Consider the following 123,180-nt stretch of genomic DNA (forward strand, 5'->3'; position numbering starts at 1 on the left):
AAATTAGAGCATTCCACACCGGGTTATCCACATTAATACAGTTGACCCTTGAACAACACAGGTTAACCTGCGCTGGTCCACTTACATGCAGTTGATTGAATGCACAGGTGCAGAACTTGTGGGGACAGTAAAGTGATACACAAATTTTCCACTGCTAAAGGGTCGGCACCCCTTGCCCCCCGGGTTGTCCAAGGTCAACTGTACAGTCAAGATGCACATTTCCATCACTACAAGGATCCCTCTGTTACCTTTCTGCTGTATACCCACTGACCTCCAAACTTGGCCTCTAGCAACCACTAATCTGCTCTTCATTTCTGTACTTTTGTCATTTCAAGAATGTTCTATAATTGGAATAATTTGTAATTTGGAGGAATTGTCTTCTTTTACTCAGCAGCATACTCTGGAGATCCATCTAGATGTGCATGTATCGTTTTTTCCTTTTTATTCCTGAGTAGTATTCCATGGTGTAGATGTATCACAGTTTGTTTAACCATTTGTCTCTTGAAGAACATCTGGGTTGTTTCCAGTTTTCAGCTATTACAAATAACGCTGCTATAAACATTCAGGTACAGTTTTTTTGTGTGAACATGACTTTTCAGTTCTCTGGGATAAATGCCCAGGAGTGCAGCTGGAATTTGTGATTAGTTGCATGTTCGGTTTTTTAAAGAGAAACTGCCCAAGTGTTTTCCAGAGCGGTTGTAACATTTTACATCCCCACCAGCAATGTATGTGTGGTCCACTTTCTCTGCATCCCTGTTAGCATATGATGTACTTTTATTTTACCCATTACAGGTGTATAACGATATCTCATTGTGGTTTTAATTTGCATTTCTCTAATGGCTGGTGATGTTGAGTACCTTTTCATGTACTTATATGCCACCTTATATCCTCTTCAGCGAAATGTCTCATTTCTTATGCCCATTTTCTAATGGTATTATTTGTTTTTTTTATTACTGAGTTTTGAGAATTCTTTATATATTCTAGATATTGTCATTTCATTCTCTTAATAAGGTCTTTCACAGAGCAAATATTTTCAATCTTGACAGAATCCAATTTATCAAATTTTCCATTTATGGATTTTGATTTTGGTGTCAAGTCTAAGAACTTCTTGCTTAATCCTAGATCCCAAAGATTTTTTTCTAAAAGTTTTATAACTTTAGGTTTTACATGTTAAGTCTGTGATTCATTTTTAGTTAATTTACATATAAAGTATAAAACTTGGGTCAAGGTCCGTTTCCTTGTCTATGTGTGTCCAGCTTCTCCATCACCATTTGGTGAAAAAACTATCATTTCTCCATTGAATTGCTTTTGCACCTTTGTTAAAAGTCAGTTGTGCATATTTCTGTGGGTCTACTTCTGGGTTCTCTATTCCATCTTACTGATTTGTGTGTCTGTTCCTCCAATACCACAGTCTCCACTACAGTAATCAATATACAGTAATTATATATATATATATATATACACACACACACACACACACACACACACACATTCAGTATACACACACACATACACTATATTTATAATGTCTTGAATTTGAGTAAACTAACTCTTCCTACTTTATTCTTTTATCAAAATTGTCTTACCTTCTGGTTTGCCTTTCCATGTGCATTTTAGAATAATCTTACCTATATCTACGAGAAAAAATCTTGCTGGGATTTTGACAGGAACTGCATTAAACCTGTATATCAATCTAGGGAGAATTGACATATTTACTCTATTGAGTGTTCCAATCCATGAACACACAGCATGTTCCTCCATTTAGACGTTTTTCAATTTATTTCATCAGCATTTGTAGTTTTCAGCATACAAGTCCTATACATGTTTTGTTAGATTACACCTTTCTTTTTCAAGTGATTGTAAACAGTATTGTATTTTAATTTCAGCATCCACATGGTCATTGCTTATGATAAAACTACCGTTGACTTTTGTACGTAAATCTAGTATTCAGCGACCTCAGTAGACTCACTTATTAGTTCTAGTTTTTAAATACATTCCTTGGGAATTTCTACGTAGACAATCATGTCATCTACAAATAGGGATTGTTTTACTTCTTCCTTCCCAATCTGTATGCCTTTTATTTCCTTTTCTTGCTTTATTACACTGGCTAAAACTTTCAGCACTGTGCTGAATAAGAGTTGTGAGAGTAGACATCCTTGATTTGTTCCCAATCCTAGGTGGAAAGCATTTAGTTTCTCACCATTTAGTATTATGTTAGCTGTAGGTTTTTTTGTAGATGTGCTTTATTAAAATGAGGAATTTCCCCTCTGTTCCTATTTTCTGAGTTTTTATCATGAATGGGTGTAGGATGTTGAGATATTTTTCTTCTTTAGCCTGATAATGTGGTAGTTAGATTGATTTTCAAATACTGAACCAGGCTGGCATTCCTAAAATAAAATCCATTTGGTCATGGTGTATAATTTTTTGTATGTTGCTGAATTCTATTTGCTAATATTTTGTTAAGGATTTTTGCATATATATTCATGAGGGATATTGGTCTGGTTTTTTTTTTGGTATCATCTTCGTCTGGTTTTGTATCAGGGTAATACTAGCTTCATAAAATGAATGGGGAAGCATTCTCTTCTATTTTCTGGATAATATTGTGTAATTGGTATTAACTCTTCTTTGGTAGAATCTTCAGTGAAACCATCTGGGGACTGGAGATTTCTTTTCAGGGATTTTAAAATTATTTCCATTTCCTTAATAGCTATAAGGCTATTAAATAATCGATTTCATGTTGGGTGAGTTCTGGTAATTTGTGTTTTTCAACAAATTGGTCAATTTCATCTAAGTTGTCAAATTTGTGTGTGTAAAGTTATCTTAGTATTCCCTTCTTATCCTTTTGATGTCTATAGTGGCTGTAGTGATATCCCATTTTATTCCCCATATTGGTAATTTGTGTCTTGTCTTTTTCTGTCAGTCTTGGTAGCGGTTTGTTGATATTACTGATCTTTCCAAAGAACCTGTTCTTTGTTTCATTGATTTTCTCTGTTGGTTTTGTTTCAATTGTACTGATTTCTGCTCCAAATTTATTTCCTTCCTTCTGCTTGCTTTGGGTTTTTCTAAGTGTTTGAAGTGGAAGCTTTAAAGTACTGATTTGAGATTTTTTTTCTTTTTCTCTAATGTTTGCATTTAGTGCTATAAATTTCCCTTTCAGCGCTGCTTTAACTGAATCCCACAGATGTTGATGTTTTCATTTCTCATTCAGTTCAGTGTATTTTTTAAAAATTTCCCTTGAGACTTCCTCTTTAACCCATGGTTTAGAAATATACTGTTTAGTTTCTAAGTGCTTGGAGATTTTCCTGTTATCTCTCTATTACTGATTTTTTTGTTTGATTCCACTGTGGTTGGAGAACACTTTATATGATTTCAATTCTTTTAAATTCATTAAGTTTTGAGTCTATCTTAGTATATGTTCTGTTTGCACTTGAAAAGCACAGTATTTTGCTGTTTTTGGATGACTTGTTCTATAAATGTCAGTTAGATCATATTGGTTGATGGTGGTGTTGAGTTCTTCTATATCCTTGATGATTTTAACTATTCTATCAACTGTTTAAAAAGCTATGTTGAAGTCCCCAACTATGGTTGTGGATATATTTCTCCATTCAATTCTATCATTTTTTGCTTCCCATTTTTTGCTCTGTTGCTTGGTGTATACACACTTAGGATTAACTGTGTCTTGACGAATTAACTCTTTATCATTACATACTGTCCCTCTCTATCTCTGGCATTTTTCTTTGCTCTTAAATCTACTTTATCTGATACTAACATAGCCAATCTTGCTTTTCTTTGACTGTTTACCTAATATATATTTTCCTATAAACCTTTTTCTTTCAGATTGCCTATATTGTTATATTTGAAGTTTCTTGTAGACAGTATATAGTTGGATCATGTTTCTTAATACAGTCTACCAATATCTGTCTTTTAATTAGTATATTTAAACCATTTACATTTAATATAATCATTAATATGTTAGATAGTAAGTCTGACATTTTTAAAAACATTTTCTCTTTGTTCTGTTTTTTTGCTTGTTTTCTTTTCTGCCCTGCCTCATTGTGAGTTACTGAACATGTTTTAGAATTCCATTTTGATTTATCTATAGTATTTCTGAGTTTATCTCTTTGGTTAGCTTTTTCATAGTTTTAAATATTTACTCTGTATACATTTAGAATCACCTTAGGTAGTGTTGCAATTTTTGCTTCAACTAGCAAACATAATTTAGAAAACTCAAGATGAGATTTATGTATTAACACATATTTTTGCTTACCATATATATTATTTTGCTTACCATATTTTTAATTTCTTCTTGATATTACCTTTCTTCTTTTATCATTTCCTTTCTGTTTAGAGAAACTCCTTTAAGCATCATTCTTTTAGGGTAGGTCTGCTGGTGACAAATTCCCTGAACCCATCCTGTCCATCTGTCTGGCCCAAAAGGACTACATCAAAATAAAGAAGTAGATGCCATCCCCAAAGTAGGGCCAGAACTAAAAGAATTGTTCTTTTAGAACAGAAGGGGCTGAGGGTAAAGGGCACTACAATTTATCACAGTGAGAAGACAGGGTGAGAAGGGTTTGAAGAGGAGTTGGGACTTTTCAGGTTGTCATTTGTGGGAGCTGTGATAAGGCAGGAGATGGAATAAAGCACAAAGAATCAAGGGTCAAAAGCAGAGGGCAGAGAGAGATGAAGAATACACAAAACTGCCCTTACTCCTGAAGAGTTCCACAAAGGAATGCTTTTTGTGTTTCGTTTTTTTCCCCTCAACAGCATGCCAATCAACAACCCTCTCCAAGTTCAGCTTAAAATACTGTAAATTTTAGGTCAGGCGAGAATGAGTCTCTCGGCCTGATAAATGTCTCTGGAACTCACATCAGCAAGACCAGAAAGAAAATTCTGATTTGGTCGTGATTTTTTTTTTTTTTTTTTTTTACAAGCCATTGCCAAAGAAAAACCTTACCTGACCACCCCCTGCCCCACACTGACCCCTCATTTCATAAAGGAGGCAGCTAGGGGGGAATAGCTTTCTTTATCCTTAGATGGGCAATGATAGGGTCAGTCTCCAATTTCCAATTTCTGTCTCTCCTTTAAGCATCTTGGTTCTCATAATTCCCTAGTACCCACCTCTTCAACCACCATCATTCCACTCTCTCCTTTTAGAAATGAGATAAGAATGGGGACAGTTCTCCCATGGTCATATTTGAAATGCTGTAGTTCCCATTTCAATTGTCACAAAGCAATGAAGGAAAATGTCCTCAAGTCTGAGAATTCGCTACGTGATTAGAAATTCTTTCTAGATCTAAAACATCCACAGGCTTTAAGAAAAAGAATGAGCACATAATGATTTAATTGGCTTTCTCTTTTAATCAAAAACATACTTTGTTACAGAGTTCTCAGGAAAGGTTCAACTATTTTTTAGCCACAGACTTCAACCAGGCAAAAGTATACAAAAAGCCACAAAGGAACTACCAGCCTTAGCTAACCAGTTTCCCCAAAAGCAGAGGTTAAATGTGGCTCTTCTGTGAGTTTTGGCATAGCTGCATTCCTCTGACTTCCGAGAAGGAGACAGAGTTGGGAAGTACTATCACCAAATCTGTTCCCAACCCCTAGTCACCTCCTCCAAATGGTTCTGCAGCTCACCACGTTTTCATCATCCAGGAGCTTTCACACTTTTCCCTTAAATCACATGTCCAAGGCATCGGCCAGAACCCAACTTGGAAGAAGTTTGCTGACTCTATGTTTGGCCTTTTAACCAATCCAAGCCCATGAGTCCTTCTATCAATGACAAGCAGCCACAGCAACAGCAGCTGGTTTCATTCCTTCCTTTCCAGCTACCACAGAGCTGGCCTCTACCAGGACTCCCCAATCCCCTACCCTTGACCCACCCCCCCAAGGAAGGTTCTCAAGGTCCTTGAAAAAGCCAAGTCCATTAATTATACTCATCCAAGGATAGGCTGGAAGAGAACTCTGAAAGGAATGCTCCAGCCAAAAGTCTTCTAATCAAAATGGACCTAAAAAGAGCCAAAAATAAAGTGAATAATCATCCACTGGTATTAATTTCTTGAGTCATATAAACCATTTTAATTGACACAGTTCAAGGGAATTTCCCTGTTTTCAGAATAGAAGAGTTAAGAAACCAAAGACCCAAAGCAATGACCTCTAATAACCATTAGGCATTTACAGTAAGTTTTCAATCCATTTTAAAGAAAAAATTACCAGCACACAGTACTTAAGAGGATGGTGTCACACACATACCAACCCAAAAGGTAGAATATCATGACTCCAAAAAAAGCCTTAATACACCTTGAATAGAGATGATGGGAAAATAAGATAAAGGCTTTTCTCCATTTTTTTTTTTTTTTTAAGTATTTATTGCAGCCCCCAAGGCGGTGCTAGGCCTTTGGTTGAATTTAAGTTTTAAGGACATATTATGTAACTTCTTGTCCACAGAACAGTAATAAAATATCAAGCCTAGTCTCATTTGAATAATGTGGAAATAAGTAAAAAGCCCCCTCAGACAGCAGACCAAAGGTAAGGAAGAAATCAAAAACTGCTGCAAGGTAGGCAAGGTCACTTAAACTTCAGAGCTGGAAGAACTCATCTAGTCCAACTCCCTCATTTTACAGATGAGGCAACTGAGGCCCAAAGAAGGTAAATGACTTGCCCAAGGTCATACATCAAATTAGTGGCAGAGCGCAAACTAGAGAGTGCAACTATCTGGCCCCAGCCCAGAGCCACTACTAGTTTCCGGTTGAACAAGAACGCTAGTTCTGAGACCTATTGAGAAAGCATCTGAAATAAGCTGAAAATTATCCGCATCAATAGAGAGAAATGATTGTCTTCACTAGAGTTTTCTCCTTAGTTCTTCCTACATTTAAAAAAAAAAAAAAAGATGATGAAAGGAAAAGAAAAAAAGGTTCATTCACTCATTCAAGTCTGATGTTAAAATCCCTGAAAACATCAGCAATCACTTTAGCTACTCCTTGGGGCAGGATATCAGACCCTCAATTCTCATAAAGGCACCTAAAGGTCAAAAATATCTGTAGAGGAGGAAGGCCAGAAGATAGGACTCAAAAAGGGGACACCAAAACAAAACAAAATGACCCCCTCATTTTCCAAGGTTTTTATTTTTTTTGCTGTTCTTTTTCTTTTTGCTGGTGTCCTCTAGGTAATGGTATTGCCTCTGGCTATTGATGCTAACTTAGTAACCAACCCTTGTAACCCCAGTATTTGTTTGAGCAGCATTCAAGTGGAAGCAACTAAACCTTTCAAAGGGGAAAATTATGAATATGACTCATTTCTCTCTATCTGAACTACCTGAAACTCAGCAAGAATCAGGAAGCACACTAAGCAGTCAAACTGATATCAAATGCCAAAGCAGGGAAGTTCTTTTCAATACTTTACAGGAGACTTCCTTGGGTCCTGTCCCAGTTTGCCCTGGTGTTTTAAAGAAAGTTCTAATAAGTATGGTTATCTGGCTTCCTTGCCCAGTCGGGAAAATGAATCAGAAAGGGAAGAAGGAACTAAGGGGAGGTATACTAGTAACACACAGGAAGTGGTTGCTGTCATTAAAGGGGCGGGGGGAGTATACCAAAACAAACATTCCAAACCATAGGAGTCTGCGACCATTTAATGCAGGTAAAACAGTCCCACATGTCTTAGCAGCCTCTAAAGTCTACAAGACAGGAGGCACAAAAGAAACACTGTATCTAGTATGTTCTCTAATATACATATCAAATAACTCCACCCAAAAAAATGGCCAAAGTAAAAAAAGTTTTACTGTTTAAATAAGGCAAGTTTGGATTATGCAGAAAATTCCATTCCACAGTGATACCAGATAAATAAGATAAACAACCTAGCAACACTGGGACAAGTGCTTACAGACAAGGCTGGGCCTGAGGATGCTATGAATAAGGCCACTAACTTTTTACATCCTTCCTGATATATCTTAGGAGAAAAGAAATTATCTAGTTGTGAGGAAAAAATAGAAAGGTTGCACACAAGATTCTCATGCCCCATCTTCAATAATCTTGCAAAGGAGGACTTAGGTGATTATTTACAGATAGCTATCCGCAACAATGGGTTCTGCCTTTAGGAAGGAAAAAAAAAAAGCATTTTTTCTATCTGCTAGTCTTAGCCAAACCCCATCCACAAAAGAGTTGTTAACTGACTTTACATACAGGTAATTGCTTTCATATACTCATTTACCCCAGTAACCTAAAATTCACCATTTTCCCAATCTGCTATTATTAAATGCCAGCAAAATGACTCAATGATGGAGGGAGCAACCTATAGAAACTATCAACAAAAAGGATTATTCTGCCTTACTGAGAATAAAACTTCTTCTTCCAAAAGGCTCTCAAAGAGGTTCTGAACTAATCTGATTTTGCATAATAGCTAGTAACTACTAACTAGTTACCACCAAACCAGGAATCGAAATACTTCACCATATATTCTTTAACCTCCACATATACTTAAGGAGCACCATGGAACATGTAAAATTTCCCTTCTTCAGATGGGCATGGTCAAAAAGACAACTGCAATAAACTTTCGAAATAAGATATTTATCATCTGGAAGACAGGACATTTTATTTTGCCTTCAATGTTCTATTACAAATACCCCCTCTCTACACTACACCCTTCCACACGAAAGTGGATTTTTAACTTTGAAATACAACACAGCTCATATGTGTTCATTTTATTTGGGTATTCTGAGTATGGTTATCCCTAAGCCAGGTCACTCAACCTGTAAACCTACAATGTTTACAGGAGGAATGGGACAGGCAACCTATTTGCCTATTAGGTCAATACAAACGAGCCATGCTTCTAGAAAAACAAGGTTATATGGCAGTGATATATTATCATTATCTTTGTATACCAGGGGTAGTATACTATAAAAAATGACAGACTATATCCCACAAAAGAATCTACTCCCTGGAAAATAAAGGCAACACCATTTTGGATTTAAGGATTTCCCTTTGATAATGCACTGAAAGGCACTAGACAAAAGTGGAATGGGCCTCATACTGGATTGATTATAAAGGTACAAACCTGGTTCATCTCTCTCTCAGCTTCCACTGAAATTCAATATTCTGAGAGTCTCTGAGATATGAACTAGCTAGAGAAAACACACCCAGAACCATATACTCAGAGCAATCAGATTCCAAGAACTGTGGACACTATTCTACTCTTAAAATAGCCATAAAATCTTAAACACTGTGATTCTTTTAGTCTTACTCATCAAAGATGACTACCTCTAAGAAACGTAAATACTGTTCAACAACTATAAGCCCTCAGAAATAACTGATTATAACATACTAGATGTTTTCTCAAAAGCATGTGACTGAACCTAGGCACAAGTATAAAGCAATTAATAACTAGAAGTACTTCTATGTACTTGTCGTATTTTTATGGCTCTTTGCAAAAGGAAACCAAAGTGGGTGGCTTGGCCTGAAAGACAGACTACTTAGCAAATATTTTCCACAATACTTTCCCTAGATGATTAAACATGTAAACCTTCTTTAAAGTAGAATAGGAGGCAATGGATTATATCATAGCATGCTTGTGGTTCTAATCTAACATCCTCGATTTTTAAAATCTGTTATTCTAAAACTCTCTCCCCTCTTGCTCCTATTCTTCATTCACAATAAAACAGACCTAAGTAAAAAATTTCTAGAGAATGAAGATACCTTTTAAAAAATCTGCCAATAAAACGTAAAATCACCAAACTTTACAGATTAAGATTAGGTCTTTAACAGAAGTATCTGTAAGTACTCAAGAGTATAAATGAGTTGGTAGAAATGTTATTTTAAAAAACAAAATACAAGTAGCTTGGATCAAGATATGTTTAAATCACAGCAATAAGCAAACTCAGTGGTTTCTAGGACGGTCTTACTAAGAAGACCTAAGCAAAGAAGTAGAAGATTTGTTGATTTAAGTTGATATAAGGATGACTATCATGCATTAAGTGTTTCTCATGTCTCAAACTTGTAACACACCTGAAATAATCTTATTACACTTAGAAAGGCCCTCCATGAAGAAAGCAAAAACATCTGAAAGATAATCCTTGATTTATTTCACACTATTTATCCTGTAGACAACCTACTTATCTTATAGACAATCAGGCCTAGTTTTGCTACAGTAAAATAAAAGTTAAAAAAATAACCAACCCTACACTTGATACATAATGTCCATAGGGAAGTCCTGGTAGAGTGGGAGAAAAAAACCAAAGCTGCCCAATAGTACTGGCTGTTTGCCTGTCACTTAGTAGAAGGTGTCTCGCCACTAAGGTTGGACTCAAAAGTGCAAAAGAAAAAAAACTTAAAAATCAAACCTAGAATTCAACTTTGCATGTTGAGATTCAGTTTTATTTATGCTACTAGCTAAGTAAAAAGCATACATATTTTATCTGTGGTACAGTCAATACATTTGCAACTTTTCTACTTAAATTCTCTATACAAAGTCACTGCCAATTGATATGATCATTGATGGCAAAGGGCTTAGAATAACCAAAAGGTATAAAAAAGTTTGCAGTCTTGCCCCAAGATACAAAAACTGAATTTTAAACAATGTCATAACATACATGACTTAAACAGTATACGAAAAAAAAGTCACACATCAAATCAAGTACAAAAATATCCAAACTACCTATTATGAACGGTAATGTTTCCCTTATTCTGCACTGTATTTAACACAGAATTTAGCAATTCCCAAAATATTCATTATTTAGTTTAAGCACTGCCACCTTTGCAGAATGGTTAAGATATTAGATGGAGTGACACTGCTTTTAGTGTTTTTAAAAATACAAAACCTTTCCCTATGTTAATGAAGGAAAGAAATTCCTCCTCTAGGCTTCTTAGTAACCAACCCTGTGCCTAGAAATATAGAATACATCTACTGTTTAACAGGGCTAAAGTAGATTTCATGATAAATAGTTATCCAACAAAGATAACAAATGTAATTTTAAATGATATTCCTTTGGTAATTTTAAGGAATTCTCAATATACAGAGATTAGTGTTTTGCCTTGGCAAAAGAAAATTGAAGTCGCAAGACAATCTGAATTGAAATCATCTTCACTAGTTTAACTTGAAAAAAACATTTGCATAAAAGGTTATAATACATTACTATCTTCTTTTTTAAACACAGAGTAAAGTTGCTCTTGGTAAAATTAACTCACCCGCATGGCACAATATTTTGGAGTAAAGTATGTTCAACAATAACAACTCACACACAAGATAATATAGGTGAATTAACTTTGAGAACTTCTCTGCCTTTAAAATCAGCAATATTGAATTTATTCTGTAGAATAACACACATATCAATGTTCTGCATATAAAAGGCTCTAAAACATTTTAAAGGGCTAAATTTTCCAGCATTGGAATGATTCCTTCATACATAACTGGTGAAGATTTAATAAGAATGTGTTTTTCCTGATCTTCAAGCTCTGAGCCATGCCTGAAAAGTTCTAAATAGGAAAAAAAAAATTGTTTTAATCCAGTTTCTGTCTGCTAGGAGCAAGGCAGCAAACACATTTTTCAACCCCTTATGAAAAGATAAAGCAGAACAAAAGTGAAATATATCTTCAGATTATAAACAGGATTGCATTTTATAGTCCACCATCCTGATAATGTTAAGGGCCCCAACATTAAGTTAAAAGACCTCAGTCTAAAGGCTGTGGGTCGGCAATAGGCATGGTGTGAAGTACTTCATCTAGGAGCTGGAGGGCCCGGTGTAAGTGAATCTCAATCCAGCAAGGTGTTTCCTTGATGCTCTGTCTTGGGTAATCAGGCCCCCAGCCTTTCACAAAACTCATCCTGAGTATGCATAAACGACGAAGGTCATCAACACCGATTCCAGCAGCAGCTGACAAACCTAACAGAAAAGATTTAGATGACGTCAGAGGGACAGCTGATCTCTTCCCATCCTCCCTAAATCTTACATTAATAAGGTGATTAGCTTTCTTTACTTCATTCTCCCCAGCATATAACTTCTCTGTCAAGGTGCCAAAAAGTAAGTGTAGATCTATACTTTATCAACAGGGACTGAAAACTTTTGGTAAAGACCACCTACATTCCACATGGGTCTTCTAGCTACCATCAATTATGAATTACCACAATCCACCAACACCCCACCTGTTTTTCTCTTTAGAAGTGGAGGTGAAGGAATAAAAAACAACTTGTTTTTAAGAGGTAGTGCATGTCTACAGGTTGGTTCTAAGAACCTTACTGTCTGTCTAAACAGTCTAGTTCAGAGTAAGACATGACTAATAATGAGACAGTTAACAGTCCTGGTTCCACTAAGACTTCTTGGATGACCCAGATGATGTCTGTCTCTCAGTTTCACAATGTAACAGAGATAATACGTAATTACTCAACAGGGAGCAGTAGATGAGAATGAAAAATTTAATAATAGATCTGGATTCTTTAGTAAAAGCATGTTTATAACATCAAAACTAGCAAATTAATGGTTTAGATGCCCAAATCTTTTAAAAAATAAAATTTTCTAAATCAGTATGCCTTATCTACCTCTAAATTGTAAACTCCTGAACATAAGTCACAACGGAGACTCTGCATCTAATTTTCCAGAACATACAGTCATATAGTCAATCTGCATTCATCAATATTACAATGAAACTAATGGGAGGAATTTGTTATGTACTGTAGAGAAACCTGCAGGGCCACTGCAGTTTTCTTAGCCAGTGTGATTTGCTTACCACACTGAAGAGGTTAAGAACAGGGGTTGAATGAATCACTAGTTATGCCTTCAGACGTGGAAGATGGGTGCCACGTGTTTCCATCATAAAAGTCTATAGTCAGGAGTTTAACTCTGCAGTAAAAAATTCCCCATCAGTGTGAAACCTGGCACACAGTTCAATTTTACCCTAAAATTAAAAAAAAGTCTACAAGTTACCAAAATACCACCCTTACTTAGTTTTCTCTCCATGCTTAGCATACTTAAGAAAAAACTGGAGAGGTGCCTAACTCTGAAACTGAAATATGCTTTCCTTCTAGAATAAAGCAAAGCATGTCGGTGATCTCAACCCACCCTGGCTGGTGAGGCAAGAATTAAAAGCATCAGCAAAAAAAAGGGGAGACTGATCAATATAATATAATAACCCCCTTTCTCCTTTATCCCATACTCCCTTTTTTGATACAAAAAGAATGAACACAGGGTCCTAGACAAAGGGCAACTATTACAGAATAACAGTTTTCTTTTTTTTGTTTACAAATTCAAAAATGTTATCCCAGTAAAAAGAACTTTAATTTCTATTATTGCTTAAATTAACTAATCAACTGAGTCAATCAAGATAAAACGCCAACTATTGCACTTTAAAAAAAAAAAAATCAAAAGTATACTTACTGATAGCTGGGGCTATTCCACCTACTGATCCGGGGCCAGGGATGTTTCCTGCCACGGCTGCTGCCTGGGCAGCTGCTGCAGCTTGTGCAGTAGCTGCCTGTTGTTGCATCTGACGATGACACTGACGCAAATCAAAGACCTTAAAAAAAAGTATAAGTCTCATGCCATGAGTCCAGCAGAAAATATTCCATACATCAAAAACCAATGCATAAAACTCATAGCTTAATTCAGCTCTCAGAATTAAAGAATTCAAAATTTTAATTTTTTATGTATATGTAGTTCTTAGGAAAGGTGGCTTGAAGCTCACCAAGAGGCACATTTCACTATGAGGACAGCTTTGGCTGCCACAGCTCTCTGTATCCTTTATCTAGAGTTCAGTGTGGGGCAGCCATTATTGTCCTTGTGAAAAACCACACCACTGTGTAAAATGAACAGTTAAGAAATCATCCCTCCCTTTCATAACCAAATTGCTGAGAGTTTTCTTTAGGCTGAATCGATGGCCTAGATCATATGGCCAACTTCTTTTCTTTATCATTCTATTTGGAGGAGTGAATAAAAGGCACTGTCACTATATAAGAAAACAACTACATTTCTCAGAGATGCACACTTTAATCCATAGGAGCAAAATAACATGATATTTAGGACTTGTTTTAAAATACTTTAGAAACAGAGGAAAAAGAATAGATCAAGTAAATGTAAAATCTTAACAACTACTGAATCTCAGTGATAGATACATGGGATTTCATTAACTAGTTTCTCATTACTTTCTGTATGCTCGTGATAAAAAAAAAATGCTTAGCTTTGAATCCTATCACTGATACCTGCTACCTACATGGGTTAAATTTCTTAACCTCTCTGAGGCCTCAATTTTCTTATCTATAAAATGGGAATGCTAAGTGTACATGCTTTTTTATAAGGTTGTTATAAACTTGGCATAGTATACAGTAAGCTGTCAATAAATGTTACTTATTATATTTTATTTTAGTTTTGGCCTCCCATGTAGCCATTGACCTTTCAGGATAAGTTAAGGAGTTCATAAGTAATTTCAATGTTCTTTATCAGCCATGCCAAGGGCTGGCATTTTTTAAAGCACTGGAAGATTACACAAGCAGAGTGATCATCTTAGAAGTTGCAAGAAAGGAAAACAAGGACAGAGTAGAAGCAAGACTGCTCAATGCACTTTTTTTATATCATTTTAATTTCTGAACCATGTGACTATATTCCTTTGTCAAGAGTAAATTACATTAAAAAAAATCCTTCTAGTATGCACAAAACCCAAATATAAGCAAGCATAATTATCCCTGACAATAAAAGAAATCAAAGAACGCATAACATAGTACTTTATCAGATAAACAACAGGTTTGAAACCCAAACCATTAGTTTTCAGATGCCTGAAAAATTCTGACTGTCTTTAGCCATGGTATTTACATGAAACATAAGAGCATACAACAACAATAAACAAGAGAACCCTCTCCAAACAGCAAACCACATTCCTATTTACTTATTTCTCTACTCAATGCCAATCTTCCAGCATCAATGACGGACAAAACTTAAGACTATCCCATTCTCTGAAGAGTTAGAAATTTGTCACAAATAGATGTATTTATTACCTGACCAAACTATCAGTCCTAAAAGGCTTCAGAACAGAAAGCATGACAAAGTCAGGTCTGGAAATCAGAAATCCCACAATGCCCAGAACAAAACCCACTGTTTTTTCAAGATTCCCAAGAGTCCATTAGATTCTGAAATTTTCCACTGGGCTCTCTGACCTCTTAGAAGGCATCACCTAGCACAGTACAAAGTGGGACTCAAATATTTGAAATGCCAAATAGCTCTACAATCACTTCTTTTTAAAGAAAGAAACTAACAAATCTTATTTTTTAGAGCAGTTTTAGGCTCAAGATAAAACTGGGTAAAAAGTAAAGTGAGCTCTGCCTCCCTACTCAATCACAGCCTCCCCCACCGTCAACGCCCCGCACCACAGTGGTGCCCCTGCTACATCGATGAACCTACCCTGACACACCGTTATCACTCCAAATCACAGGCTACATTAGGGTAACTCTTGGTTTTATAATTCTATGGGTTTAGACAAATGTATAACGACACGTATCCAACGTTGTAGTGCCATACAGAGTACTTTCACTACCCTAAAAATCCTCTGCGCACTGCCTATGAGTTCTTCCCTCCTCTCTATCCCTGGAAACCACTCATCTTCTTACCGTCTCCATAGTTTTACCTTTTCCAGAATGTCACAGAGTTGGAGTCATACAACATGTATGTAGCCTTTTCAGATTGGCTTCTTTCACTTAGTAATATGCATTTTAGGTTCCTCCATGTCTCTTCATGACTTAATAGCTCATTTCTTTTTAGTGCTGAATAACATTCCACTCTGTGGATGTACCACAGTTTATTTACCCATTCACCTACTAAAGGACATGTTGGTTGTTTCTAAGTTTTTGGCAGCTGTGAATAAAGCTGCTGTAAACATCCGTGTGTAGGTTTTCGTGTGGACATACATTTTCAAATCATTTGGGTGGATATTAAGGAGTGTGACTGATGGATCATATGGTTAGAATACATTTAGCTATGTAAGAAACTACCAAACTGTCTTCCAAAGTAGCTGTACCATTTTGCATTTCCACCAGTAATGAATGAGAGTTCCTGTTGCTCCACATCCTGGCCAGCATTTGGTTTTGTCAGTGTTTTGGATCTTAGCCATTCTACTAGTATGTAGTGGTATCTCACTGTTGTTTTAATTCACAATTCCCTAATGACATGAACTTGAACATCTATTCATATGCTTACTTGCTATCAATGTATCCTCTTCACTGAAGCATCTATTCAGGTCTTTTGCCCATTTTTTAATCAGGTTGTTCTCTTACTGTTAAGTTTTAAGTGTTTTCTATATTTTCGATAACAGTCCTTTATCAGATGTGTCTTTTGCAAATATATTCTCCCACTCTGTGGCTAATCATCTCATTCTCTTGACACTGTCCTTCGTAGAGCAGCCATTTTTAATTTTAATGAGGTCCAGCCTATCAACTGTTTCTTTCATGGATCCTGCATTTGATGTTGTATCTAAAAAGTCATTGCCATACCCAAGGTCATCTCCTATGTTATCCTCTAAGAGGTTTATGTTTCACATTTAGGTCTTTACAACCACTTAAAAAAATTTTTTTTTAACCATCATTAACCTAGTATGGCCCGGGAGGAGGGAATACAGCTTACTTATAAATTCCCAGGGTTCAATATGTTCTCAACATATCCCCACCTCCACCATGAGTTATTAAAAATAACCAAGAGATATTCACACATAGGTTCTTTACAATATGTTATAAACAATCATAATTACGACTGTCTTAATTACGACTCTCTAAATCTATGCTAACACCAGGAGCACATATTAACCACAGAGATGAAATTTTAAACCTTTTATCTGCAGATGTAGTAAAAACGATTCATTAAGCACCTCAGCAAACCTTCTTTCCACATGGGTTATTTATGTAATTACAGCACCCACACCAAAAGACATATTATTGGCTATACTGCTAACTAAAACTCAGGCTGCCTCACCACTGTATACTCTGTCTATACCATAATAGGTTTCATCTGTTATACTGGATAGTAAAATTAAGGCTTTCATTGAAATGCAACCATCTTCCTTTCAAAATTTGACTGAGTTGTTGATAAAAACAATTCAAAGTAACCAAAGGTTTTAAATATTCTTTTTGGCTCAGATCCAAAACATATTTCATCACCACCCCTGGGCTAATCAACAATTTACCTCTGATTTCATTTATTTAAACACATTTCCTGTGGTTACTCTCATATAAGTTTATTACAAACTTATTATTTAACAAAGGTGAGTGTCTTCAGGATATTCCCTTTCAACCAGGAGTCAAATTTTGGCATTCTTCTTTATAAGGCTCAATTACAGTACTCTGTTTAAATCAACACCAAGAAATAGTAATCCAGAAAGAGAAACAGATAATTGTGTTGGTGGTATACCGGGCATCTGAATATAAGACTGCTTTAAGAACTTGCTAAGTAATCTGACCTGGAGGTAAGAATCATGATATATAGTAACTGGGAATAAATTTAAGTGGGATCATAATAACCTTCAACCTAGTCCAGCTGTGGTTTAGAAACACAGCCTGCCCCCTGCCCCTAACATATGTGTTCAAAAACAAACCTGACTCATCATCATAAGAGAAATGCATATCAAAAACCACCACAATGAGATACCACTTCACACCCTCTAGGATGGCTAAAATCAAAAAGACAGATAGCAACAAGTATTCATGAGACTGTAGAGAAATCAGAAACTTCATATACTGCTGCTGTAAATATAAAATGCTACAGCCACTTTGGAAAACAGTTTGGCAGTCCCTTAAAAAGTTACACAGAGTTATTTTATGATCCAGCAATTCCACTCCTTGGTATATGCAAGAGAAATGAAGACGTATGTTCACACAAAAATCTGTACGTGAATGTTCATAGTGGTATTATTCATAATATAGCCAAAAAGTAGAAACTCGTATGTCCATCAACTGATGAATGGATAAACAAAATGTGGTATATGAAATATCATTCAGCCCTAAAAGGAATTAAGTACAGATATATGCTACATGGATGAAGCTTGAAAACATTATGCTTAGTGAAAGAAGTCACAAAAGACCACATTATATGATTCCATTTATAAAAACTGTTCAGAGTAGGCAAATCTATAGAGAGAAAAAGTAGGTTAGTGGTTGTCTAGAGCTGGCGGAAATGGGTTGTTGGGAGGTAACAGCTAAAGAGTACAAGGTTTCTTTCTGGGGTGAAGAAAATGTTCTAAAATTGATTGTGGTGATGGTTGCACAACTCTGTGAATATACTAAAAATCACTCAATTGTACTCTTTTAATGGGTGAATTATATGGTATGTGAATTATCTCAGTATCTCAAAAAAACTCTTAAAAAACCTGAGTGTCTACTGCTTAAGCAACAAAAACAAAACAGATCTTACTTTTGAAAGCAAAAGAGCAATGCCACTTAAACAGAATTCAAACATTTGCTCCATTTAAAGCTTGTAAAATGCCATTTTGTTACATCAGATTTTCATAAATATAAGGTGACTGCTATATCATAAGAGAAGCAGGAAAAAAAAATCAACATCTTAGGAGAAAAAAAAAATACAATTTAGTCCTAGCTTCTTGGTTTATAAAATGAAAGAATGGTTCTTTAAACCTATGTTTTCCTCATTTTAACTAAAAAGAAAAAAATGTGTTTGTGTGTATGTATGTGTATTGGGGGTAGGGATGGATTCCCCCATGTGGACTCCCCAATGTAAGGGCACTCCTTCCAAGGGTTCCTGTATCTGTATGCAATTCACCCCAGTAACATGATCTCTGGTGAAAATCTACCTGACAACCTAAACTTTAGTTACTGCGGCCCAAAAAATTAGTAAATGAAGAAAAGGCCAATGGTTAGATTTAGGATAAACTTGCATCTCTTTCTGGCTAATGAGAAGACTCTTCTGAAGAACAATATACTTAGTAAACAGAAATAACTATTTTTAAATCTTAGTTAATATAACAAAAATGGGATTTTTTTACTCCACTAAAATGTACCACAAGAGAGTTATTTATTGTTCAAGGCAAAAGTCTGAGATTGCTATAAAAATCTATCCATGACAGTGGTTTATCAAGTGATGACACGTCTCATACCTGGGTGGCTTTTCAAGGACCATTTGTACCAAAATAGAGATCCTACATTATTTGACAATCCTAGAAATTAATTATACAAGATTCCACATTTTTTAAGCTTAAATGTTTTAAATACTACCTCATATCCATTAAGTTCATAACTACTGTCTGGCACAAAGTATATATTCAACACTGTAGTCCTCTGTCCATTCACTTCTAATTGCACAAGTAATCCAGAGACTTGTAGTCAAGATGGATGCATAGTTATGCATAATCACCTTTGCTCTCTGCTCCAAACATATACAAAGGCTAGAAAAACTATTAAAAATAGATATCTTCCAAGCCAATCATAAAATTCATGTGGAAATCCAAGGGGCTGGCAATAGCCAAAATAATCCTGAAAAATTACAAAGTTGGAGAGCTCGCACTCCCCAATTTCAAAACTTCCTACAAAGCTATAGCAATCAAGAAAGGGTAGTACTGTCACAAGGATAGATATATACAGCAACGAAATAGAATTGATGGCCCAGAAAAAAACCCTTTATCACTTAAGGCCAATTGAGTTTTCAACAGGGTGTCAAGATAATTCAATAAGGGAAAGAACAGTCTTTTGAACAAATGGTTGCTGGAACAACTGGTGCTCATACAAAAGAACAATCCTTTCCCTACACCATACACAAAAATTCACTCAAAATGGATCATAGACCTAAATGTAAGACCTAAAAGTATAAAACACTTAGAAGAAAACATAGGCATAAATCTTCATGACCTTGCCTTAGGCAATGGTTTCTTAGATATGACACCAAAAGCACAAGCAACCAAAGAATAGACTATACTAAATTTTAAAACTTTTGTGCTGCAAATCATTATCATGCAAAAAGTGAAACATGAGCCAAAGAATGGAAGAAGATATTTGCAAATCATGTATTTGATAAAGGACTGATACCCAGAATATATAAAGAACGCTTATAACAATAATAAAAAGACTAAAAAATCCAGTTAAAAAATGGGAAAAGATCTGAACAGACATTTCTCCAAAGAAGATACACAAATGGCCAATAAATACACAAAAAGAAGTTCAACATTATTAGCCATTAAGGAAATGCAAATCAAAACCACAATGAGGCAGATACCACTTCATATCCACTAGGATGGCTAAAATAAAAAAGGCAGATAATAACAAGTGTTTGTGAGAATATAGAGAAACAGAAACCCTCCATATATATTGCTGGTGGAAATGTAAAACAGCACTACCATTCTGGAGAACAGTCTGGCAGTCCCTCAAAAAGTCAGACATAGAGTTATCTTATGATCCAGCAACTCCACTCCTAGGCATATATCCAAGAAAATGAAAAAAATACATCTACCTAAAAACTTATACATGACTATTCATAGCAGCATTATTCATAATAGCCAAAAAGCAGACACAACTCATGTCCATTAACTTATGATGGATAAACAAAATCCACAGTGGAGAGCAAGGACGAAAGACAGAAGGTACTTGGGGTACCAGCACCAAACAGGTGTAGAGGACAGGAATTTGACTTCTCAGAGTGATATGGAATGAGAAAACAGGCTCTCCAAGGGCTACAACTGGGCACCTGCCCATAAATCAAGTGCTGGTAAAACAGTTTGACAGTTAATTCAGAAATGCAATTAGGAATAAAATTCTTGTCCATGGCATAGGAAAGCATCAGAGAAATCTATGCAACAGGAAATTAGGCCCTGAGCATACCTGGGGATTGGAACTCAATTTCCTCAAGGGACAAAAATTCCTCTACCTTCTAAATATAAGAATTGGTCCTGAGATGTGGATCCCAGGGTGCCAGACTAAGGCAAAACTGCCCTACAGGGAGAAGCCATGACAGGAAGGAAAAAATAAAAAATAAAATCTCTTGAGAAAAACTTGCCAACAAATATTAAACAGACTACGAAGCATACGAGGAAACACAGCACCACTTAAAAATAATAAAGCACAAATAAGCAAAATTCCTTGTGGAAATATTAGAAAACACAAATAAAGATAATTCTATTTGTGTGCTAAGCAATTTCCTAGGACTAAGTGATGAGGCAGAGTTAATTCCACTAACTTACAATAGCTAATCTTAAACATGCTGAGGATGACGGTGAAAAATCTGAAATTAGAAATATATTTAGGGTATCTAATTACCATCTTCCACTTTCAAAAACAGTGTATGTTATAAATTAAAATAGGTTGAATATGTAATAATTAATGAAAAATACTTCAGGCTTAATTTGCAAAATAATAGTAAATAAAACTATTTAATGCACAAAATAACTAACCTTAAAAAAAGTGGTACTGAAGAATTTTTCATTTCTCAGTTCTTAATGTGAAAAGCTATACTTTTAGAATTCCCTTCCATAAAATCCTAAAGGTTGGCTAAGATGCAATTTCAGAGTCTGAGTTTTACATATTTTATATCAAAGGAAATTTGGAGGTTTCACTCAGTATTTTCAAGAGCCTGTGTATTACCCTAAAACATTTAACAAATTTGCTAATAAAACAATAGGGCATGAATGCATCCACAAAACTAAATAACCAATCATATCAATAAAAGTGCCCAGGAAATGTGTTTTATATACAAACATAATTTCTTATTTAATACATAAAGAGACATTTTTACACTCCTCCCACCTCCATCTCAATTCTTTAAACAACAAACAGAGCTTTCCAAGTCTAAAATATTTGAGTAAAATTGCAACTAACCTTTATATATGCACTTGGGTAGATCTTATGAACAGCGTCTCCAGGTGCACGCCCAGCTTCTCTGTCCAAGTAGTAGCTCTGTACAAAGACTGCGTGGTCACTAAGGCACCTGACCCAAACATCACCTTCACCTTTACATTCCAACTGCACACCTTTGCCTATGTGCAACCTTAGGAAGAAAAAGTGAATCACATTTCATTTTGATAAGTATTTAAAAATAAATTTTAGTTCAGATTATATAGCATACCCAATACTGAAAAATTTTAAAGAATAAAGGACATTATATAACACCATAACCAAAAGATAGCCACTGTTAACATTTCTGTATGTTTATTTTTTTTAGTATCCTATTCATATGTAATAATGATGAACATTCACATAATGCTTATTATGTGTCAGGAACATTCGATATAAATTCTCACTTAACCTTCACAATTCAATTTAAATTAATTTAAAAATTCAGTTAATCACATGAGCCAAATTTTAACTGCTCAACAGCTACATGTGGCTAGAAGTTACTATACTGGACAGCACAGATATAAACCATTTCCTTCATCACAGAAAATTCTATTAGACAGCACTGGCTTAGAGAGTAGATAATTTGCCAAAATCACACAGCTAGGGATAGAGCCAAGATTATGTGCTTATGCACACACACATTTCCTTAAAGAGTTGAGATCACACAGTACCTAAAATTGTGTATGTTTTCCTGTAATATTTCATCTTAAGTATTTACATTTGATTATGTAAACTTTTTATATTTTAATGACTGCATAAAAATGAAAGTGTATTAAAATTTACTTAACCATTTACCTTTTATTATCAGTCTTCCATTATAAATAACACCTGTGGAAACATGTCTTCATTTTATGTTATTTCCTCTCAGTAAATTTGGAGAAATACCATACAATCAGAGGAAATAAAAACTAGTTTTCAAACTGGGTTCCAAAAGGTCTAGTTATGATTCAAAACACAGAAACCTCACTGACTTTTAAAAAACACGGTATTTTATCATCTTTTAAATAACAAACATCTACAATTCAAATGAAATGCTTACAAATTCTGAATTTTCAAGACGATCTTTATTCTTTTATATCCGAAAACATAATTTACATTGAAAGATATCTCTGAATAAAAGACAATGTACTATGTTCAATTTTTAAAATTAACTATCTAACTATACAATCAATACCTTGCTCTCTCAATGGCTTCTGTCCTGTGGACATTGGAGAGTTGACCCAAGCAAAAGCGATCTCCTCCAGAAGGGTCTACATAACCATCAACAGTAACAACAGGACAGCTTGAAGGAACCTTAAACGTCTCTCCTACTTGAACATCCATTTCAAAGTAAGCAATGGAACACCAATACTCAGGAGCTATAGGAGATAAATGGGAGAGAACAGCCAATCATGTGAGAAAGATTTAAGGCTTTCACTTTCACTCCATATGACAAAGCTTTTCTTAAAGGGTGAAGGAAAGAGAGAGCCCACAAAAGAATTTATAATGCATTATAAAGTACGCACTGCCATGACTTCTACTTTTCAGCTTAGTATCTTACATTCTTGAAACTTAAAGTCATTTTTAAAATCTGGAATTTGGTTCTTACCTGAAAGTACCCAATCAACAGGGAATTTAAAAAACGGAAATTAGAAACATAAATTTTTTTACCATGATGTTTCATCTAACTGCACATAATATTTTCTACGTAGTTTGAACTTTTATTTTTTTTTAAAGCACACTGATTCTAATACGTATTTCAGAGAAGTGTTCTTGAATAACATCAATCTATGGTATATATTTATAGATCCCTAAATGAGAGAGAGGGCATAACCAAGCCAGACATCACAGACAAGAGTCAAGGTTAATTACACTCCAACTACACAGTTTCTGTGAGCAGGATTTTTCAGTTGTCTCTTGGATGAAAGGTCATTTGTCCCATCTGTATTTTTAGTGAAGTCCATTCATGTTAACTACTATAATTTTTTTAAATTGTTTTTTTACATAGCAGGTTCTTATTAGTCATCCATTTTATATACATCAGTGTCGACATGTCAATCCCAATCTCCCAATTCATCACACTGCTTTTCCCCCCACCGCTTTCCCCCCTCGGTGTCCATACGTCCATTCTCTACATCTGCGTCTCAATTTCTGCCCTGCTAACTGGTTCATCTGTACCATTTTTCTAGGTTCCACATATATGCGTTAATATACAATATTTGTTTTTCTCTTTCTGACTTACTTCAGTCTGTATGAGAGTCTCTAGATCCATCCACGTTTCTACAAATGACCCAATTTGTTCCTTTTTATGGCTGAGCAATATTCCATTGTATATATATACCACATCTTCTTTATCCATTTGTCTGTCGATGGGCATTTAGGTTGCTTCCGTGTCCTGGCTATTGTAGATAGTGCTGCAATGAACATTGGGGTGCATGTGTCTTTTTGAATTATGGTTTTCTCTGGGTATATGCCCAGTAGTGGGATTGCTACGTCATATGGTAGTTCTATTTTTAGTTTTTTAAGGAACCTTCATACTGTTCTCCATAGTGGCTGTATCAATTTACATTCCCACCAACAGTGCAAGAGGGTTCCCTTTTCTCCACATCCCCTCCAGCATTTATTGTTTGTAGATTTTCTGATGATGCCCATTCTAACTGGTGTGAGGTGATACTTCATTGTAGTTTTGATTTGCATTTCTCTAATAATTAGTGATGCTGAGCAGCTTTTCATGTGCTTCGTGGCCATCTGTATGTCTTCTTTGGAGAAATGTCTATTTAGTTTTTCTGCCCATTTTTGGATTGGGTTGTTTTTTTTTAATATTGAGCTGCATGAGCTCTTTATATATTTTGGAGATTAATCCTTTGTCTATTGATTCATTTGCAAATATTTTCTCCCATTCTGAGGGTTGTCTTTTGGTCTTCTTTGTAGTTTCCTTTGCTGTGCAAACAGTTTTAAGTTACATTAGGTCCCAATTGTTTATTTTTGTTTTTATTTCCATTACTGTAGGAGGTGGACCAAAAAAGATCTTGCTGTGATTTACATCAGAGTGTTCTTCCTATGTTTTCCTCTAAGAGATTTATAGTGTCTGGTCTTACATTTAGGTCTCTAATCCATTTTGAGTTTATTTTTGTGTATGGTGTCAGGGAGTGTTCTAATTTCATTCTTTTACATGTAGTTGTCCAGTTTTCCCAGCACCACTTATTGAAGAGACTGTCTTTTCTCCATTGTATATCCTTGCCTCCTTTGTCATAGATTAGTTGAGCATAGGTGCATGGGTTTATCTCTGGGCTTTCTATCTTGTTCCATTGATCTATGTTTCTGTTTTTGTGCCAGTACCATAATGTCTTGATTACTGTAGCTTTGTAGTATAGCCCAAAGTCAGGGAGTCTGATTCCTCCAGCTCTGTTTTTTTTCCCTCAAGAGTCCTTTGGCTATTCGGGGTCTTTTGTGATTCCATAAAAATTCTAAGATTTTTTGTTCTAGTTCTGCAAAATATGACATTGGTAATTTGATAGGGATTGCACTGAATCTGTAGATTGCTTTGGGTTGTAGAGTCATTTTCACAATATTGATTCTGCCAATCCAAGAACATGGTGTATCTCTCCATCTGTTGGTATCATCTTTAATTTCTTTCATCAGTGTTTTATAGTTTTCTGTATACAGGTCTTTTGTCTCTCTAGGTAGGTTTATTCCTAGGTATTTTATTCTTTTTGTTGCAATGGTAAATGGGAGTGTTTCCTTAATTTCTCTTTCAGATTTGTCATCATCAGTGTATAGGAATGCAAGAGATTTCTGTACATTAATTTTGTATCCTGCAACTTTACCAAATTCATTGATTAGCTCTAGTAGTTTTCTGGTAGCATCTTTAGGATTCTCTATGTATAGTATCATATCATCTTCAAACAGTGATAGTTTTACTTCTTTTCCAATCTGTATTCCTTTTACTTCTCTTTCTTCTCTGATTGCGGTGGCTAGGACTTCCAAAATTATGTTGAATAACAGTGGTGAGAGTGGACATCCTTGTCTTGTTCCTGATCTTAGAGGAAATGCATTCACTTTTTCACCACTGAGAATGTTTGTTGTGGGTTTGTCGTATATGGCCTTTATTTTGTTGAGGTAGGTTCCCTCTATGCCCACTTTCTGGAGAGTTTTTATCATAAATAGGTGATGAATTTTGTCAAAAGCTTTTCTGCATCTACTGAGATGATCATATGGTTTTTATTCTTCAATTTGTTAATATAGTGTTATCACATTGATTTGCATATATTGAAGAATCCTTGAATGCCTGGGATAAATCCCACTTGATCATGGTGTATTATCCTTTTAATGTGTTGTTGGATTCTGTTTGCTAGTATTTTCTTGAGGATGTTTGCATCTATATTCATCAGTGATATTGGTCTATAACTTTCTTTTTTTTGTAGTATCTTTGTCTGGTTTTGGTATCAGGGTGATGGTGGCCTCATAGAATGAGTTTGGGGCTGTTCCTTCCTCTGCAATTTTTTGGAAGAGTTTGAGAAGGATGGGTGTTAGCTCTTCTCAAAATGTTTGATAGAATTCACCTGTGAAGCCATCTGGTCCTGGACTTCTGTTTGTTGGGAGATTTTTAATCACAGTTTCAATTTCATTGCTTGTGATTGGTCTGTTCATATTTTCTATTTCTTCCTGTCTTGGAAGGTTATACCTTTCTAAGAGTTTGTCCATTTCTTCCAGGTTGTCCATTTTATTAGCAGAGTTGCTTGTAGCAGTCTCTTAGGATGCTTTGTATTTCTGCGGTGTCTGTTGTAACTTCTCCTTTTTCATTTCTAATTTTATTGATTTGAGTCCACTCCCTCTTCTTCTTGATGAGCCTGGCTAATGGTTTATCTATTTTGTTTATCTTCTCAAAGAACCAGCTTTTTGCTTTATTGATTTTTTTTTTTTTTTGCGATATGTGGGCCTCTCACTGTTGTGGGCTCTCCTGTTGTGGAGCACAGGCTCCGGAGGCGCAGGCTCAGCAGCCATGGCTCACAGGCCTAGCCGCTCCACGGCATGTGGGATCTTCCCGGACCGGGGCACGAACCCGTGTCCCCTGCATCGGCAGGCGGACTCTCAACCACTGCGCCACCAGGGAAGCCCTGCTTTATTGATTTTTGCTACTGTTTTCTTTGTTTCTACTTCATTTATTTCTGCTCTGATCTTTATGATTTCTTTCCTTCTACTAACTTTGGGTTTTGTTTGTTCTTCTTTCTCTAGTTCCTTTAGGTGTAAGGTTAGATTGTTTATTTGAGACGTTTGTTGTTTCTTGAGGTAGGATTGTATTGCTATAAACTTCCCTCTTAGAATTGCTTTTGCAGCATCCCATAGGTTTTGGATCGTCGTGTTTTCATTGTCATTTGTCTCTAGGTATTTTTTGATTTTCTCTTTGATTTCTTCAGTGATCTCTTGGTTATTTAGTAACGTATGGTTTAGCCTCCACGTGTTTGTGTTTTTTACGTTTTTTTCCCTGTAACTGATTTCTAATCTCATAGCGTTGTGGTCAGAAAAGATGCTTGATATGATTTCAATTTTCTTAAATTTACTGAGGCTTGATTTGTGACCCAAGATGTGATCTATCCTGGAGAACTTTCTGTGTGCACCTGAGAAGAAATCGTAATCTGCTGTTTTGGGATGGAATGTTCTATAAATATCAATTAAATCTATCTAGTCTATTGTGTCATTTAAGGCTTGAGTTTCCTTATTAATTTTCTGTTTGGATGATCTGTCCATTGGTGTAAGTGAGGTGTTAAAGTCCCCCACTATTATTGTGTTACTGTCGATTTCCTCTTTTAGAGCTGTTAGCAGTTGCCTTATGTATTGAGGTGTTCCTATGTTGGGTGCATATATAATTGTTATATCTTCTTCTTGGATTGACCCCTTGATCATTCTGCAGTATCCTTCCTTGTCTCTTGTAACCTTCTGTACTTTAAAGTCCATTTTATCTGATATGAGTATTGCTACTCCAGCTTTCTTTTGATTTCCATTTGCATGGAATATCTTTTTCCATTCCCTCACTTTCAGTCTGTATGTGTCCCTAGGTCTTAAGTGGGTCTTTTGTAGACAGCATATATATGGGTCTTGTTTTTGTATCCATTCTGCGAGCCTGTGTCTTTTGGTTGGAGCATTTAATCCATTCACGTTTAAGGTAATTATAGATATGTATGTTCCTAATACCATTTTCTTAATTGTTTTGGGTTTGTTTTTGTAGGTTGTTTTCTTCTCTTGTGTTTCCCACTTAGAGAAGTTCCTTTAGCATTTGTTGTAGAGCTGGTTTGGTGGTGCTGAATTCTCTTAGCTTTTGCTTGTCTGTAAAGCCTTTGATTTCTCCATAGCTTTTGCTTGTCTGTAAAGCTTCTGATTTCTCCATCAAATCTGAATGAGATCCTTGCCGGCTAGTGTAATCTTGGTTGTAGGTTCTTCCCTTTCATCACTTTAAATATGTCATGCCACTCCCTTCTGGCTTGTAGAGTTTCTGCTGAGAAATCAGCTGTTAACCTTATGGGAGTCCCCTTGTATGTTATTTGTCGTTTTTCCCTTGCTGCTTTCAATAATTTTTCTTTGTCTTTAAATTTTGCCAATTTGATTACTATGTGTCTTGGTGTGTTTCTCCTTGGGTTTATCCTGTATGGGACTCTCTGCGGTTCCTGGACTTGGGTGGCTATTTCCTTTCCCATGTTAGGGAAGTTTTCGACTACAATCTCTTCAAATATTTTCTCGGGTCCTTTCTCTCTCTCTTCTCCTTCTGGGACCCCTATAATGCGAATGTTGTTGCATTTAATATTGTCCTAGAGATCTCTTAGGCTGCCTTCATTTCTTTTCATTTTTTTTTTTTTTAAATTCTGCTCTGCAGCCATAAATTCCACGATTCTGTCTTCCAGGTCACTTATCTGTTCTTCTGCCTCAGTTATTCTGCTATTGATTCCTTCTAGTGTTATTTTTCACTTCAGTTACTGTATTGTTCACCTCTGTTTGTTTGTTCTTTAATTCTTCTAGGTCTTTGTTAAACATTTCTTACATCTTCTCAATCTTTGCCTCCATTCTTTTTCTGAGGTCCTGGATCATCTTCACTATCATCATTCTGAATTCCTTTTCTGGAAGGTTGCCTAACTCAACTTCATTTAGTTGTTTTTCTGGGGTTTTTTCTTGTTCCTTCATCTGGTACATAGACGAGATGAAAAGGCAGAGGGCTGTCTTTCTGTGAATGTGGTTTTAATTCCACAGGCTGCAGGATTGTAGTTCTTCTTGCTTCTGCTGTCTGCCCTCGCTAAAACTGGTTTTTAAACCTCTTTATTGGAGTATAATTGCTTTACAATGGTGTGTTAGTTTCTGCTGTATAGCAAAGTGAATCAGCTATACATATACATACACCCCCATATCTCCTCCCTCTTGTGTCTCCCTCCTACTCTCCCTATCCCACCCCTCTAGGTGGTCACAAAGCACCAAGCTGATCTCCCTGTACTACGCAGCTGCTTCCCACTAGCTATCTATTTTACATTTGGTAGTGTACATATGACCATGCTACTCTCTCACTTCGTCTCAGCTTACCCTTCCCCCTCCCCGTGTCCTCAAGTCCATTCTCTATGTCTGTGTCTTTATTCCTGTCCTGCCCCTAGGTTCTTGAGAACCATTTTTTTTTTGATTCCATATATATGTGTTAGCATACGGTATTTGTTTTTCTCTTTCTGACTTACTTCACTCTGTATGAAAGTCTCTAGGTCCATTCACCTCACTACAAATAACTCAAACTACTACAATTTTAACTCTGAAAATGTGTTGAATGTATTCATTTGAACTTCAATAAATGATTTTAAATAATTGGGCAAAAGAGAGCCACTACTAGGTTTGGTTTGCAAATATCGTTGATCAAGTATTTCTAATTTTTGTTTGAATACAGTTATTACATAGAGCCTACATACATGCAAATTATTTGATTTTCCTTTTTTAAATAACAGGTATTTATGGGGTACATAAGAATCACTGTAGGCACACACAGCAGTAAACAAGGCAGCTATTGTCCTATTTTCATGGAGGTGCAGAGGCAGACAAGTAATCAAATAAATGAACAAGGTAACTCAGGTAATGATAAACACGGTGAAGAAAATAAAACAAGGTATGGGACAGAAGATGAGTGGAAAGGTACTTCAGACTAGACCAGGGGCACATCCTATCCGAAAAAGTCAGACCTGAAAGACCATGTATCTATGTGGAGACTGTGAATGAACAGCTCAAGAGGAAGGCAAATGCAAAAGCCCTAGAGCAGAAAGGGGTCTGACATAAGGGGGGAATAAAGGCCAGTGCCATTTATTAGAGATCGAAAGTTTTCTATGATAAACCAATTATTTATCGGCATCTCACTGTGCCATTTGTGAACTCTGGCTGACCTAGAATTTTCAACAATATAAAAAGATACTCAGAATGACAAAAAAAATACATTTCTTCAAACCTCCCAAAAGATGTTAAAATGAAGTATGATTAATGCTTAAAATATATTAAAAACAAAAATCCTGTAAAGTCTATGTATCTAATTGCTTTTCAAAATGTTGTCAAGGAAAAAAGTACTTTCCAATGAAGTATTAATAAAAGAGACCACATGAAAACTGGGCGATTCAAAAACTTAATAATTCAAATGTTTTGCCATACAGAACGACCAACTAACCACAAACATTCCTTTAAATATTTTTATTATCATGAGAACATGAAAACTAGCGATATACTGAAGTGCCTTCTTAAAAAGCTAGTTTTGAAATATTTATGAAGCTGTTCCTTATAGTAAAATTCTTTATTAAAGGCATCACATTATGCTATGGACAAGAAGCTTCAGCCAACATAACAGGCAGGTATACTGGTTGAAGCTAAAACTAAAGAGGTTGTTTAAGACAAGATAACAATTACCCAATGTTTTGGCAGCAATAAACAGTAACAGCACTTTAATAAGGTCTTTAACAATCAGCCCAAACAGTCAATTTTGTTACAAATAATATCCTGAAGTCACGAATGTTTTCAACGCTGGTTAAAAAAATGAGATCCAAGTACATGCATTTCCTAGTTCATACTGAAGAATACTATTTACAAGTAAAGTTCCATGGCAAGCAATCTTTTTTCCAAGAGAGTCAATTGAGGGGGAAAAGGGGACCTGTATAATCTCCATGTTTAAATAAGAAAAATAACTTTTATCATTATAAATTGCAACATCTGCAACTACACTTAAACATTATGTTATTATTTCCAGTCACCAAAGGGGTTTTTGTTTGCCTAATATTTCAGACAGCATACAACAATGGTGGTTACATAAAGCTGCATTTGGCAAGCTCTGAGTATAAAAGGAAAGTGACATCAGAGTTGCACCACGGACCAGGGATGAAAAATGACCGTCTAATTAAAAGGATTATTAAGGCCCAGGAAAGCAGGAGGAAGGGGGTTACTATCTGTGAGGAGAGACAGGGCTAGAGGTAACCTAATAGGTAATCCAGAGAAGTTAGTGGTGCTGGGATACAAAATACCATGTGAAAACCTTTTCTAAAGGTTTAGAAATGGTTCTAAAGGTTTAGAGTCCACTCTAAATTTGTTATAAAACGAGGAGGGAACATTCTTATTTTTAAAACAGGAGAAGGTAACAGGAAACACTCATTAAGCCTTTCTAGATCTCTCTGTGCTCTTTCGCTCCAAGGACCAAATGCCACATAAGTGACAAGTCTACAGCCTCTCAAAACTAGTATCAACAGCAAGACAGAATTTACTCATTTCCAAGAGAGCTTTCTTAACGTCCCAACTCACTTGAAAGGGAGTGGGATTGTTATGTGCTTGCTGATGTTGCTATTTTTAGTTTCTTGTTCCTTAAGTTAGTGAGGTTGAACTGGTCCCATGAAGTCTATGGGCTGCTTGCTCATCACTGACCAGAGGAAAGGTTTTGAAAGACGAGTTAAGAACATGAATTTTTTTTAATATAAAAACTCAGCTAAATATTTTTTGTAATGAGAAAACGTATTACAAAGCACAGCTTTACCAAAAAATTGTTATTCAATTATAATAGAAAGTGTAAGTCTCCAAGGCATTATCTTTAATTTCTGAAACAAGAGTCATTCAAGAAAAAGTTAGAAATTTGCTTGAAGCACCTAAATGGCTCATTATGAATTATTCCTTTTATTATTTATATCTGAATGAGATGTCCTATGAGAATCTTTCATGAAAATATAAAGGTACTCTCTTAAATGGTAGTTAGTTCCAAAGTACTAGAACACAACCTGAATTTGAAAATCTGTGAATTCTGTATTCATTTATCAGTGACCAAAACAATCTCAAAGACGCTGAGGAAACTCTTCGCTTTAATTTGCAATCAATATTTAATTTAATGAATATATCTCAGCTTTACAAAAAAGCAGAAGAGTGTTAGTCCATAAAAAGAAATGATTAAAAATGAAATGATTAACTTTTTCCAAAAATATTTTTCAACTTAGTTATCAAAGCCTAGAAATCACCAAGTATATGTCCTGTCTGAAATCTTTTATACCAAGGTAAAGACCAATACTAACTTTTTTTCACTTTCAACAATTTATATTACTTATATTTCCTAAGACATACATGCAATTATATTCAAAAACACTTTATCAAAACAGATATACTATATATTATTGATGATTTTTAATTATTAAAAATATTTTACGTATCCAGATATGCACATTTCCCATCTATACAGTCCTAAGTCAGTGGTAGAATATTTTAGCATTTCTTAATCAAACCTTAAAGGGCTGCATTAACCATACACCTAATACAAAATATTTTTACTTTGGTTTCCTTTTCTATTTGTTCATGAAACAAGGATAGCAGATCTTGTAAACTACTAGCTAGGATTTACAAAGCACTAGATAACAGGGGACACGAGGGATTAGGGAATGCTTCTTCACAACTGTGGTGTGACTTTAAAAAGAGGTCACCACACTTAAGAGGGTAGGGGTGTGAGGTATGGGCATCAAGATGGCACCAATGATTCTCACCTCCTGACATTCACATTTTTGTATAGTCCCCTCTCTACAAAATAGGATCTTACAAAAATGAAGATGTGATTTATGAGGTTAAGTCTTAAAAGACCCCGAGGTTCTGTCTTGCTTTCTCTTGATCCCTCAACTTTGGAGGAAGCAAGCTGCCATGTGAAGACACTCAAGAAACTCTGCAGAGAGGTCCATGCAGAAAGGAACTGGAGCTTCCTGCCCACAATACCACTAACTTGCCAGATAGGTGCTAAGCCACCCTGAAAGTGAATTCTCCAACCCCAGGAAAGCTTTCAGATGGTAGCAGCCTGAGCCAACAACTTGACTGCAAGCTCAAGAGACTATGAGCCAGAGCAAACAACAGACAACTAATACAGAGTATATAACATATCTGGCAGAGAACACCATGCACAAAAAAAGTACAGAGGGATGATATAGTCAAGCAAGCTTGGGTAAGCAGTTCAGGATGGTTAAAGTATGAAGAGATGAACCTAGAGAAGTATGCAGGGTCCCGGATCAGAGATTCTTTTCTGCCCAGCTAAGGAATTTGGACTTTATCCTATAGGCTAAGCAATAAGTAGGGAAGTCAGTGCAAGTTCTTCAATAGAGAAATAACATAACTAGATTCAAATTTTAAAAGAAATACTGAGTAGCAGTAGAGATTAAATGGTAGGGAGGAGGGCACTATGACTGGAAGCTGTCCCATTAGGAAGGCCAGTCAGCATATTCTCTTACCAGTGCAAGAGGAGAAATGAAGAACAGCTGTGAGGTAGAACTCTTCTGGGGCCCATCCATATTCACAGTCAGAGAGTTCACAGCCAGCTGGGCTCCAACAAGCTGACTCCATTAATGGTACAGGCGCAGAGCTGACCCCTCCCGCAACCACGTGGACAAAGACCTTTCAGTATCATCCTCGCCATTAAGTCACTTCCCGTTCTACTCAAAAACAGAGGCTTTAATGCCAGTGCAGGGTCCTACAGATGCATATCCTCAAAACTAGTGAATGCTATTCCCTAACCACCAGGAGCTGTTAGGCCTCAACATGAGTTCTACCATGAGAATGAAGTAAATCCATCAAGAGGCCAAAGCAACTGCTGAATCCAAAACGGAGTCCAAATAACTAGCTAAATGCCACCATTCCCAACCCCACTCCACTATTCATCCATGGTAGATCTTTTTTCAGAGCCCTGATTATCCCTACTCCTGTGGACCACCTTCTGCCAAGCCATATGAACACTGAGAACCACACCCCCCAATTTGCCAGGGGTCACTACTGATTGTCAATGATGCTGCCTTGAAGCCAGCAAAATTCTCATTCTTAAGACTCCAGATTTCCCCCTTTTATCACAATATGCTTATTAACATGAATTAAGATTCTGATACAATGATTTCATTTATATAATTTCAAAAAGCAGTAAAACCAAACTACTGGATTGTTTAGGGATGCATTCATCATTTTCAAAGAGCAAAAAAATTAAATCCATAAAAAGCAGGATAGTGGTTATCTCTGCAGGAGGAGATGAAAAGTTTTTGACTGAGACAAAATGCATGGGGAGGGAAAATTTCTGAGGGTGCTGCAATGTTTTAATTTTCAGTCTGGGTGTTGGTTACACACGTGTTGGCTTTAATGTTATTCATCAGACTGTATGTATACTGGTTTTATGTACGTTCTGTTTATTACATTTCTTAATAAAAATGTTTATAGAAAGGCAAGACCCCTTGACCCACAAAAAATGTTTAAAATCACAAAAATATGCAAATAACATACAGAAAATCCACTTAAGAGGATAATTTAACTAGTAATATGTATGATTAAAAAATATGTTTAAAAATGTAAACATGTAACTAGTAAATATGTATCGTTAAAAAATATTTCTGTCCCACCAGCAGCATTTTTCTCCTTATCAAAACAAATATTTGCCTCCTAAATCAGTAAAAGTTAATTGAAGTATCACATCTACTGCTGGTGAGCATGATAAAACTGGTTCTCATACTCTGATGTGATCACTAAAGCAATGTGGCCTTTTGATCCAGAAATTCTTCAAATTCCCGAAACTGAAATATGAGAAGAATTATAAGCATAAAGGTCTTACCCTCAATGTTATTTTTCTTTAACAGCTAGAAGAAAAGTTAGAACCAACATAAATAATAAATAGCAGAACACTGTTTAAGAAAATTATTTATCTATTTGAGGAACTATATGTTACTCTTTAAATTGACCATTATGGTTACTGTAGTTATATTTTTTAAAAATCTTCAATGGAAACATATACTGAAATATTTATGTATCAAATGATTATATAGTATTTCCATCAAAATAACAGGTAAGGATATGAAAAGTAGGTGAGGGTATAAATGAAACAAGATTGGCCATTAGTTGATAATAGCTGAAACTGAGGAATGAGTACAATTTTCTATACTTGTATTTGGTACATGTTGAAATTCTCCATACTAAAATTTTTGTAAAACTAGGGGGAAAATTAAGGTGATGAACTGAAATTATATAGCTGCATCTTTCTAAGCTAAGAAAAACAGATAGGATAGGATGGAGGGAAGAAAAGCAAATCAAAATCCACTGTTTATGTTAAGAAGCCTTCAATATTTTCTTTTATTTCCAAACTTTGTTTTATTACTTCTATAGTTTACTTAGCTATTTCATCTAATCTTTTGAACATAATTTAGTACAAATAGTTTCTAAATTGCAGTTAACCAGAGATTCCTGAATCTATCTTCTAAGACAGATACGGTGAATTATTTTTCTGTTCACCATCTACTTCAGATTCTTCCTGGCTTTTTAAGCTACAGTTTTACAGCTGTTCTATTTTGAAACCTAGTTTCTTCTACTGCATATTTATGTATTACATGCATCTTAAAACCGGTATTTTGGTACTTTATATTTTAGCCGAAAATGCAGTTCTTGTCTTTTCTTTCAGAGACAGTTAAAAAAAATCAAATATGGACAGTTTATGTGTGCTTATATTGGTTACTCATAAACTGTTGATTAACTAATGCCATAATGAGTATTGTACTTATCTGAAAAGTTAAGTTACTCTGCAGTTATATTAAAATCTCTCTGTGTGTATGTGTTTCAATTGCCATAAAGAAAAGCTAAATGTAGGGAATTAATTTTGAAATACACTTACCAGGATGGTTAGAAATGGGAGGCTGGAATGCAAGCTCATTGTGAACTGGCGGCCCTAAAGAAAAGACAATAAAAATCCCATTTTCATTTATTAAAAGTTTTCCAATGCTGAAACTTTTAATAAACCTTAAATATAACTATCATACCTTAGGAATTGTTTAGATCAAGCTTATGCAATGTCTAAGAATGTAAAAGCTTAGTTTACTTTATAATTATAATAAGCAAGTACTCTTGAATTACTTTTGTAGCTATTTAATAGCCAACATTTTAGAGCTGTATACCAACTGTTAAACAATTTACAATAGTTGTACATGCAAAATTTAATGTAATTATAAATTATCCATGTAATACAGTACAATTCATAATGTAATATATAATAATAATTCAAATTGTGAGGTCCATTTTAAAACAAGTGTTTATCGTTTATTAAATTAAGAATATTTACAAAATGGCACAGTAGCTAACATAACTGAGAGATTATTATGTGTTAAGACATTGTGCTAAACACCTCACATGAATTATTACATTTACTTCTTACAACATCCCTGAGACAGATACTACTATTACTACCCTTAAGTCTTAGGGAGGTTAAATAATTTGCCAGTGGTCACACAGCCAGTTAAGGGTCCAAACTCAGCACCCATAACAACTATGCTGGCCCAGGCAGCCATTAAAAACTACATTCTCTTTTAAGACATGGAAAAATAGTAACATAACTGTAAAAAAGCAGGGTACAACAACATAGTCACAGTCTGATTTCCTTCTCCCCCCAAATTTATATATATACCCGACTATATGACTGGAAGGAAAAATGTGACAAAATATTAGAAGTAGATATCTCTGGGTAGTAGGATTCTGGATAATTTTTATTTTCTTATTTACTCCTCTGTGTATTTTCCAAGTTTTCTTTGGTATTATTAATCTTATAATGGAGGAAAAGGGATTTAATATATATGAAAGATTTATACTCTTGATTTTACTAGGCCAAATGAACAATGTTCCTGTTCTGCCTGAAACTACAAGCTATGGTTATCAGTAGGGTATCCCTCCCAATCAAGCCTGCACAGAGTAGAGGAATGACAGATTCAACATCTGAGTGTCTATGGTATGCTGAACTCTGTGGTGAGAGAAACCTTGAGATCTTGACACTCAAGGAGTTTCAATACACTTAGGGTGGATATACAGATACACATGAGATCTAACAACATACACAAAACAAACAAACAAATGAATGGCAATCAATGTGGTGTTAATGAAATATCAGCAACAAAGAAATAAAAGTATTCTGTAAATATCAATCCTCTAAAACAAAGGTATGATAACATAACTATGAAAAATAAAACTGTTTACCAAAAATACTGAAAAGCACTAATCATTTAATGAAACCAAATTTTAAGATGACTAAAAGATGTAAAAACATTTTTAAAAAAATAGAAAGAAAACAAAGTTCTCAAAAAGAAAAGGCCCTTACAACAAAAACAAGAGCTTACAGTAATGTCCGGGATGGGGCGGCATAGGCGGGTGGTGCTGAAGATGGCCGTTTTGATGGTGAGGCAAATTAGGTGTGTATGGTGCAGTTCTACTTCCAGTCCAGGTGGTAGTGCTGTCTAAAAATTAAGGCCCACATGGATTAATTTGCTTTTATAAACTCTGCCTATTTTTTCTCAACTACTTAGAAGATTTTAAAAAGCATATACATACTATGATGGTAAGTAGCTGGCTGACCAGTAAATCCATTCTGCTGCTGTCCTGGCTGAGGCCCTGAAGCTATCTGCAACAATCCTTCACTATGGCTGCCTGCCAGTATACTGGCAGGCTGACCTAGAGGAACAAGAAGACATTAATATGGTACATTTATAGAGGCAATCCTATGGTTTTATACAATAAATGAAGGATCAATTATATCTGATGGTCACAATTACAAAGATGAGCAAAAAGCAGAATTCACCCATGGCCTATATAATAAAAAAACCCTAGAGTCATCTATAAAGGCAAACCTTAACTTGAAGAAGTTCAAAATTATTCTATCTTTAAGTAATATCTAGCTAATTTTATTGGCCCATTTCTTCACAAATATTCTTCAAATGCCAGCAAAACCCCACTATAGGTCTAGCCTATCATAATAACTTCTTCAGAAGCACACTAGCTCACTCCCAGCCATTCCATCTAGCTCTGGACCTTTCTGACTAGGACTCCAAAAGTCCAGGCTCAAGAAAATGTTGGAAAGTTCATTATTATCAGCACTGGTACTGGTAATGGCAGAATGCTAGAGGGTGATCAAAGAAAAGGAGAGCAGGCAAATATTTTAAATGGAATGTGATGGGTAAGGTGAGAAGGTTAAAAAAAAAAAAAGGTAAGCTCCACTGTCCAATCAACATAGCATCTGCTAGTTAAAACAAAACAAAACAAAAAAATCAGTCTATTTTGAAATTTTTTCATGTGCTTTTAAAAATCAAGAATTGCCTCTAAGAACACTACCATACTCCTGGATTCACAAGAAATTAGTTGCTCTCTCTGTATGTAATATACCAGGAGAACTATTCTATTCAAAACCATTCTAAGAAATTGCTTACATTTTTAAGGCTTTATTTTTTGTACAGAAAAAGCTTAATTTCTTCAAGCAAGAATTAATTAAGTCAACTGTGCATCTCACTTGGAAAGCAATGAAATTCCATAATTGTTATTTGTTACTGTCATTACCTCAATCTTTTCTCATCTATGTGGGAGTATAATCAGATAGAAGAGAGTAAATGACACCATTGCTCGAATATGCAATGAACAGCTCAAAGTATGAAGAAAAAGGAACATCTTTCTCCTCTCTACAACTCACATTTCCTTAAGGCTAAGATTATAAAATTGAAAGCTAAAGAGACTACTTCAATACTCTCTATTTTTTTAAAGAGGATGTTTTCAGCTACCTCCCATCCTATTCATCCCCCTCAAATTTTTCCATCTTTAAAGTTAATTAAATTTTTACTCTTGCTTTTTAACGACTGTACGTGGTGCATACTCTTAGCTATCTTACAAAAACTGTCACTTGCAGAAGAAATTAAATTATTTTAATTTACTACAGATATTTAGAAAGAAACCCTGAAGATACTCAGGTACCAAATGAACATAAAGCCCACTGCAGTTATCTGTACTGAGTATTTCCATTACACAATTCCAAGTACATAAAATGAAATTAAACAACTAAATCAGCTCACATAGTCTTCCAATTCCCCTATTTTAGTCCAATTTCTTTTCTTTCTTCTAATTTTATCAATACACTTTTTGAGATCTAAGGAACCATTCTGCAACAAATTCTAAAACTTATGGTAATCATTACTCATTGCGAAAATATATCCAAAAAACACCAAGACAAAATTATCCACATTTCATTCATATCACTTTATTTGAATAGGACTCAGCCCCAGGGAACTTAACAGTTAAAATGAAGTCACTTTAGCAAGCATCAACAAAGGCATGCAAATTCAACCTCCAGGTAGTATCAACAGAGGTTAAGTGGCACTAATCTATGCTCAAGTGGCTGTAACGTACCTTCTTTTATTCTCCTTCCCAACCAACTCTGTCAACTATATTCCCAAATTAGTGAATAAAGAGTAGACAGATAACAGAAGCACCAAGTGGTTAAAGATTCAGGTTCCCAAGTTTGTGTTTAACCTATATGGCCCACTTGGAATATGCTGTCTATAGTGAGACTGTCATCTCATGTAGCAAATCCAAAAGATATTGTGTGAAGAGGTAAAATGAATTAAAGAGGGGGAAATTTGGTATACTTTATTTGAAACTCAATTGTAGAAATCAGTCCTACAGAAATCAGTCCTTTGATCTTATTCCAAAGATCAACTTTCTATGTTGAATCTGATCTGATATTAAACAGAATAATGCTTCCTTTGATAGCAACTAACAAGTATCAGTCCAGATCTATCAACAATTCACTGCTGATGTGGGCTTAGATACAATCTCCTTAGCAAGCAGGTACAAATAATACAATACAAATGGGAAGACCCTGTTCTGTGATTAATTTAAAAACAAAAAGAAGGCCACTCAACTTGCCAAGTTGAAAACTGTCCAACCTTTGGTGGCTATGAAAATAAGGTCATTATTTCCTTGACCAGGCCCCAAGAAAATCTGGACCTAATAGCACTCTGCCTCCATGACATGGCAGAGAAGGTGAGCACCTCTTTAATGGGAAGAATCTTTTGAAAACAGACTTGTTAGAAAAAAAATAAAATAAAGTTAGATACACAGAATTTAGCTTTATTTCAAAGTTGACTAAAATACTTAACATCTATCTTGAGGGTTATATGTTTGTTACTAACCAATTTGTCAAGATTCCTTTTTCTAAGTTTGCACAACTGGAGACTGAGATGACTATTATAAAGTAATATTCTGCCAGATACAGCAAAATAAAAATACTGATTAGAGGAAAGCTTGCAATTCCATTAACAAAGATTTTTATAAACCTCTTGGTTCAAAACTACTTGTTGGTAACTTAAATATTTCTCTAAAATAGATCTGAAAGCTTAAGAGACTTCTTACTTCTGCGTGTAATAAAGTACAAATTACACCATTAATTTAAATCATTACTTAAATTCCAAGTGACTATACATCAACATAAGAACATTTAAATAAATTACAAACACCATTTTTTTCCAGGACAACTCAAAAACCTATTTAATGCTTGTTTACCTATGAAAGATACTCTGTTGGAGGTTTCCTCCAAGTGGTTACCTATAAATATTTAATGGTTAGGAAAATTCATCTTGCTGACTACATCTGACTCTACAACTCACTTGTGGAAGCCACAGGAATGTTGGGAAAGTTGGTGGTGCTGGTAGCGTTAGACTCAGATGGGGCTAAGAGAGCTGGGGTGCTGTAGGTCTCCGTCGATGCACGATTACTTGGTGGATGCTGGATGGTTTGAATTGAATGCCCTTCAGTGGATAATGATGGCTGTCCCTCAAAGTCATGAACATATTCATCCTTCACCAACATACTAGGTGGAGCTATACAGAAAAGCAAACATATTTTAAAATCTTATAAGCTTCTATTCCCAGAAAAAAAAAAATCTTATAACTAATATAACAACACCTTAAATCAACTATAGTGTGTATCAGTCTAACTCAGAATTTTCTAGTACTATTTTTAAAGCATACTATTCTATCAGCAAAAGCTATTTATTTAGAGGTAGTGGCATCAGATCAATCTGACTGACTCCTTGAAATCTGAAGGTAGACCATATTCCAACAACCTCCAGCAATAGTCCTAAAGAGGTATTTTTAGTTTCTTGATTAATAATCTAAAAGTAATCATCACCTTAAATACATAGAATAAAGTAGACAAAAAATCAAGTGGCTGGGGAAAATATTTACCTAGTTAAGACGACCAAATTGAGATCAAGTAATTACTTTTTTTAATCTTTTTGCTAATTTCACGGTGTAAAAATATGAGTGGGATCTGACAGCTATCCAATTCCAGATCTAGAATTACTGTTTAGTAACATATTCTTTGAAAGTGAAGTATACTGAATGTCCCCTAAAAGATCAGAATGAGCAGAAAAATCCCAAATGGTAAGTCAAACTGAAATTTCCTTCTAGAAACCCAATCCAAATAATGATGTTTGATAAATATGTAGTGTGAAAAAACTCGATAAACAACATCTTTCGCCTACGTGGTTACACCTTAATAGCAAAGCTAGGCTCTAGCTGATATAACACCTTTTCTTGAACAAACCAGGGAATAATTAGTTGGCTTTGTTGTGAGGAAAAAAAGGAAAATTGAAGCTGCACTTACAATAATCAATGCTTCTCTTGCCCAGAACCTCCCCATTTTTTTAGGCTACAGTTTTGGGGTTTGCTTTTTATCTTTAGCAAACAACGCTTTACTGCATCTGAACTAACACTACCCTAGAATTTTATAATCAGTTGAACTCTAACACTAGGTTCTTTTCTTAGAGCAGTTAACAGTCCACAAAAAGACATTCTCTTTTCCATTGAGAATCAGCATATAATGCTCCTTATCTTTCTCTGTTAATCTTTGAAAAAATCCATTACACATAAATACTAACTAGTTACACAGCTACTTTTTTATTAAACTGAGAATATTTCAAAGAGGTAATAATAATCTATTGTTCAGACTTCCACATACAATCTCTTAAAGGGCTTTCTCATGCATCAAAAGTAATGAAGACGCTGATATTTTTAAGACCCATAAATCCCACTACAAAGAGTTTCTCTTTAGAAAATTCTATGGAAACAAAGAGATAACCAAAAGGAGCTTAACATATCATTATATGTCAGTAAAAAAAGTGGATCTAACCACTCACCACTAATGTTGGCCAAATTATAAAAATGCAAAGAAAAAATCATTTGAGACATAAAGCGGGTATGACTGTATTTATTCAGTTTCTTAAAAATCATACTCTTCAACAAAGTCCTATGATTTTCTGCACATAGATCCTGACATCTCTATTAAATTCTTGAAAATTTTAGGGTTCTTTGCTGTTTATAGCGACTGGGATCTTTTGACCAAGATATCGGTATTGCTAGTACATAAGGAGAAAGTTACTCATTTGAGGATATAGCTGGTCAACTTGATACTCATTATTTCTGCTTTTCAGTTGACACTTTGGCTTAATGGGCAATCATAACAACTGAATTCTGGGCATTCCCTGGTGGTCCAGTGGTTAGGACTCGGTGCTTTCACTGCTGTGGCCCGGGTTCAATCAATCCCTGGTCGGGAACTAAGATCCCACAAGCCACATGACGCAGCACACCCCTCAAAAAAAAAAGAAAGAAAGATTTGAAAATAACAACTGAATTCTGCTTTTAAACAGTTATGCCTCATAACTTTTTCTTGCCTAATATGTTGGTTAAACCTTCCCAAGTGTAAGTTTGGGACTTCTACCAGTCTACAGGTCTCTTTAATCAAATAACTTAAAACATAAGTTTCTTAGGTAAAACTGGGTATCAACAAGGATAGATGTCTGCAATATACTTTTGCCAAGAGAAAAAAGGTAGGTTATAAAACACTACTGTACACTATGATCATACTCATGTTTAAAAAATCCTATAAGTGAAAAAGCAAGGTCCAGTACGGTGCACAATACGCTTTTTGTGTAAGAAAGAAGGGAAATAATACATGTATTTTTGCACAAAGAAACCCTGGAAGGAAACACCAGAAACTAAAAAAAGTGATTACCTGAGGTAGGGGGGAATGGGGACAGGGGTGGGAGCACTTCTTTTCACTGTATACCTTTTTATAGTATTTTGATTTATGGACCATGTATTGCCTATTCAAAAAAATAAGATTGAAAAAAACATATAGTATATATTTTTAAAGTCCAGGAAACAGACACCAAACTGTTAAGTATTTCTCTTTATGGACTAGCATTCAACAAATTAATTCACTGAAAAAATATTTATTGAGCACCTATGTTCCAGGTACTGTTCTAGCACTTGGGATACAACAGTAAACAAAAGAAAGATCACTGCCCTCACAGAGCTTACAGTCTTTTATGATATTTTTCTATTGTTTAAATATCTAATAGTGAGCACACATTACTCCAGCCCCTCCTAGCTGTCTAATCTTGGGCAAGTTCCTTGACCTCTCCAGGCACCAGTCTCTACATCTGATAAAATGTAAATAATGCCATCTACCATGTAGGAGTATTATGAGAATGATGAGACAATATTTGTAAATTATTTTGACACAAAATAAATACTTAGAAAGTGTTAGCTATTATGATTTAACCATACCCTTAGAGCGGACATACCTGTATATAGAGATTGTAAAATGTTCTGTGAGGAGTAAAGAACACATAGCAGACAGAAAAGCTGAAGACACTGAGCTCATCCTAGGTCTCTGTTCTTTATTACCACCAGCAAGCAGGTCACAGCTTGTCTGATGGTACTGTCACTGTCTTATTTACCTTTTCTTTCCTCCACTAGACTATGAGCTCCCTCAAGGGGAGAAAACATACCTTATTTATCTTATCGTCCCTGGAACCTAACACAGTACCAGGCAATACATGCTCATTAAATATTTGTTAAAATCAACACACAAGTCAATGTGGTCATGGAAAGTTTCACGAGAGAGATGAGACAGGCTGGAAATGATTACCACCAAGATCCCAACTCAAAAGTGAAGGAATCTGCTTAACTTTTAACTACCTGGCCTTATATTATTTCTTTGTCCAAATCTAAAAGGCCCTGTGAGAAACACCTGTTGTTTTCTAAGGAAAGAAGTCACTGAAGCCAGCCTTTACATAGCCACCACTAGGGGGATCCATAAGGCTGAATATAGGGCTAGAGCAACTAAAAGGGGCTATCAACCCACACAAGCCCATCAATAACAGGTACTCCTAACAGCAGTATTTTCGGACAGGAAGCAGTGTAATGAGTCTTCAGAATCAGATCTCCTCACAACCACGCCCCTAGGAAAATTCTGATATAGTTATCACTACAGCTGCCCAACCCCTAACACCCACTGAGCTAAAAGCTTTCATTCTCCAAAAACACAGATGAAGAATGGTGAAAATCTGAAGGGTGTTTACTTTCAAAAAGAGGTGATATGATATCAACGTCTGTGTGGTGAAGAGACTGGGTTTTACCCAATCAATCTTAAAGCTACCCTTCTCAGACCACCACAACAGCTTCCCTTATCAGCCCACTGTTCTCAGAAACCAACTAACCCTTAACAAGTATGAAAAGGCACTAGAGTCTTCCTTTATTATTACTGACATGGAAGAGAAGTGGAGAATAAAAACAAGTAGACTTCCATGCTCTTCCTAAATTTTAATGTCAGATATTTCTGGCCCATCTCTTAAGATTCTGCAACAAAAGAGGTGCTGAGCCACTAATTTGCCTTCAAAACAATGGCACACCTTACTAAGATGACAGTGGCTCTTTTATCAGAATTTCTCTGCAAATTAATTAGTTCTTACAGAAATTTCAGTTCATTAACATGTTCCAAGAAACAGAGCTAAAGTTTTAAGAGACCTCTGTTCTCAAATATTACACACAAAAAACACCTCCCATATGTTACATTTCCCCACCTCAAAACACTCTTTCCTTTTAAAAATAGAATTAGAACATCTGTGATTGGCAGATACTTTAAAGTAGCCTTGTTTTAGTTACTCAAAATGTAACAAGACAAAAAAATTAATATAGTACACAGTTTTAAGTCCTTCATAAAATTACCATTCATAAAAATAAGTTAGGCTGAAATGAAGAAAAATGACAATTTTGGTGTTTTTAAACTATATTACACATGATTCTAAATTATCAGAGGTTATTTATATCCATTTAAATTAAAATAAATACTTTGAGGATTTTCAAAACAATAAAAAAATAAACTGGCTCTGTGAGATTTTCTTCCAAAATAGCCAGTTTTTACCAATTCAAAATCTATTCTTCTTTTGTATGTTTTATGTTCCCCTATCATATTTTTTAGACTACTTTCGGTCATAAACAGCAGTTCAAAGCCAAAGAGCCAACAGCCTATTTAAATCCAGTTTTAAATGCTGATGAATGCCCCCCCCCAGATCTACATTTCCAAAGCAGTAATTTTTTTCTTGTCAATGTTACCAGCGCCCACACAAACTAGTTCTGGGTCAATAAAGAATAAAGAGGATGGGGTAAAAGAAAAGAGAAAGTTACAAGAAACGAATTACCTACCATTACTCTGCAGTGTTAATCCTGAGAGATCTTAAATTTTTAAAGGGGAAAAGAAAATAAAACATTAATCATTAGCATGAAAATAGTTTCCATTATATTTAAAATAACATAATGTAAATTTAAGCCAGGGATTCAAAAATTCCATGAACAATTTCAATTCAAGAATAGTAGTATAAATGCTATCTAACAATGCATAAATGCTTTCCATCTTATTTTTCAAAAACAATGTTCTAAGTGGACAAAATATCAACTATGCATACTTAGTTTTAGCAGTCAAAATACAAGTTTGTTCTGAATTCAAATTTAAATATTTGTATTTCATTAAAAATGTCTGATTCTTTAACCTTAGTTGAAGTCCTGGGCTATCTCCAAATCTGTAATTTAACTGAGAAAAATTAAAACACTATTGAGATCCTTTCCCTTTGTGCTTCTAAGCATAAAAGCAAAGTCTACTTACCAATTCCAGGTGATACAACTCGTTCATAGTGATATGGATTCACACAGACACTATCACATTTTAAGTCAAATGCATACTGACAATATTTAACATGTTTTAATTCGTTTTTGTGAAGATCAGGCCACCTCCAGAGACGGGCATAGATCACATGAGGAAATCCTTTACGACCAGCCACCTAAGAAAAATAAATGAACATTTATTGAGCATCAGTTATACAGCACATGTTATACAAGGCACTTTATATGTTCTCATTTAATCCTTACAGTCCTACAGAGTCAGTATTATAATCCCCATTTCTTAAATGAGAAAAACTAAAGCTCAAAATAACTTACTTGGCTGTGGTCACAAAGCAATAAACTTAGGTATGATTTCAAGGCTTATGCTCAGGTTTTAAAAATGCAAAAAAAAGTACGAGTTTGAAGAAGAAACCGTGCCTAAAATCTAGAAATAAAAATTTTAAATCTAACAATATAAGCTTTCTATATGTTTCTTTAAAACTATTAAATACAGGAGGTGTATTATGTAGTTCTATATGAAAAATCTGATCAGTGAAAATAAAAGGTAAAGAAAATTTGTAAATGTAAGTTTTTAACCCCGCAAGTGTTAAAAGTATGCTTGAATTCTTCTGGATTGTTTTTCATATGAAAAGTACCAAACATACAATATCAGATTTCTAAATTATAAAAGAACTGAATATAACTCAGTTTTTTAAATGTGCATATAATACCAAAAAAAAAAAAAAAAGGATGAATACCAAGTTACTAAAGATGTGGCTTTTCTTCTGATTTTTATTTTCCAAATTTTCTACACAGAACATTTTTTTTAGTCAAAACATTTAAAAACTTTTAAGCTATATCTCTGTTGTATGAAAGATACATTCTTCCATATATTCCCATAATATGTACTGGTACAGGATGTACTATGATATCTAAAGAGACAGAGCAAGCATTAGATTTCCCATAGTAACTTAAGAGGAAAAAAGAATTTGTAAAAATCTGCCACTACCGAAGATACAGAAAAGCCTCTAGAACAAGACTAACCTGAAGCCTTCCATCCAATGTTCTCTGTATGGTAACACATTTGCTAGGGTGAGCTCCATTTGTAGTTATAGCTGTTATTAAAGAATCCAATTCATCTTTTTTCTCCTTCAGTTTCTTTACCAAACTTTCAATTGCTCTTTTTGCAAATGTTTCACTCTCTCCACCTTGTCTATGGCACATCAAACTATGTACAATGCTCAGACAGGCATCATTACTTGTTGGTGTATTCGTAATAGACATATTGTCCATTTGTTAGTTATTTCTTTTAAATCAAATATGTTTCCAATTTCCGGAGCAATTTTGATCTTTTGGAGGCAGTGAAAAACAACGGCTAACGTTGCAATGAAAATTATTAGACATGTGGTATTCAGGATAACCTAAAAAAAAAAAAGAGAGAGAGAGAGAGACAGATATTAGAACACATTTCACAAACTAGATTCAATTTCTTGGGAAAAGATGGAATTGCTCCAGTTAAGTCAAAGACTGAATGGACGTAATTAAAATGTGGTGCTTAGCATTTTAAATGACTTAATTAAAATGTTGCTGTTTTTGACATTCCCAAAATGTTAAAGTTAGGCCTTCTCATTATTATAGAAGTATGTTCAATCAAGTCTTGTCGACTGTACTACACCCTAAAATAAAATCTTAACACAACTTCTTAAAAAGATTACTTATGAAGACCAGCACTTTAAAATATTCTTGATCAACAACTAGCTAAACCTAAAAGTCTATCACTACACATGAAAAATTCACCATCACCTGGTACCAAATACTGTTTATCAGTTAACAACACACAACTTTGTTATAAGAGACCACTGACAACAATAAAAAGATGAATAATTTTTAAATGGGCAAAGGATTCTAATACTCATTTCCCCAAAGAAGAATGGCCAATAAGCACATGAAAGGTACTCAGTATCATTAGTCATTACTGAATTGCAAATCGAAACTACAAAGAGATACCACTTCACATCCACTAGGTTGGATAAATCAAAAGAATAGACAAAAAAAGTACTGGCGAGGGACTTCCCTAGTGGTCCAGTGGTTAAGAATCCGTCTTGCAATGCAGGGGACACCAGTTCAATCCCTGGTCGGGGAACTAAGATTCCACATGCTGCAGGGCAACTAAGCGTGCACGCCACAACTAGAGAGCTCAAGTGCCACAACTATAGAGACCACACGCTCTGGAGCCCGCGTCACAGCTAGAGAGAAGCCTGCACGCCACAACGAAAAGCCCACTCACTGCAACGAAAGATCCCGTGTGCCGCAACTAAGACCCAACACAGCCAATAAATAAATATTTTTTTTTAAAAAAAGTATTGGCCAGAAAGTGGAGAAAATGGAACCCTCATATGTTGCTGGTGGGACTGCAAAATGGTACAGCCATCTTGGAAAGTAGTCTGACAATTCCTCGAAATGTTAAACACGGAGTTACCATATAACCCAGCAATCCCACCCTTAGTAATTCCATCCAAAATTACCAGAAACCTATGTTCACAGCAGTATCTTATAATAGCCATAAATATAATCCAAATGCCCCTCAACTGACGGATGTATAAATGAGTATGTCTATACAATGCAATATTATCCAGTCATAAAAATGAATGAAGTACTGATATTTGCTTCAACATGGATGAATCTGGAAAACATGTTAGGTGAAAGAAGCCAGTCACAAAAGGCCACATGTTGTATAATCCCATTTATATAAAATATTCAGAACAGGCAAATGACCAAAACAAAAAGTAGATTAGTGGTTGCCAAAGGCTGGTGGGGGGGAGGAGGAGTGACTGCTAATGGGTATGGAGTTTCTTTTGGGAGTGATGAAAATGTTCTAAAATGGATGGTTGTACAACTCTGTCACTATAGTGAAAACCATCAAATCATACACTCTAAAAGAGTGAATTTTATAGTATGTGAATTATATATCAATAAAGTTATTATTTTTAAAAAAGAGAGACCACTAAATTCCTCAAAAGATTTTACCCATAAAAGCAATAGGGTAAATTATTTTCAAAAAAATTAAAATATAGAAAATGAATATTAATTAAAAATCCATTCAACATTCATAACACAAACTAACTTATCTAACCTCAAAATCTCACATGGAATAAGAAAAGGCCATCAGCCTAAGAATAAGTGAGATAAAGCAGGAGTGGAGGCTGTACTTATGCCAGGTTGTTTTTCATTTGTTTGTTGATGGTGTTGCATTCCATGCTTATTTTGCTTTTATTTTCTTCGGCTATTTACTTGAATTTTAAAAGCCTACCCTCCACGACCAAATTAATAAAACTAACTCATCAGTCCCTACCAAAACCTGTTCCTCTTCTGACGACCTTTACTTGTACAGCTTAAACTCCACTCAATTACCCAGCGTTGGAAAGCTTGGTAAATCATCTTTGACCTACCTCTTTCTTTGACTACCCCCTACATTCTCTCACAAAGTTACATGATTCTTTATCTTAGTCATTTCTATCAATTTCTATTCTACCAGACACTGCTGTAGTTTTGGGCTTCCTTTAAATTTATATCACTTGCTATTTAACATGTGTTCCCCTCTATTGTTACCTGTTTTACATAAACGCCTGCCCTAGGCAGAGAAAAAGCAGTTTTTCTTATACCTTTGAATACTTAACCACTTGCCCACATGCTGAGGGTACACTTTCCAGATAACCAAAGATTACCTGCCTGGTAGGTTTTGGAGTTAGAGATCTGGATTAGAATCCTAGCTCTCACACTAAGTAGTGGGACAAATTAAGTTACTTAAATTCTCTCTGAACATGGATTAAAAGGAGAGCGTACAAAGTGAAAAATCTATATTAATGTTTAGTAAAAAGCAGCTACTCTCTGAATACTAAAATGTTTAATTGTTTTAAAAAGAGATTTTCCTAAAACACATTATGTATTTTTCTGCATTTTCTCCTATTAAAATTTGTCAAAGAAAATTTGACAAAAAAATCAATGCAGGGGGCCTGGGTTCGATCCCTGGTCAGGGGAACTAGATCCCACATGCCACAACTAAAAAAGATCCCGGATGCCACAACTAAGACCCGGCACAGCCAAATAAATAAATAAAGTGAATAGCTGCTACTCACTTCCGGCAGAAGTGGCATTTGAGCTGCCACATCTTCAATGCCTATTTATATGTCAAAAATAAGTATTGGCAACACACCTGTAGGGAAAGGGAAGGAAGGAAGGAGAAAGAGCAACCACTGTGTATGCCAAACCAAACACACCTTCAACTCACATCTGGCCCAAGAGAATCACCAGTTTGAAATCTCAGAATGCCAACCTCAAAATTATAATTTCTAGACTTCAAAAGCTTTCAGGGACAGGGACTGTACTCGTCTTAGTCATCATTATATGCCCAATTCCTAGGACATATAACCGTTTCTTATTGTTAAATGAATGCATTTCTGCATGTGCTTTCAGATTCATGCTCAGGCTATTTCTTTTGCCTAAAATATCCAGTCCTATTTTATCTACTTGGTGAAGTCCTAGCCATTCTTCAAAGTGCAGCTTAAATGTCTCAATTTCTCCAAGAGTTTCCCCTAACACAGTCTCCTCTCCCCACAATCCTGAAGGAGAATTACTTCCCTGGTGTGTTTACTATGTACCCTAGTATATTACCTGATGCCTCCATCAAATTAAAAACACACCCCAATTACAACACATTATATTATAGTTGTTTGATTATGTATTTGTTTCACACCCTGTTGCCGTAAGTTTAGAAGAAAACAGCAACACCTTCCCATCTTAAAAATCCTAGTACAGTACACAGTTCCTTTCATATACCAGGCAAATGATTGCAAGTTGACTACAGCTTTTTTATTTGGTGTCATTTCCTTGCAACAAATTTTGAAGAATGCAAATGCTTATGTCGTTGAAATCATTTTCTGATATTATATTCCAAAAGATTTGTTCCAATTTATAATGTAATTAAAGTGTTTGTAACTATTTCATCACAATCTCCCTGTTGGATGTTATCATCTCTAAAATTTAAGCTATTTTTGGCCCTAACAGTTTCTCAGAAACTGTTTTAATTGCACATTTCTCTGAACACTAGTGGAAATATTCCTATGACCACAAGTGCCTGAAACATAATTTAAAAGTTCCTTGCAATAAAAAAAAAAAAAGTTCCTTGTATAAAAAATAATACCCGCAGGGGTATATAGGTGTTGTTCTACATTAAATAGCTCTAGATTATAATTTTGTAAAGAGTGGTATGGAATGATAGTAGACAAGGGCACTGGACTGGTATAAACAAAATTATATATTCTAATCAAAGCTCTAGCAGCATGATTAGGCAAGTTAACCTCTCTTTCAATTCTCTTATCTATAAAATGGAAACAATATCTGCCTTGCCAAGTTTATAGACTGGCTATGGTGATCAAATGCAACAGGATATAAAAGCAATCTGGGGACCATAAATTGGCCAATTCAGCAAACACTGTATCCGCTAGGAGCAAAGCACTACAGATAAAAAAAACAAGTAGCACATAATCAGAAAGTGGTTCTCAACTCTATCCAGCAGCCCTCCCCAACCTTTTTGGCACCAGGGACCGGTTTCGTGGAAAACAATTTTTCCATGCACGGGGGAGGGGAGGGAAAGGTTCAGGCTGTAATGCGAGCGATGGAGAGGCGATGGAGAGCGGCAGATGAAGCTACCCACCCTCACCTGCCACTTACCTCCTGCTGTGCGGCCCAGGGGGTTGGGGACCCCTGCTTTTGAGAATACCCCCTTTTTTTTTTTTTTTTTTTTTGCGGTGCGCGGGCCTCTCACTGTTGTGGCCCCTCCCGTTGCAGAGCACAGGCTCCGGACGCGCAGGCTCAGCGGCCATGGCTCACGGGCCCAGCCGCTCCGTGGCATGCGGGATCTTCCCAGACCGGGGCACGAACCCGCGTCCCCTGAATCGGCAGGTGGACTCTCAACCACTGCGCCACCAGGGAAGCCCCACCCCATTTTTATAACAAATAATTTATATCACCCCATTAGCTCTCCGGAAACAAAGTTCTAACCTATTTACGCTTTTTAAAAATTTTAACAATGCCCTAATTATAATATAAAGGGGGAAAAGATTAGTATATAATGAAGTGTGTATTTCAATAAAAATGCTCAGGCATATCAACAAAATCAGAAAGTATAATAAAGAGGTTGGATGCCTGAACTGATACAGTAAATCACCATAAACATGACAACTACAAATTCAGACCTTCCAAGACAGGTGTGTTGTTTTGGCACAATGGCATTGCAGTTGGTGAGGTGGATTTTCCAAAATAGTTAACTGTCAATAAAGTTCCAAACAAAAAAACTTCAATTAAACTGAATTAATGGGATTGACATGTACACACTACTATACATATATAAAATAGATAACTAATAAGAACCTACTGTATAGCACAGAAAACTCTATTCAGTACTCTGTAATGACCTATATGGGAAAAGAATCTAAAAAAGAGTGGATATATGTATAACTGATTCACTTTGCTGTACAGTAGAAACTAATACAACATTGTAAATCACCTATACTCCAATAAAAATTAATTTAAAAAACAAACAGGGCTTCCCTGGTGGTGCAGTGGTTGAGAGTCCGCCTGCCGATGCAGGGGACACGGGTTCGTGCCCCGGTCCGGGAAGATCCCACATGCCGCGGAGCGGCTGGGCCCGTGAGCCATGGCCGCTGGGCCTGCGCGTCTGCGTCCTGCGTCCGGAGCCTGTGCTCTGCAACGGGAGGGGCCACAACAGTGAGAGGCCCGCGTACCGCAAAAAAAAAAAAATAATAAAAAAATAATAATAATTTTAAAAAAATTAAAAAAAAAAGAGATGAATTAAGAGAAGCTTAATTTCCAAAAACTGAATATATATTAACATGGTGTTAGGTTCTAGGCTAATTATACGTTTTCCTCCTACATGAATATTCTGGGCATTTAAAAGTGTTGTGGTATGCAAAAAATTCTTCACAGTCTCTCACGTGCAGGATGGCATCCCTAGCCGCCCCCCCCACCCCGCACCAAAGCCCCTCCCAGTAACTTCCACAACATCTCTTAAAGAGGCAGTACTTACTCCACTGAGAACCACTGATCCAGACGATCCAACATATCATTACACTAAGTAACAGATGCCTAAAAGAGGTAGGAATTAAAGTGATCTGGAAATAGGAATGCATGGAAAATCCACAGGTAAGCTAAGTCTTAGCATGATGTAACAGTCAGGCTAAGCTAGTCTATGTCACAGTGACAACCAACTCCCAAATATCAGTAGCCTAAAACAAAGGTTTGTTTTCTGCATAAACTATATGTCAATCACAGATACATGCCCATAACAGCACTGTCCATCACTGCTCATTGTCATCTCTCATGGATTAGGCTAACAAAGTCTCCATTTCTACATATGTCCTTAAATGGCAGGGGAAAAGATAGGTAACTCATGCACTGGCTTTTAAACGTTGACTATCACTTCTGTTCACAATGGATGGACCAAGTCACACGGCCATGCCAGTGGTTCTCAACCAGGGCAACTCTGTCCCTCCAGGGACATTTGGCAATGTCTAGAGACAATGCTGACTGCCACAACTGGAAGGGGGAGGTGGAAGGCAGAGCAGTACACTGGTATCTAGTGGGTGGAGGCCAAGGCCGCTGCTAAACATCCTACAACATACAGGACAGCCCCTCCAACAAAGGATGATCTGGCCCCAAATGTCACTAGTGCCCAAGCTGAGAACCCAGGACCATGCCTAATTTCAAGGTGGGGGAGGGACACAGAGAAGTAAATATTAACCATATGCCAGAAGAGAGCCATCAGAATATGGACGGGAGAGTACTTACAACTACCACATGTGAATAAGAATTTGCCAGGCTGAAGGAAAATCATAGGAAAAAGCAGAGGGACAAGAGTGCAGATGTTTTGTCTAGAGCAGGTTTCTGGTAGAGAGGGGGAGGAATAACAGCATTAGATCTGTATTAGAAAGAAAACTATAGTGAGAGCATGGAGAAGAGCTGTGCAAAGAGGAACAGAAGACCAGTCAAGAAACAGTGATCAGAAGAGTGACAGGGCCTAGATTAGGGGCATGGGCAATGGAAACAAAAGGGGAACCAGTAAGACGTTTCTAGGTAGAACAGACTAGATTTTTTAGTCAACTAAGTATAAGGAGTAAAAAGAAGAGAGTCAAAAGATGGCCTATTTCCTAGATAGGTTAACAGAATGATAAAGAAAGAAGAAAAGATTTAAAAGAGATTAAGTAACAAATTCAGCTTTAAATATGCTGAGTTTGAAGAGCTCATTAGAGAAGTTAAGGTTACTTGAAAGTCTCCAACACACAGGTATTAGATAAAATCGCTATAATAGAACAAGCCATCCCACAGCGATGGGGTAACGGGAGGCAGGAAGTCAGCAAAAGGAACAGAGGTTTGTTCTTATATCTACCTATTTTGTGTTTTGTCTCTAGCCTTGCTGTTAAACATAAGCTGTCACCTGAAGTTGACCATAGGTCTAAAAGCAACTCCATGGACTACAAAGCCAAAATAATTAAAATACTCTCTAAAATTAAAAAGGCTGAGTACTGACCTGAGAGGCTCTCACGGAAATTCATAAACTTTAATGAATGTTGACATTTTTTTATTTCTTGGATGTATGTTTACTTTTGGATTATTGACTACACTATGTGAAAAAAACAGGTATATTTTCTAGAAATTATAGATACTTTGGTCAAGGATCAAATATGGGAATATTTGGGCCTCCCTGGTGGCGCAGTGGTTGAGAGTCTGCCTGCCGATGCAGGGGCCACGGGTTCGGGCCCCGGTCAGGGAGGATCCCACATGCCGCGGAGCAGCTAGGCCCGTGAGCCATGGCCGCTGAGCCTGCGTGTCTGGAGCCTGTGCTCCGCAACCGGAGAGGCCACAGCAGTGAGAGGCCCGTGTACCGCAAAAAAAAAAAAAAAAGAAAAAGGGAATATTTGAGAGTGCTTAACAAGGAAGGAAAAAAAAAAAAAAGCCTGGCCTGGTGAAGAGTATCACTAGAAAGAAATTCCAAGCATAGGCTTACAAGCTGGGGAAGGGGGCAGGGGTCGGTGCACAGGATTAGTTCAACTGCGTGCAGTACAAGTTACAGCCTAGATTGAGCTTTGTCAAAATAAGTGCAATTGGAGGAGAACTTCCAAGAGCATAAAGAATTACATGTGCAGGTATTAATGATTATAAAGATCTGAGATGGGAATAACACAATCAAAGAAACAAAAAGAACTTTTTTTGTGTGGTAACTTTTAAGATGAACTACAGGGACAAATTTAGAGATGTGCTTCTTGTTTACCCATTGGGATTAGATTTAAATGTCATACTGGTACAGCAATTTCACCTTAAATAATCTTATTTAAAAATTAACATTTTTTCTGAATGAATAAATTAAAGGTTGTTAAAAGAAGAATCAACAAAGTCCTCTAGTTGACATCTGTTTTTTGTCTGCCAGCATATAATTCCCCTTCTATAACAGTACTCTGATTTCCCAATCTGGACAGGTGGGACAATCCCAATCCTGACTAACCAGAGCTACCTCTTAGGTACATTAGCTGTTTCAAAGATGGGAGAGGACCCAAGTCAGGCTAATAACACAGCTCCAGGACTTTTGTTGGAACTACAGAGGGTGGGGGGCGGGGAGCTCTTTGCTGGGCTTAAACTTGAAGCTGAGAGTAGTTAGTCTGGCACCTATCTGAGACATAAACTAACAGAAAGCAAAGCAAAGCCAAGAGATAGAATCCTGATGATACTGGCTTCTTGTGACCCTGGATCCAGCACTCTGAGGCCAGCTCTGATTCCAGACGAAGCCAGTGAATTCCCTTTTTACTTAACTTGATAGAATCCTGATGATACTGGCTTCTTGTGACGCTGGATCCAGCACTCTGAGGCCAGCTCTGATTCCAGATGAAGCCAATGAATTCCCTTTTTACTTAACTTGACTGCTACATATTTCCCAGTACATAACTGAACAAAAATTGAGCTAATCAAGGGCCTACGGTATAGCACAAGGAACTACACTCAACATTATGTAATAACCTATAAGGGGAAAATAATCTGAAAAAGAATATATATATTATCTATATATCTCATCCATATATTCATATTTGAATCACTGTGCTGCACACCTAAAACTAACATGACATTGTAAATCAACCATATACTTCAATTTTTAAAAAACTGAGTTAATATTCTCAGAAACAGCAGCAATATAATACAAACCACATATATAAACAATGGAACCAACCTATAATCTTCTCAATAATACAGATAATGAGTTACTTTAAAATAGCAGTTGCTGGAGGGGTGGGATAGCGAGGGTGGGAGGGAGGGAGACACAAGAGGGAAAAGATATGGGAACATATGTATAACTGATTCACTTTGTTATAAAGCAGAAAGTAACACACCATTGTAAAGCAATTATACTCCAATAAAGATGCAAAAAAATAAATAAAAAATAAAGATGATACAAACAGATGGAGAGATATACCATATTCTTGGAATGGAAGAATCAACATAGTGAAAATGACTCTACTACTCAAAGCAATCTATAGATTCAATGCAATCCCTATCAAACTACCACTGGCATTTTTCACAGAACTAGAAGAAACAAATTCACAATTTGTATGGAAACACAAGAGACCCCAAATAGCCAAAGCAATGTTGAAAAAGAAAAACGGAGCTGGAGGAGTCAGGCTCCCTGACTTCAGACTATACTACAAAGCTACAGTAATCAAGACAGTATGGTACTGGCACAAAAAACAGAAATATAGATCAATGGAACAGGATAGAAAGTCCCAAGATAAACCCACACACATATGGTCACCTTGTCTTTGATAAAGGAGGAAAGAATATACAGTGGAGAAAAGACAGCCTCTTCAATAAGTGGTGCTGGAAAAACTGGACAGCTACATGTAAAAAAATGAAATTAGAACATTCCTTTACACCATACACAAAAATAAACTCAAAATGGATTAAAGACCTAATTGTAAGGACAGACACTATAAAACTCTTAGAGGAAAACATAGGCAGAACACTCTATGACATAAATCACAGCAAGATCCTTTTTGACCCACCTCCTAGAGAAATGGAAATAAAAACAAAAATAAACAAATGGGAACTGATGAAACCTAAAAGCTTTTTCACAACAAAGGAAACCATAAACAAGAGGAAAAGACAACCCTCAGAATGGGAGAAAATATTTGCAAATGAAGCAACTGACAAAGGATTAATCTGCAAAATTTACATGCAGCTCATGTAGCTCAATATCAAAGAAACAAACAACCCAATCCAAAAATGGGCAGAAGACCTAAATAGACATTTCTCCAAAGAAGATATACAGATTGCCAACGAACACATGAAAGGATGCTCAACATCACTAATCATTAGAGAAATGCAAATCAAAACTACAACGTGGTATCACCTCACACCAGTCAGAATGGCCGTCAACAGAAAATCTACAAACAATAAATGCTGGAGAGGGTGTGGAGAAATGGGAACCCTCTTGCACTGTTGCTGGGAATGTAAACTGATACAGCCACTATGGAAAACAGTATGGAGGTTCCTTAAAAACTAACAGTAGAACTACCATATGACCCAGCAATCTCACTACTGGGTATATACCCTGAGAAAATCATAATTCAAAAAGTGTCATGTACCACAGTGTTCACTGCAGCTCTATTCACAATAGCCAGGACATGGAAGCAACCTAAGGGTCCATCAACAGATGAATGGATAAATAAGATATGGCACATATATACAATGGAATATTACTCAGCCATAAAAAGAAACGAAATTGAGTTATTCATAGTGAGGTGGAGGGACCTAGAGTCTGTCATACAGAGTGAAGTAAGTCAGAAAGAGAAAAACCAATACCATATGCTAACACATATATATGGAATCTAAAAAACCAAAAAAAAAATAGTCATGAAGAATCTAAGGGCAGGATGGGAATAAAGATGCAGACCTACTAGAGAATGGACTTGAGGATATGGGGAGGGGGAAGGGTAAGCTGTGACAAAGTGAGAGAGTGGCATGGACATATACACTACCAAGTGTAAAACAGATAGCTAGTGGGAAGCAGCCGCATAGCACAGGGAGATCAGCTCGGTGTTTTGTGACCCCCTAGACGGGTTGGATAGGGAGGGTGGGTGGGAGAGACGCAAGAGGGAAGAGATATGGGGATATATGTATATGTATAACTGATTCGCTTTGTTATAAAGCAGAAACTAACACACCATTGTAAAGCAATTATACTCCAATAAAGATATTAAAAATAACAATAATAAATAAATAAAATAAAATAGCAGTTGCCAAACTCTCTGGTCTCCAGTCCACTTACCTACATTCTTAATTATTGAGAATTCCAAATAGCCTTTGTTTATATGAGTTACATCTATTAATATTTATCATATCACAAATTAAAACAAATGTTTATTTACTCTATTAAATTAATTTTAAATAATAAACCCATTACATATTAATAAATTTTATGAAAAATAACTATTTTCTAAAACAAATGAAAAAGTCAGTATTCAGGGGCTTCCCTGGTGGCACAGTGGTTAAGAATCCGCCTGCCAATGCGGGGGACAGGGTTCAAGCCCTGGTCCGGGAAGATCCCACATGCCATGGAGCAACTAAGCCTGTGCACCACAACTACTGAGCCTGCGCTCTAGAGCCCGTGAGTCACAACTACTGAGCCCACGTGAGCCACAACTACTGAGCCCACGTGAGCCACAACTACTGAGCTCACGTGCCACAACTACTGAAGCCCGCGCACCTAGAGCCCGTGCTCTGCAACAGGAGAGGCCACCGCAGTGAGAAGCCCGCGCACCACAACGAAGAGTAGCTCCCGCTCACCGCAACTAGAGAAAGCCCGCGCACAGCAGTAAAGACCCAACGCAGCCAAAAATAAAATAAATAAAAATTTTTAAAAAGTCAGTATTCAGAGTGACACTGTTTTCCATTTTTGCAAATTTCTTTAACGTCCAGCTTAAGAGAAGCCAGCTGAATTCTCATATCTGCTTCTGCATCCAATCATTGTGATATGTTGTTCTGGTTAACGCTTATGAAGAAAATATGCCTCACACAGATAATTGGAAAAGAAAAGACTATTTTATTGGCCCTTTTAGATAATGATGGATATTCTTCTTTCATTCAACACCAAAATGCAACAAATGGCAATTCCTAAAGGTTAGCTGCAATGTGGAATCTGAAACTGTATCAGTGAACTTCTTGGCTCTGCTATATAAAAATCCATTGGTCCATATTGTGCTTTGAATGGATCTCCTACCCATGCATGATTTGTAACATCATGCATTGGTCATCTGGAAAAACACTGGTTCAATGATTTATACGGACCTTCCCAATGTTGATACATTTCCTTACACAATGTATTTTTAAAAATCACATTGCTAAATCTCATCACCAATCTCATCAGAAAAATCTTTAAGTACTGGGAAGCTGGCAAGCCCATGGTGGCAGATACTAGTTTTCCAAAAATCTAATTTTCACTTGAAAGATCATATTTTTATCATTGGCAACAAATAGTTATTTTCCTTGAGTGGCAGGCTCACTTCACTTATTTTCAAGCAAATGTCTGCCAAACATCCAAGTCTAAGTAACTACAGTTTACCTATCAGTCATTCTTTTAAGTAAAAATAAAGAAGCAGATAGTTTAGCGTGCAGCTCAATCACACAAGTGCTTTTCCTAGAGATGAATCTTGTACGCTGATTGCAGAAGAACTTTATGCACACTTCCATTTAATCACACCGAATACTGAAAAGACATGCACACCAGGGTAGATATTTTAAAAATTAAAACTTTTTACTGCTTCACCAAGGATATTCTTAAGTGAAACTGGCATTTTTTCTTTTTTTTTTTTTTTTTTGCGGTACGCGGGCCTCTCACCGTCGCGGCCTCTCCCGCCGCAGAGCACAGGCTCTGGACACGCAGGCTCAGCGGCCATGGCTCATGGGCCTAGCCGCTCCGCGGCATGTGGGATCTCCCCGGACTGGGGCACGAACCCGCGTGCCCCGCATCGGCAGGCGGACCCTCAACCACTGCGCCACCAGGGAAGCCCCTGAAACTGGCATTTTTTCAAATGCTTAACGTGTGTTTGGTGCCACTGCCTTGACTCAAGATAAAGTGCCAGCAGTTTACCCACCACTGCTTCCCTACCATCAGTGCAAATGTCAACACAGTACAAGGGCACATAATGTCTCAATTTTATTATGTGAATAATTTTGGTTTCATGAACCCCTAGAAGATAAAGGGCATGGGGACCCCCAAGAGTCCGTGGACCACACTTTGGAAAATACCGTTTTAAAAGATTGTGAAGTAGGATGAATTTTAATAACTGAAAAATACATTTCATAAAACCTTCTGAATGAAGGAGACTATCAAGTCATCTAGCTTATTCTTTCAAAAGGGGCTGTATCAGACTTCCCCCTGCAGTAGGCTCAGGCCTACTAAATATATATTGAGTGGGGCCCTACCTTTAAAAAGCACCCTGGGAGTCTGAGTTGTTGTCAGTTTTACAAAGCACTGACGTAGTCTATGCTACTCCACATGCTTCACTTTACAAATTACCAAAAAGATAGTGAAACAAATTGCAATGTCAAGAATATATGAAACTAATTTAAAAGATTAATTACATAGAAGTTATGCCATTTTTCTTACTATTAGCCAGCTGCTTAATTTCAACATCTATACACATAAAATTCTTCCTTCAACTAGTTTTGGTAGGAGACCTCTATGACACAGATGCACCTAGTGTGCTTACGTACAGTAATCCTTTCACCAGATGATTCAATGACTGGCCACATACTGATATCAAATGCTCCAGAATTCACCAGTGAATACCGCTGATAAATAACCTTAATCCAGTCTTAACGTTTAGAAATACATTTTGACTTGAAAAAGACCTGAATTACATACATTAAGATACAAAAATCATACCTTACTACATACCAAAGACGAAATATTCAGTAGAAGTCTTTTTTTTGACATCATAAGATTTGCATTCTAAACATGCAGATTGGGGTTTGATGAACCCCAATGAATTTTAAGTAAATTACTCCAGCGCACCAATGATTGCAAAGTAAAGCTTGTACTGTATCAAAACAAATGAAGCAATAAAGATAAGCACACTAAAATATCCAAAGGCTTTAAAATCAAGAGGTCTTTTTTTTTTTTTTTAACAATACAGATTCCCATGCCTCCTGCACTCCATTCTCATCCTGAATCTGTGTGTTTTGGAATGGGACAAAGAATATTTTGTTCTATTTTTTTTAAATAGCTCTTCCAGAGACGCAGATGCAACTACTTGTAGACCAGCACTTATGAACTACTTCAAGTAATACATTGATAAATGGGGAACTGAACATGCCCCTCTAGATGATCTCTAAAGAACTGCTAACTAGTTGGGCTCGTTGAGCAACTGTCTCACAGTGTGTAAGTTAACCTCTGATAGTAAAACCTAAATCAATGCAACTTGCTTCTCAGGAACCAGCAAAGTGACCAGTTAATTGATGCCTAGAAAATGTGATGGTTTCCAAGCAGATTAACCTCTAGGAAGATCAAATTCCCACTGGGAGTTTAGATGCAAAGTTTGGCACCTAAACAAAGTCTTTAGTCTTTAAAAGGAACCCAAATAAGCATTTTAGAATATGTCAAAATATCAACTTCCTATTTGGGATAGCAATGATAAACCAACTTCTCATCGGGAGAGAGATAGCTTCCTATAACTTGCCACCAGACAATTCAAATTAATTGAAAAATGAAGAAAGAGATTCAAAGAGGAGAGAGACAGAGGGACAGATTTGGAAACAAAACAAATGTGGCAATACCTTCAAGGAACCCATTAAGTCAGAATTGAGATAATTATATCACCCACGTGTATATCATTGTATTAAAGAATAAAGCTGACACAAATGAAACAGTTAAAAAAAAAAAAGAAGTTACAGGACCCTAATAGCTCAACAATTTCGGAACTCTGATCTGGCTGCACCCCAAGCCATCTGAGTCACAATTTCTGGAGGTGGGTTCCAGCCATCGGTATTTTGTAAAGCTCCCCAAGAGATTTGAAAATGTAGCCGAGGTTGAGAACCACTGCCCTAAACCTTGGGAGTGAAAAAGCAATAAAAAGATGAACCCCACACAGTTATAAGTTTTCCAAACCGCAAACAATTCTCATTTAAAATGTAAATAATGAAGTACAGTCTTTAAGCTTAAAGGTATTTACAAGTATCACCAACTTTAAATTAAGATGTAAAAACAGGCACTCTTTACAATCTCTAGTAGCTGTCTGACCTATAATCTGCAGTAGTAAACAATCAAGACTTAAATTATAAGATTCTGATGACCTATCATCTTAGTTTTACATAAGTAAGTACTACCCTAGTTTTTATCCACTGTCATGGTTAAAACAAATTTTCCTGGATGCCAAGTACACCACGTAATAGTGTCAAGGTGACACAACCTAAAATATCTTGTTCCTGAGAAACTGGAATTTAGCCACATTTCCTATCACCAAAATTACACATATTAGGATGAGAAAAAAAAATCCAAAAATTCTAAATCTGACTCATTATTAAGCATATGTTTTGGCATATTATGATGCTAATAGTACCATACTAAAAGTTGCTCAAATGAATAATATCTAGACATATTTGTCAACTGTTTGAATTTCTCTTTTTAAAACAATTGAATCTTCATCAACTGTGGAACAAAAAACCCAAAATTTGATAATTTAACAAAGTGGTATTAAATTCTGTGTTATGCTGATCTAACTCCTTTAACTTTAGTGTAGAAAATAATGAAATCAATCAAACTCATTTCAGTCAATTAGTTTTATACATGATTGTCACCTCACCTTTAATCATTACTGAAACAAAACAAAAATTTCTGCCTAACTACACTATCTTCTAGGGGAAAAAAAGGAAATCCAAACATATACAACGAGCAGGGAAACGGCTAACGTGTTTACAGAACGATTCACTCTAAAATCACTGAATAAAACAATGAAAAAAAGTTAGGTATAAGCTAGAAGGCAACACAACAGAACTGAAATAAGTAAAGCTTAAACATAAGAAAAATAATGTATGTTCTCACCAAAAGAGACAAAATTTTAGATGAGACTAAATATGCATTTTAATTGTAATGAGTGAGGTAGATCCTGTAGGGTTAACTGCCCTAGTAGAGGCCTCAGCACTTCACAGCTCAATTAGAATAGTGTCTAATGATGTTACTATAACACCGGCTCAATCAGAAAAAACAGCTTCAAAGCCAGAGAGCTGGAGTGTGACTGGACAGCATAAATTAGTTTAATACTTGCTCTTTAATTTGGGGGGAAAAATCTGAAGGGGAATGCAGAAAAATTAATTCACACACAAATGGTGAAACAGCTCAACTAAAATGTAGCTTAAGAAAGTGAAGTATATAGGTTTTTAGAAATAAGATTTGCTGCTTCCTAGCATAAGGAGAATTGCTTTGAGCAGCAAAGACTTCGGAAAAGGTCAATGATGCATACAAAACTTACTCCGAAAAATTTCAAACTGACTTTCTCAGCACAAGTTTTCATTAAATCTGAAACGGGTTTGCAGTTTTTTCTACACTCGCTCATATCGAAGAAACTCAGCCAAACATAGAAGTTTCTACTTAGGCACTCCCACTTCAAAAACAAAAAAATTAAGATGCAATACCTCCTTAAAGCAACCTCACCCAAAAACCTGGAAAGCAAAGAAAAAGTCACTTCTATTAATAGACTCACAAAATGTTATATAAATTTTCTCTAGAACAACTTAGTTTTAATTCCAACAACTTATACCTACATAATTCATCACCACCCTTAGACCTAAAGATGCTCCAAATTTTAAACGCTTGGCCTACCTGTATTACACTTGTACTGTAACAAACTCAAAATCATAACATTATGGGAGAAACATTGTAACTAAAAATTCATATTTTAAGATGTTAATTATATCAATCATTTACAACTTGAAATGTCACGTACTAACCATATCAGAACTTTGCAAAAGACAAAATAAATCTTTAGCAGAAAAAGAAAAATTGCACATTAGAACTCCCGAGGCTATATTTCAGCTGAAATATAGTCTAAGAACAACTTAGCAAAGACAACTTATGAAAACTACAATAAAAACTATTCAAGTGCAACGTTCTAAATCTAATTAACACCCGAATAGTCAAACTGCTACTGGGACTAAAAGGATGCTAATTCTTGCAAAACTCAAATGTTGTTAAAAATCAGCCAAGACAACATGCTTTCACAAAGTCAACTGAGGCTTATTAAAATGATTCCCCATTATCTTATACTTATTATTCCTAAATAACTGGCAGTTTCACCTTAAACTACAGTCCAAAAACTAAAGACGTTAAGAAACTAAATTCAAAATAAACTATTTGAAAATAGGCAAATATATTTTTTAATTTTACTAGGGTTTTCGCGGGGCGGGGGGAATAACTATCAATTTTCAATAGGGTTTTTTTTAAACCTCTCTATCCCCACCCAAAAAAAAAACCGTTCAAGTTAACAAAACACACCAATTTCTTTGAAAATCTTTGAAAATCTAGCTTAAGAAATCGTAACAGCAGTTTGGGGCATGTGACGGAGCCACCGCCCTACACACCCCACACAAATTTCACGCTCAGTACTTGTAGTCCTAGCAATGAGATAAACTATGTCTTTTATTTTTCATTAGGAGTGCGGCGGGCGGGTGTCAGCTGCTAAGAATGTTTCCTGCATACCGCCATCACCCACAATACTCAAAAAATAAGTAAACAAACCAAAGCCAGAAACATAACTGGAATGACTCAACCAGGAAGAGAAAATAAGGGACAAAGAGAAAACAAAAATTTGCTTGAGAAAAGAAATTAAGACAAACCATTTACAACTTTCATTTAGATCTAAGGCAGTACACTCCGACCCGACTCGCTCGGCCAGGAGGGACACTGAAACTACTCAGAACAACAAAGAGCAGCGGCGGCCGCTGCAGGAGTCCCAGTCCGAGTTCAACTTGATTACGCGACAAACTGCGAAGGGAGTTCGGGGCCGGAGGACCGACCCCGGAGACCGACGGACACGAGGCACCACGGCTCGGTCCGACCCGCGCCGGGGCCGTCGGCCCGTCAGGCGGCCGCGCTGGTTCTCCGGGCCGGCCCGCCGGCCTCCCGCGCGCTACACGCCGCCGCCACCGCCGGGAGCCCGCCCCAGGGCGGGGAAGCCGCGGGCGGGGTGCGCGGGCCCGGTCGGGAGAAGGGGAGGGGACATGGCGCGTTACCTGGGCTCGGGCGACGGCAAGGGGCGTCCGCTCTCCCGCGGCGGTTCGTCCGCGGGGGCGCCGGGCCCGTCCCTCCCCCGGCGGCCCGGAGCGCTCCTCGGCCCCCGCGCTGAGGCGTCCGGGCCAGACCGCCCCTCCTCGGCGCCGCGCCGCTGCCCGCGCGGGCCGGGCCGCCTCGAGCTCCCGGGCCGCCCCGCGGCAGGGGGCCCCTCTCGCGGGGCGCCCGGCTCCCCGCACCCGCTCCCGCCCCCTGGGCGGCCGTGCAGCCGAGGGGAGGGCGGGAAGGGCCTCCGGAGGAGAGCGGGCGGCCGCGAACGCGGGCTCCGCCACCCGAGCCACTCCGTTACCGCAGCGGCGACGACGACCAGGGCCGTGTTGTTGCTGCCAACTTGTCGAGAGGACACTGAGCATGCGCGCGCAGAGACCACATCCGGGTAATTTCAGGGTTTGGCCCTTTTCCCCCTCAGCTTTCCTTTCTCTTGGCTGCCCCCGCCTCCAGCCGGAGTGACGAGGGTCGTTCTGCGCAGGCGCCCGCGGGGCAGCACAGTCGGCGGGGAGCCCCAAGTCCCAACCTGGGATCGCCCTGGCCGAGGGCACTTCCCGCAAAGGTCGGGGGAAAGGCTGCTTGGAGGGAGTGGTCATCAGACAAATGGGCGTCCCTTTGCCAAAAAGTTCCCAAGCAGCGCGGGAGAACTCGGCGTGTAGTGGGTGTCCAGTAAGTTTATAAATAGCGATCGAAAGGGCCTCGTTTATGAGGACCAGCGTGGGCACAAAAATTAGACTTTAATAGCTTGCTCTGGGGAGAAGGTGGTTGTAGCGGTTTAGTACTTTGGAAAGAGACTAAGATGACTGCAGCCCTGGGTCACTAGATCCAAATGTGTTTAAACTCTTGAGATGCCTTCTTAGGTTGAAAAGGTGCGCAGGCCAATAATGGAACCATAGATTTGAGAGCCTGGACAGGTGTTACGAAAAGTCAGTGGTTCCTGTTGGAAGAGATTTAGTCAGACCTCGGAGTTGGAAGGGACTTTCAAGGTCCTACAAGACACCTGTTAACTAGGTTACCAGCTGGGTGGGGAAAGGTGTAAACTCTGCTCTTGACTTTATACTTCTTTTATTTGAAAATTTTACAGGATGAATGCATTTATTTGATATTTTTAAAATTTCAGAAAACACATACTAATTACATATATATTTTTTCACCAACCAGGAAATATTTCTGTTGGGATCCCACCAAGACTAATTACTGTCGGAAGGCTCTAAAGTCATGTCTGAAGTCTTGTCGCCCAGAAACTGTCTATTCCCCCACCTATGTTTTACACCCAGTTCCCTAATCCCATGCTATCCTCTCTTTCACAGCTTGGGCTCTTTCTTCTTCTGCACGACAGCCTCTAAAACTGTGTCTTCAAACTGGTGTTCCCTGGGGTTTATGAAGACTTTCCAAGACTAGTTTTAAGGGAATTCATTTCCAGATGCCTCACTGCAATGTGTACTATAGTCTAAAATTGCTCAGCTTGGGACTTCCCTGGCGGTCCAGTGGTTAACACTCCATGCTCCCAATGCAGGGGGCACGGGTTCAATCCCTGGTGGGGGAACTGAGATCCCGCATGCTGCATGTGGGCAAAGATTTAGAAAAAAAAAAAAATTGCTCAGCTTGAGAAAGCACCTGAAGACACAGCATCCCCCTTTCAAAACTGTTCTACTCCCGCTGTCCAACCAAAGTAAAAACTCTCACCCATTACTAAGGTGCATCGATCCAAGATGTAAAAAACCTCCAGGACAATGCAGAGGAACAAGTCAGAAATTGGTGACTGTGCTGAGAAAGTGAATGACTCAAAGCGAATGGTTATAAGTTATCTTGCAAGTCAGGTGGTTTTCAGTTATTTGCTATCAACAAAATTGAAGGAAAACCTAACTATGTGATTTGATTTTTCGCAGTATACCTTAGAAGGAGTTAAAAGAATTGATAACATTGCTATATCTGAACTTCCATTCCTATCTCTCTCTCTCGCAATTATCTATACACATGCATCTTGTCACCTTTGCCGTACTTTGTTGGCCAGAAGCAAATCACAAGTCCCACCCCCACTCAGGGGAAGGAGACCACACAGGACATGAACACCTAGAGGCAGGATCATATGGGGCCACATTAGAGTCTCTATTTATTTATTCAAAGGACAATTCCTATAAGCTCAACCTCCTCAGAATTTCTTCAGGTTCTGTTGCTTCCTTGTTTAAGGGAAACCTGACTTTCCCCTGGGGCACTGCTTCCCCTCCCCCTCTCAAGTCGTAGGTCCTGTATTTTCAACCATGAGCGTCATAGACTGGGCCTGGAGGTGAGGTAGGCCTCCTGCTTGCTCCTCCACAATACTTCCAGACCATCCCTCTCTCTCCTCCCCATTAACCTGCAGCTTTAAGTCTTGTCATTCAGTATCCCTCATCATTGCTCTCATTTCTCTTCATTTTTTCATCATTTGCTCTTGTCAGTCACTCCAGTACCATTTCAGTCTTAATCCTAAGCGTTTGTAATATATACCCGATAATCATCCCCATTCCCTGCCCTCTCAGTTCCATGACGTCTCCTCCAAGGATCTTGTCCTACCCTAACTCAGCCACTTATTCACTTGGCATAATCACAAGAGCCTCATCAAACTCAATAACTTCTTCACAGTTTCAAACCCCTCACACTCTGAACAGCCCCTCCTATTTCCATATTTCCCTGTAGTACTCGAACTCCAACAACTCTGCAATCCGCTTATCCTCTCTCCCATCCTTATCCAGCTTACACTCCTGGTCAGTCATTACAATCACTCCCTGGCACACCACACCTTCAACCCCCTTTCCTCTTCCCCCTTTGCCGTTACTGGGCAAAACCACAATCCTGATTCAAGCCAGCTCTCCATCTACTTCACATCAGCCCCCGTACATCTGAATGTGGCTAAAGAAAAACACAATCACGCTGGCTAGTTTCACTTTAATTTCATCACCTGGAACTTCAAGTGGGTCCTTAGTGCTGCCCAGGAATTCTACTTCCCTCCTCCATTCTTCTGGATGTCGTACCTCTCTGTCCTCCAACCTGTACCTCCTTCCCTCTCATCCTTGTTTTTGATTCATAACCTTGTTTCCTATTCCAGTGAGAAAGTTGAAGCAACGACACGAAAACTTACACAGAATCTCGCCATCTCATCTACCCATACCCACATACCAGCATCTGTAACCTCTTCTCCACCTTCCCTTCCATTACGTAGGTGAATTTTCCATCCTGCCAGCTAAAGCCAGTCCCTCTGCTAAGGCAATAGACCCCAATATCATCTTGCTTAATCAAGAGTGTCACCATCACTCCACCAATTATCCTCCCTCCTCTATCTTATCAATGTTTCCCTCTCTACTGGGTGATTCCCATAAACTTTTATAAGCAGCTGTTATTTCTCCAGTCCTATGAAATCTTCTCTTTGACCCACTTCCACTGGCAGTAACTGCCCCATTTCTCTGCTTCCTTTGCAATGAAACTCCTAAAAGAGTTTTCTGTGCTGTCTCTAGTTCTTCTCCCATTCTAGAGCAACAAAATACATAACATATGATACATTTAATATAAAGTTGAAAAACATGCCAAATATGATGTATATGTTAAGACTACATACATAGGTAATAGGATCATAACAACACACATGAGATTACATATGTGGCATATTTTAGGTCTTCAGCTGAGAGGGTCTCCCACCCTCTCTTAAACCCACTCCATTCATGCTTTCATCCTTATCACTTTGTCAAAACTGTTCTTGTCAAGGTCAACAATGAACTTCACATTGCCTAAGTCCAATGACCTATTCTCAATTATCATCTTAAATTGACCTCTTTGTAACAACTGATACAGCTAACCACTTGATTCACCTTTTTTTTAACTACACCCTCTTAGTTTTCTTCCTCATCACTTCATCAGATCCCTATTCCCTTACTTCTTTCTTCTTTGTTGATTCCATCTCTTCTCCCAGACCTTGTAATGACTCAGGGCTCATTCCTTGGATTTCTTCTCTTTTCTATCTCTACTCACCTTTCATTGGTGATCTAATCAGGCCTCCTGACTTTCAGTACCATCTAAGATACATGAGATCATCATATATGATGACAACTCCCAAATTTATATCTTCAGCTCAGACCTCTCATTTAAATTCCAGATTGTGATACCCAGCAGCCTACTGCACATCTCCTCCCTCAAATCTGTTCAGCCCAACAACCTCCCTGTCTCAGTTGATGAGAAGTCCACCCTTCAAGTTGCTCAGATCAAAAGCCCTGGAGTCATGCTGGACTTCCCTCTTTCTTATACATCCCATGTCTAGTCCAGAGTCAGAATATTCCTCACCACCTCCACTGCTTCCCCTGGTCTGTTCCACCATCATCTCATGCTTGGGTTAGTCTTCTAAAAGCTCTCCCTGCTTTCATGCTTGCCCCTTAGAGTCTATTCTCAACATAACGGCCAGAGTGATCCTCCTAAAATACAAGTCAGATCATATCATTCCTCTGCTTAAATCCCTGCAATGGCTCCTCATTTCACTCAGAGTAAAAGTCTGTATCCTTAAAATAGTCTCCAGGGTTCTATGAGATCTACACCGTCACCACACTTTGGATCATTACCTCTCTAATTGCATCTCCTGTTACTCTTCTCTTGGACGACTCTGCTGTAGACTTACTGACCTCCTAGCTGACCCTAGAAGACACCAGCCAGGTTCCCAAGGTAGGACCTTTGCATTAGCTGTTTCCTCTGCCTGGAACACACGTTTCCCCAGATATCTGCATTGCTAATTCCCTCATTTACTTTAGTCAAATGTCATCTTCTCAGTGAGGCCCACCCTGACCTTTTTGAAATCACAACCTATTCTGAACCCTCATTCTACACCCCAGATCACCCTTACCCTGCTCTATCTTTTCCCATAGCTCTTATCTTCTAACATACTGTCTTATTTACTTATGTGTTATGCTTAGTGCCTATTGTCTGTCATCTCCCCCTAGAATGAAAGCTCCACAAGAGCAGGGATTTATCTGTAGTGTTTACTAAGTTATCCCAAGTGCCTAGAGTTCCTATTGACATATAGGAGGTGCTCAATAAATATTTGTTGAATGAATGAACAAGGTGTTTCATGCTTCTATCCATACAAGTGGAAATGAGAAATAGAGTTGACTCTGAACCCTATTTTATTCTGGCAAAAATATTCTACACTTTAATGGTTGATCAAAATTCATAGTATGTAATTTAGATAAATTAGATATTCAAAATTGAACCAAAAGAATAACAAAATTATATTGGTAATACAATTGAGATAAATGTTTTAAACTTAGAGACTCAAAGTTATTTTTATTTTTATAGGGAAATAAAATAGGCTGATCAATAAAAGACTTTCCAGCCTAAAATATTACATTAAAATGTTCCGGGGCAAGTGGAATGGAAATATAAGGTAAAGAGATAAAGAATGATGTTAAACTTCTTTTAAAGAAATGCCTTTTATGTATTTTTTAAATGGATGATAGATGCATCGTGATATTTAGATTCCCTTGGATACACTTAAAGAATGATGTAACAATCTTATTTTTAAATGCCAGTACCTATAATATGCCAAAAATAACAAACTTTGCCATTATTTAAACTTAAGATGAAACATTTTACATATGACCTTTAAAAATACAAGAAGAAACATAGTTTGTCAAATTTCTTTTAGGAGGTAAGCAAGAAATTTTGAAGACCACAGCCCCCAAAGGATCTAAGCTACCACCTTTCCTGAGACCTCCCTGGGTGAAACGTCTCAATTCCCAGATCCATCTCAGTCCTGGGCAGGCAAAGGCTTGAAAGCTTTCTTTCCCTTTTGTTTTCTTTGATGGCTCCACCTCCTGTGAACTGGAGCTTCCCTAGGGTGAGGAGAATACAGAGTTTTAACCTTTTCATCCCAGAGATGGAGACAGAGAGCTCTCACCTCCTGTACTGCCCACCTAGGAAGGAATAGAATAATATGCAGTATTCTTGTGGAAATGACATAGCAATTAACAGCTCCAGGCAAGAGGTAGTACATGATCATTTTGGGGTTAACCCAGTGTTTTGGTTTTTTTTTTACAATTATCCAAGTTGCCTTTGAAGATCACTTAACATTGATTAACCTGGACACTGTGTTTCCCACATTCCTAAAAGCACTATAGTAAACTCTGTCATCTCCTCTGGCTTAAAGTGTAGGAAGTTATGCTTGAGGCTGACTGTTGTGCATTTGACTATCAGGTGATTTGTTGTTTTAGCTTTAGAGGCGGCCAAAGCCAGGCTTGATGAGGAAGGGAGAAGATGGGTGGAGCCAAGGCTCCAGTTCCTTGCTTGCTTTTGCTCTTTCTTTCTTTTCCTTTCTTTTCTTTTCTCTCTCTCTTTCTTTTCTTTCGCTTTCTTTTCTTTCTCCCCTTCCTTCCTTCCTTCTTTCCTTCCTTCCTTCCTTCCTTCCTTCCCTCCCTCCCTCCCCTCCTTCCTCCTCCCTCCCTCCTCCCTCCTTCCCTCCTCCCTCCCCTCCTTCCCTCCCTCCCTCCCCTCCTTCCCTCCCTCCCTCCCCTCCCTTCCCCTCTCCCCCTCCCCTCCCTCCCCTCCCTCCCCCTCCCCTCCCCTCCCCCTCCCTCCCTCCCCTCCCTTCCCCTCTCCCCCTCCCCTCCCTCCCCCTCCCCTCCCCTCCCCCTCCCTCCCCTCCCCTCCCCCTCCCCTCCCCCTCCCCCTCCCTCCTCCTCCCCCCTCCCCCTCCCTCCCCTCCCTCCCCCTCCCCCTCCCTCCCCCCTCCCCCCTCCCCCCTCCCCCCTCCCTCCTCCCTCCTCCCTCCCCCCTCCCTCCCTCCCTCCCTCCCTCCCTTCCTTCCTTCCTTCCTTCCTTCCCCACCGTAATAGCTAGATCCAGCAAGGGCCACAAGGGCAGCTGTGGACAGATTCCTGAGGGGGGAAAGGGGTGAAGGCAGGAAGGAAGGAATCAGGTGGGAGGGGAAGGGAAATCCTGGCCTACCTTTGTCTGGTGGCAGTCCTCTAAGTATTAACAGAGGCTGGGAGGCAGCTGAAAGTGAGGGACAGGAGCAATGCGAGCCGTCTTTGTCAGTCCTAACCGTTCATGCGATGAACGTTTTATTCAATATCTACCAGGTACCGAGTTCTAAGGGCTTCTGAGATAAATCTACTATAGCACATGCCCTTGAGTACCTCCCAGTCAAGTGGGGGAAGAGTGAAGTGTTAGTAGACAATTCTGGTGATGTGGGGATGGAATATGTGAGAGAAAAGAGAAAGAGCAACCCCATCTTGCCTGCGGGAGTTCAGAAATCTTCACAAGACAGTGACATTTGAGCTAGATCTTGAGATAAAGCAGGAGTTTGCCAGTAGAAAGGGATTGAGCGGGGAATTTCAAGGCAGAGAAAACAGCCTAGAGATGTGGAAGTGGTTGGTGTGTTTGTAAATGATTTAAAGAAATTTCAATATGTAGCCACAGATATATTTGGCCATATACAAAACAAAACATAATATACTACTTATAAGAGGTTACTTACTGTGGCATTGTTTGCCGTAACAGGCTGTTGGGAATAACTCAAATGCTTACCAAAAGGAGGCTGGATAAATAAATTATGGCACATCCATACAAAGGAACACTATATAACTGTCAGAGTAAAGTTTTCTGCTGTACCTGTACGGAAAGATCTCCAAGGTTTACTGCCAAATGACAAAGCAAGGCCTAGCACAATGTGTATATTATGCTATCTTTTCTGTTAAAAAGGAGAAAAAGTAATGTGTATTTATGACAGCTGTGATTGTGTGGAATGGAGTGGGAAGTGGGCAGATGGAGGATGGGTGGGAGGAAAGTTTTCACTGTACACTTTCTTTTGTTTTTGAACCATGTGAATGTATTCCCTATTCAAAAAATTAAATTGAAACTTGTTTGCAACTTGAAATTGAAAGCGACTGGAACGTATCTTCTTCTTCCTCTCCTATAAGACTCAGTGATCCTCTAGGACCCCTGATGTTTTTCAAGGTTGAGCACCCTTTCTTTCTGCTCCCAGACTAGGCTGTGAGTTCCCTGAGGACAGAGGTTCTCTTCTCTCACTCCCTCCAGAGTGCCTAACACTGGGCCTTGCATGGAATGTTAGAATATTTGTTGAGTGAATGCACGGAGGGGAGAGGCGGGAGATGAGGCTGGGAAGATAGATTCGGGGCCAGCCTATGAAGGAAGACATGTTGATGAGTTGAACAATGGAAGACAGGTATGTTTGGGTTTTTTTTTTTTTACAGTTTTATTGAGGTATAATTTTACATTTACAAACTTTTTTAGGTAGAGAGATGAATTTGGGTAAATGCATACATCGTATAACCTCCACCACAATCCAGTTTTAGAACACTTTCATCACTCCAAAATGTTCCCTTCTGTCCCTCTGCAGTCAATCCTCACCTCCGTACTCCAGACCCCAGGTAACCACTGACATGCCTCCTATTGCTAAGGTTTTGGTTTTTCTAGAATCTCATATAAATGAAATCTTAGAGTATGCAGATTTTTGTATCTGGATTCTTTCACCCAGTTGTTTTGGAGATCCAAAATGTTATTGTGTGTATCAGTAGTTAGTTCCTTTTTACTGTTCAGTAGTATTATATTGTATGTATATGCAAATCCATAGAAACAGAAAGTAGATTAGTGGTTGTCTGGGGATAGGAGAGAGGGGAATTGGGAAATATATGGTTTCTTTTTGGGGTGATGGAAATGTTCTGGCATTAGATGGTGCTGATGGTTGTACAAAATTGTGACTGTACTAAAAGACACAGAATTGTACACTTTAAAATATTAAAACTCATAGAAACAGAGAGTAAAGTGGTGGTTGACAGGGGCTGGGGGGCAGGGGAAGTAGGGAGATGTTGGCCAAAAGTACCAGTTTCTAATTATAAGATGAATAAGTTCTGGGGACCTAATAGTATATGCTGACTATTGTTAACAATACTGTATTGTATACTTAAAAGTTGCTAAGAGAGTAGATCTTACATGTTCTCACGACAGAAGAAAAAACAATGTAATTATGTGAGGTGATAGATTTATTAACCTTATAATGGTAATCATTTTGTGATATATACATGTATCAAATCATCACTTTGTACACTTGAAACTTAAATGATGTTATATATCAATTATATCTCAATAAATGGGGGGGAAAAATAAAATGGTGAATTTTCTTTTTTTTTGGCTTGTGGGATCTTAGTTCCCCCGCCAGGGATTGAACCCGGGGTTCCAGCAGTGGAAGCGCTGAATCCTAACCACTGGACAGCCAGGGAATTTCCAAAATGGTGAATTTTATGTTACATAAATTTAGGTAAGCATCACTATCATGTTTACTAAGCAAATAGTCCTTGGAGGCAGACTGACTTGGTTCAGGTCCCCATTTCACTCCTTACATTGGAAAAATTATTCCAAGCCTCAGTTTCTTCATCTGTAAAACGGGGGTAAAAAGACAGCCTTTGTCACAGAGCTGTAGGGAGGACTTAATGAGATAATGCATGTAAAGCACTTAGCATGGTACCAACAAGCTCCTAATCAGTAATAGCTACTTTTTAATCCACCCACACCTGTCCTGTCTCAAGTCTCAATCTACAGGTGGTTAAACTGAACCATCAGGAGATTTAAAAAACTTGTCCCCATGTTGAGGGACATTCTATAAGAGTGGGCCTCTCACTGTTGTGGCCTCTCCCGTTGCAGAGCACAGGCTCTGGACACGCAGGCTCAGCGGCCATGGCTCACAGGCCCAGCCGCTCCGCGGCATGTGGGATCTTCCGGGACCGGGGCATGAACCCGTGTCCCCTGCATCGGCAGGCAGGCTCTCAACCACTGCGCCACCAGGGAAGCCCGAGAACTGATCTTTATTTTTTCAAAAATGTCAATATCATGACAGACTAAAGAATGGTTCTAGATTGAAGGAGACTCAATAGACATGACAACTAAACTCTACGCGTGATTCTGAATTGGGTGTGGGGAAAAAATTGCTATCGAGGACATTATTGGGACAATTGACAAAATTGTAATATGGGCAACAGAATCAATGTTAGATTTCCTGATTTGGGTGACTGTAGTGTGTAGGGCCAGGACTAGGTGTGGCAAGCAAGGCTCCTAGTGTGCAAAATTTAAGGAAGCCCCCCTTGGGATCACTCACTCCCAGGCCTTGCTTGCCTCCCCCTGGATCTGGCCCTGGTGTTGTGATGATGTAAGAGAATGTCCTTGTTCTTAGGAAGTACACACTGAAGTATTAAGGGGGAAGGCATACCAGTGTATGCAACTAACCCTCCAAGAGTTCAGAAACATTAATAATATTTATATAGGTAGAGAGAGAAAATATTAAAGCATATGTGGCAAAATGTTAACATTATAATTGGTGAATAGGGATAAAGGTATACAGAAGTTCTTTGTACTATTCTTGCAAGTTTTCTGTAAGTTGAATTTTTTAAGTCACTTGCCCATGTGATAAAGTTCCTTTAGCAGCAGAGCTGGAATTTGAACTCTGTAGGCTCCAGCCCACCACACACTGTACTGTATGGAGCTGCCCGGTGACCCTTATAGTTATAAGCTGAAGCCAGGGCCTTGGAGGGCCTCCTGATCAGGTGCCTTAGGAAGGAGGTGGACCAGGTGCTTTAGAGCAGTGTTTCTCCAACTTTTAACATGCCCACAACTCACTTGGGGATCTTGTTAAAGTGCAGATTCTGATTCAGTGGATCCCAGGTGGGGCTGGAGTGTCTACATTTCTAACAAGTTCACAAATGAGGCCGATACTGCTGCTCCCTGGATCAGAGTTCCAGAGGCAAGGTAGACTCTAGGGTCCAGAACTATAGGGGCTAAAATGCAAATTTTAGGGCTTCCTTGATGGCGCAGTGGTTGAGAGTCCACCTGCCGATGCAGGGGACACAAGTTCGTGCCCCGGTCCGGGAAGATCCCACATGCCGCGGAGCGGCTGGGCCCGTGAGCCATGGCCGCTGAGCCTGCGCGTCCAGAGCCTGTGCTCCGCAATGGGAGAGGCCACAGCAGTGAGAGGCCTGCGTACCACAAAATAAATAAATAAATAAAATAATAATAAAATAAAATGCAAATTTTATTGGGGAGGGGAATAATGGTAGGGAACATTTAGGAGACAGTCCAGAGTTTTGATTCCATGCACTTCAAATGGTTTTCAATCATAAGGTCAGCTTTCTTTTTTCAAACATCCTTTCATTCAATGTACATGCAGAGTGAGCCTACTGGATGCCACACTTTAGAGTAAGGAATTGAATGGTGATGAACATTAACTGAAAGGCTTATAATTTATCCAGTCTTTCCCCTTCCCTAGGAGACTCCAAATCAGCCTTAAATCTAGACAGTTTTTAGCCCAACAAGTGAACTTGGCATCTAACAGTCTCACAAAGCATCGAGCTGATCTCCCTGTGCTATGCAGCTGCTTCCCACTAGCTATCTGTTTTACATTCGGTAGTGTATATATGTCCATGCCACTCTCTCACTTCGTCCCAGCTTACCCTTCCCCCTCCCCATGTCCTCAAGTCACAGGCACAAGAGGGAACATTGCAGGCAGGGAGTGCTATAAATGATGATATCATCAAAAGCAAAAACAAACAAACAAAAAAGAGTTGGCATTTGTGCTATGGTATCATTTTAGGGATGTAAGAATTTTATAATGAATATTTGTACAAAGGGATTGTAGCTTTCAGCTCTAAGGGGGAAACTATTATACCTTAACATCACCAACATCTTTTATTTTTGAAGCATTTTTCCTGGGAGACAACCTTGAGGAAAATCATTAGCTTTACCTTGAACCAAAACTACAGTTACTATTTTCTTAGAGATTTGAGGATAATCAAGTGGCACCTTTTAGAGGGGAGGTACTTGAAGGAGAAGAAGGATGCTGTGAGCATCTCAGCAGCACACACCCCACATCTAACCCTCAGGAAGGAGCCGTGTGAAGGGTAAGGACACCTGGTTCCAAGACTCAGCCCTTCAGTCCCCCTCTTCCAAGAAAAGGAGGCTGGCAGAGCCCTCACCTCTCTGAGGCTCCCAGAACACTTGCCACTGCTCTGAGCGTTTTCTTTCCCTTTTTCCCAGTGGCAGCTGCTGCCTCTCTGCTTTTGCTTCTTCCCCTTTCCTTTGCCTGGCTGACTTTCACTTCCCTGGCACTTCTGCTAAGCTGCACCCAGCTGCTGCCTTTTTTTTTTAACATCTTTACTGGAGTATAATTGCTTTACAACGGTGTGTTAGTTTCTGCTGTATCACAAAGTGAATCAGCTATACATATACATATATCCCCGTTTCCCCGTGCTCTTGTGTCTTCCTCCCACCCTCCCTATCCCACCCCTCTAGGGGGTCACAAAGCACCAAGCTGATCTCCCTGTGCTATGCGGCTGCTTCCCACTAGCTATCTGTTTTACATTTGATAGTGTATATATGTCCATGCCACTCTCTCACTTCATCCCAGCTTCCCCTTCCCCCTCCCATGTCCTCAAGTCCATTCTCTACGTCTGCATCTTTATTCCTGTCCTGCCCCTAGGTTCTTCAGAACCTTTTTTTTTTTTAGATTCCATATATATGTGTTAGCATATGGCATTGGTTTTTCACTTTCTGACTTACTTCACTCTGTATGACAGTCTCTAGGCCCATCTACCTCATTACAAATAACTCAGTTTTGTTTCCTTTTATGGCTGAGTAATATTGCATTGTATATATGTGCCACATCTTCTTTATGCATTCACCTGTTGATGGACACTTAGGTTGCTTCCATGTCCTGGCTATTGTAAGTAGAACTACAATGAACATTGTGGTACATGACTCTTTTTGAATTATGGTTTTCTCCAAAATATACAAGCAGCTCATGCAGCTCAGCTGCTACCTTTTAACTGTCCCCACACTTCCTGCCCTCCGCTCCCTCCCTGCCTATGGCTACCCAGAGCTTGCCGGAGCCTGGCCTGCAAGGTGAACCTGGTGGAGAAGCACTGCAGGATCCAGGGTCTGCTGCTAAGTTGCGAGGGGGCCACAGCCCTTTCTGAGGCCGCGCAACAGTCCTCCATTGCTGGGTACCTGCATATCCATGTACGTATCTTTAATCGCCAAGGAAATGAGAAGGCCCTGGAGGCCACTGGTGGTCAGAGCTGTTTCCTCTCTCTCCTTTTCAGGGATGCTGGTTATCAGGTCAGCTCCTACCTGGTTCAACAATAACACCTATCCTCTCTAAAAAAGATGGCCTGGCTCAGAAGCCCCCTCCAGCCTGGATGCCCATCTGCCCTCCCCAGCACATAGATAAATGGCTTTGCAGTGGAGCTTTCTGGTCTGAACTTGCCTGAGGCTATGCTGGTTAGTTAGAATGCAGGTCCTAAATCCTATCCTAACCACAGTCCACAAAGTCCCCTGGGATAGGGTTCTTTGTTGGAGGGTTTGACCCAAAGGCCCTGGAAGGCAGGCTCATGCCCTCCTCCTCTACAGCCTGCCCTAACTGCTCCCCCAGGGAGCAAATCAGAACTGATTCTTCAGCAAAGGAAAAAGCCACAGTGGGCAATCACAGGCCAGGCCTAGGGTTTGCCTCCTTCCCTTCCCCACTTTTCCAACCCTCAGTCATCCGTAGGGCCCAACCCTCTGTCTACCAGTGACTCCGTCTCAGCTGATCTCATCCAAAGCCCCCAACTGGCACCTGATTTCCTACCATCTTGTGTGTTTGCGTTCTCCTTCATTAGGAGACAATAAAATAGTGGTGGGCGTTACGGATGAGCTTTAGAGTCAAGGGACCTATGTTCAAATCCTTCTCCATCACTGTGTTCCTAGGCAAGTTACTGAGTCTTCTCGGCTTTAGTTACTTCATCTGTAAAAATAGGTGTCATCATACTTCTTTAACGTTTTTTCCCGAGAATTAACTGAAAATTCTCTCCAACAAAAATTTATTGTGTCTACTGTTTGCCAGGCACTGCTCTAGATGGGGATGTAGTGGTGTATGAGACAAATTCTTTGTCTTTAAAGCACTTACATTCTAGAGACAATAAACGTAGCCAAACAAATAATATAAAATTAAATAGTGATTTTTTTTTTTCAAAAAGATCATAGAGAATGACTAGATTTGGAGAGAGGGTGGAGTAGTATTTTAAATAGGGTGATTAGGGAAGGTTGTCTGAAGAGGTGACATCTGAGCAGACCTGAGGTGTAAAGGAGTGAGCTATGCAAAAATCTGGGGAGAGCAGGTATAAAGATCCTGAAGTAGAAATGAGCCTAGTGTGTTAATGTAACAACAGTAGGATCAGTGCAGATAGGACAGGGTAAGAGAGAGGAGCAAGGATGGAGATAAGATCAAAGAGGTAATACGTGTGGGAAAGATTTAGCATGTAGTAAGTGCTCCATAAGTTATTCTTGAAGGGATCTCATTTTCCTAATGAGGCTGTATGCTCTTGAGGACATTCATATTGAACAAATATTTACTGAGTGCCTACTAGGTGTCAGCTACAGTGCTCCAAGATAGGGATATAATATGAACAAGACAGTCATGGGAGAGAAAAATAATAAGAAAATGAACAGGGTGCAGTGCAGGATTGCAACCTTAGGAGCTGAACTTGGACTCAGGGGCATCCTGATGCTTGCCATGCTCTTATACAACACTGCTTAGGGAAGTGCCCAGTGAATCACTATTTGAATATTAAGAGATGGAAGAAGAGATACAGGGTAAATATGAACCAAAAGAACTCCATTTAATATTACTCAATATAGACCTTAAAGTAGAAAACATCCTAAGGGACAAAGAGGACTTCACATGCAGTATAGACTGAGAAGCTATAAAGATTATAAAATATATGCACCTAACAATATCACTTCAAAAAAATATAAAGCAACAACTGATAGAAGAATCAACAACCGTAATTGGACATTTAATATAGAGATCTTCCTTAACTTACTGTGGGGTTATATCCTGATAAAAAGTTGAAAACACGTTTAATACACCTAAACTATTGATCATAGGTTAGCCTAGCCTACCTTAAGCAAGCTCAGAACACTTAACATTAGCCAACAGTTGGGTAAAATTATCTAACACAAAGCCTATTTTATATAATAAAGTGTTGAATACTTCATGTAATTTACTGAATACCATACTGAAAGTGAAAAACAAAGTGGTTGTATGGATACAGAATGGTTGTAAATGTATCAGTTGTTCACCCTGGTGATCTTGTGGCTGACTGGGAACTATGATTCACTGCCACTGCCCAGCATCAGGAGAGAGTATTGTACTGCATGTCGATAGCCCAGGAAAAGATCAAAGTTCAAGATTCAAAGTACAGTTTCTACTGAAATTGTATAGCTTTCCCATCATCGTATATTTGAAAAATCTTAAGCTGAACCATCATAGGTCAGGGACTGTGTGTATTACCTTAGAAACTGATAGATCAAATAGTTTTTTTTAAAAAAAGTGAAATATATATATATTTTTTAAAATAAATTTTACTTATTTATTTATTTTTGGCTGCGTTGGGTCTTCGTTGTGGTGCATTGGCTTCTCATTGCGGTGGCTTCTCTTGTTGCGGAGCACTGGCTCTAGGCGCACGGGCTCAGTAGTTGTGGCTTGCGGGTTTTAGAGAGCAGGCTCAGTAGTTGTGGCGCACAGGATTAGTTGCTCCACAGCGTGTGTGATCTTCCCGGACCAGGACTTGAAACTGTGTCCCCTGCATTGGCAGGTGGATTTTTAACTACTGCACCACCAGGGAAGTCCCTATAAAACATATTTTAATGACTCAATTAGTAAGCTCAGTCTATTAGAGAGCTTTATACTCAACAAATAAAGGATATATATTCTTTCCAAGAATATATGGAATAGTCTCAAAGATCAGTCATGTACTAGTCGTGCACCTCAATAAATTCCAAAGAGTTAACATCATACAGCCCATGTTCTCTAATGAAGAATGCAATATATTTAGAAATCAATAACAAAAGGATAGCTTAAAATTCCTAAAAATCTGAAAATGCAAAAAATACTATTAAATACCAGAATAAAGATATTAAAATAAGGAAAATTACCAAAAAATGAAACACCACGTGTCAAAGTATATGTAAGGTAGTCCTTAAAAGGGATATATAGTGCCACATGCACTTATTTAACAAACAAGAAATATTGAAACCAAATGAGCTAAGCGTTCAATGCAAAAGCCCATAAAGATAAGGGCAAAAATCAATGATATTTGATGATGGTGGGGGAGAGGAAAGAAAAGCAATAAATATGAATAGCAAAATCAAAAAATAATTTGTTGAAAAGAAGGATAAAGGAAATGAGTATATTGGTGTCATTGAGAACTGAGATTTTGACATGGCAGAAAGGAGATATACATGTAAGATGGATGAGGTTACATACTTCTGAACTTGAATTGAATGTATGTGGGGCTTCCCTGGTGGCACAGTGGTTAAGAATCCACCTGCCATTGCAGGGGACACGGGTTCGAGCCCTGGTCCGGGAAGATTCCACATGCTGCAGAGCAACTAAGCCTGTGCACCACAACTACTGAGCCTGCGCTCTAGAGCCTGTGAGCCACAACTACTGAGCCCCTGTGAGCCACAACTACTGAGCCCCCATGCCACAACTACTGAAGCCCGTGTGCCTAGAGTCCGTGCTCCGCAACAAGAGAAGCCACTGCAATGAGAAGCCTGTGCACCGCAATGAAAGAGTAGCCCTGGCTCACCGCAGCTAGAGAAAGCCCACGCACGGTAACGAAGACCCAACACAGCCAAAAATAAATAAAATAAATTTTAAAAAGAGGCCAAATTCACAAATTTTAAGGGGAAAAAAAATCCATAGATTTGATGAAATCAAAATTAAATATTTCTGTCCTATGGAGGCCATCATAAATGGAACTAACAGACAAGTGGTCAGTTGGGAAAAGTTATTTGTAATGTTCAAAATCAACACAAAATAAATACTTACAATATTCAAAAAAAGTCCTTTAAGATAGCTTTAAGGAAAAGACAGGGAATCTGACAAAACTAAATGAGCATAGGATAGGAAGAGGCAATTCACAGGAGAAACCTGAATTACTAATAAGTCTACTAAGAGATGTTTAACCTCATTAGTAATCAGTGAAATGTAAATCAAAACTAAATACCATTTTACACCTCTCAGATTGGAGAAAAGAAAATCAGATGCCATTAACTGCTGGCAGTGGGTGGGGCAACAGGACGCTTAAGGTGCTCCCAATGGGAGTGTAAGTGACTGCTCCTGGCGTGGTCATTCAGGAGAGCCCTGGGCATTACTGCGTGAGGATAAGGCTGGGTAGCCCTAAACCCCAGCAGTTCCACTCCTGAGCTTATCCTCAAAAGAAACTTAAGGCTGTTGTGAGAATCAAATGAGCTACATTCAGGAATCAAAGATTAGTTTTGCCCCATCCCTTTTTGGCAAACTCTTATTTCCAAGTGGCTCTCAGACTTTTTCACCTGGATGTACGTAATGAAGTTGGCAAAAGGGATCTAGAAAGGGAATACCCTTTCACAAGATGACTGATTGCCAGCACTTGTCAGTCACTTCCTGGTTAACAATCATAGGAGCAACAACACTTTACACCCTTTGGGCACTTAAAAATTTGCTAAGCATTTTTGCACGTGTGATCTCATGTCAGCTATTCAATAATTCTGTGAGGAAGGTGCCATTAACATTTTAAATTAATTTATTAAATTAAAATAAATTTTTTTAACTGAAATATAGTTGATTTACAATATTTTGTTAGTTGCAGGTGTACAGCAAAGTGATTCGGTTATGCTTATATATGTATATATCTGTATTCTTTTCCATTACAGTTTATTACAAGATACTGAATATACGTCCCTGTGCTATACAGTAAATCTTTGTTGTTTACCTTTTTTTTTTTTTTTTTTTTTTTTTTTTGCGGTACGCGGGCCTCTCACCGCTGCGGCCTCTCCCGTGGCGGAGCACAGGCTCCGGACGCGCAGGCTCAGCGGCCATGGCTCACGGGCCCAGCCGCTCCACGGCATATGGGATCTTCCCGGACCGGGGCACGAACCCGTGTTTCCTGCATCAGCAGGCGGACTCCCAACCACTGCGCCACCAGGGAAGCCCTGTTTATCTATTTTATATATGGTAGTGTGCATCTGTTAATCCCATACTCCCAATTTATCCCTGCCCCTTCCCCTTTGGTAACCATAAGTTTGTTTTCTATGTCTGTGAGTCTGTTTCTGTTTTATAAATAAGTTCATTTGTACTAATTTTTATATTCCACATATAAGTGATATCATATAATATTTGTCTTTGTCTGACTTCACTTAGTATGATCATCTCTACGTCCATTTGTGTTGCTGCAAATGGCATTATTTCATTATTTTCTATGGCTTAGTAATATTCCACTGTATATATATATATACCACATCTTCTTTATCCATTCATCTGTCAATGGACACTTAGACTGGCTTTTGTAAATAGTGCCTCTATGAACATTGGGTTGCGTGTATCTTTTCGAATTAGAGTTTTCTTCTTTTCCGGATATATGTCCAGGAGTGGGATTGCAGGATCACATGGTAGTTCTATATTTAGTTTTTTAAGGAACCTTCGTACTGTTCTCCACAGTGGCTGCACCAATCTACATTCCCACCAACAGTGTAGGAGGGTCCCCTTTTCTCCACACCCTCTCCAGCATTTATTTGTAGACTTTTTGATGATGGCCATTAACTCTTTTTTTTTATAGATAAGGAAACAAAGGCTCAGAAGATAAAAATCCAAAGAAGTCTCATAGCTACTACTCAGGATTGTCAGGATTTATATTGGATCAGATGGCTAGGGAGCACAGTGACCTGTTAGGTTATATTAGTTACTACTCTTTTGGTTGCAAATAATAAAACTTTGACAGGAACAACTGAGGGAGGAGAGCCCTAAGGTGATGGGGAAGGCTTTCATTTCTGCCCAAACTACAGCTGCTCTTGTCCTAGCTTTTCCTGATCTGTAACCGCTCACAGCTCCTCCCTACTCTGCCCTCAGCATTGACCACACCAGACCCACCTCCTCAATCTCATCTACCATCATCACTTCCTTCCAAGGCCTCACTTAGCAGAAACCACCACGGATGAAGCCACCACTGCTACTTTAAGGGCATTAGCAGGATCTTAAAAAAAAAAAAAAATCAGGAAAGAGTGATGGGAGGGAAATAAGACAAAGAAAACAAAATGCCTAAAGAAAATATACAAATGGCAAAAATATACTATTGAAAAGAGGCTCAGTAGTAATAGTCATCAGTGAAATGCAAATTAAAACTACAGTGAGACACCTCTTTATGCCTACTAGGATAGATAAAATTAAAATGACTTGCCATGCCAAGAGCTAACAAGGGTGTGGAGTGCCTGGAATGCTGGTAGGTGTGTAAAATGGGACACTTTGGAAAGCAGTTTGGCAGTATCTTAAAAAATTAAATATAGGGCTTCCCTGGTGGCGCAGTGGTTGAGAGTCCACCTGCCGATGCAGGGGACACGGGTTCGTGCCCCGGTCCGGGAGGATCCCACGAGCCGCGGAGCGGCTGGGCCCGTGAGCCATGGCCGCTGAGCCTGCGCGTCCGGGGCCTGTGCTCCGCAACGGGAGGGGCCACAACAGTGAGAGGCCCGCGTACCACAAAAAAAAAAAAAAAAAAAAATTAAATATACATTTACCATATGACCCAGAAATTCCACTCTTAGATGTTTATCCCACTGCCCCAAGTTGAAAATATGTCTTCACAAGGACCTGTACACAAATGTTCATAGCATCTTTATTCAAAATAGCCAAAAACTGGAAATAACCCAAATGTCCATCCACAGGTGAATGTACAAACAGATTGTGGTAAATTCATTCAATGATCCACTATACAGCAATAAAATATCATGAATTATTGGTACATGCCAAAACATGGTGGTTGGGACACCCAATTTGGGCATCTATATATTATATACAGTTAAATAATTAGTTATTCTTCTACAGTATTTATAGTTTGGAATATTTATGTTGCAGTTCTTATGTTAACTAACCATTCCTTGTGGTGTTTCTCAGCCTTGCCTGATAATAAGAACCTATGAATATTACCTTATATGGCAAAAGGGACTTTTCGGATGTGATTAAATTAGGATATTGAGGTGGAGAGATTATTCTGGATTATCTGGGTGGGCCTTATGTAATCATAATAATCCTGACTAATGAGACACAGGAGGATTTGGAGTCAAAGGGAAAGCAATGTGACGTTGCAACCAGAAGTTGAAGTGGTGCACTTTGAAGATGGAAAATGGAGCCACAAGGCAAGGAATACCACTAGAAAGCCACTATGAGGGACTTCCCTGGTGGCGCAGTGGTTAAGAATCTGCCTGCCAATGCAGGGCACACGGGTTTGATCCCTGGTCCAGGAAGATCCCACATGCCGCAGAGTAACTAAGCCTGTGTGCCACAACTACTGAGCCTGCACTCTAGAGCCCGTGAGCCACAACTACTGAGCCCACATGCCACATCTACTGAAGCCCGTGCGCCTAGAGCCTGTGCTCCACAACAAGAGAAGCCACCACAATGAGAAGCCCACACACCGCAACGAAGAGTAGCCCCTGCTCGCCGCAGCTAGAGAAAGCCCACGTGCAGCAACAAAGACCCAACGCAGTCAAAGATAAAAAGGAAAAAAAAAAAAGCCTTGTTGTTAGAAAGCCACTAGGAGCTGAAAAAGGCAAGAAATTAATTTTCCCCTCAGAGTCTACTGAAGAAACCAGTCCTTTCCACACTCTGACATTCGTCCATTGAAACTGATTCTGGACTTCTCATCTCCAGAGCTGTAACATAATAAATTTATGTTGCTTTAAGTCACTAAGGATTTTGGTAATTAGTTACAGCAGCAGTAGTAAACTAATACACCTGGGTTATTTGTTAAATGTACAAATTACCATTCTTCTCCACTGTAAATTCTGATTGCATTGGTCTGAGTGGGAAGCCCAGGAATCTGTTTTCTAACAAAGGTCCAGGTGATTTTTACCTTCAGACAAATTTTGGAACTACTACTATAGTGGATGGTGATAGCCCAGCCAAATTCCTCATCACCAGTTTTCTGGTAACAGACCCCATCTGCTTGCTTTGATTTGCATGTGGAGACATGACCAAGGATTGATGAATCCTGGAACTCACCTGAGTGTTTGAGACTGGCCCATGGGTGGACATATGGCTCACACTGGCCAATCACAATCCTTCTCTGTGAATTTATACATGGAAGCCATGCTTTTTCTTTGTGCTGGGATTGCTGTGCTAGGATGGATCATTGGCCTGCCTTTGCTGGCAACCATCTCTGACTACACGGAGGAAGCCCATCTGCAGTAGGAAAGGGGATAACAAACAGAGGAGAACAGAGTTAAAAGTTAGAAGGAGAGAGAGGGAAAACCCTGATTCCTCTGAGCTCTGGAACCAGTTGCATCTGATGCTGGTACCATCCCTGTTCTTTGGACTTGTAAGAAATCAATAAATTCTGTTATTGTTCAAGCTCATTGAATGGGTATTCAGTCCTCTAAAATATAAAGGCTCCTAACTATCATACTGGGGTGTTATGTGGAATAGATCCCTTACATTGTCTGGCTTTCTCTTCACCCCTTTCTATGTCCAACATCAAATGTTTCATACTTGTCTATGCCAGTTTACACTCATCTGATCAGAATATATATGCTAACCGCATGGAGATTTTAGTCATTCTGTCCCTACCACTCATGCTAACTCCTTTACATCATAAACCAAGTAGAGTCCATCCCCATCAGCTGTATGTTCAGGCTACTTCTCTTTCTACTTCTGATCCTGTTCCCTCCTAACTATTTAGTGACAAGAAATTCTGGGGTGGTGGCTCTCTTCCAGTGAAAACAGACTCTGCAAAACTATGATTGTTTTTATTCAAAGTTCTGTCTACAAAAATATCTTCTGCTGCCACATTATGTGGGGTTTCATAGGCATCTTTAGCTTGAAGTAAGGAGCAAAGAGGTTGAGTACTTGATTGGAAGATTCCCCACCACTATTCAAGTTATTTTTTCAATGATTGTTTTTGATCTTTCAATCCCAAAGTTTCTCGGTTCTAGCAGATGCAGTTAAACACAGTTATCTGCAACATTTTCCTGGTATAAATCTTCATTGCCAAGGGGATGGGCCTATAGCATTACAAACTGGGACTGACCAAAGGAGCCTTTACACACAGACCACCGTTGGCGAGTACTGTCAGGTCCTTCGTACAGTCTGGCTGTAAAACTTGGTGGAAGAATTCCTAACTTTTCCCTCTGCCTGGAGAGTGGAAAAGGACACTGGCTAATAGTCAGAAAACTGAATATAGTCTTGGCTCTGCCATTTATTACCACTTAGTAAACTTAGGCAAGTCAGTTAACACCTCTTTGTTCTAATTTCTTCATCTATAAAATGAGATTCATGATACTCCCCTACCTGCCTACCTTACTGGGTGATTCTAAACATTAAACAAGGTATACAGACATAAGGTATTATTATGCACTAAAACAAATGTAAAGTTTAATAATGGAACCCTACTCCTAGACATCTTTATTTAAACCTGGGATTGTAGAATTGTGACTGTTCTACTTCTAAGATTGAAAAAGTGGATTGCTTCTCATAAATCAATTGATTTAATATCCATACATTATAATGAGTTAGGAATTATGTGGGCTCATATACAGAGTAACATCAAATTTGGAATATCAGGATATTGCCATATGTAAATGGTTGAAGATTCAAAGTATGGATACACATAACAATGTAAATAGATGCTACAAATTTCTGCAACACATGCCTAAAAACAGTCTTCAGCAGATATTTCTAAATTCTGTCTAGATTACAGCTTTTGAACAAAACAAAAGCCCAATGGATTTGGACCAGAGATCTCTAAAATCTCCTCCACCCCACAACTGTCTTTATTTAGTACTAAATTTAGAGCAGATGGAGAAACCAGCAAGCAAGACAATGCCTGCATGTGCTAATAAATTAATACCGCTGAGCCAAACCAGTAGAAACATCTTGAGTGGGCTCTACATGTTAGCTGAGCTACAAAGAATGCAGGGCTCCCGCTTTTGAGGAGTTTATAGTCTATATAATTTACATATGCTATTGTTACCAACATTTTTTGAGAACTTACTATATGCCGGGCACTATTCTTAGTGTTTTACTCATATCAACCCATTTAATCCTCCCAACACCCCTGTGAGACAGATACTGTTATATTATCCAGTTTACAGAGGAAGACACTGAATCTCATAGAAACTAAGTGACCTTGCCCAAGGTCACATGCTACTGACAGAGCTAGGATTTCAAACATCGCACTCTTAGCCACCACGCTAAACTGCTCTTCTAGAAAGACACAGATAGAAAGGAATAGAATGTCCTATGACTTCACTTCCTATTTACTATGAGGATATGGGCTGGGGGTGCAGAGTGAATTATTTCCTTGAAGAAATGATTTCCTATTGAAAAATGATAGGGTCTCCCTGTCATTCAGTTTATATACATTCATTCATTCAACAGATTTTTTTGAGTGTCTATCTAGGTCAGGCTGCTCTGATGAGATGACATTTGAGCAGAGACCCGAAGGAAATGAGAGGGCGAGCTATGAATGTAGCTGGGGATGGAATGTTTCAAGCTCAGGAAACAGTAAGTAGAAAAGCCCTAAGGTGGGCACACGCTTGGTGTGAGGAACAGCGAGGTGACAGAAAGAGCAGAGGATGATAGGAGATGAGATTGGAGCAGAGTGAGATTTACCACGAAGCCGATGACACTTGCCTGGACCTCTGTTCCTGAGGGGAATTTTGGGAGTCGTGGAGAGTTCTAGATGGGGTGGTGGAGCCAGGCTGCAATCTGGAAGAATCTCTGTGTAAGCACGTCTGATAAATTGCCTAAAGAGATATCAGAAGAAAGGGATCTGAATTAAATTGTTGAGATTTATTTTCTAATTCTAAATTAACATCAATTCTGTAACTAATTTTATATTTGTAGTTTGCATTCTTTTCCTTAGCAAGGACCCACGTTCCTCTTTCCTTTCCCTCCTGGTCACCTATGGTATAAGCCTCAGGTTTGGCAAAATCTTGGTCCCACCCTAGACCAGGGAGATTGGAGGTGGCAGTGGATAGGGCTGATCACTTAGGACCTGGTAGAACTTGGTTGGGATTTTGACCTTTACTCTTGAGTGAGACTCAATATTATTGGGGAATTTTGAGCAGAGTAGTGATGTGACCTTAATTACCTTTCTAAGGGATCACTCTGACTGCTGACCTTGAGGCGGACTGTGTAAAGAAGAACTGTACAGTTGAAATACAAGGAGAACCACATATGTCATTTTAAATTGTTTGGTAGGCACATTAAAAAAGTCAAGTGACAGGTGAAATTAATTTTAATAATACATTTTATTTAACCTAATATGTCCAAAATGTCATTTCAACACATAATCAATGTAAAAAATGATTGAAATATTTTATATTCTTTTTCTCATATTGTGTGAAATCCAGGGAATATTTTCCACTTATAGTACATCTTGGTTTGGACTAGTCACATTTCAGATGCTTAGTAGCACATGTGGCTAGTGGCCTAAACAGATTCAAAGCAATGTGTCCTGGACCCAACCTTCCTAAACTGGGGGGTTGTAGGTACTCCCTACTCACCCTCTGGGTTGGTGGAGTACTCTAAGGGCAGTTTCCAAACTCCATGGGAGTTAAAGCTGAAGTGAATGATGAGGGAACACCCCAGGCTCAGATCTGAGGTTTGACAATGATAATGTCTAACTTGTATATAGTACTTTCGGTTTTAATTGTTTATCTATGTTAAATCATTTAATCTTCATAACAGTTTATTCATGGCAATCCTATTACCATTCCAGATTCACAGATGAAGAAACTAAGGCAAAAGAGAGATGAAATAATTTATTCAAGACCACACTGCAGTTTTACTTCAGAGTCTGTGCTCCCATCTACTACGCCAGTGGTCCTCCCGGTAAAATATTTCATCATTCCTGTTCTCCTTTTGATTGTTTTCCATTCTACTTACCTTAATTAATAGTATTCTTATGCTTTTTTTTTTTTTTTCGGTACGCGGGCCTCTAACCGTTGTGGCCTCTCCCGCTGCGGAGCACAGGCTCTGGACGCGCAGGCTCAGCGGCCATGGCTCACGGGCCCAGCCGCTCCGCGGCACGTGGGATCCTCCCGGACCGGGGCATGAACCCGTGTCCCCTGCATCGGCAGGCGGACTCTCAACCACTGCGCCACCAGGGAAGCCCTTTTATGCTTTTTTGCATACTTTTATTGATCACTCTATCATATTTTTCTGTAACAAAAATCTGAATATATTGAAAACAATTTTTTTATATTTCTTGTGACCAAAAAATTTCTTATGGATTGACTTATTATTAAAATTATAAGTAGTTATAATTGATCGAAATAACCTAATTACAAGTTACTAATATGAAAAGTTAAATTTTATTGGAAATACATTTTTTTTTTTAATTTATTTTTGGCTGCGTTGGGTCTTCGGTGCTGTGTGTGGGCTTTCTTTTTAGTTGCGGTGAGCGGGGGCTACTCTTCATTGTCATGCGCGGGCCTCTCGTTGCGGTGGCCTCTCTCGTCTTGGAGCCCCGCCTCTGGGTGCGCGGGCTCTAGAGCACAGGCTCAGTAGTTGTGGCGCACGGGCCTAGCTGCTCTGCAGCATGAACCAGGGCTCAAACCCGTGTCCCCTGCACTGGCAGGTGGATTCCTAACCACTGCACCACCAGGGAAGCCCCGGAAATACATTTCTTAAGTGAGATCAATGAGTCTTTTTTTTTCCTTTTTTTACAATCAGTTCTGTGTCCATTTTTATGGTCAGGCCACTTAAGATGGCTGTTGTACATCCTCTGCTAGATCAGTGCCTGCTTTACCAAAACCCTATGCACATGACTGACCTTCCTATGTATTTGGTCCAGGCCCCAGCTGGTGATTGTTCTTGTCAAAGGGACAGTGAGGGGCGTGCCCCTCTACTGGTTTCCCCGGTAACTAATGAGTCCACCTGACATTAATTCCCCTATAACTGGTAATCTCCCCTTCCCCCAGAAACGAAGACTGCCACCATGTCCTGACTGCTGGCCGCCACACACGATGGGATGTCGCTCCAGGACCTCGCTTCAGACGTGTAAGCTCCATCCGTTAAACCATTGATGTCTCTGTTGCTGACTCCGGGCTCTTTTATTGGTCTTGAAGCTGGGCAAGCACAGGCCTTGTAGGCCTGTGGAGTGCAGCCCAAGACCATTGATAAATATTACTTAACACTAAAGCATGACCACGTTCAGTACCCATACTATCTCTAGTTTTCATTTTTATAGATGTGAGCCCTGAGAATCTTGTTCTATAAGTGAGTAAATGGGGATGAAAATAACTTTGTAATAATAATGTTACTCAAGTTTTCGAACCATGTCCAAATTGTGTACCAAAAATTACGTAGCGATTGGTGATTGCCAGAGGCTGGGGGGACGGGGAGGCAGGGGGTTGTTGTTCAATGGGTATAAATTTTCAGTCATGCAAGATGAAAAACTACTTGAGATCCATTGTACAACAATATGTATATAGTTAACAATACTGTAATATACACTTGAAAATTGTTAGGGTAAATTTATATTATGCAGGTTTTTTGTGGGTTTTTTTAACCACAATTACAGAAAAAAAGAGTCAAGCCTGATCCATCAACTGATGAATAGCTAAACAAAATATGGTATATCCACACAACGGACTACTTATTATTCAGCCATAAAAAGGAATGAAGTTCTGATACATGGACATAAACTTGGATGAACCTTGAAACATTATGCTAAGTGAAAGAAACCAGAAGATCATGTATTGTATGATTCCATTCATATGAAATGTCCAGAATAGGCAAATCCACAGAGACAGAAAGTAAATTGGTGCTTGCCTAGGGCTAGGGGGATGGGAAGCTGAGGGGTGATAGTTCAAGAGTAAGGGGTTTCTTTTCTGGGTGATGAAAATGTTCTAAAATTGATGATGGTGATTGTACAACTCTGTGAATATACTGAAAGTCATTGAAGTATACACTTGAATAAATTGTGAGGTATGTAAATTATATCTCAATAAAACCATGTTTGAAAATTACATAGTGACTATATTCATTTTCTATTGTTGTATAACAAAATACCAACAAGATTAGCAGCTTAAAATACCATATATTTATTATCTCACAATTTTGTAGATGAGAAGTCCATTGTGAGGGAGGGGGTTTCTAGTTGCTGACTGAGTTTTCTGCTTAGGGTCTCACAATCCCAAAATTAAGGTGTTAACAGGAGCTGGGCTCTTATCTGGAGGCTCTGGGGAAGCATGTTTCATTCTTGCTTTTGGGAGAATTAAGCTCCTTGCAGCTGTAGGACTGAAGTCCTGTTTTCTAGATTCCACATATATGCATTAATATACAATATTTGTTTTTCTCTTTCTGACTTACTTCACTCTGTATGACAGTCTCTAGGTCCATCTACACCTCTACAAATGACCCAATTTCGTTCCTTTTTATGTCTGAGTAATATTCCATTGTATATATGCACCACATCTTCTTTATCCATTCCTGTCGATGGACATTTAGGTTGCTTCCACGTTATGGCTATTGTAAACAGTGCTGCAGTGAACATTGGGGTGCATGTGTCTTTTTGAATTATGGTTTTCTCTGGGTATATGCCCAGTAGTTTTTGTTAATGTGGTGAATAATATTGATTTTTAAATGTTAAACAAAACTGGCATTCTTAAATAAACTCCCTTTGTCAAATGTCTTATTCTTTTTACATGTCACTGGATTCAATTAGCTAATTATTTTCTTAAGAGTTTTTGTGAGAGAAATTAACCTGTAATTTTCCTGTCTTTTGATGTCCTTAAGTTGTGGCATCAAGGTTACTTAGAAAAAGTAACAGAAAAAGAGGGAACATTTCCTAACTCATTTTCTGTTTCCTGCGTCTGTGTCTGTGGAAGAAAGGTATATTTCTTCCTTAATTGTTTAGAATGATTCACTAGCAAAACCATCTGGGCCTGGAGTTTTGTTTTTTTATAAGAAGGGTTTAATCACAAATTCAGTTTCCTTAATAAATAGAAAAGTGAATAGTCCTATATTTTTTCTTGTGTCAGTTCTAGCAAATTGTGTTTTTTAAGGAAGCTGTTTTAGTAATTTACTTTAAAATTAAAGTTATTTATATCATCTTCTTTTAACTTATTAAAAGATCTGTAGCCATGTCTCATTTTGCATTCCTGATATAAGTATATTGTAAAAATTCCTTTTAATAATCTATCATTGGATCAACTGATGAATGGATAAATAAAATGTGGTATGTCTACACAATAAAATATTATTTGGCCATAAAAAGGATGAAGTAGTGATATAAGCTACAACATCAATTACATCTTGAGAACATTAAGCTAAGTGAAAAAAGCCAGTCACAAAGGACCACATATTATATGATTCAACTTGTATGAAATGTCCAGAATAGACAAATCTATTGAGACAGAAAGTAGATTAGTAGGTAAAAGTAGATTAGTGGTAGAAAGTAGCTTAGGGCCATGGGGTTTGGGAAGAAAGTGAGAGTGACTACCAAAGGGTACAGTTTCTTTTGGGGATAACTGAAAGTTTCTAAAATTGATAGTGGTGATAGTTGCACGACCCCATGAATATATGAAAACCCACTGAATTGTATGGTATGTGAATTATATCTCAATAAAGCAATTAAAATCTATCATTGGACAGATTAGCTACTCCTTGATCTAAACTTGGTTAGATCCTCCTTCAGTTTTATTCAAAGCAACACACTGGAAACTACCCAACTTGAAAAGAATTTGTTACCCAGTCATTCATGTTTTCACCCCAATACCAATAATTCAATTATCCCCTTCTTTGGTATCCTGGAGCATTGTACAATTGACCCAGTAAGACACTTTGCCTATGCTAGTTCTCAGAAAGATTGATTTTAGGAAATATTTCATATGAAAGCATGCCTGTATACCCTTAGAAAAGTTTTTGCATACCTCCAGGGGTACAGATACCCTAGTTTGAAGACCACTTGCAGTAGGCTATACTACCTTTCAGTGTAGGTGTATGGGGGAGAAAATCGATCGCATTCCAGTAGCTACTAGCTGTGTGAAGATGTGTTCCACGCAAGACCCTTTGCAAGCCAGTTAGGAGCAACACTTGGATTGCTGCCCCAGATGCCCCAGACATGGATATGTCTACAAGGTCAACTCCAGTCCAGGATGTTTGATGGAGATATGGTGTCATTCAGACAAGCCTATGATCTGGAAGCCACAACAATGAGGAGAACAACCTAGACAAAATAGCCTTGGTTACATTTCGTGACACTGAACTCAGTGTTGCTTAGCTCTACCTGAGTCTGCCTGAAGAGTTTCTGGCAGTTACAGGGGGATTTATATAGCTGGGAAATTTGATCCTTCGCCTTTCCCCTTTTACTTTTTTGTGGGCGAATTTAATCTTTGTACCTGCTGTGTCTGCTGAGTATGATTAGCATGCTGACATCAGAGCAACAGTGTTTCTCAGCTAGCTTTATTTAGGAGCAGAAATATTCTTTACTTTGGATAAACTTAGGCACCCCCTTCAACTTCCTTATCCTCGATGTGACAGCTTTTTAATCCTTAAAAATATGTCTGTCGGGCTTCCCTGGTGGCGCAGTGGTTGAGAGTCCGCCTGCCGATGCAGGGGACGCAGGTTCGTGCCCCGGTCCGGGAAGATCCCACATGCCACGGAGTGGCTGGGCCCGTGAGCCATGGCCGCTGAGCCTGCGCGTCCGGAGCCTGTGCTCCGCAACGGGGAGAGGCCACAACAGTGAGAGGCCCGTGTACTGCAAAAAAAAAAAAGAAAAAAAGTCTGTCGAGGGCACCTAAATATCTGCATCCAGGTGTCAGCTAGAGCTACCCTGTCCTTTAAGGTATACGTGAAATTGGCTCAACCCTCTATATTACCTCCCAATTCCATGGGTTATGTAAAGGTCAGTGCACTCCTTGCCATCTTCTGAAAATTCCTGGGAGAAGGTTCTCGTGGTCACACCTCTGACTCTGCTCCTTCTGAACCATATTAGTTTGGGATTGTCTCATTCTTTCACTCCTGCTGTCCTTTTCCCACCCACGTCAACCCAGTCATGGAATTCAGAACGTGTTCTAGTTTGGTGGTGTGAAGTGTTGAGATCCCCAAATCCTGTGTCCAGCAGACTTCAAAGAAAGTCTACTTTCAAGCAACACAGCCACCATAAAATTGAACATCAGACCTCTGTGTCCTTAAGGTTCTTCCACCGTTTCCCTACCCTGCATGGGGCTCCAGACTCCCACATGGGGCTTGGCCTTCTTCCCTCATTCTTTATACCTTTGTTCTGAGTTTCGTATGCATAGCGAAGGCCAACATCCCACTTTCTCAGGCAGAGAAACTCCTTTTTCCAGCCCTTTCCTGACTCTAGGTTATCTGTCTGCATATCTTAGGACACCAAGCTAAAGCTTTAGAATTAGTATTTATAAATATTTGCCTCATAAGGGTAGGGATTTTTGCTTTTTTTGCTTTAATCAGGAAAAATCCCTAGGAGAACAAGGTATTGCATCTTATAGAATAACAGGATGGCAAGGAAAATTGAACCAGTCACCACTACTTATTGAATGCCTAATTTGTTCCAGGGGCTGAGCTAGGCACTAGGGCACAAAGGGAAACAAAGTCAGACACAGTTCTGCTCTTGTGAAGCTTACAGTGCTAGTGGGAAAGAGAAACATCAACTGAATATTCACAGGAACAAAATGAAAATACGAAGTGACAGGCAACAGGAATGTGGGGTGCCAGTACTGTTGAGAGTCACATGCGACCTAGTGGGGAAGTCTGGGAAGGCTTCCAGGAGCATGTGACTGCAGAGCTGTGAGCAGAAGGCCTAGCAAGGGTTAACTTGGGGAGAGGAGGAAGAGCGCTCCAGGCTGAGGGAGCAGGGTCCGGGCCCAGGGAGCAGTCCATGCCAAGACTGTGCAACAACAGGAGCCTCTGACAAAGGACTAAAGGCCCACGTGGCTAGGGCCGCACAAACGAGTGGCGCCGTTCAGTAAGGTTAGCTTGGAGGGGAGGGCAAGGCAAGAACGTTAAAATCTGCGCGCTAGGCTCAGATCTGCATTTGAAAAAAATCTCTCTGTGGTATGGAGAATGGATCGGAATGTTAAAAATTCTTGAAAGGAACTGTTAGCTGCCTGGGGCACCCATCTGGAGACACCAACTGACATAATTATTTGGAGCAGGGTCTTATCTATGTTTATGTGTTTTAATGTAACTTTTAAACTAAATGACACACACATACACACATAAGTAGTTCCAAATACCAAATAGTACTAGGGCTCTTAGGCTTATATAAAACAGTCCTCTGCCTGTCCCTCCCCACATCCCTTGCACATTTCGCTAAGGATCCTCCACTCTTACTCACCCGGTATTTACTGCCACCTGCCCCTTTTAAAAAAACATAATATGGTTAAAGTACTCTTTATTTTTTACTTCGTACTATGGAAGAAAATAATTTCTCAATCTTACCCCATGTCCCACCGCACCCCACCTTAAACTCTATTCTTATCTTGCCAAAGAGTGAACATCACCAGCATTTCCTTTTTATTCTCCCCATAAAAAAAAAATAATAATAACTCTTGACTCATTCAGTACCTAAAAAATCCATCGGTCAGTAAGGACAGAATCAGTACATTTCACCATAAATTTATATCTTTGTGAAGACAAAAGTTACCTTCACTGTTACATCTGTCATGAACATATTTGAAGCAGGAAGGATTTTTACCCCTTTAAGAAAGAACGGTCAGATTTTAAGGTGGCATAAGAATATTCAAGGAAATCACAGTTGAATTATATGTGGTGGCTGAAAGACATAATAAAGTTATTTTCACTAGAAGGCAAAAATAATCTTTATAAGACAAATGTCTTGGAAGAGAAGTGTTAGAAAAGTCATTAATTGATGATATTCAATATCATCTGTCAATGGAGTAGTGAAACAGGCCTCTCATGCTGCTGCGGTTTGAGTTGGAAAACAAGTGGGAGATTCTTACCCAGAGTCCAAAACAGTAAGTCAGATTTGACCTTCAGAGAAATCAATCCTAAGGAAATACGCAGAGATACAAAGATTTATACCCAGGAATATTCATGATATTATTATTTATAATAATGGAAAACAATCTCAATGCCCCAAAAGTAGGAAAACAGATAAATTATATTACCTCTATAGAATGGAATAATATAAAATCATTAAATTCATGCTTTCAAAGAACAGTTAATACTGTGAGGAAATGTTCATGTTAAATGAGAAAAACAGTTGAGGTCAACCTACATGTAAAAATATGCATGTGTGTAATATACATAGATCTATAAGCATGTTTAAATATACATAAAATATTTATATACACCTCAATTTTTCAAAGTGCATAAATAAAGACAGCTTTTTCTCCTCATGTGTTCTACCACTCATATACTTCAGAATCACCTGGGGGTGGTTTTTTAAAAATGCAGATTCTTGGGTTCCACCCCAGACCTACTGAATTAGAGTCTTTGGAATCAGAGCCCAAGGATCTCTGGCTACCTATGCACCCTGTCCACCTATGTACTACCTTGAGTTATACTGACTCACATCTCAGTTTGAGGATCACTGGACCAAGGCGGTAGCTCTCTAGATGGTGGAATTATGAGTAATCATCTTCTTTTCTTGAATCTTTAAAAAAAATTAACTACTGAGCATATGCTGCTTTTATGTTTAAAAGTTTATTAAAAGTATATTAATGAGGCATGGGTATTTGAAAACAAAGATGATTTGGGGTGTATTTGGGCAAGTCTAAATACCTTTAGAGAAACAGAAAGTGCATATTTATTTAAAGTAAGCAAGAACCTATGAATTCCTGACAATGGGAAAGTCAGTTTAAGACAAAGAAAATACTATACTCGGTGTAGATATGGAACTTATTACTTCAATAAATTGTCCAGGTAAAAATTATAAATATAATACTTTTCAGAAGTATTAAGAAACAGCATTTCTCAGTGTTCCAAGATGCTCCTTGGCAAAAGAGGATTCAGTGATCAAATACATTTGGGGAACACCACATATTCTAATCCCATCTGGAGTCACATAACCATGAACAAATTACAAGCTCTAGGAAATCCAATTTAAGATTCACTCTTAATTCTAGCTCCACAAATTCTTAGAATGTGTTCTACCATTAAGAACAAATTCTAGGCCAGAAGAGAGTCCAAGAAAGAACTCTCACCATGAACTGATACCCTACACTTAATCCAACATATCAATTCGTTCCACATCATGTTCTCTGAGGGCTTAGCCCACACATACTAATAGAGCCTGATTCTAAGGGCTTGAGCTCAAGTCAGCTCTCAAGGAACGCTCAGGAACAGCAAAATGGAGTGGTAGGCTATAAAATCAGAAACACTTGAAGGAACTGCATATTTACTGATATTTACCTATCAGTCTTCAGCACTTAAGACAGTGAGCTTGAAATTCTGTCTTATATTCATTTATGTACTCCCAACGCAGTGAATGGGGTACCACCAATCAGGCAGCTAAAAATTTTGGACAAATACAGTCATAAAATGGGCCAGGCACAGGTTCTAAACTTTAGGTCATAAATTTTGTGCATGCATGACATCAAGGCCTCATTTCATTCAATAAATATTTCTGAGTGCCTACTACGGGTGGGTATTTCCAAGAATGCAGAGGTGACTAAGATACAATCTTTACCCACAAGAGCTCCAGGCATTAGAGGTACTAGTACTAGCCATTCCCCCTTGTACAGGTTTTGGCACACCGCTGGTATCTAATAAATGCTTGTTTGAATTGAGTTCAGAAGTCAAGATACACTTTAGGTCTGGTCAACTTTGGTACTTGGCAGGCCGGGAGCCTAGAGCAGGGCTGAGTCAGACCACTCTGGAGACTGCTTCAGAATGACTGAGATATTGAGTAACTAGACCCATCTTGATTATCATTACTCTAGGGATTCCAGACCCATCCAGGAGTCAATTTTTACTAGAAAAGCCCCAGGACCCAAAGGAGTTTAATAGTATACACCATGACAGTATTTCTGAATAAGTGTACAATAACCTCATAGGTTCTTGAGATGTTAATAGATAGTATACGGTGAAATATGACTCAGAAAGGGGTTCAATAGAGTTGACAGGCCTCTGTACTTTAGGACTTTATGCCCTGAAGCAATGTGCTATGCTCCTTTTATACACTGTCTTATTTAATTTTTTCCCTGTCTTATTTTTCAGTGACAATTTCTCACTGTCTTATTCTTATTTTTCCCATTTTTAGAGATGAGCAGCTAAAGCTCAGAGAGTAAGTCATCTGCTCCAGAGCACACAGGACCATCATGAGGTAAAGAATGGGACTCTGAAATCAGGGCCTTCTGGCACCAAAGACTGGCTGGTGATCCCTGAAGCAGTGCTGTTTTGAATGTACTGATGGGAACCAGAACTCTGCCGGAGGGACACATAGCATAGAGGGTTTCCCAGACTGATTTGATGAGGGAAGCCTTTTGACTGAATCAGTACTTGAGACTACCTCTCCATTAACACATTTTGAGAAATACTGTGGGAAAATGAGTCCGAGATACCCCATGAAAGACAGAAGGGAGGTGGAAGGCAACTCATGAAGAAAAGCTATTCTAGAAAGAACATTTACTAAAATTGTGCTCAAAGAATTATTTATTGGAAAGCGTAAACGCAAGTTGGACAGGTATCATTTTTTAACCTCCAGATTCATAAGCTCCAGCTCATAGCTCATTTATGACCAATAATATTGGATAAGATGTTCCAATTCCAACATATTCTCTTAGCTAGCTTTTTAGGATTTGTTGTAGAATTTGACTTACCTCGTAGTTCAGTTCAGTATGTCACTAATTTTTATAAAGTATATTCACAGTGGGAGTATAAGTTTTAACTTGCTGTGTATCTCAACAGGCCTGCAATATGCATTTTGGGACGAGATAATTCTTCACTGTTTAGGACTGACCGAACTTTGTAGGATCTAGCATCCTGGCCCCTACTGACTAAATACCAGTAGTAACCCCCCCTAGTTTTGACAAGAGACATCCCCACAATTTCAAAACTCCATCTAAGGGAGAGTATCACCTCCAACTGAGAACCACAGGTTTAAAGCAAACTGGAAAGTTCAATAAAATAGTAATTGGAGGATAAACACCTAGCCTGACTCTGCACTCAGTATTCAAGCAAAGAATTCAAGACTTAACGTGCCAGCTTCAATCCTTCATATCCAATGTCTCATTACATTTCTCTCTATTCTGTTAATAACATGAACAGATTCAACACAAAATGCCAAAATACCATTTTTAGCCAGGAGGGCCAAGCCCTGCTACTGCTTTGCCAACAACAGCAATAAAGCCGGGCAGAAGCTAAGCCCAGGATTGCATGGCATATTGGCTACCCTCTGAGGCAGCAGCCACAAAACATGTACACCTGAACAGTCTATCATTTTGTCAAGTGTGGACTTGAAGAAGGATTCTGGCTTTATTCTTTTTAAAGTGATCTATTATCACAAAGCTTGCTCCCTTCTCAATGCTGAGTTAGTTCAGCAGTGCAGCTCCATCCTTGTTAGGATTGTTAGGACCCAAATAATTTTAGACCAAAACGACAACGACGACGACAACAACAAACTTGACTGTTCGTTCAGTAACATATTCACAGACACACCAGAATGCATTCAGGAACACTGGCTTCATTTCTTGATTGGAATGCCAATCACCATAAAATCTTCTGCTAGAGTCACTTCTTGGAGATCTAACACTGATTCAGCTTGCTTTTTAAGCTCTACGATCCCATCTGTTTCTCCTTCTCTGGCCAAGGCAACTGGTTTGTACCTCTGACTGAAGTGAGTCAGAACGAGCCTCTTTGCTTGGCACAGCTTTGCAAATGCTGCTGCCATGTGTGGCGTGCTGTGGCCGTGTTCCTTTGCTTTGTCCATCTGGGTGTCATCCAGGGTTGCTTCATGGATCAACAGGTCTGCTTCAAAGCACAGCTTCACTCCTCCATCATCCACAACCCCAGAACAGTCACCCAAAATGCAGATTTTTCTTCCAACAATAGGCTTTTTTAAGACATCTTGGGGAGAAATTGTAACTCCATTTTCCAGAACAACAGAAATTCCATTTTTCAGCTTCCCATAGGCAGGACCTGGAGGAACACCTAATGACAGAGGCAGATAACATCACGTCATGGGAATGGCATTTATGACTTGTTAAGAGAGTCTGTTTCAACAGCACAGCAAATAGCAAGTGGAAAAGGCATCCAATTCTTTTCATAATTGTTATAAATATTTTATTACTTGTGGAAAACTGGAATATTTATACATTTTTAAAAGTTCACTGTTGGCTATTGATATTAGCAATGCCCAAGTACTTAAAACATTTCCAAGCACACGTGTCAGATGAGTTTTAAGCTCTTAAGTCCCACTAAAACCTTATTACAGTCAAGATAACAGCCTTGATTCTCTGCTGTGCAGGGGAATAACATTATTTGAGAGTGCTGTATTTAATAAGCTCATCTTTGGGTAAAATTAAAGAGCCCATTTAAATGACAAGGTACCAACAAACTAACATAATAAAAAAAAAAACTGTTAGAGGGGATTGTCTGGATCACAACATCAAGCAGAATTTCAGGCAGTTATAAATAATCAATCTTCTTTGTAGATAGGGGCAGTTCAATGTTTACCAAACTGGGCTTAAGTCTCATATTAATCGAGAATAACACCTGATCATCACTCTGGGCAACACATACCAACAAACAGAATGTGTTCACTAATTCCAACATAGATCATGTTTAAAGTTTCCCAATACAACAGTATTTTCACAGGTTTTTAGATAATAAAAATACCTTTGGCCTAAGGCACTTTTCCTCATTACTTAGCATTTTGTTTTAGTTGGAAAAGAAAGAAGACATTGCGTAAGTAAAGACAAGACACACAAAAAAACCATCACCATCACCGTGTTTTCACAGGCTCTGTTGTAGCCATGCCAAGGAAGGTGGTATGCTGGAGGAATGATGTACCCGGACACTGCTTCGGGAGAGGCGCTGCAGAACTCTCACACATGATGGCCTAGCATGGAGGAGGTATGAAGCCTTTGATGGGCCCCAAGCCAATCTTTGGATGCTTGCTTCCGAGCGTGATGAACCCAGGTATGTAAAACTGGTTAAGTCAGTGTTCTAAACACCAAATTAACTTAATCAAGGTTGATTGACTAGGCAAAGTCAATAAAGAAGGAAAACCCAGAAAGCAGTTGGTTGGAGTTGCAAGGTTAAGAACTATGGCAAAAAGTCTCTGGCCAAAGATGTCATTGAAAACATATTTCAAAAACATGACATGAAAAAATAAAAGCCTAGACCTGAGACAACAGGTCCACTCCACCAACCAAGATAGTAAAAGCTGAAGATAAGACAGATCAAGAATGTGCATCTAGGGAGCTGAAGAGAGAATTCAAATAGATACTTGGTTTTCGCTCTGTATAGCATATTTTGGCCTCAAGGATTTCTCTTAATAAACAAACTTTGAGCAAAGGAAGTAAGTAGAGAAAATGTCAGTTTTAGGCCTGGGAGACAAGAAAAGAAGGTTTCTATGACGCTTCTAACTGCTCTGGTTAACAACTCGATTGACGAGAAAGGAAAAAAAACACTTACCAAGATCTTTCAGTTTCTGTGCATTGAGTTTACCTGGGCGTTTCTTCTCCACAACTGAAAATCCAAAGGAGGGTATTCGATGAAAGAGGCGAAATGCTTTCACAACAAACTGTTCATCATCAACCAGGAGGTACGAGTTTTCTTCTGAGTCTAACACGATAGTTCTTCCCTGTCCGTCTTTGGGAGGGTTGTCTGCTTTATTCACGTGTACAGATTCTTTCAGTTCTTCTGTAGGACACTGATCCGCTGTAGGCACCAGCTCATGGACCACATAAGGGAAGACCAACTCCGTGTGAGAAAGTTCCATGGTTTGCCAGATAAAGTCCCGAAGCCCCGCAGGGCCATAGATTTCGATCGGCTGTTTGGTGACCATGGAGCCACTCTGCAGGCTGATTGTGCAGAGGAGGCCAGGAAGGCCAAAGAAATGGTCTCCATGAAGATGCGTGATGAAGATCTTAGTAATTCTCCCTTTTGATTGAGGCAGAGAAATAAATTTGGGAATTTTTCAGAAATAAAACTCATACAAAGCTACTTGAAACATGCATAACAACTTACATAGAAAGCAATAAAATGAATTTAGAAGTTCTACTTATCACCATAAACTTATTTCTTTATATTCTTCTACATGATTCTAGAAGCAAGAAAGACAGGTATTATTTCACTAGATGGCTTTAATAAGATATAACTTTTTTTCATAAAACATCTTCAAATTACACAGTGTTACAGTTTTAAGAGTACTTTCCTACACATTCTCTTACTGGGGGAAAAAAAAAAAAAAAAGGATAAAGTGTACCAAAATGATTCACATAAGTTACCAGATAGGCCACAAGTGTTAAAAACATCTGGCAGTTACACTGCCCCCTACTGCTCCCTCTGAGAACAGCAAATATGAACAGTACTTCCAGCATAAAAATGTTCCCCTGGCTCCAACGGACTGGACCAGTGCCTGAATTCAAAATTGCCTTTTAAGGACTCCACACTGGACAGAGATTAACTAACCAAGCCAGAGCCTGCCTGTCTGGGTGAGGCCGAAGAAGGAGAAAAGGGAAGGGGGATGAGGGAGGGAGAGGAAAGGAAGGAGGGAGAAAGAGGGAGGTGGAAAGGGAGTGGGGTGAAGAACCGAGGGGGAGGAAGTGGGCAATAGATGCAGAGTGCAGTTTAGAGGGTAGATCCCCCATGGTGCTATGTAAAGGCATGTGGGCCCCTCTCTTTCTCTCAATCTGAACTAATACAACAGCTTTTCCAGTGCATACTGACTTAGGTTGTAACTTGATTTAGCCATTGGTAAACTGAATTTACTCCTGGTATGTGGCAGGATGCCACATCAACATTTTTCTCAGATGCACCACAAGGCCTTTTAAAAGCAACAATCACAATTAACACATTTTTAGTATAACAGTGGCTTCCAGTCCTAGCTCATGGCCCACCCATTTCAAACATTTGATACCATAAAAGAACAGGAACAGTTTATCGATGCCATAAAAGAACAGGAATAGTTTATTGTGATGGGATTTGTCCTGTGACATCTAGGTAACAGTGTTCTCCAAGCGAGTGTTCCCAGTGTTACTACACCAAGCCAGGCCCCTGTGGCAGAGAACAGACTGGGCAGAGGCTGATCTTGAACCTTGAAAATTGCCAGGAGGCACGCTAGAAGCTTCCTCAACATGCTCCTTTTTGTTTTCTCTTTTTAGTCCTCGTTTTTGCAGTTTTTTGACTTCTGGAACCCTTTCCTTGCCCCCTTCCTGCTGTCTGGGCTGCCAACACGCCCCCAAGTGTGACCTGAGGACTCAAGAGACAAAAGAACTACAACAGTTGTTGAGTCTCATGCTGACCTCAAAACTGCCAAATCAGACTTTCTGGGCCTCTCCCTATCTACTGCAAAACACAGCCAAAACTGAACACCAAAACAATCTGTGAACTCAAAGCAAGTGAGATAAATTAAGTAAGAAAAGGTACTTCCCACAGATATCACAGTTTCAGGGAAGACAAACATTTCATTTTTCAAGAAAGTTGATTTCAGAGGGAGAAGGAATGGCAACCACAATTATCAAAGGTAAGAGGAAGCTATCAAATGAAAAAAGAAAAATGCATGAGTTCCCTTTCACTTAAGATCACGAAAGTTACCAGGGAAAATGTCATCCATATAGGAGTAGAATACTAAGCATCCTCTAAGGGATAATGCAGTGATATTTAGTGCTGTAGGAAAATGTCTGCAATACATCGTTCATACGTAATATTCAGTTGAAAAAAAGCAGGTCACACCAAGTATAGTTTGATTCCATTTATGCAAAATTATACACACACACAAATACACCTACACCATTACCATATCTACATGTATAGAAAATTCACCAAAGAGAGGGGGATTTAGGCTTTTCTTATTTATATTTTTCTGCTTTGTTTGAACTTTTACAACGAGCATGTATACTTATTATAATCATTTTAAAAATTATACTTTTATAATACTTTTTGTAATCATTTTAGAGGAAAAAAAGGCTTAAGCTCACTCTTTAAAATTATGAAAAAAGTAGATATGGCAAACCTACACTTTTTAATCAGATGCTTGCATATTAGGACCAAGGAAACTTGCAAGAAGTATATCTAGAGAAACAGAAAATACTTCCTTATGAAACCCATTACCCCAGGAGGTAGTATAAGCTAAAAGGACTTCAATGACTCCAATAGCGATAGGTCCATATTGGGTTATTGAGAGAAGCCAAGATGTTTTGAGGGTGATGCATTCCAGGTTGAGACAGGGGCTTTTGAAGTGCTAGAGTGTCTCAGCTAATGTTCTAGGATTACCATATCACTCTCCTCTCTGAAGCCAGAAAATTTTTTCTTAAGTCAACAAAAATTTTGTAAACTAAAGGTTCCCTTAGATTTTATTTTATTATTATTATTTTTTGCCAAACTTTTATTTTAAAAAGCTCGAGCTTTGTGCATTGTTTAAAAATATATATAAAATAGCTGTAAAATATAAAACACTAGAGAAAGGTATTGTGGCAGATAGAGTTAAGGTGGTACATGGGTACCACCATGGCCCCTGCCTCCTGCTGTTCATATCCTTCTATAATTCCTTCCCCTTGAGTGTGGGTGGGACTGGGGACTTACTCCTAACCAGTAAAATATGGCCCAAGGATGCAATACGATTATGTCATTTACAAGACTCCATCTTGCTGGCAGACTTGCTCTGGAATCTCTCTCCCTTGCTGGCAGGAATCGAGCAAGCTACCCTGAAGCAGAAACCCCCATGACGAGGAACTATAGGAGGCCTCTAGTTGCTGCAGGCAGCCTCAGTCCTACAACCTCAAGGATTTGCTGACAACCTGAGTGAGCACTGAAAACAGATCCTTCCCGTAGTGGAGACTCTGATGAGACCGCAGCCCTGGCCAAGACCTGGATTGCAGCCTAGTGAGACCCTGAAGCAGAGAATCCAGCTAAGCCAGGCCCGAACTCCCTGACCCACAGAAACTATGAGATAATAAATGCAAATAACCCACTAAATTTATAATCTGCTATGCAGCATTACATAACTGATACAGGTACTAAATAAAAAGTGAAGACTTACCCTACACCCAAACCTCTTAACACAACAGTTACTTGTTTCTATTTTAATCACCCTGCCACCTTAACCCCTACTCTGTAAACTGTTAAATATTACAGCCTCCACTCTGGCATGTGGAGGCATGTTCTCGTGAAAGGAACCCCTGTGTGATCCAAGGGAAGTAAAGCATAATACCTGCTCTGACCTCAGGGTTTCAACATAAGACAGTATACAATCAGGGTTGAACTGTGTACACCTCAAGGCCACGTGTCCCAAGTGCATTAGTTCCTTCTTCCAACAGCTCTTTTCCTAACTCCCAATCTTGGTCTGGGACATCATCACCTGTAACTTGTAATAATTCTTCACTTCTTCACAGACTAGGAATTTACTCAGTCACCACCTGCTGTTGGCTCTATAAGTATCTCTTTGAGTCTCTCATCTTCATCCTTATCCCTACTTCCTGCTTCAACATCTTCATCTTCTCTCTCTCTCTCAGGTGAATGCCACTGCCTTGGAACTGGTCTCCTGATGCCAATCTCTCTCTCCCAATATATGTGCCATTGGAAAACTGTCCTAAAACACAAATCAGACCATGTCATTGCTCGGCTTAATTTTTTTTTTTTTTCGGCTTAAAATGTTTTAATGATTCTTTGTTGCCAATAGAATAACGTGCAGATACCTTAGAATACCACAGGAGTCCTCATAGTCTGCCCTTACTTACTTCCTTAAGCATTCTTATCTCTCATCTATCCAGCCAAGTACTCAAAATTCTGGATAGCTTAATATTCCCCAAACATGTCATTTCTCTCCTAGAAACTCTTGCTCACTTTGTTGTCTGTTCCTTGAAGGGCCATCCCTACTTCTCTCCGCAGAGAAACTTCTATTCGTCTCTTACATCCCAGCTCAACTGTTACCATCTCTAGGTTGCTTTCCCTGAACACACAGATACAGTTAGTGCCCCCCTCCTTAGTGCTTCAAAAGTAGTTAGAAAACACCTCCATTATTCTTACTTAGCAAATTACACCATGACTGTTTGCATGTCAGTTTTCACCACTAGACCAAGGAATCCTTGGATGATAGAACTATACTTCCTTTAGTCATCAAATGCTAGGTACTGTGATGAGTAGTAGGAATTTCAATAACTACCATTTATCAAGACCTAACAAGTGAGAGGCACTGTACTAAGTGTTGAACATCTTATTCATGCATTAACTGAACAGATATCACTGGGCATCTACTAGGTATGTAAGTGATCACTGAGTTTACTTTATTGTACAGGGAAATAAACAGTGACCACAGAAACAACTATTTAAATAACATAATTTTAGATATTGATGATGCTAAGAAGTCAATAAAAATAGCACAAAATAGTAGAATGCCTGGGGTGAGGAGAAATTACTTAACCCCAGAGGTTCAGCCTTTGAGAAGACAGCATTTGAGCTAAGATTTAACTGATGAGAAGGAGACAACCACACAGAGAAGGGATTATTGTATACAATTCTCACAACACCCCTTCTAAGTCGAGTTTTTAAGCCCATTTGAAAGGTGAGCAAAGTAAAGCTTAATTGGCTGACCTGCTCAGGTAATAAGCCGAGACACCGCTGGGACTGGAACCCTGGTCTGCCTGACTCTGGGCCAAGGCTCTGGTGAACACGGTACTCTTCAGTCTGCCTGGTGCTAAGCTCACTCTGTTCCCTATGGCTGGAATGCCCTTCTTCTCCCCAGCCCAGGGAACCCTTCCTCCTCCTTTAACAACTCACAGGTCACCTTCTCTGAGAATGACCCCAAGTGGAAAAGAACATTTCACTCCCCAGAACATCTACCACCCTTTGTATTCTCTCATGATACTTATACCTATGTCCTGGTGGAAATAAGTATGTTCCTTTGCTTGGGCAGTGTCTATTTAATATGTCTGATGCAACCCACTCCATCCTCCATGCCCTAAGCCTATAGAAATCCTTGCTCTCAACATTTACAGGAAGAATGAAAAGTAAATACATAAATAAGGAAGGAAGGAAAGAAGGAAGGGAGGGAGGGAGGGAGGGAGGGAGGAGGGAAGGAAGGAAGGGAGGGAAGAAGGAAGGGAGGAAGGAAGGAAGGGAGGAAGGAAGGAAGGGAGGAAGGAAGGAAGGGAGGAAGGAAGGAAGGGAGGAAGAAAGATAGTTTAGTGGGTGTGGCCAGATACCCCAGCGCCTTCCAAGTATTGCCAGGGCTCCAGCACTGAAATGGAGTGCAACTGTCAGGGCTGTTTCTAAGCAAAAGGCCCAAGGAGAGCCAAGAAAGTGAAGCAGAACAAGAGACAGCCTTAATGAGAGAGCTGAATGCACACTGACCTGCTTTAAGTTGGCTTTTCATAAGCTGTGTCTGGGTTCCCTCCCCACAGTCAAAGAGCCAGCACTCGCCTTCACACCGAAGGACCAGAGCAGAGGCACCCCGGGTTGGGGATGGGTATGCTGCGCCTGTCCCCAGAAATGTCACATCCATAGACATCTTCCACCCTGGAACGAGAAGAGCCCTTAGGGATTATTACACATCGCTGCTCAAAATCACCAAAAACAGGTTCTTGTGAGTTTTACTATTACCTATGTTTTGGTTATTAAGAATAGCTTGGATTCCTGTTCTCTAATAGTTTTCCACAGAAATCCGAAGAAAGATTTTAGTAACTCTTAATCAGTTAAAACCACAAATTACCAAACCTTGTATGACTGCTCACACAAACAAAAATAAATGTTGAAAAAGCCAAACCCAGTCAATTAATAACTATAATTGAATTCCAACTATATGACATTCCGGAAAAGGCAAAACTACGGGAATGGTAAAAACACAGTGGTTTGACTCTACAAGGTGGGTACTATATCATCATCCCCATTTTATTTTATTTAATTAATTTATTTATTTTTGCGGTACGTGGGCCTCTCACTGTTGTGGCCTCTCCCGCTGCGGAGCACAGGCTCCCGATGCTCAGGCCCAGCGGCCGTGGCTCACGGGCCCAGCCGCTCCACGGCATGTGGGATCTTCCCAGACCGGGGCACGAACCCATGTCCCCTGCATCGGCAGGCGGACTCTCAACCACTGCACCACCAGGGAAGCCCCATCATCCCCATTTTAGAGATGGGGAGGCTGAGGCACAGAGAGGTAGTGACTTGCCTAGGGTCCCACGGCTAGTAAGTGGCAGAGCTAGGATTGAGACGCCAGGACACTAGCTCCAGGGCAACTCTATCATGTCACCTTCTGTCTTAAGCATTCCTTATGTTGTAGCTTTATTATCCATAACAAAGGTCCAGGCGACACCTTAGTTTCAGATGTCTAGCCTCTAGAATTGTGCAAGAATAAATTTCTGTTGTTAAAAAAAAAAGGACAGTGGTTTGGGGGAAGGGAGGGAGGGATGAATAGGTGGAGCACACGGGATTTTTAGGACATGGGATTTAGCACATGGGATTTTTTAGCAAAACTATTCTGTATGATACAGTAAAGACAGACACACGTCATTGTACATTGGTCAAAACCCATAGAATATACAACACAAAGAGTGAATGAACCCTAATGTAAACTTTAGTTAATAATAATGTATCAGGGAACCGGATCCCACATGCATGCCACAACTAAGAGTTCATATGCCACAACTAAGGAGCCCACGAGCTGCAACTAAGGAGCCTGCCTGCCGCAACTTAGACCCAGTGCAACCAAATAAATAAATAAAGTAAATATTTAAAAAAATAATGTATCAATATTGGCTCATCACTACCACACTAATGTAAGATGTTAATATTAGTGGAAATTGGGGGAAGGAGTGGGTATATAAGAACTCTGTACTTTCTGCTTATTAATTTTTTAAAAAAGTCTTTCTAATAAATAAACAACTCTAGTGAGATTCTGGGCAAGAGCTGGAATTTAATTATGCTCACTAAGTGATATCTCTGGTGCCCGTGGTGAGCAGCCCTTTCTCTGAAACATCATAAGCCACAGCAATGCTCTACAACACTCTACAGTAATGCTAATATCACACAGTAATGCTGAGTGAATGACTCACTCCCATAATAATAGAGTCCATGAGGGGTTAGCACCTGGGCTTCTGATCTTATAAGTGATCAGCAATAACCTGTTGAGTGTAGATTTCTGCCAACTCCTGAGATCTCTTTTTCCTTTTACTACTTTTGGGCACATCTATCTCTCATATACTTCTGTGATAGGAGATATGCATCAAATAAAATAAGCACAAACTCAAACTTATATATCAATATAACCAATTATAGAGCATCCACATTGATGGCAGGGAAGAAAACAAACATATTAAGAAAAACTACTAAAACAAGAAAATTTGGCAGCAAGCTGGATAAATATATCATCTATAGGGGAAAAAAATCTATCAAAAACTTTTCTCAGTCCTAGCAATAACCAGATAAAAATAAAAATGAGGAATAAACCCCTCACTCACAAGAGAAAACTAAGTCTTATAAAATAACTAGAAAGTTAATAGGAAAGGAATAGACCCTAGAAGACCCCAAAAGAGATACACATTAGCTTCCCTGATAGGAAGATTTACTATCACAGAAATGTCTATCTTTTCATAATTAACGTATATATATTTAATGTAAATTCTATCAGATTTCCAGTGGGATTTATCTTGGAACAAAAGCAACCCAAAGATCACATGGAAGAAAAAATACATGTCTGAGAATGGGCAAGAAAAGTACACAAAGCATTGAGTAGTGACTTAACTTTTCTAGATATTAACACTTACTACATTAATCAGGCATAAAGCAAACAGAATAATATTGGCACAAAAATAGAGGTGACAGAGAAGGGACAGTCCAGAAATAAACCCAGGTACGTACAGAAATCAATATACAACAAAAGTATAAAAAGGGTGGCTTTTTTAATGAACAACACTGACATAATTGGCTACTTCTGCAGAAGAAAGTAAAGCAAGATTCTTATTTTGCATTGTATATAAAAATACATTCCATATGGTTTAGAAATATAAATGTGAAAGGTCCAAAAAAATATGTTCAAAAAATTAGGAAAATATGTATATAACTTTGGGGATGAGAAAACCCTTACTGACAAGACATGAAACCCAGAAATTTTTTAAAACGACATTTTTACTACATAAAAACTTTCATATATCAAGATTCTTAAAGTCAAAGGACCAAAAAAACACCTGGAGAAAACTGTATGATAAAGGGTTAATGCCCCTAAGAAATGGTCCAAGTAAATGCATTAACAGGAACAAAAAAACTGATAAAATAGAAAAATAAGCAATGAATATACACAGGAAGTTCACAGCAGAAATCCAAACGGCCAATAAGCATGAAAAGTGCTCAGTCACCCAGTAGTTAGAAGAAATGCAAATTAAAGGAAAAGAGACATTATTTTCCACACATCAGGTGGCAAATATTAATGCTATCCAGTGCTAACCAAGACAAGGGAAAATGGGTACCTGCATTTTACTAGTGGTGTTAGTATGAATTGCTATTATGTTCTGGGAGAGTAATCTGGCAATATATATTACCAATAATAATGATGCTGCTAATAGCAATATACTTTAACCCAGCAATCCCATTTTTGGAAATCGACCTTACAGAAATAAAGGATCTGTGTACAATGATGTTTATTGTGCTACTTTTAAGGTGGCTAAAATTTGGAAACCATCAGAATATATATATACATATATATATATGTATATATATATATATATCTCAATAGGGAAACAACTGAATATTTTATTGTATATTCATATCATGAACTATTTATTCTACAGTTCAGTCAGGTCTGTAACTCTTGTCCTGAAGGGATGACAGTGAGAAAAGTTACAGATGGCTATGGCATAATCTCATTTTTATAACAATGCCCAAACCCCTACATTATACAAGACAGTCTGGTGAGGAAGAATATACACCATATTGCTAATATTGGTTATCTCACGGGTGATTAAAATGATGGTGGTGATAGTGGAGATTATTAACTTTTCTTTTAAATCTTTGAATTGTTTTTGGTTGCAATAAGCAGCATTTCATTTATTTATTTGATTTGAATTTATTTTATATTTAATTTACTTAATATTGATGATTTTTAAGAAATGTGTCATAATGCTGAACATGCTCTTCTAACTACGTATCACCTGATCTCCCTTTCCATTTGGGGATACAGTCACCTCACACAGCGGGTGGGTGGTACATCTCTCCACCCCCCACACAAGCCTTGAGGTTATCGCTAGTGTCCTTTCCATGTGTCACTCCACATTTTTACTTCCAAGATCAAGACTTCCTCTGATAATATTTGCAGAGGCTTTCTTATTGGATTGCAGTTTGCAAGAGGCAGAAGAATATGCAGAATGTAGAAAGTTGAAAATTTAAAGTAATAAATGCAGAAAGTATAATAGAATATAATCACTTGGCATGTGTAACAAATAATAGATCTAAGCCAGTGGTACAGAATCCTGGAGAGTATGAGAGTATTAGAATCACCTAGAGAGCTTTTAAAACGTATCAATGATTGGGCTCCATCCCAGAACAATTAAACAGGAAATTCTGCAAAAGACGTGTGTTTTAGAATTAAAAAAAAAAAATTCTTCCCCTGTGATTCTAACATGCAGTCAGTTTTGAGAACCACTTAGTGAAAGGCTAATGGAGAACTATAATGGATGGATCGGGCTGACGTGAGCTCACTAGTCAACTAGTCAATCTTTTTTAAAAAAAACTTTTGTTATGAAAAATTTCAAACACAGATTAATATAGTGCACTGTCACATACCCATCACCGAGCTTCAACAATCATCAACTCACGGTCAATCCTGTTTCATCTTTATCCCTCACCCATCGTCTAAGAATACTTGACAAGTGGTATTTTTGGGTACTTCCATCAGGGAGCACATACTGTCTGGCTGTCTCTCTTTTTCTGACATTAACAGCCACTAATGATCATTTCCAGGACCAATTATTTCATTAGGGGTTGCCAAGCTGATATTCTCTCATTCCTTCCGTAGTTATTAGCTGTCATCCTTCAGTAATTCCCTGATCAATTAGTCAGTCACCCTGCAATACAATTTGTACGGAAAAGGTCCAGTGATCAATCTTGACACCACAAAGAGAGACAAGACCTAATCCAACTCCTGATGCGATGTAATATGAAGTACACAGTAATTTAGGAGGTTTTCTTGCCAAAAAGTATAACCTGCATCTGGAAAAGGCTGTTATCTAAATACCAGTTTATTAAAGGACACCACAGGGACGGAAAAAGCAAAATTCAGTATGTAAGAAACATTACAGGACAAATGACTTGGCTTCTTCAACAAATGAAATACAAGGAAAAACAATAATAAAGAGGGAGGAGATGAAGAGATATGAGCCGTCAACCAAGTGTAGCATGTGTAGCTTGTTTGACTCCTGATTTGGACAATGGGAGAAAAAAAAAGAGACAACAGGGGATATGTAAACTTTCACTGGATAGATGGTAACATGAAATTCTTATGAGATTGATGATGGTTTTATATTTAAGGAGTTACTGTGTTCTAGAAACATAAACAAGTATTTAATGGATGAAACGGTACATTTAGATTTACTTTAAAATAATCCAGTGGGGGTGAAGGTACCAGATGAAACTGACTGTGAGTTGGTACATTCAGTACACGATTCTATTTTTGTATATACTTGAAAGTTTCCATAATAAAAAGTTGAAAAACAAGCCAAACAACTCTTCCACTAGGTCGGAAGTAATCAGAAGTTAATTTATTTAATCAGTGGTGCATGTTTTGTGACATGCACCATTCTAAGCACTAGGAAATAAGTGACCAAACCAGATTTTGATCCCTGTCTTTTTGGACAAAAAAAAAAAAACAAACAAAAAAACCCAGCCGCTTGCTTTTTCATGACTATGAACCACTTTGGAGGAAGTGCACATTCTGGGCGAGAACACAGCACACGATCGATCGCAGAACTGTCACTTGACACTCTGGGCCAGTGGTTCTCAGTCCCGGCTCCATATCACGAACACCTGGTGATTCTGGGGCCTCAGCACTTGGAAGGCTTCCCAGAAGATTCTAAAGTCTGCCGGGTTCAGAACGAGTTTCTAGGCAGGCAGTGCCAACCCTGCCATCACCCAGTGGTGCAGGTAGGGCAGATACTGCCAGCCTCCATTTTAGAGATGAAAAAAGCGTGACCCGCGAGATAGAGTGAGCGGCTAAGGCCGAGCCAGGGCCAGAGGCCAGGTCTCCAACCGTTGGCCAGCCAAGCCTCTCCTCCAATTCAGCATCAGTGTAGCAAAAGGAGGGGTGGGCGTCGGCAGGAGCGCCGGGCAACTGAGGCCCCCGTCTGGGGGTGGGGGTGGACAAGGCGCGTACTCGTCCCCGGCGCTCCCGGGCCTGGGTCCTCTGCTCCGGTCCCCGCCCGCGAGTCCGCAGGAAGCGCGCCCTCAGCCCGCTCGGCGGGCGCGTGGGGGGCCTCAGCGGCGCAGACCCTGGCCCGCCCCCCCTCCGGCGCGCCCTGCCCCACTCACCCACTCCCCGAGACCCGCGGCAAGAGCCGACGGAGGCGCAGGCCCGCAGCAAGGCCCAGCCGTCCACGGGGACACGACGCGCGCGGGCGGAAGTGCGCCGCCGGCCGTGCCCACGTGAGGCTGCTCTAGGAAGCGCCGGAGGTCCGCGCTCGGTGGTTCCCGCCGGAGTTCAACCGCGCCTGGAGGCTGGGCAGCGGCCCCGGGCATCCGCTCTGTGCTGCAGTGGGACTCCCTCTCCTTCACTCGCCCGCACCAGCGCACTGGGTTCGATGGTGGCGGTAACCCGTGAGGACCAGAGCCCCCAAGGTGAAAAAGTATACGGTTCAGCCTTTTGTTTTCCGTGTAATGTTTTCAAACAAGAGTGTTCTCCCAGATGCTTTGCTCTGGCATATCTTTGTGTAAAGTCTGTTCTTTCGTGGGGATGAATCGTTCTATCTTAATCACTAAATCTGAAAGTGTAAGCTTGCGCTGCCTTAGAATCAGAGTTCATAGCAGCGTTACTATAGATCCTGAGTCTCCGCTCCATTTCACTTTGCTATTCCAGGGATACAGCGGAATGTTTGCTGAAAATCTGAGGCTGCCTATGCTGTGCACGCACGAGCGTCGCAGGTGTGTTCACTTAGTGAACGCACAGCATTGCCTGCTGGACGCGCGAGTGAAGAGCCGGGGCCTAAACTGCATGTAGTAACTACAAACCACGGGGAAAACAGTCATTGATTTAAATCCCAATTTTCAAAATTTCAGGCTTGGGACTTCCCTGGTGGCGCAGTGGTTAAGATTTCCCCTGCCAATGCAGGGGACACGGGTTCGAGACCTGGCCCGGGAGGATCCCACATGCTGAAGAGCAACTAAGCCCATGTGCCACAACTACTGAACCTGCACTCTAGAGCCTACGAGCCACAACTACTGAGCCCACATGCCACAACTACAGAAGCCCGTGCACCTAGAGCCTGTGCTCTGAAACAAGAGAAGCCACTGCAAGGAGAAGCCTGCACACCGCAACGAAGACCCAACGCAGGCAAAAAAAATAATAATAATTTTAAAATTTCATGCTCCTATGCAGTGCTAGATGCACTGGTATTTGCTCACATGCTCAAAGTGGTCAAAGTATCCAACAGCTTCATAACAGGAATAGAGGTGCTGTGGATGTGAGGTTTTTAAAACTACCTGGATAGAGGGATCAAAATCCCATCCTCCCCCCACCCCAGCCCCCCGACCCCGACTGCTTTGCTCAATAAATCATTAGATCATTTACTTTTGGGCCTCTTCAAAGCTTTTATTTATTCAAGTATTAATTGAGCTCCGACTTTGTGGATAGTACTATTTTTGGTGCTGAGAGAGTTTTTTTTTTTTTTTTTTTCGGTACGCGGGCCTCTCACTGTTGTGGCCTCTCCCGTTGCGGAGCACGGGCTCTGGATGCGCAGGCTCAGCGGCCATGGCTCACGGGCCCAGCCGCTCCGCGGCATGTGGGATCCTCCCGGACCGGGGCACGAACCCACGTCCCCTGCATCGGCAGGCGGACTCTCAACCACTGCACCACCAGGGAAGACCGAGAGAGTTTTTTAAGTATGTCATGGCCCCTGGTTTTAGGAGCATACACTGAGGTTGGGAAAAGAGGTATCAGGAAGCCACTAACAATATGAGGGAACAAAAGAGAAGCCAAAAGGAGTGATAAGACGATAGAAATAGGGAGATCACTCAGTTAAGACAGGGTTAGGGAAAACCCTGGCAGTCCAGTGCTTAGGACCCTGCGCTTTCACTGCCAAGGGGTCCCACAAGCTGCGCTAGGTGCCCCCCACCCCCCCAAAAAAGAAACAGACTTGAACTGGTTCTTGTAGGATGGTCGAGACTTGGATTAGTGTTCTGGAAATGGAAAAATAAGGTGGATTTGTTTGTGTGGGGACTGGTTTAGCAAAGTATTAAAAACTGGACCTTGAACGTTATTTATTCTGACACTTGCCTAGCTAAGAAGTGCTCAGGAAGACACATTCTACAGCTAGGTCTCGATCACAACTCAGCTAGGGCTTCTCCACAGCGGTACCCTCCATAGATCTGCCCACTCCAGAGGTTCCTGGCTGGTTCCTGCCACCCACCACCCATACCCCAATCAAGGTTTCTTACAACTCCTCAGAGGTTCTTATAGCTTTAGAGAACACCGGACAGTGCTTTTTGTTCATTTTTAAAACTTTACATTATGGGAAATTTTTAACATACACAAAAGTTGAGAAAATGTTTAATGAACCATTATGTGTAATCGTCACTCAACTTCAACAGTTAGTAACACCTGGTCCAATTTGTTTCACCTAGAACCCCTGCCCCTCCAAAGGCAACAAAAAACCCTGGATTATTTTCATTTCCAGGCACAGTATCATTTTTTCCATAAACACTTCTAAAAGCATTTAAGGATCTTTTCTTTTTTAAAAAAATTCATCTCTGTATAATGATGGTGGATAGTTCAGTATATAAATATAAAGATAAGGACTTTAAAAAATGCAACCATAATATTATCATACAAAGACAATAATTCCTTAACATCATCAAATATACAGTCACTGTTCAAATTTTCCTGATCATCTCGTAACTTTTTACAGCTCATTTGTTCTAGTCATAAAATCAAAATATAAAGTAAAAGAAATTCAAAGCTCTCTTAAAAAACTTAGCTACAGGGAGATTGGTTCAAGATGGCAGAGTAGAAGGACGTGCTCTCATTCCATCTTGAGAGAGCACCGAAATCACAACTAACTGTTGAACAATCATTGACAGGAAGACACTGGAACTCACCAAAAAAGATACCCCACATCCAAAGACAAAGGAGAAGCCACAATGAGATGGTAGGAGGGGCACAATCACAATAAAATCAAATCCCATAACTGCTGGCTGGGTGACTCACAAACTGGAGAACACTTATACTACAGAAGTCCACCCACTGGAGTGAAGGTTCTGAGCCCCACGTCAGGCTTCCCAGCCTGGGGGTCCAGCAATGGGAGGAGGAATTCCTAGAGAATCAGACTTTGAAGGCTTGTTGGATTTGATTGCAGGACTTCGACAGGACTGGGGGAAACAGAGATTCCTCTCCTGGAGGGCACACACAAAGTAGTGTGCACATTGGGACCCAGGGGGAAGGATCAGTGACCCCATAGGAGACTGAACCAGACCTACCTGGTAGTGTTGGAGGGTCTCCTGCAGAGGTGGAGGGGGTGGTGGCTGTGGCTCACCGTGGGGACAAGGACACTGGCAGCAGAAGTTCTGGGAAGTAATCCTTGGAGTGAGCCCTCCCAGAGTCTGTCATTAGCCCCACCAAAGAGCCCAGGTAGGCTCCAGTGTTGGGTTGCCTGAGGCCAAACAACCAACAGGGAGGGAACCCAGCCCCACCCATCAGCAGACAAGCGGATTAAAGTTTTACTGAGCTCTGTCCACCAGAGCAACAGCCAGCTCTACCCACCACCAGTCCCTCCCATCAGGAAACTTGCACAAGCCTCTTAGATAGCCTCATCCACCAGAGGGCAGACAGCAGAAGCAAGAAGAACTACAATCCTGCAGCCTGTGGAACAAAAACCACATTCACAGAAAGACAAGATGAAAAGGCAGAGGGCTAGGTACCAGATGAAGGAACAAGATAAAACCCCAGTAAAACAACTAAATGAAGTGGAGATAGGCAACCTTCCAGAAAAAGAATTCAGAATAATGATAGTGAAGATGATCCAGGACCTCGGAAAAAGAATGGAGGCAAAGATCGAGAAGGTGTAACAAAGACCTAGAAGAATTAAAGAACAAACAGAGATGAACAATACAATAACCGAAATGAAAAATACAGTAGAAGGAATCTATAGCAGAATAACTGAAGCAGAAGAATGGAGTAGAATAAAGAAAAAAGAATGAAAAGAAATGAAGACATCCTAAGAGACCTCTGGGACAACATTAAATGCAACAACATTTGCATTACAGGGGTCCCAGAAGGAGAAGAGAGAGAGAAAGGACCAAAGAAAATCTTTGAAGAGATTATAGTCGAAAACTTCCCTAACATGGGAAAGGAAATAGCCACCCAAGTCCAGGAAGCACAGAGATAAACCCACAGAAAACATCATTCTCAATGGTGAAAAACTGAAAGCATTTCCTCTAAGATCAGGAACAAGACAAGGATGTCCACTCTCACCACTATTATTCAACGTAGTTTGGAAGTCCTAGCCACAGCAATCAGAGAAGAAAAAGAAATAAAAGGAATACAAATTGGAAAAGAAGTAAAACTGTCACTGTTTGCAGATGACATGATACTATACATAAAGAATCCTATTCTGTGATTATGTGAGAGAATACCTTTGGTCTTAGGAAATGCACACAGAAGTACTTAGGAATAAAGGGGCATCATGTCTGCAATTTATTCTTAAATCATTCAGCAAATAAATATTTATATAGTGAGAGAGAAAGAGAGAATGACGAAACTAATAGAGCAAAATATAAACAATTGGTGAATCTTGGTAAAGGTGCTTGGGAGTTCTTTGCACTGATCTTGCAACATTTCTATAAGTTTGAAATTATATCTATATTAAAAAATAATAACAATGAAAAGGAGGGAGTGATCAACTGTGACAAATGCTTACGGATCCAGTAAAATTAAAGTAAAAGTGTGACCTTTGAATTTGGCAGTGTGTAGGTTTCTGTGGATGCTGGCTATGAAGGCTTGATTGGAGAGGTTCAAGAGCAAGTGGAAGGAGAAGAATGGAAGTCAGGAAGTATAGAGGAAGTATTGAAGGGTTTTGATTTAAAGAATAGTGACTTGGGGCAATAGCTGGAGGGGGAGAAGGGTCAGGAGTCCTCCGGCCCCAGTCAGCATGACAGTGATCCAATAGAGGGAAAATGGATGACGCAGAGAGAGGAGAATTGATGAGCAAGGCCCTTAAGCAGGTGAGAGGAGATGGTACCTCATGCCCAAGTGGGGGGCTGGTCCTGGCTGACAGGAGTGTGGCCCATTCCTAAGCATGTGGATGCAGATGCAGGTTGGCACTGCCCTCCAGCCAAAAAGCACCAGGAGCACAGCTGTAACTGTGACCAAGTTGGGTTTATCACTCACTGCAGCCGGGGAGAGCGCACACATGGGGAACTCTGGGGTGTCCGTATGAGTGTGTTAGGAAGCATCTATTACAGGATTCGGGGTTTCGTTGGGTAGTTTTGCAGAGGGCCCATGGAAGCCGGGGTTCGCTCTGGATTGGGTGCTGTCAGGAAGCAGGGACACACGTATGACTGATTATCTCGATAAACCTTTTCTATAGGGAATGCAGACTAGAGTGAGGCTAAAACTGTCATTGGTAAAGTATCGTAATCAAGCATATTAGCCAGGATGCGGGGCCGGGGGGAGGGCACGAGGGAGGTTATTTCTGTGGTTTGGACAATGCTTAGGTTTGTCCGTGTGTAGACGTGATGGTGGAGTAGCCTTGTTTTGGCCTTGATCCATTGTGGTCAGAGCGGCCTTGTCTGATGTCGATGTTCTTGTCTGACGTGAGATTGTTTCCATTCAACAGGAGAGCACCGGCCGAGGCCTAGCTGTGAGTTCCTAGTATCAGGCCAGCTTCTGGAAGTTAGGAGCTGCTGCTTTTCACTTTCTCAAGGTTCCTGGGGAGATGGGGAGAAGGGGAGCTTGAGGACATTCTCTTCTGATCGTCTTATTTGTCTGCGAAATGGGAAGCAAAGCTGTCTTGAGAGCAAGGGTGTGGGAGGACATCAGGGAATCTGACAGCAGGGAAGATATCAGTCACTGGACAGGCAAGTGCCAGGAGCATTGAGGGCGTCTTGAAATTGGTGATTTTGACTGAGCACGACTGGGATGTTCTATAGTCGTGTTGTGCTGCTCAGCCTGTGCTCAGAGGATGTGGAGAATCTAGTTTAAACAGGATCGGAGTTTTGTCAAAACAGGACGCAAGAGCTCTGAATAGTGGCTTTGCCATTTTAAGTAGCTATGTGACCCTAAGAGTTCTGCGCCTCAGACCTTACATCTGTAAAATGGGAAAAATATCAGTACCTAACACCTCATAAGGTTGTTGTGAAGTTTAAATGAGGAAATGGGTATCAGGTACTTAGAACAGTGCCTGGCTTGAAGGAAGTACTCGGTAAGTATGAGCTATTATACCATTTCCCCCTTTATCACAAAATCAACATACAGTTTTCCTGCTTTAGTATTCTAACGTTAGGGTCTTAGAATCTGTATGCGGTAGGGGGAAGAGACGAGAACTCATTCCTTTACTCCTCTGATTAAACAAACTAAGGAGAGAAAGGGAGTAGGGAACCAAACAGAAGGAAATGAAAAAATGGGGAGCACGACTAGCTCCACAGTGAATTTCAGTCTAACAGCATAGTCGCAAGGGATCAAGTATTCTGCAGTGTGCATGTGTTTTAAGGTTTAAAATAATACCAAGTTTTACGTAGTAAGGTAGATAGCTAGTGGCACAGGGATATTGGCTCGGTGCTTTGTGACAGCCTGGAGGGGTGGGATAGGGAGGGTGGGAGGGAGGGAGACGCAAGAGGGAAGACATATGGGAACATATGTATATGTATAACTGATTCACTTTGTTATAAAGCAGAAACTAACACACCATTGTAAAGCAATTATACCCCAATAAAGATGTTAAAAAAATAATAATAATACCAAGTTTTAGGAGTGCCCTATATACAGCAGCCTTTAAAAACAAAGTCATACATTTCTGATGCATATGAAAATTTTATTAAGAAAATACACACATCTCGAAGTTTGGGATGAACAGATACACACTACTATATTTAGAAGAGATAACCAACAAGGACCTACTGTATAGCACAGGGAACTATATTCAATACCTTGTAATATCCTATAAGGGCAAAGAATCTGAAAAAGAATATCTGTATATATAAAAACTGAATCATTGTGCTGTACACCTAACACAACATTGTAAATCAACTATACTTCAATTTAAAAAAAGAAAATACACACATCTCAGTAGAATTTATGAGAAGAAATTTATAACAAATGAGAAGAAAACAGTTCACACCATTAGGAAGTTTTTAGACTGACTCCTGGAACCATCTAGAGTAAGTCAGTCTGGTAAAATACACTCTACACAAGGCGTTCCCCTTAAACCGGCATTCCCATAAGCTATTACCAGAAGACGGCTTATTCCATCTCTTTATCTTAAATACAAAGGTGAGAAAGGGTAAGCGATGACTTTTGCTACGTGTGGCTTCCTTCAAGTCAATAATGAATGCTTGGGACGTTATCAAAGGAAACACTATCAATTGCAAAATATGATTTTAATTTCAGTTAAAGGTCATTAGGCAAAGTATAATAAAACATTAGGCAGAAATTTTACTTTGTCAAATATTTAGCTAAAATAGATCTCAGAAATTCCTTATTCCACACATATATTTTTATATTACTACTTTCTGTTATGACCTTTTAGTGGAAGAAGTTATAGATATGGATGTAATACAATAGACATAATTAAAAATATATCTTACAATTCCAATTCATATCAACATTGGTAGGTGTCAAGATACAAAGTGTATAAGCACTATTGAAACTGATTTGCACAGAGTGATAGCAGTTGGTGGTTTTGTGAAGATTAGCAAATCAAAAGATGTTAGTGAGCTGGAATTTTTTTTTTTTTTTTGAGCTGGAATTTTTGGTGTAATTTATCAAATTCAAAACCAAATCTTTTGTTTACATCTAGTACTTAAAATGCTTAAGACTAACAAATTAAATAGGTTTATGTTGTATTTGAATTATAAATGGGAAAAAGTAAAAATCACATGAACTGGTAAAACACGTTAAAAAGGACCTAAGACTAATATCATAATAGGTGAACAATTTTCATCTGAAATAACAATTCCTGAAGATAAGGTATTTAAGATCCAGATAAAATCGCCGGTCACAGAGGCCCTTCTTCCCTGAGAAGGGCTAAGGTGACACACAGCTCTGCCTCTCACCAGCAGAGAACTTGGGCAAATCTTTTAAACCTATCTGAGCATCTGTATCCTCCTCTGTAAAAGAGGCACAGTGACAGAAGGTGGTT

General features: G+C 39.0%; 2 protein-coding genes across 3 annotated transcripts; both read right to left on the reverse strand.

Annotated features, from left to right (window-relative positions):
- Window positions 1-5,341: 5,341 nt before the first annotated feature.
- Window positions 5,342-65,943, reverse strand: SMAD4 (SMAD family member 4). 2 transcript variants are annotated; one of them, XR_013831197.1, is made up of 13 exons: window positions 65,397-65,943; window positions 47,094-47,470; window positions 46,054-46,228; window positions 45,597-45,626; window positions 40,713-40,925; window positions 37,615-37,734; window positions 37,404-37,520; window positions 35,915-35,968; window positions 22,964-23,147; window positions 21,772-21,940; window positions 13,358-13,496; window positions 12,711-12,823; window positions 11,744-11,869 (listed from the first exon to the last, which is right to left on the reverse strand). XR_013831197.1 is itself a non-coding variant. In XM_079941926.1 (12 exons), the coding sequence occupies exons 2-12, from the start codon at window positions 47,340-47,342 to the stop codon at window positions 11,658-11,660; spliced, it is 1,662 nt and encodes a 553-aa protein (XP_079798052.1). In that variant the 5' UTR covers window positions 47,343-47,470; window positions 65,397-65,941; the 3' UTR covers window positions 5,342-11,657. The 2 variants fall into 2 exon arrangements, 1 of the variants encoding a protein (XP_079798052.1); XM_079941926.1 differs by lacking the exon at window positions 12,711-12,823 and having other exon boundaries at window positions 5,342-11,869; window positions 65,397-65,941.
- Window positions 65,944-96,824: 30,881 nt separating this feature from the next.
- On the reverse strand, window positions 96,825-115,417 carry ELAC1 (elaC ribonuclease Z 1). The gene is made up of 4 exons (XM_079942243.1): window positions 115,145-115,417; window positions 108,986-109,150; window positions 103,109-103,576; window positions 96,825-101,620 (listed from the first exon to the last, which is right to left on the reverse strand). The coding sequence occupies exons 2-4, from the start codon at window positions 109,140-109,142 to the stop codon at window positions 101,154-101,156; spliced, it is 1,092 nt and encodes a 363-aa protein (XP_079798369.1). The 5' UTR covers window positions 109,143-109,150; window positions 115,145-115,417; the 3' UTR covers window positions 96,825-101,153.
- Window positions 115,418-123,180: the final 7,763 nt, after the last annotated feature.

This window comes from Stenella coeruleoalba, assembly GCF_951394435.1.
Source record: "Stenella coeruleoalba genome assembly, chromosome: 14".
NCBI classification, from domain to species: Eukaryota; Metazoa; Chordata; class Mammalia; order Artiodactyla; family Delphinidae; genus Stenella; species Stenella coeruleoalba.

What these genes read in the sequence shown, in the direction of transcription:
- SMAD4 (XM_079941926.1), bottom strand. Translation starts at nt 47,342, where the DNA reads ATGGACAATATGTCTATTACGAATACACCAACAAGTAATGATGCCTGT. An exon ending in GAAGCCATTGAGAGAGCAAG is followed by an intron (nt 21,941 to 22,963) that starts GTATTGATTGTA and finishes TTTCTTCCTAAG; the next exon opens with GTTGCACATAGGCAAAGGTG. An exon ending in ACCCAAGTGCATATATAAAG is followed by an intron (nt 13,497 to 21,771) that starts GTTAGTTGCAAT and finishes CTTTTTTTTAAG; the next exon opens with GTCTTTGATTTGCGTCAGTG.
- ELAC1 (XM_079942243.1), bottom strand. Translation starts at nt 109,142, where the DNA reads ATGTCTATGGATGTGACATTTCTGGGGACAGGCGCAGCATACCCATCC. An exon ending in GAAAAGCCAACTTAAAGCAG is followed by an intron (nt 103,577 to 108,985) that starts GTCAGTGTGCAT and finishes CTCAATCAAAAG; the next exon opens with GGAGAATTACTAAGATCTTC. An exon ending in ACAGAAACTGAAAGATCTTG is followed by an intron (nt 101,621 to 103,108) that starts GTAAGTGTTTTT and finishes CTCTGTCATTAG; the next exon opens with GTGTTCCTCCAGGTCCTGCC.